The 106,270-nt window shown below is 39.5% G+C and overlaps 5 protein-coding genes across 7 annotated transcripts; 3 read left to right on the forward strand and 2 right to left on the reverse strand.

The window, feature by feature from the left end:
* Nucleotides 1–8,836: 8,836 nt before the first annotated feature.
* Nucleotides 8,837–54,671, forward strand: rasa3 (RAS p21 protein activator 3). Of its 2 annotated transcripts, none has more exons than XM_058629393.1 (24): nt 8,837–9,062; nt 25,778–25,895; nt 26,070–26,173; nt 27,180–27,274; nt 32,662–32,738; nt 34,968–35,048; nt 35,135–35,207; nt 36,335–36,408; nt 36,499–36,603; nt 36,811–36,967; nt 37,055–37,203; nt 38,659–38,773; nt 38,956–39,030; nt 39,124–39,247; nt 41,388–41,494; nt 41,869–41,946; nt 42,084–42,161; nt 42,552–42,625; nt 43,469–43,575; nt 44,153–44,235; nt 45,440–45,648; nt 45,736–45,839; nt 46,104–46,287; nt 52,183–54,671. In XM_058629393.1, exons 1-24 carry the CDS (start codon nt 9,008–9,010, stop codon nt 52,256–52,258), a joined length of 2,502 nt encoding a protein of 833 aa, XP_058485376.1. In that variant the 5' UTR covers nt 8,837–9,007; the 3' UTR covers nt 52,259–54,671. The 2 variants fall into 2 exon arrangements, with proteins under 2 accessions (XP_058485376.1, XP_058485377.1); XM_058629394.1 differs by having other exon boundaries at nt 8,838–9,062; nt 45,739–45,839.
* A 3,568-nt stretch (nt 54,672–58,239) lies between these two features.
* On the forward strand, nt 58,240–62,096 carry LOC131459502 (hatching enzyme 1.2-like). Its single transcript, XM_058629404.1, has 8 exons — nt 58,240–58,314; nt 58,741–58,812; nt 58,911–59,066; nt 59,809–59,929; nt 60,625–60,803; nt 61,302–61,383; nt 61,647–61,771; nt 61,997–62,096. Coding segments are annotated over exons 1-8 (798 nt in total). The 5' UTR covers nt 58,240–58,253; the 3' UTR covers nt 61,999–62,096.
* A 574-nt stretch (nt 62,097–62,670) lies between these two features.
* Nucleotides 62,671–68,220, reverse strand: fadd (Fas (tnfrsf6)-associated via death domain). The gene is made up of 2 exons (XM_058629407.1): nt 67,596–68,220; nt 62,671–63,187 (listed from the first exon to the last, which is right to left on the reverse strand). Exons 1-2 carry the CDS (start codon nt 67,885–67,887, stop codon nt 62,910–62,912), a joined length of 570 nt encoding a protein of 189 aa, XP_058485390.1. The 5' UTR covers nt 67,888–68,220; the 3' UTR covers nt 62,671–62,909.
* An 8,188-nt stretch (nt 68,221–76,408) lies between these two features.
* LOC131459497 (uncharacterized) lies at nt 76,409–81,654 on the reverse strand. Of its 2 annotated transcripts, none has more exons than XM_058629400.1 (6): nt 80,472–81,654; nt 78,554–78,612; nt 78,220–78,303; nt 77,924–78,080; nt 77,165–77,272; nt 76,409–76,565 (listed from the first exon to the last, which is right to left on the reverse strand). In XM_058629400.1, exons 1-6 carry the CDS (start codon nt 81,369–81,371, stop codon nt 76,497–76,499), a joined length of 1,377 nt encoding a protein of 458 aa, XP_058485383.1. In that variant the 5' UTR covers nt 81,372–81,654; the 3' UTR covers nt 76,409–76,496. The 2 variants fall into 2 exon arrangements, with proteins under 2 accessions (XP_058485383.1, XP_058485381.1); XM_058629398.1 differs by having other exon boundaries at nt 78,554–78,621; nt 80,472–81,653.
* Nucleotides 81,655–87,298: 5,644 nt separating this feature from the next.
* On the forward strand, nt 87,299–102,248 carry pros1 (protein S). Its single transcript, XM_058629395.1, has 14 exons — nt 87,299–87,529; nt 88,970–89,127; nt 90,017–90,041; nt 90,134–90,217; nt 91,180–91,302; nt 91,448–91,573; nt 94,879–95,007; nt 95,143–95,383; nt 98,486–98,672; nt 99,349–99,513; nt 99,626–99,794; nt 100,082–100,218; nt 100,310–100,538; nt 101,987–102,248. Exons 1-14 carry the CDS (start codon nt 87,451–87,453, stop codon nt 102,175–102,177), a joined length of 2,043 nt encoding a protein of 680 aa, XP_058485378.1. The 5' UTR covers nt 87,299–87,450; the 3' UTR covers nt 102,178–102,248.
* The last annotated feature ends 4,022 nt before the right edge of the window (nt 102,249–106,270 follow it).

Consider the following 106,270-nt stretch of genomic DNA (forward strand, 5'->3'; position numbering starts at 1 on the left):
GTGCAGCACATTTTCTATCACACATCTTTCTCAATAATTCTTTCACAGCTGCATTCACAAATGGAATTAAGACACTCAAGAGCCTTCTCCAATGACCTCATCATCAACATCATTACAAGTCTTATTCGGCTTCCTCTTGATGCAGAACACTTCCACCAACAACTACCATATGGACAAACTGCACCTTGCTCATTTGCCTTTTAAATGCATGCAATTGTGCTTACAAAATGCACTGCAGTCTGTCATAGGCCTCAAGAGTGTGTCCTTGTGCAAGACAGTGGAACCATATTGATCATAAAGGATCTTGGTTCACAATTTATGTGGGGAGTTTGCATGTTCTCCATGTGGGAATGGGTTCCGTCTGGGTTTACGTGCTTCCTCCCACAGTCCAAAAACATGCAGATTGGGTATTGGATTAATTGGACATCGTACATTTACCATAAGTGTGACTGTGAGAGTGAATGGTCTTTTGTCCCATGTCAGCTGGGATTGGCTCCAGCTTCCCCAATTTTTGTTTAACAACTGTGCATGCTTGTATGAAAAACTGATGAGTTGAAACTTGACAGTTTATATAGGTTTTTTTTTATTTACATTAATTACAAGTCCTGATTTTAAACAACATTTTTCAAAGATGCTCAGATGTGCTGTCCATTTCCCTGAGTTGGTAATGACCATGTTATCTTTTAATTTTACCAATACATAAATACAAGCCAGCTCAGCATGGTATAATGGGAACAATAACACAACAAACGTTAATATAGTGTGAACAGAAAGCCAAGGACAACCACTCTCCAGATGCTCCAGGGTAGTGGTTCCTAAAATGTAACTTATGCTAATTTTACGAGTTAAGTTTGAACATTGGTACCACTCATACCACTCATCACGGTAATTTGAACATTTTTATTTAAATGGTGTTTAAATTAATCATACTTTGACATGTTATAATGCCATCTCTTGTTCTTAACAGCAAAAGAACATGGAGGCATACATGGGAGCCACAATCAATTCCTGGAGTATGTATAACTTTTTCTTTTTTTCTGTTCCTTTTCATCATTTTCTGCCATTACAGGTTTGCCTTCATTTGTACCATTATCTGTATATTTATTGTGTTTAAGTAAATATTGAGAAGAAATGTTTGTATGTCACTTTATCGATTGTCAGTTTCTTTTTATTTCAATGTCTTTGTAAATGTTTAAGGCGGAATCACAGACAACAAGCTGATTTTCATAAAAAGAGCTGTTTTTCTACCTATCCATGCTATCTATCAAAATCTACATCTTTGCAGTTCTGCACATGTGCAGGTCCACGGTCCCATCTCTCATTTCCATGCCGATACATCTCTGCAGCTTTGTGGTGTAGTCGTTATGGTCTGTATTTAGTGCATACTGAGTCTTTAATGGCATTCTAAAGGCGTACATTTGTAGCATTAGAAAGTTGTGCATGATGTGTGTGTGTCTTTCATGTCCATTAGTCTTTTCAAAGATTCAAAATTCAAAGATTCAAAGTGTGTTTATTGTCATATGCACAGTAAAGAAAAATAATAAATATAAAAAAAAGATATGTACAGTATATATATATATATATATATATACATATATGTATATTCTATGGTGAAGGCCACATTCTGAGTTATGAACTAATTCAACATTAAAAAAAAAATAAAGTAGTTTTTTAGCACTTCAAAGACACTTCAGCAGCGTGAACTAAAAGTTATTTATTTATTTGTTTTTATTTAAGGAAAAGGACAATGTATATTCATAAACATTAAAATGTAAATGTCCCAGGTTGTAGCCTGAGGCTAATTTCTGCCTGCAGTACGTTGGCAGGTTGATGTTTTATTATATGGTATTGTCATATTATACCACTACTCACTCTATTATCACTGTAAGTTTAAGGGGAGTATATTTCGATGGTCCATTCTCACGTCTATAATCAGTATTTCAGGGGTAGAATATTCTGATAGACCAATAACACTCAAATAATGCTCCCACTTGTGTATGTAGTCATGTTATACAACTACCCCCTCTATAACTGGAGGTGGAAAACCATAAGGTAGCATTTTATTTACAGGTTAGCAAATTACGACTGACAGAACACCATCTTCCGTTCTTCTAAATTCCGTTCTTCACAGTGCTACTGTACATGATAATACACTGTGATAATACATCGTCCCTGCACTCTATCACTGACGACTGGACGTAGAGATCGTGCAGAAGGCTGCTCTTTTTTAATTCAACAAATTTTAGTTTTTTCCCCATGCCATGTCCGTGTAATTCCAATAAATCCAGCATTCTATTTTCACAGTTTCATGATAGTATAATAACTTCTTCCCCTTAATTCTTCAGGCTCAATTGTTGTACTGTGTTTTATTTTGATATGCAACACTAATTATACTGAATTAATAAATAACAAATAAATCATGACAAATAAAGGTGTCCTTTTTAGAACTAAAAATGCTATAATTTCGACGAGCTGGAATTATTAAGGCTGGTTAATTCATATTTCAGATACAGAAAATAATTCCTAAGACCATGGTAATGAATAGTCTTTAGGGGCTAGATGGCGCTATAAGACCTTTAGTTGTGTGGTCACACTGCTCTTTGACTAAACTGAAGTGGCTTCTTTTGAAGCTTTTTTCACATTAGACATTAGGTTAAAGTTGAAGGTTTTTGTATGTTGTGGAGACTAGATGATGGTGAAAATATAATGACATCACAGGGAGCAAATCTGATCATCATGGAGGTTCTGCTTATGTAGTTAGGATATATTGTATTTATACTCAGAAACAGGGCCATTTCTAGCTTTGTGGGTCCCCTTTGCAAGATGCTGTTTGGGGGCCCCTAGTTTGCCAATGAAGATGATCCATGAAAATGCCACAATCTATTCACTTCACGAGCAAAACAGGCTACAGTCACGATAACCTCTCATATTAAATGAAACATCTTAAGTTGGGCCACTCAAGCAAGTTAAACCGATAAAGAATTCGGACATATAAGTCTTTTGTCTCCAGGTGGGTGAGGGCTGAGTGGAGGGCAGTGAAGATGGCATCATCGGTCGAGCGGTTGGACCAATATGCAAACTGGAAAGTGTCCAAGGCGGGGGGGGAGGGCAAACTTGATGTGCTGCATGACTAGCTGCTCGAAGCACTTCATGAGGATGGGAGTGAGTGCGACCGGGCGGTAGTCATTGTAGCAGGAGGGAGACGACTTCTTTTGGACCGGGATGATGGTGATAGCTTTGAGGCACGTGGGGAACAGCCTGGCTCAGTGAGTTGTTGAAGATATCCATGAAGACATCTGTGAGTGCTTATGGCCAACGCTATAGAAACCCCAAACGAAGAGAAGAATCCATATAATCCAATACAACTAATAAAATAAAAGTAACTAAAAGTGTTAGATATAAAATGTATATCAGATATAAACAGATATTTAAATGTTTATTTAATGAACTAAATTATTAATTAATTAATTAATTAAGTAAGTAATTAATTAATTAATTAATTGATTGATTAATTTTATTTTATTATTTATTTTTGACTCAGGGTTTAAGTATCCCGGTGTGGGCATAACTGCGGCTCAGGACTTCAATCTGTGGAGGGTAGCATTTAACCTCTCTTTAGAAGAAGAAGAAGAATGGGAATTGCGTGGGCTAGACAGTCTCATTTCTTATAGCGTCTGACAAGGCTGTAAGCGTCTGCACAACGCTTACAGCCTTGACTATTGAGACACAGCTCCGGAGTAAATGGAGCAGTGGGCGGGAACGGCGCTGGGCTTTTGCATGGTGATTGGAGGAACTTTCTGAAAGGCAGAACCAGTTTTTGATTGACAGCGTTCCAGAAACATATACATGACAGTGGAGCCTTTTCCGCCTCAGTCCTGAGTAGATTTTGCAAGTCTGTGGAAGTGCTGGTCATTGTGTGTTATTTGCTTGGCGATATAGTTCATTGTGCTTATATCATATCTCTGTAAATAAAAACACTATAATAGCATTTCAGTTTTTCTTGCTTTTGTTTGCAGAATTTATGGAAGAATCTATGTATAAATAACTGGGCCTGAAATTAGCTTCCTCTGTTTCAAAGACCAGCATCTGCCACTGTTTCCTATAGACACTGTGTGCTTGTACTGGGGGGGGAAAACAAACCACAGTAAGTATACAGTTATTTAAGTGAACCAACGCCCTGAAACCCTCCTCTGGTGGTTTGCATGCCCTTCATTAAAAAAAATGTCTTAGCATTCTTGTGCTTACACTCTGCACCTGCATTTTCTTCCTCTTTCTGTCTGTGACTTGCAACATCACATATACAGTATTTGATGTAATGTTTGTTTTTAGGAAGGGTCTCTGTTTTTGTAACACCCACACACCCTCACTTTAACCAAATGCACTCTTAACCTAACCTACCTCAAACTGACCCAGGATCGACTTTCCATATTAGGACATGACCTTTGTCCCTAAGCTCCCCTTACACTAATGGGGTTTTGCTGTGAAATGTATCTGCAGTCTATGACTAATACACACACAACCCCACCCCACCCACTCCACCACTCCCACCCATGCAGGCTTGTGGTTTAGGATTTACCGCAGGGCGTAGTCACTTCAGTTAGATCTTTAATTCACAGTGACATTGTGCATACAGCTACAAAAACAAAACAAATTCCTGTTTGCCATTTTTTGCTCGCAGATATACTATTTTTTTTAGCAGCAATCAAACAAAGAATTAGCCAATAGGGAAAATCTGAAAGGCTAACATGTGCAGGTGCAAAAAAAGAGGAGATCTGCCATTAAGTACTGTGTGTGCTCTGAACTCAAAAATCCAGTTGTATTGCAAAAAGCGTGTGGACATCAAACAAGTTAACTAATGTAACAAAACTGCATCCTCAAATGCACAAACGCACGGTTGAAAAAATGTCTGCTTTCTCCTTCTTGATTACACCTGTGACACCAACATATACTCTGTGCCTACTGTGATTAACCAACTGTGCCCTCTAGTGCACAAACACAGCCTCTAACAACTTTTGTATATTATAATACAGTATTGGCAACAATTTGACTTTGTTGGTTGTTTTGGTTGTACAGCTGTACATACTGTTGTAGCTGTTGTAGTGAAGTGAAATGAAAGTTAAACCCCAAAGATCTCCAATCTTTGTATGATCTGCACAAACATGCAGTTGACAGGAAATGGCCAATGTAAAGGACCCACATTTCTGCAATTTCACATGTGCCATCACCAATTGTATGTGTTGTGACCTTATTTATACATCACAGTTAATACCATAATACATGTCCACAAGCACATGTTCATTTAGTCACATTAAAGTGCATTAAAATGTAAGCATAAAAACAATTTAAAACTGCAGTGCATAACACCTGTTGATTTTTATTGCTGATTTTTTTCTGCCTCTGCATTCTGACTGAGGGAGTATTTGTGTGTCGCAGCAAAGGGTCCACAAAGTGTTTTTCTGGAGCTTTTTTGTGTTTTCAGTCATATTCCAACCAGTTTGCAGCCTCCTCACTAGTACAATGTTGCTGTTGCCTCCATCTGTCTTTACATAGAGCAAATTACTTCCTGTGTGCAGCACAAGAATGTTGCCAGATGACACAAGATTTAAACAAAAACACAAAGAGTTCTGTGGATCTGACGTGCTTAATCAGCATTGTGTGAAACAGTTTGACAATGGTTAGAATGTAACAGACATTTGTTTGTGTTTAAAAGCTAAGCATTACAGCTTTATTATTTTCCTATGACAGATAACTGCATTCATTTATACCAAGGAGCATAAGGGCCATTTTGAAGAAACGGCACAGCCGTCAGGACCAACATGGGGTTAAGTGTCTTGCCCAAGGACACATTGGCACGTAGTCTAGTGGAGCTGGAAATCAAACCCACAACCTTTGAGTTGAAAGACGACTCTACCACTGAGCTACCGTTCACTGAGTTGTGAACTGATTTTGATGTCTCTTCTCTTTATAAATGTAATTCAAAAGAGAGGTCAGGGACCTACCATTGCAATATTCAGACCCTTTCACATGAACCTTGACTTCCCAATTAAACTCTCTATCTTAACACAAACAGAAAAGATCTATAAGAAGTATATGCCTTCAGTTATTGGTCAGAAATGAAACAAAGATTGTGTTTTTTCATCTATGTGTACATTTTTTGAAGTTGCCCTAAACAAATGCTCTGGTTTGTTGAATAATAGGAAAATGTCTCACAGGTGTTCGTGCTGATATGATTCCAGTTAAAAGCAAATAATGTATTCATGTTGTGGAAAATGATTGAGGATCTATGGTGCACTGCAACGGCCCAAAACCCATGCATGAGGAGAAACAAGCTGCAGATTCACAAACGCTGCAGATTCAAAAACACAAACGAAACAAAAACAAATGCAACATGAGAAACACGCTGCAAAAGAAAAATTATCAGCAGAAAGCCAAAACACATGCATCAACAGAAACACGCTGCAAAAACAAAACGATGCAAAACCGAAAACACACACAAATCCCAAAACACAAGCAAGAGAGGAAAACACACACAAATCCTAAAACACAAGCAAGAGAGGAAAACACACACAAATCCTAAAACACAAGCAAGAGAGGAAAACACACACAAATCGTAAAACACAAGCAAGAGAGAAAACTCACACAAATCCCAAAACACAAGCAAGAGAGGAAAACACACACACATCCCAAACACAAGCAAGAGAGGAAAACACACACAAATCGCAAAACACAGGCAAGAGAGAAAACACACACACATCCAAAAACACAAGCAAGAGAGGAAAACACACACCAATCCCAAAACACAAGCAAGAGAGAAAACACACACACATCCCAAAACACAAGCAAGAGAGGAAAACACACACAAATCCCAAAACACAAGCAAGAGAGGAAAACACACACAAATCCCAAAACACAAGCAAGAGAGGAAAACACACACCAATACCAAAACACAAGCAAGAGAGAAAACACACACAAATCCCAAAACACAAGCAAGAGAGGAAAACACACACAAATCCCAAAACACAAGCAAGAGAGAAAACACACACACATCCCAAAACACAAGCAAGAGAGGAAAACACACACCAATCCCAAAACACAAGCAAGAGAGGAAAACACACACCAATCCCAAAACACAAGCAAGAGAGGAAAACACACACAATCCCAAAACACAAGCAAGAGAGGAAAACACACACCAATCCCAAAACACAAGCAAGAGAGGAAAACACACACAATCCCAAAACACAAGCAAGAGAGGAAAACACACACCAATTCCAAAACACAAGCAAGAGAGAAACACACACACACACATCCCAAAACACAAGCAAGAGAGGAAAACACACACAAATCCCAAAACACAAGCAAGAGAGGAAAACACACACAAATCCCAAAACACAAGCAAGAGAGGAAAACACACACCAATCCCAAAACACAAGCAAGAGAGAAAACACACACAAATCCCAAAACACAAGCAAGAGAGGAAAACACACACAAATCCCAAAACACAAGCAAGAGAGAAAACACACACACATCCCAAAACACAAGCAAGAGAGGAAAACACACACAAATCCCAAAACACAAGCAAGAGAGGAAAACACACACCAATCCCAAAACACAAGCAAGAGAGAAAACACACACAAATCCCAAAACACAAGCAAGAGAGGAAAACAGACACAAATCCCAAAACACAAGCAAGAGAGGAAAACACACACCAATCCCAAAACACAAGCAAGAGAGAAAACACACACAAATCCCAAAACACAAGCAAGAGAGGAAAACACACACCAATCCCAAAACACAAGCAAGAGAGGAAAACACACACCAATCCCAAAACACAAGCAAGAGAGGAAAACACACACAATCCCAAAACACAAGCAAGAGAGGAAACACACACCAATTCCAAAACACAAGCAAGAGAGAAAACACACACACACATCCCAAAACACAAGCAAGAGAGGAAAACACACACAAATCCCAAAACACAAGCAAGAGAGAAAACACACACACATCCCAAAACACAAGCAAGAGAGGAAAACACACACCAATCCCAAAACACAAGCAAGAGAGGAAAACACACACAAATCCCAAAACACAAGCAAGAGAGGAAAACACACACCAATCCCAAAACACAAGCAAGAGAGGAAAACACACACCAATCCCAAAACACAAGCAAGAGAAGAGAAAATACCAGCATATTCAATAAGGGTCTGGGTCTGTGGGAGCGCTCGTTGTCTTAATTCCTACTTTATTAAGAGGTTATCCTCCTGTAACCCCGCAGTTTTTATGATCAGTGTTTCAATTCAGCAGTAGTTCGCTCTGGGCGTAGAAAAGTATGCTTTTATTACATTTCAAGTTGATAATAATTTCATATTAAAAGAGGTAATCTGGACTTTTAATTTGATTTTTTTCAAACATTGTATAGTACAACTGGTTTACGGTACACTATCAGATACCAATGTATACAGTACTTATGACAGAAGTACAGATGCTTATATCAGATTAATAGGTCTCTGTGTTTTGGAATCTGCAGCGTTTGTAAATATGCAGCTCCTGCATGTGTTTTGGGTCATTGCAGTGTGTTTGCCAAAATAATTAAGACTATTAAAAACCAAGCTATTTTTTTAAATAAAATGTAAACATTGGCAATTAAATAATTAGGTTGTAGCTTGTTGTCTATATGACTATGATTCAAAATGTCTCTCTTGTGTCTGAACAATGCTTTGCACTCTCTCTCTCTCCCTCTCTCCCTCCCTCCCCCCACGAGTCACCCTTCGTACCCCCATGCGTGGGCGGTGTTGCGTGAAGCCACACCTCCTCCTCCGTCGCTGCTGCTGCTGCTGCTGATGCGCCATAGCCAGTCTCTCTCTTGTACTTACCCAGCCAGCAGCGGCGATCGCTGTCCAGAGTGCATAGATGTGCAGGATCCCTGGATTACTCGTGTGCTTGAGAGGCCAGAAACCATCACCGTGGCGTGGACTGTCTTCTGAAAAAGGGAAAGAGCCACGGTGAGAACATGGCGGTGGAAGAGGAAGGTCTGCGGGTTTTCCAGAGCGTTAGAATAAAAATAGGTAAGAAGAAAAAATCCCTACCCCCCTGTCTGAGTGTCAGAATGGATGTCTCCATATTAATGGGCCAAGGCTGGAGGTTTCTTACTCTTTTTTTGTCCGTTTTTGTTCCTCACATCACGAGTACGAAACTGAACATGTAAAGCAGAGAAATTGAGAATTGAGGATGTTTGGCAGCTGGCATTAGGACCCTGATTATGTTTGTTTAGACGATGTTTGGAGAGTTGAATTAGTATGAATTGATATACAGACATAAACAGCTCCACATCTGCAAATATGTACATTGTCACATCACATTAAGTAAACCTTTATTACACCATAGCAGCCACAGTTTGTCATATTATTGTTCCCTCTTCTCTCCCCCTGCCTCCCCGAAAAAGCTTTTGCTTGACTGTTTAGCTGCTATTGATTGTTAGTCTGCATTTCTCTATTTAGATATGTATGTTTCCAGACAGGTGACGTGTGTAATCACATTCAGCAAGTTTTCTTTTACAGCAAGCACAGTTTCAGTCACTTAAATGTTATACAAATGTAAGAAATAGAGGATATCAGACAAATGCAAATTTTGCAGTACATGGAAAAATAAAATAGAACTTGGGCTGCAAGTACCACTGTACGGGCCCTTGAACCACCATGCATGTCAGGGCATCGGGCAACTTATGTACCTTAAGCTGTAGCTCTGAATGTCATAGTATTCTGGATGTTGTTTGATGGAAGATGATGTTGCCACTCACTGGTCACCCAATGGCCTTTGTGCCACCCAAAGGCCAAAGAGAGTGGCCACCAATCATTTGTTTTATTAGAGTATAGCAAATTTAGACCACGCCTAGACCGCTTCATGTAAATTTAACAATGTTTGTCACTGAAGTTGTACTTCTGGTTGCCAGAGGGTGACGGTTAGTAATTTACATGTAGATGTTGGTGTTGAGGATGGTCCTCTTATCATGCTTGTGAAATTTTACAAAAACTGAATGAAGTTTGTCACACAGGGCATATACAGCATCCCATTGCCAAAAGGTGGCGCTATGACCATGACTGAATGGCTGTTTTTTTAAAGCCCAGGTAAATTCAGATGGCAACGGCAGGCGTATTTATACATATAGTTTTTTGCTTTTTAATCATATTGGTGTTCCATCCACACGGATACAATGTGGGAGACCTAAAACGGGTTTTTGAAAACGGGTCACAGAGTGGAAAAATACGCTACTATGTGAAAACGAATGGTGTTAGAGTCCCACCTCTCTCATGCGCTGGCATTCACTGTCTCCGTCTTCGTCGTTGTTGAGTGACAAAAAAATAGTGTTGAAGATTAACAGTGTAACTGAAACGTAAAATAAGGGGAGGAGAAAACCAAACCTCTTTTCACAGACATTATTTTACGTGAATGAACAATACAGATCAATGATTGTTCCGCACATGGTCAGCTGCACTGCACATCCACAGCTCACAGATCTGTGACTTTATGTTGTTTGTGTGTCTCAGAGTATCTCTCTCTCTCTCTCGCTCTCCCTTTATAATCCCTTTATAATCCCTTTATAAACTTCAACTGGTTCAGAACTCAGCCGCTCGCATTCAAACAGCTTCAGAATCCTTCTTTTAATATTCAAAGCCCTCCATATCTTACTGACCTGCTCTACTCTTACACGCCTTCCCGCTTTCTCCGTTTCCTCCTCAGCCTCCCTCCTCTCCATCTCACCTGCCCGTCTGTCCACAATGGGACTCAGGTCATTCAGCTGTTCATTCAGGCGTTCTGCTCTCCAACTCTGGAATACACTCCCACAACACATCCAAACACTATCATCACTTTGAGACAAGTTTTTCTGGTCAGCCTCCACTGGTTAGTGAATTAAGCAGGAAGTATGAGCAAAAAAAAACAACAATTGCACAATTTGTGTTCCCAGTAGGCGGTGCTCTCTTAAAACCCAAAGAAAAATAATTTCTTAATACTCCCAGTCAAACCAGACCATTTTTGCAGATCCTGAAGTGCAGACCAAATTTCTTGGACTAGCGCAGTACCCATACCTGTTCATCATCGCGTGTCTTATCCAAACAAGGTGAAAGGTGGCACTTCACATTGTGGTGCCCTTAATAAGTCACCTGCTAAGTGTGAATGTTATAAGGCCAGGAACGGAGAGATGTTCCTTGCTAAGTTAATATGCTGTTGCTCTTTTAACTAACATTTTTAGTTTATGTACTTTGAAGTATTTTAGTGTTTTACTTCATATTTGATGGTCTGTATTTCATTTGTTAATATTCAGTCTAGTGATTTTGACCAGACACACCATGTATAACATTAAAGTCAGGGTTCAGTTCTAGTTCATTGATTTGTTGCACAAAATGTTTAGCAACAAAAAGTATTTTTGGTGCGTTCCCACTAGCCTCGTTATCTCGGGTCACTGTGGGACATTTGTTACTGTCTGCTTTGGTTCTCACTGACATCTGGCAACCTGGCTTTGCGGTCTGGTTTGACTGGACTCCAAACATGCAACAGAAGAGATGGGCAGATGGAAAACTTGGCAACAGATACACAAACTCATTGTGAGGCTGCAGGGTGATAGCAGCCAGCATTAAAATGAAACAGCAATTAAACTGATATAGAGCTGAAATGATTAATCGATTATTAAATCGATTTCTAAATTAATCGACAACTATTTTGATCATCGATAATCGGTTTGAAGCTTTTTTCATGATTAAAACAAGATTTCTGATTGTTTAAGCTTCTTAAATGTGAATATTTTCTTCATTTCTTTGCTCTGCGTAACAAAGAGATCATTAAAAGTGAATCATTTTGGTTTGAGGACAAAACAAGACATTTGAGAACATCATCATTTCCAGGTTTGACGAACACCGATCAGCATTTTTTTAAGGTTTTTTGATATAATCGTTAGTTGCAGCTCTAAATTCATATAGAAAGTTACTCTTAATTTTAAAGTAATACAAAGTAGGATTTGCTCTTGTGGTGCCGCCTACAGTTGATAACTGGTATTGACAAACCAGCGATCCTGGTGAGCTTTTCCACAATACAGCACAACACGGCTCGACTCCACTTGGTTTGGTATTGGTATGATATAGAACCTCCTCAACGTGGGCAGAGTCATCGTAACACAGCTGCATGAAACTGCTTTGTTCGGTTTTGGCGCTTTTCCACTACACACTCCCACGGCTTGACTCTCCTCGTGTTTTGCTTGTCCGTCAGACCACCAGCCACTGGTAGAGTCATGAGTGTGACATCAGACACAGGAACCAAACTGAACAATGCCAAACTTTAGATCAGTTAAAAAGACTTAAACATCCTGAAGACATGCAATAATGCGGTGTCATGTAGGCAGCAATGAACGATTCTGTGAACAAATCTTTTTAATTATCTGAGTCTAATGATTCACACAGCAGTTGTTAATATTTAACAACTGCTTTACAATTCACTAGTCACTAGTTGTGTGTGTCGCATATAAAACAACATCACAGCAGTGTCATGCAGCCGTGCTATGATGATTCCACCCACGTTGAGGAGGTACTACGATACCAAACTGTGTAGAGTTGAGCCGTGCTGGAACTGTATAGTGGAAAAGTGCCATTTGATTTCTGTGTTGGACGACGCGCTAATGACTCTTCCACCAGGGGCCGGCAGGTTGTCGACGTCACATTTAATATCGGCTCAGCTTGCTTGAAACCTCGCCTGAGCAGGTACTAAAAAAGTACCAGGTATGAAAGACGTGTGACTGAAAAATGCACTGCACAGATGAATGTGTGAGTGAATGGCAGTCAAGATATTTACAGATCATTTAGTTCTTATTTTTCAAATGAATGTTCAATCATCTATTGAGTTTCTGTGAAAGAAAAAAGAATGACTGGAGAACTGCTTTCCATTTTAAACTTATTTCATCAAAAACAACCACACCCATCCTTCTCATAGTCTATATGAGCAGTTTCAGTCTGGTTTCTGGGGGCCTCCATAGCACTGAAACAGAAAATCACCAATGACCTCCTCCTTGCAGCTGATACACATTCTGCTTGATCTGAATATGGCCTTTGACACCATCTCACACACCGTGCCGGCCGCACTCAGTTCATTCAGTTAAAATCCTTCACATCTGATCCAGTCCCCCATCACTACAGAGCCCTGGCCCCCTTCTCCCCCTTGGCCAGATCTTCCATAAACACCACTTCCACTGCTACACAGATGACACCCAGCTCTACCTGTCCACCAAAGCCATCTCCACTCTCCCACCTTGCTCCCTCACCAACTGTCTCCAACTGACATTGTAGGTGCTTTAAGGCAGCGATCTGGTGGGCGAGGCTCATATGTATCCAGTGGAGATGGCCAATTAGAGCTGAGTGCTCAGTGCTGCCAGATTTGAATCGAAAAGCCTGCTGGGAAGTGGCGTCTGAAAAGGATTCTTTTGTTTGGAATTAGCACCTTTTTCTTGTGGTCACATTTGGAATGACTGACAAAGGCACGAAATCTGACTAATAGAGACATATCATGTTATTAACAACACGCAAACTCCACACAGAAAGGCAGGATTCACACTGGTGACCTTCTTGCTGTGAGGCATCAGTGTTAGCCACTACCTGTAACTATGAAGTTGAGCTACACAAGGAGGAGGCATGGATTTCTCTTTGATATTTTCATAGTGACTTGACATTAGAATAAAACAAATTATTGTGTTAGATGAAAACCACCCTTATATAATACATGTTAACATACTATTCGGACTGAAATTGTACTAAATTGAATTTCTCAAATTTGGACTAACAGATGATGCGAATGAGAGTGAAATTACCACTGTGTGTATTAGAGCTGCAATTAACGATTATTTTCATAATCGATTAATCTGTCGATTATTTTCTCGATTAATCGATTAATCGTTTGGTCCATAAAATATAAGAAAACCATAAAAAATGTTGATCGGTGTTTCGTCAAACCTGGAAATGATGATGTTCTCAAATGTCTTGTTTTGTCCACAAACCAAAATGATTGACTTTTAATGATTAATTTGTTATCCAGAGCAAAGAAATTAAGAAAATATTCATGTTTAAGAAGCTTAAACAATCAGAAATCTTGTTTTAATCTTGAAAAAAGCTTCCAACCGATTAATCGATTATCAAAATAGTTGTCGATTAATTTAGTAATCGATTAATAATCGATTCATCGATTAATCGTTTCAGCTCTAGTGTGTATACAGTAGTAATTTCACGGGTTGACCAGAGTTGGACTCAACCTGGCCTCCAGCCACCAGCTTAACTGGAAACCACCTAATTCTAACAAATAAGGAGGCCTGATTCCCATGGTGCTCTGTTCCTAGTAATGTCTACACAAAAGGCTGGAAACAAAGCTGAAAGTCCCATATTTGTAGCAGGGGGAGAGAGAGAGAGAGAGTTTATTATTATTACACTGTGCCAGGTGATGAATCCTCATCGTTGCCTGGAGGAACAGGGATGATTTTGGGAGCTGAATTGAGCTACAGGGTTTGTATCATCTGGGTGAACACAGGAAACAGGAAACAACCCCCAATTCACTTCCCGATCGGCTGGAATAGACTACAAAAGAAGTGTGTTTTTTCCTGCATGGCAACAAGCTAATACAAAGCAGATGTAGTGAGGGACAGGGTGAGGGAAATAAGTGGCGTTTCGCATACAGGAGCAGGCTGTGCTTCTTCTGTCAGCGCTCAGAGACACGGCCCCTCTCAGGCCACATCCTCACGGAAACGGAGCGAAACGTAAACAATCTTCTTCTTCTGTGTGTTAAGAAAGTTTCCTGTGAACACAGCGTCGTTTCAGGAATCGTCTCTGCCCTCACGAAACCCCCCCAAAATGACTCAAAACGCTGTAGTACATATGCCAGGACTGTAGTCCACCAACAACAGAGAGGAAGACGTTATACACATTACAGATATAATAACAGAGAATGAACCGAGCCAGGGGAAAGAAAGGGAAATAAAGAAAGAAAATAAAAGTGATCATAAATCAAACAGCATTGACAACATTAACATGTTTGTACCCTGATTCATTCTATGAATATGAATGGGAAGCCACAACCGAGGAGATTTATCCAAATTCTTAATTAAGACTGCTTAAATGCCAGAGGTATCTGCATTTGCACAGATTTTCTGCATTTGCAGCTTAAGCGTTTAAATAATACAGTTTCAGGTCTCCCAAAATGCAGTTTCCATGTGGATGAAACGAATCAATACGATAGAAAAAGTTTGCTTATTCACCTACAACTGTCTCCGTGTGGACAGCCCCTCAGTAGCCCAGTCAATAACCAGTAAGGACATGGCACTTATTATCAGCAACATATACACTTCTCCTGTCAAACTGCACTCGGATGAGTACTTAGAAATATAAACAGCACCTCTTTCACTCTAAAATGACTGTGTTTAACATGGGGGTGATGATACAACGTATTATTATACATTTGAATGATAATATATTGCACAATTTTATCTATCTGTCTATTTGAAGAATAAGTTTCATAGTAAAAAATAAAAATGCATAAGCGATAAACAGTTTTATGTGTCTAGTGAAAAGAGTGAAATGAGACAGAGAGAGAGAGGTTAAAATGTCTAAAAACCTTCTCTTTACTTGTGGTCGGAGGCTTAAATACAAAACCACATTCCCCAAACTATTAATAATATTTTAATTTCAAAACAGCGCTTAAAGGAACTGTATTCTGCTGATCTAATCACTGCCTTGACAGATCCATTCAAATGCAGAGAAATATGATATTCCAGCAGCTTCAAAGATACTTAGAAGATAGAAGATAAAAGGTGAATCTTTCAGGGGTAAAAGGGAGTTTATTTTATATATTACACAACCTACCAGATGTGTCTGTTGAACAATGAAATTCAAGAGTCATACTCAGTTGGTCAGTGTCATAAAGATGCAGCTGAAGCTGTCATAAAGACAGCAGTAAGGGGACAGGTACTTTCTATGTTGTGTCATAATAAGCAGCCCTGCATGAAAGACACAGTAAATAACGGGTGAATGCTATTCTGCTCATTGTTTTGGATACAGAATAACACAGTTCCTTTGTGCCATAAATCAATGTCATCTATCTGTCTTGCAATGAATGAAGCAACTGAAGCAAACATCGTGTTTTATTACTATTCATTTGTTTTTATTGGTTTTCAGTGAAATCTAGATAATTCCGAGGGGTTCCTATACTTTGGCTTGCAACTGTACCTCCTCTCTGGCAAAACACCTCCCATTACATTAGAATTTTTGTATTAGCTGGCTCTTCCCGGACTTTTGTCCCTTTCCCGGTGCTTTGTCCTCTAGGCACACCCCCAATATGGGGGGGGGGGGGTCAGAGTGGATACACACTTCTATTTCTGGTGGATCAATTCCGTATAAATTCAGCGGAATTGAGTGGAACAGGAAGTAGGAAAATAAAACATCTGGTTTACTTTTCCAGAATAAAAGATGCCGTGTTGACACCACATTCACTTTACTACATCACAGAAAGAGTCCTCCTCAGCGTGATTCGGTTTAATCGGTGGGTAGAAATACTGCTCTGTTTGTTTTGTTTTACAAACATTTACAGTGTATTTTCGTGCGAGAAGAACCCCAAAAAAACCTGGTGTCGCGACTCTGCATGGAAGCGGGCGGACGTGAGACGCCAGCAGTGGAACTTGGCGGTGTAATAATGTGGGCTGTGATCTCCAGGAAAACAAATTACTAGGAATGAGGGGGAAGTATCATCACAGACCCAGCATGCACTGTCAGCAGTGGTAAATATAGGGCTGGAGAGTTTACCTGGACTGCCACTCACTGAGGATGTCCTTCACTCGCCCCTATGGGAGAATTCCACTTGGTTTCTCCCCAGGATGACCTCTACCTTCTGACAAAACATCCACAAAGCTTTACATAAGCGATGGACGTCCAGCTAACTGCAGGTGTCAGAGGTTTTCCTGTTGTGGAAAATCATTAGAAATTGGTTCCGATTTTGAAGTATGACATACTTCCACACAACGTCTTTTTATCGTTTACAATTAGTGCATAAAAAAACTGAATGGCAAGTCAGAAAAAACCCAAAAGAAATCAAAATTAAGATAACACTTGTGAGATATAAAATAAAAAGTATTCATTAGTAAAACTGAGATTACATACCTTTCCTGTGATGATATGTGGTATTCAGGGTCACTGCCATTGTCAAGCTCGATTAGCAAATCTAATAATATCTAATATATATAGTCAAATCTTTGTTCTGCTTGCCATTTTTGCAAATTTATAAAGAACATTTGTGGTTGTATTCCTGAAAGCAAGTTGTTGTCTTGCTCTCATTTTGAAGTTGGATCAGGGAATCTTGGTTGTAAAGTGAAAAAAAAAAGTTTTGTTGGGTCTCTGATGTCCAGCAGACACGTTTCTTCTTTGTTTACATGATCACGCTGATTCCCCAGTGCTGCTGATCAATGTGTTTACACTGTCACAGTGTTTTCTACACCTGCACCGGTTTCAATTGGCGTTTTAACTGTATTTGGTGAAGATAAAAATGTTTTTTTAGCTGAGTTTGTGACCTTTCTGTGGATATGCAGCATGTCTGTGTTTATCAGACAGGTTTGTTGCTGCGTGCTACGATGCCCCTGGTACTGGGGGCATCAGGGCTACATGAGGTTGTTAAATCTATTGTAGGTATTACATTCATTCAATTTCATTTCTAATTAATTCCATAGATCCACTCCATATATATCTTTGTTTTGTATTTATTGTATTTTTGTATTAAGTTCTACAAGTGCCTGTGATACTATGAATATTTTTTTTTTGTCGGTGCATAATAATCAGCTTTATTCATAATTCTAATGGCTGTCTTCTGGAGTACATAAATTGGATTTGTGATGGTTCTGTAAGCTCTACACCAAACCCAATATCAGTATAGGGATGTCCGATAATATCGGCCCGCTATCAGGCTATTATCGCGATATCGGTTCTTCTGCCGATAATGAAAACCCAATAAAATAATACCTGCATTTTGCATGTGCGAGTAAATGCTTGGTATATAGTGGAGTTGCAGTAAGCAATAATGAGAAGAGGAAATTCAATAGAACAGGAAGTGCCTTTTATTTTGACAGTCGCAGCGTTGCGCAAGACACCAGTGAAAACCCAGAGGGTCATTAACTGCATGAACACAAAAACACAAAAGTAGCAGTAATCTAGTTAAACATGTATGTAGAGCTGCAACTAATGATTATTTTCATAATCAATTAATCGGTCGATTATTTTCTCGATTAATCGATTAATCGTTTGGTCCATAAAATATCAGAAAAGCTTAAAAAATGTTGATTGGTGTTCGTCAAACCTGGAAATGATGATGTTCTCAAATGTCTTGTTTTGTCCACAAACTACTTGACTTTTAATAATTTCTTTGTTATCCAGAGCAAAGAAACTGAGAAAATATTCCCATTTAAGAAGCTTACACAATCAGAAATCTTCAAACCGATTAATCGATTATCATAATAGTTGTCGATTAATTTAGTAATCGATTAATAATCGATTCATCGATTAATCGTTTCAGCTCTACATGTATGAAAACAGTACAACAATGTTTACTGCACCATGCCTGCACAAACATACCACATTTAGTTAAATTAGAACACATTTATGCGAAACAAAGTCAAGACGTGCATGGAAGCTCCGCCCACCTACTCTCCCAACCAGGGATGTATTATAAGAACTGGATAGAGCACCGCCCCTTTGGCTCCGGTCATTCCTACGGAGCGTCTCGCAGAGCACATACGCTGGAAAAGTTTCTGACTTCTGGTTGCATTTCTTATGATCATAAAAAATGTAAAGAAAAAAAACCCCATTGCCCTAATTTATTCACATTTCTCATAAAGTTTTCATATCGTACGGTTCACTGACACTAGCGCCACATGACCGTGATTTGGTGTGCGCGTACACAGCTGTGACGTCACTCTGGGAAATAAGGTTTTTCTGGGGTTTTTATGGCCTTTAGGAACATTTTACAATATGGCAATATGTTTTAATTCCACGACAGGAGATATGTGATGTGACCAAAAATGAGTTTTGTGGAAAAAAGCCTGTATATATCTGTATCAATTGATATTGGATATCGGAAATTAAGTGTTGGACAATATTGGCATATCGAATATCAGTAAAAATGCCAATATCGGATATCCCTATCAAATACTGTATACTGTATATGTGTATTGTTTTCTGTTTACTAGGGATGCACCAAAATGAAAATTGTTGGTCAAAACCGAAACACCAAAATAAATTATTATGCCAATTCTGTACCATTGTTTTTTGTTTTTATCAAATTTTTTGTATCTAATTTGCATTGCAATTATAGAGTATAGATTAATATTCATGCTTCAAAGAATAAATCAATTAAAGATCTATGAAAATATTTAGGAGGATCTCATCGAACTAACAAGCTCTCCATATCCATTGGTGTTCCAAACTGATCTTGGGCAGAATCTAAGTGGGAATAGACTGGCTGCAGTTTTTGCATGTGTCATCACAACAGTGCATCTCTACTGTGTCCTTCATTCATTTTTCTTTATTATTTGCGTTGTTTTTTTTCTCCTGTCAAGTACCATAACAACCCCACTTCAAAAAGCCTGAACTATCACATGGATTTCTGTTGCAAATGGATCAACTCATGGTTATTTAATCCGGTTTCACAACATGGGGTTGTGGTGAACACGCTCTCCCTCTTCCTGTGCCTGCAAAAGATACAATGTCTTCTCACCACTCTGTGTACCAAGCCTGTTACTGAACGTATTTAGATAACCATGAGTTACAGGTGACTTTATTTTCAGAGAGTTGCGTGGATTTATAAATTGATTGTGATCATTTTTGACCCATATTTGTAACATACGAGCAGATTGAACTGACGGGTGTGTATTTTAGTTTTCAAGGTTTCCATTGAGACTAACAGATGTGTGTGAACATTAGCTCTGGGCTTGGCTTTGTAGAGCGTGAGTTTGATCAGTAACTGAACTGCAGTTAATTGCAGAGAGTGTGTTGTTGTAGACTGTAATGGTAAACTCGCCTTTCTTTGTAACACATTGTTCCTCCAACATTGCGCCAACTTTTGCTGGAAACCTCAGCAGCTAAACTGGTTTCTGTGTGGGTGAAGGACAAGCAACACTTTATTGAAAAGTAACTCATTAACATAGCAGCTGCAGATAAAAGCAGATAAATCAAAAGTGTTGGCACTGAATTAAAATGATTTTTTATTCAATTCATGATATTATGTTGTTTTGTGATTGATTCACTAACTGAACTGAAGAACATAATTACAATATTATTATCATCATCTAAAGATATAATATGTATTAGACATAGAATCGTTGTATCGTGATATGGTACTGGTATCGTGGACCATGTATCGCGTATCGTGGGTACCATGTACCCTCAAGGCTTGGATAATGCTTTCCATGTTCCACACGTACACTTCCACAGGCACATGCATAGCTGCGGTTCCATTCACACTAAACCACGGGTCAAAGCATTTCATGAATGTGTACTCAATATCACGTTACATTCTAGCAGCTGCGATATCTCACCAGGAGTTTGGCCCCATTTGTATGTCTTTGTATTCATTGTGTTTCAGTGGGTTGTACATTTGTGGGTCACTAAACCTTCACCCTGTATTTTTAAACTAAAACGCTGGCAGGTTTTCTTCAACAAACCCTGAGTTTCTCTGTGTCTCCTCCTCTCTGCTGAGCCTGAAGCAGCTGTCTGACACTCCGTCTCATTTCCTCGTTCATACAGTCGATCTCAGAACACGTATCAGAGCGCATTCACCTACCAAATTAATGAAACATCAAAATCCCAATCATTTCAGTGACTGCGTTTATATTTACACGTGGAAATATAGTCATGAAATAGCGTTGAGCAATATGTTTTAATGTAAAATAGAGTCAAAAAAAGTGAGTCAGTTTGAACATGGACACTTCAGTTGGACTTTATATTTATAGTTCCATAAGTAAACTATGTTTTATCAGTTTGATCCATATTCTCATCTTCAGTTTGTGTCTCGTCAGTTTACAGCTGAATAAATATCAAATCAAATGTAACATAATGCTACATTATGTGCTCAACTGGATTAAAATGGAGGCTGTGCTCTTTGTTTACCCGTTGCCATGGTGAATCATAGTATCAGAGCTCCATTGATGATGGCTTTTTTCATTCCCAATACACACACGCTTAACTCAGAGTTGATTGAACTAATGCTGAAAACTCAGAGTTTGACAGCTCAGAGTTAGTCAATCTAGAGTTAAGGTTTTAAGTCAGAGTTTGTTGAACCTGGTTTCTGAAACGGGCCCCAGGAGTCTCAGGGAGCTCAAGCTGAGGAAGAAATTGCGAAATAAAAAAAAACCAATAAAGCCCTAGACTAGAGGTTTGATTCACTTTGATTCATTAAATAAATAATGATTTTGTTAAACAAAAAAACAAAAAAAACAAAAACAAAAACAAAAACAAAAGATATGCTGAGTCACCTAGGATGTAATAGCCAGCAGTGACCCCACCAATGTTCCTGGAGGGAGCTGGGAAGTGGTTTCCCCGGCTGGCTAACTCCCACAGTGTAGACATTCTCAAAACCCTGGCATGATGCGAGCTCCCTGGCAGTCCAGAAAACACATTCTAAAAAAGCCCCTTTCCATCAACAACACCTTGAAGGATGAGGAGAGTGCCAGCCTTTACGGTTGGAAAAAGTCACAGTGATATTCCTGAGGTGCTATGATAGGTATGTGGGATCATCAATAGCACACACACACAATGTAGGAGCCCCCACTTGTTCTCAGTGTAGGGAGCCATTTCCCGGTAACTCCTCCACATCAGGAAAACGGATTTGTTCTGGCACCAACACCGTCTCTGCTGCAGCACAACTCCTGCACACACCGGCACACAGTTGTGTCGCAGACCCCAAAAAGTCGTCCGATACTGCGATATTTAAAGCTGGTAGTAAGCTTCCACCGTGCAATAGCCACTCTCTTCTTCAGGGGCACACACCCGGCGTGTCTTGTCGCTCCATAACTTGTACGCAGTTACGTTTCTACAGACATCCTGAGGTTCTACACCCACTGGGAAGCTGGGAACGATCACTTCCCACCATTTCGGAGGCTTGGTTGAACGCCCAGACCGACCGAGAGCCATCTGAAACACACAGACAGCATGCAGATTTATGATACTTCAAATACTAGAATACTGAAAAATAGAGATAGATTGCAGTCATTACAACACTGTGCTCTGGTCTTATTATGTACGAGTACGCTGAGGAGGTACGATGGAGTAATGGGAAATGACCTGGCTGATACCAAACCGCGCCGAGTTGAGCCGTGCCAAGCCGAGTATTGCTGGAACTGTATACTGTATAGTGGAAAAGAGCCATAAACCTAACCTTGATATGTATCCTCACCCTTTTTTGGGTTATTTAATTAGTTATTTGCTACATTAATGAGTCTATGTGACTTGAGCATCGAGACACTACTCAGATTAGATTAGTTGTAATCTGTTTAGTGATTGATATTTGAAAAAAGAAAATATTTTACTGCAATCAAAATCTTTATGTATCTTTTATGTGTGTTTGTGTAATATTTTACACAAAAACACAATAACCACAGACTGTCTAGTTGGAAATGTCAAAAATTGAGCATTGACTGATCTTTACAAGTTTCACTCTTCTCATAGTGTTCAAACACACTGACACACATTCTCTGGGGTAACTTGGCTGCTTTTAAGCTACATCTTGGATCCAGTTAACATTCCTTTCCCCTCATCTCATTTCCTGTTGTAGCTTTTTTCCAAAGTTCCAAAACTCTATCTGGCTGATGTTGCTCCCTCTCTCTCTCTCTCTCTCTCTCTCTCTCTCTCTCTCTCTCTCTCTCTCCCTCTCGCTCTCCCTCTCACATTTTAACAACCGTGTAGTAAAGTCTCTTATTTAGATGGTACTTCAACTAGGGATGTGCATTTCAAGCAGAAGTACTATTTGATATTTATAGGGAATAGGGCTGGGTATCAATCAAACATTTTCGATACCAGTACCAATACCTTCATTTCGATACTGGTTCCTGATCGATACTTTTTTCGATACCAGTTTTATAATATAATTTCTAAAAAACAAAATTACATTACACATTATGGAAAAAATCCATCCTTAGTTTTTATTTTTCAGTTTGGGCATTTTTACACAGTTCTTTTACATAAAAAAAATTTACTACAAATTATTTTTAGTGCAAAAAGAACAATTGCAAACAAGTGACAAGTCATTTTCACTTAGGATCTCACAGAAAGTTACAGAGGTAAAATCAATGTCTTATCATTTCCCTATTTGACATTAGAACACAAAACATAACAATATCATGGTTGTATTATTATTACTCAAAAACATAATCTAGGCTGAGATAACCTAGGCTTTACAGTCACACTGTCAGTGTGAATCTGACAGTGTTGTGCGTTCGGGTGCTTCTTTAAATTTGCCGTGTTGCCGACCTTAGTGGGATATCTATTTGACAAATTGCGTTGTGTACTATATTAGTATCACTTTTGTTGAAATGGAGCCACACTTTCGACCTCGGTGGCATTTTTTGCCCCTTAGTGACAACACACTTACGTGTAGTTTAGAGCTGAAACGATTAATCGATTACTAAATGAATCGACAACTACTATTTTGATAATGGATGAATCATTTTAAAACTTTTTTCATGATTAAAAGATTTCCGATTGTTTAAGCTTCTTAAATGTGAGTATTTTCTTCATTTCTTTGCTCTGGATAACAAAAATATCATTAAAAGTGAATAATTTTGGTTTGTGGACAAAACAAGACGTTTTTTTAAGGTTTTCTGGTATTTTATGGACCAAACGATTAATCGATTATTCGAGAAAATAATCGACAGATGGATCGATTATGAAAATAATCGTTAGTTGCAGAACATGTGTGGGTCACAAAATGTGGAGGTGCTCGTGTTGATCCACAAAAGGTCCACATGCAGCACCGCTGTTATTGGCTGATGACAACATTTATGTCTGTCGCCCTTGATTGAGTACAGTGATTGCATTTCTCCTCTGTAACGCCTTATTGCAAAAGCATGGAGCTGCTGTAATCAGTCAGGTGGTGTAACCTCATCTGTGGTCATGTCAAAACAGATCACACAAGTGTGAGCTATAACCATTCCTCCATGTGTGGTCGACTGGAATCAGCAAACAAAGGAACACAGTATCCATTTACTGTGTTCATCACTGTTGTCTCCTCTGCATGAATGAGATGAGGAGTCAAGCTTTTTTTTTATTTGATGATCTGCTAATGTTCACTCTCATTCTCTGTGTGGTTCTTGTCATCATTATTTTTCTGCTCGCCACCCCCTTATTTCCTTCAGTGTTCATGTTGCATGCACACCACAAATGTGGGTTTCTTTGCACTGCATTGTTTTGCTCAGATAGTTACATTACATTACATGTCATTTGGCAGATAGTGGGGCAATGTGTTTTCCAAGGGCAGCTACATAGATGCTTGATGAGATTAGACTGTTGTTGTTTGATTTGAATGTTGAATCTTGACCCTTTGGAGAAGGGTCAAGTATGGTAAAACAATTAGGTAGAGGAAAATCAGGTTAAAGCTAATTTTTTAGATAAGATAAGCAGCACATAGAATAAAGCAGATGGAGGATTATACACTGTTAAATATGATGAATAGCTGGAAATAGGATAATAGGTTTTTCTTTTCTTTAGCAACAAACCATGACACTAACAAAATATTTATTACACTACACTGGCTTCAAGCTGCACTGCCTACTTTAGAAAAAAAATAAAACTCTATATTTGAGGGTTTGGGGCCCTGAGTACATGCCCCAAACTGTTTTTGAGGGGTTGCAGTTTTTAACTGTAATTCCACCCACAAATAACACAATGACAATCTATTACTGTTCAGGTCATCATAGCCAGATTTGTGTCACTTTGTGACTTGAGAAGAAGTTCACATCCATAACAATGGAACGTTGTTGTTTTTTTCAATGCCCCAAACTTTAAAATGAATATTATTAAAACGATTGTGATTAATGCCACAAAGTAAGAACATGTACAAAAAAGCTTCCTGTTTTTTAAGGGAAAGTATAAATAAATACAAATAAAACAAAAGTGCTGGCACAACAATATAAAATAGAATGAAATATATACAATTATAGTGAGGAGTAATTCTGTGATAAAACCATGAAAAAGAAAAAAATGTTGTGAGGGATTGAGGAGGTGTGTCGTGATGCCTGAATGGTATTTACAACAACTGTAGGTGTGCTTATGAGTGGAATATCTGAAATGTTGCTCTGTATTACTATTACTAAAGTTGCATTTTCTATTTAACAGCATTGTGCCTGGATAACACACTGTTATTTAAAGATGAGCCAATCGAATACCCAGTATTGGTCTGATCCTGGTCAAAATCACTGAAATGGATATTGGAAAAAGAAAATTAGAATCCATTAGAACTGATAATATGCCACTGTTCACAGGTGTAAAGCTGTAAAGATCATGTGAGTGAGAGCTGCAAATGTCTGCCACGCTGTTAAAGCATATTTTTGAAATATGTGATTATAGCAAGGTGGTAAATGAAAAACTGTATCAGACTGATATTAGTATTGGAACATACCCAAGTATCTTTATTGGACATAAAAAGTGGTATCTAGTCATCTGCACTGTTAAGTTTATAACGGGCTTTTCAATAATGCTGACTCTTCCTTCTGTTCTTTCTCCTCCAGGAGAAGCAAAAAACATCCCTCCTTACCCAGGCCCAAACAGGATGAGGGACTGTTTCTGCACTGTCAACCTGGACCAAGAGGAGGTGTTCAGGACCAAGATAATTGAGAAGTCCCTTTGGTATGCTGTGTGTTCCTCCACCCTCCATCTGACAGCTGTTAGAAATGCAGAATGAAATGAATAAATCAATATTAAAACACACACACACACACACACACACCATGGGGCAGCTAGTGCTACAGTCACTCAGGACAGTCAACAAACCTCTGACCTTGTGTCTCTTCTGCTCTTTAGTCCATTCTATGGGGAGGATTTCTACTGTGAGATTCCACGCAGCTTCAGACATCTGTCTTTCTACATCTTTGACAGGGACGTGTTCAGGAGGGACTCCAGTATCGGTGAGTAAATAGCTGCTCGAGGCACGGAAGAGTCATGTGAAGCTTTTGCACATTTATCTCCCACTTGCCGTACATCCACATAGATTCGTGGAGAATTGACAGTGACGTTGAAAGTAGTTTTTCAATTTGAACATTTTTGTTCATCATACACATAATGCAGACACATAATGATTTCTGTACTCTCTTTAGGAGATATTATTGGCACTTTTCACTGTTTTTTTTTTTTTTTTAATTAAGAAATGAATGCAGCGTGAAAGTAACTGTTATTGTTATTCGTTGTTTAACCCTCTTATGACCATCTTGATAATCAGGCTGCCTGAATCTCTATTGAATTAATGGCTGTAGTATTGTCAAAATTATCAAAGATAACTTTCACTTTTGATATCTGGCAGTTACTCAACCATTTAGGAATTACGGTACTGAGACGCTAACGTCACAAACGTGTGACTGGCTGGTGAATCTTGTCTGTGATTGGACGGTTGTTCCACAGACGTAAAGACAAGTATATGGGCTCTATTTCTCTGCTTTCTGGTATCCATCCATCCATCTTTCTTTATCCTCCGCATGAGGGTCGCGGGGGCTGCTGTGCCAATTTCGGCTGACATTGGGGCGAAAGGCGGGGTACACCCTGAAGAGATCGCCAGTCCATAGTTTTTTAATATTCTAGATATCACAAACAGTCTAGGAGTAACAACTGGATCGTGATGCATTAGTCAAACTGCCATCTGCTGTGTGTAAGTAGTAAGTAAGTAAGTACATTTAATTTATAAAGCACATTTACACACAGCATAAGCTGACCAAAGTGCTATACAGTGAAAGACTGGGTGTGATTGGGTGAAGGTAGGGTGTAACTTAGTTAGTTTCGGAGTAGACAAAACTGGGTCATTGACACTGCAACTTTGCAAGTGTGTGTGCATATGTGTACATGTGAGAGTGTGTGGTCGTCTTGTGAAGAAACGTGTGCTTTCATCTCATGTGTCTTTGATATGTGTGTTAATGTGTGTAGGCAAGGTTGCAGTGAAGAAAGAGGACCTGCAGAAATATCATGGGAAAGACACCTGGTTCCCGCTGCAACCGGTCAGTGCTGACTCAGAGGTGCAGGTCAGTACAGAAGGAACACACACACACACACACACACACATCTCCACACAGGAGAAATGGATTGTATTAAGACATAGAATGACCACGGTGTGTAATCAGTACACTCGACTCACGATTCGATTCACGATTGTTTGTTCACAATACGATTTTCTCACGAGTCTTTTTAAACAAAATGAGCTACAAATTAGACAAATTATGATCTTAAATAAGAAACACTCCTTTTATCAAAGGGAGGTATATGGTCTCATCTACTATTCACTTGTTGTGAACCTCCATTTATCAAAAGTGGTAAGAGTTATTTACCATTATCAAAAGTGCAACTTCAATAGTTCTACATCTTTAAATGCAGAAAGAATAGTTGTATTTTTATCAAATTTAAAACAAAATGTCTTCAAATAACTAAGCCTTGCTTGGAATTTGCAAGTTTCTCTTGAGAAAAATCACGAAAAATTATGAAAAAAGTATGCCTTTGCTAGATGAAAAGCAGCCTCTCTCTATTCTCCTGCCACAGTTTGTGAGAGGAATACACATTTCAGTTTGGTACCTGATCATTTCCAGTGATGGGAGTAACTGCGTTAGAAATAAATGGTGTTACTAACGGCGTTAGTAATCTAAACGTCGTTACTGTTACTGCCAAAAAAATGTGGCGCGTTACTTGAATTATTAGCTCATTGAAGCTGTTTTCATCAGACCAACTAAATCTCTAAACCAGTTATTTTACTGTTTTTCCTCATGAGGGGCCACGGAACAACCACATAGGTAATGATGATTGGCTGAGGTAGAGTAAAATTTAATTGTAAGCCAGTCAGAGGTAGAGTTGGGCGGATGTTGTTGACACACAAACGAAAGCAAGCATAGTCGCACACACATCGACACAAGTGAGTGAACAGGAAAGGCAATATAATATTATATATTATTTTTATGTTGCCTTGCGAACGCTATTTAATAAAGCCGACCCCTTCTCTCTGAGCCTACATGCTAGTTCAGCTGCTCAGCCACGCCCCTTACATGTACGTACTACGTAATGTTCTCCCACCCACGCTACGCATCACAACAGACGTTTGAACGAAAACGTGACGGACACGGTGCCGGTGGAGAGTGAGCAGCTGGTGGCTAAGAAAAAGAATAAATAAAATGTGTGCTTTTACTCTGATACATTTTTCTTAACCATCTTTGTTACTCGTTACTACAAAATAAAAGTTGAGCTGGGACGTAATGCCTGTTGGTTGTTGCTAGTTTTTAGCGGCACCAGCTGTTAGCCACTCAGCTGTTAGCCGCAGATTTCGGCTCCAAGTGGACTTAAAACACACCAGCGGCCCCTTGTTTACCGTGTCCGACACTGAGTCTCTGGTCTCTGGGTTTCTGGTCTCCTGTCTCCGGGTTTATGTTGAACACCCGTTGAGCTAGCGAGCTAACCTGTTTTGTTCGAACAAAAAAAAAATATTGTGCTATCAGTTTTGGTCCATATGGCCCAGCCCTATGTCAGAGCCTCAGGTGCATTTGCTTTGACGTCTCAGTAAACTTCCTGGCTGAAGTGCTGGCGTGACAGGATGTGGTATCATGGCTCAAAGGTGTTGATCAACAGCCAAAAGCCTTAATATTCCACAACTGAAAAGGGCCTTAAATCTTTTGTGAGGAGTGAGAGGAGATGCAAAGTCACTTTTCAGGGTGGTTTGCACCTTTGGCAATATTGCTCCGGTGATGGGGAACTGTGCTCATTGTGGTGGCGGTTGATAAGCTGCAACATGTCGGTTGTGTTGCTCGTATGTCTCTTGCAATATTGCTGTTATGGTCTTGTCTATATGTTTCTGTATAAGGTCCAGTTAGTAGGGTGGCCGTGTCTCTGCCATTTATAATCATATCTCGTTAACTGATGCCTATGCCACTATCATCCATGACTGTTGACGTTTTTATTTTAGACATAAATATACAAACAAAAATGAGTGATGGCCTATTAGTGCCACTGTCGTGCATAAACATACTTTACATAGAGCTGAAAGAATAATTCACAGTTTTTATTTTTAAACAAACATGTAGTAGGGACAGCGAATTCTCAAGCCATCTATGGATGACTCATGTTATGTGTATTTAAAGACATTTAAAACTGCTGAAGACCTCTGTTATATATGACTTACAGTGGAGAGGAAATTGAAGACAATGCTGCGCTCTCTCACTCACTTTGTTAGTGGATATTAAACATACATATTATACATTTTTGTGTGTGTGCTTAATTAGTGAAATAGCATGAATAAACAATGACATGAGACTGTGACACAAAACACAAAACACAGGGCAATCACAGTCGGGTTGTGTGTGGTTGTGTATGTGTGTCACTGAGTAGCAACAATATAAACTGTGACGATATAATAATAACAACAATAATAAATAAATATAATGACAGTGAGTACACACAAGTACTGTATATGTAATAATAATGATTGTTTTGTATTGTGTAAAATTAAAAATACACGTGACATAAACTGTTTTTTTTTTAGTTTTTACATATTACATGTTAACAAGAAATAAAAAGATCATTAAATGAAAAAGAATATCTCATCAGGTACAGGTATATAAAACAAAATGAATGAATTCATGTGTTAATATTGTTTTCTAAATAATAGTACCTCCACATTTTGTGAGCTTGGTGTGCATGCTCCTTGTCGTTCTTTCGAGACCAGGGGTGGCACATTCTTGTTTTGGTCAAAAGAGTCAATGAACAAGACGTTAACAATGGAAACTTGCTTAAGGCTACGGAGGAAGTTTGCCTGTACAAATTAAGACTCAAAGAATACAAGGACATACAAATTTGGGAAGAAATCGCAGCTACTAGAATGGAATGTCAGATTGAGTGCCATGGACCTTCATGTTAGTATGAAGGGAACTGTGGCCATGTGCATGCATGTGGAAAAGTTCCATGGGGCACCCCATCCTTCAAAAGAAGGGAAAATATTTAAGAATCAATTTACTGATTCATTCTCATGAAATTAGCTATTTATCACTTTGTATTATCATTGGTAAATAACTTAATAATTGATAAATCACATTGCCACATTAATAGTTAGCTTCAGTTGAATAATATGGAGTTCTGTGAGCAAGAGGTTGACAATATTCACTCTTGTGCAACAGTAATCAGAAGACATCAAAGATTGTATTGTGAGGCGATATTATGTGTGATGTCGCTAGACTGCCGGCCACTGATCGGTCACAGGAAGAGACGTCCGACACAAGGATCAAGCCTAACAATGCCGAACTGTAGATCAGTTAAAAAGACTTAACAATCCTACAAACGTGGGTTAGTCTCCAACAATTACCAGGGAAATGTCTCAATATTTAACAGAGGAGTCTGGTGTATTAGGAACAGCACTGCTGATTGTGACCGTGAGCGGCATCATGTGTCAGACAGAGTCTGTGCTCCGCTCATGGAGGAAGTACTGAACAAATCTTATTAATTAACTGATTCTAATGATTCAGTTACACTGAAAACAACTGCTTTACAAGTCACTAGTTACAAAGTCACAGCAGTTTCATGCAGCCGTGCAGTGATGACTTTGCCCACGTTGAATAGGTACTATTTTGTAGAGGCGAGGCGAGCTGGGACCATAGGTGGAAAAGTGTGAAAGATGGAGGATCTTGGGAGTCTAAGTTTTATGGCCCTCTTTCTCTTTAATCAAAGGGCCATGTTGTTATCTCTTGGTCTTACTTCCTCTATATTCGAAAATATATCTGAGTTTTTTTTCTGTCAACCCTTTTACAATACTAGATAATCAAACAGTATTCTGCTGTTTTCTTCCGCTGCATACAGCTATGTATGCACAGATATGTACGTGTGAATTTGTGTCTGCATGTTCATTTTTAAGCAGCGCAGAAGCCAAACAAACACAGCATGTGTATATCTGAAACAAAGTCAAAAGTCACCCCCCCACTCTCTTAAACCACAAAGCTGTTAAACAAACAGCAATGCTAAAATGCTACTGATGATTTCTATTTCTATTTTTTACAGTTTGTGCTTAATGAAGCATTTTAAATATAGGATTTTTCTCTCTCAGAGCCAGTGATTTTGACCATTATCAGGCTATTAACGGCTCATCTCTACCTACAGGTGCATCAAATCATGTGTTCTTTGCTCCTTCATCCGTTCTGAATGAATTTTATCCCTTTCTTTTGCGGGCATAAATGGTCCAGGAAGTCCATACTCACCCACTCTGATAATACAGCCCTGTAAACAAGGGTCTGTCCTCTTCCCCCGCATTCATGCCATTCTGTGTTGTCTCAGTCACACATAAGTTCATCCTCAGTGCAGCTCACATTCCCGGTAAGCAGAATTAAATCGCTGATTCTTTGTCCCAGTTTTCGAACATTCATCGCACCCCAATTACACAATTTTCAGCTCCATTAATCAAGGGATCCACAAAGTCGAAGACTCTTGATAGATTCATGAGAAACAACCATTTTTTTGGCCTACTTAACATGTGAACTACATCTCAGCAACTCCATCATCTAGTCTCACTGGTCATCCCAAGCATATCAGTCGTACATCCATAATAATCTTAGTCATTTCTGCTCAGCTCAGTTCAGTCTGTGCGTTTGCATGCATGTCAAAGACAATAATTTGGTTTTCGTAATGTCATGTAAGTCACAAGTTAGTCCGACTAAAATAGTCCAATTACTCCTGCACGTATATGCTTAGTCGGACTGGAGTCGGACTTGCAAAGGAACGCACACACCCAACGTTTACTACCACACACACACACACAGAGAAAGAGAGAGACAGTAAATAGTGAACAGTAACATCTGCAGACAGATGGGTGTGTGTCGCCCTGAAGCAGGGTTCTGAAACAGAGGCACATTCATCTGAGGAGCTGGGGAGAGGAAGGATGTGTGAAAGAATGACAGAAAAGAAAGAATAGTGAGGGAGAAGGATCAAATGAAGTAGGAAGATAGAGTGTCTCTCTTCTCTCTTTTCAATAGGATGCATTGTTTGACCTGTGTGCACATGTATAAGTGTGTGCGTGTTTGTTCCCCCTGCTTGAATAGGCCAGAAAGAGCAATGGCTCTGACTTTGCATACTGATGCTGCTCATAAATGGAGCTTTTCTAAACAGCTGCACCACAACACTGTCATTATGTCATTAATCCAGTCACTGCCGAGAGAAATAACTTCATCACGACGTTGGCACTCACAGCTATTACATACATTTTGTCTTTTGGTGGAGAGGCAACTCTTTCATGCTTGTGTGTTTTTCAGAATCATTGTTTGATCTGTGTGTTTAGTGTTCGATTGTTATATTCTCCTTGCAAAAATTATGTGATGTATGAATAATGTTGTTGTTGTGTGTGTGTTTGTGTGTGTGTGTGTGTGTGTGTACATATGTACGTGTGTGTGCGAAGGGAAAAGTGCACCTGGAGCTGCGTCTGAGTGAAGTCATCACAGACAGTGGAGCCATCAGCCATAAACTAGCCACACGGTGAGGGCTACACACTCACACACACACACACACACACACATACACACACACACACACAGCACTTGATTTATTGTCTATCCTCCTCATGAGGCTCACAGGGTGATGCAGCCTTGACACGGGGTGAAAGGTGGGATACAGGTCGCCAGTCCATTGCAGGGCCAATATATAGAAACAAACCATTCACCCTCACATTCACACCGACGATGTGTCCACAAGTGTGAATGTGCATGTTTTTGGACATGAGGAGAACATACAAGTTACTACTTAACCTTTTCTTTTTTAAATGCTGCTGTAGTTCTCATTACTTTGTATTGCAAAACAAGCGCCTCTGTTAATCTTCCACTATTATTAGTGCAATGCAAACCCAGCATCTATGATAATTGTTTGTGTTTATCATAGATGCCTAGAGTGCTTTTTGCATTGCAAAACAAGCATCTATTGCTATTGTTGTGCCTGCTTAGCAGTACAAACCAATGGAGAACTCCAGTAGTACTGGAGCTGTTCTAGACAGCTGCACAACTGTATAGTGGGAAAAGAATAAACTTAACATATGATATTTCATTCACTAATGACATTAATAATCATCACAATCCCATCTGCTATTATTATGTGTTGGGTCATTTGGAGTGGGTATGACTACACTGTAGTTTTCTTTTTGTGTGACGTGTAAAGTTGTTTTTGACAGAATATGTGGGAGCAAGGAAGAAGCACATTTATCTCATAAAAAATAAAAATAAAATAAAAATAAAATGGAGCTGCTGCTCAGCACCACTGTCTGGAATGTCAGAGCGCTGGATAGTAGGAAAAGCTCAGTTATATAAAAAGGCTCACTCGACAGGAAGTGCTCTGGCATGAGTGACGCTGAACCCAGACCACTCCTTAGTCCTTATTCAGAACATGTGTGTGTGTGTGTGTGTGTATGTGCGTGGGTCGGCGGCACATGGAATGACTAGTGGTGCATCACTGTGACACATAGGAAGTGATTCGTTCTTCTGAGTGTCCTGTCCTGTTTGAGGCCATGAATGAATGAATGGAGACAGAAAGAGACTATGGATGACCATGGTTATTATAGTATTACTAAATAGTTAATACCTTAACTATTTGAGAAGTATGTTTGGACAGAATGTTGGATCAAGTAGGACACCAAAGTAATTTGATGTCATTTGGTTCTTTGAATAAATGATTTGTCTGTGATGCTGTGTTTATGGAAAACCTTTCCTTTTCTTTTTTTCTTAAAGATAAAAGTTGTTCAGGGAACCTTTTGTTTCCAAGATGAATAAGGACATAAGCACATTGAAATAGAATGTAAATAAAGGCACAAATAAATCAATTACTAGAAATGAAATTAAAAGTCAAACTAAAAAATAAAGAACACATATGTGGCCTGTGTTTATACAGAGATCTGTATGCAGAGGTTTTTCTATCATGCATCATTCACACCCATCATGAGCTGCCAGGAGCATATTGGGGTTAACTGTTCTGCCCAGGGACATATCAACATAGACTAGAGCAACCTGAGATGGAACCCCCAACCTTCTAGTGGGAAGTTGATGACCTGTTCTTTCTACTTAGACCCTGCTGTCCTGAATATTTCCCACCATGTTTAGAGAGAAATAGATACTGTATCTCTGTTAAAGTGGAACAGCTCCCCCTACAGTTTTGGAGTAAATATTTTTATGACGCCACCGTAAACATCCATGCATCCATCCACTGCTGTCATGAAAGCTCACTGCTGATGCTCTGCCATGATGAACGGTTACAATCATCACAATGACCCCAAAGCTGTTCAATGGGGTAAACATAAACACACTGCATAGTTCTGCTTTAAGCTGCTAGAAGCTCAAATTACTTATCCACTGTTACTTGAGGTAAAGTGGATGATCCAGTAATCAGAAAGTCTGTAGTTTGATTCGTCTATTTTAAATGTTCATGTTAAGTGTCTTTGACTAGGGCACTAAATATAGAAACTTTGAGTAGAAGCTAAGTTCAGAAAAGAGTCAACGAAATGTGGTCTATTAATGCTGGAAATAATGCTAGGACATGTTCTTGTTCTTGTTCTTCTTCTTGTTCTTGTTCTTCTCAAATTGCATATTTTTTGCAATTACTTGCATGCAATTAAATGATTCTGTCTTAAAACTAGCCCCACTTAGTATATTCATTATCTATATTGATATTTACTTGCATATGCATGTGCAGTCATTAATGTCTGCTTTATGTGCGTCCTAACAGAGTGTTGGAGTGCCAAGGTCTTCCAATCATCAATGGCCAGTGTGATCCCTACGCTGCCGTTTCCTTACTGGGACCTTCAAGGTCCTGATTTCACCAGTCACATTCCGGATGTGAAACTTCAGATCAAAATGTGATTTCCTCCTCCATTTGTGTTGTTGTCTCCACAGGTCAGATGCCAAGAAGACCAAAGTGAAGAGGAAAAACAACAATCCACAGTTTGAGGAGGTTTTCTATTTTGAGGTAAATTTGATATTATTTTTTATTCAATTTCTTTAACATGAAGTCATTTGCAATAGTCATCTTGCTTTACTTGAGTAATGTCGTATTATTCAAATCACTTCCTGTGTGCAGTGTGGAAATGAGATAAAAACTCATCCATAGTTATATTTAGAAACACAGGGCGGGAGTCGTGTAGAGCTGATAAGCATTGAAGATGGTGTGAATGTAGTAGTAGTTTCAAGTATTTTTTAGACATTCTTTTTTATTCTATATTTTATATAGAATACACTAGTAAAACGGATATGTTCCTGTTCCCAATCAATAGAGAGATAAGTGCACTGCAAACATTTATCAGCCATCAAATGCATGTAAAGAACCAGCATCGGCCGGTCGACCTCACATGGTTAACCCAGCTCACCCTCACTTAGTAACTCAGTGACTGCACTGCGCCTCCAGAACTCTGCAGGACAAGAGTATGATTGATTCAGACTAAAGCAGCAGACAATCTGACCCATTGATTTCTGCCTGACAGGATCTTCCCATTTATTCTCAATGTGCTGCTTTCTGCCCTAAAGCCTGGTCACACACCAACCACATGCAATCATGCTGCTGTCATGTGTTTGTACTTTTTGTGTATTGACTCTGTGGGAAATGGAGCAGCCTTGCATTCTCAAAGTGTCGTCTCGTTGATTTAGTCATTCATGGTTCATGGACTCTGAATATGATGCGGTTTGAAGCTTTACAACCTCATTCATAAATCATCACCAGAGACACCACTCATTTGCTTTTAATCCTGAATCCATATCTGGATCACCACCATAATGCCATATTTTCCTGCTTGGGCCATAAGCTACACTCAATCACTCGTTGTCTACTGCTTTATCCTCCACAGGAGGAGGGGAGATCGGATCCAATCCCAGCTGATATTGTAATGATTTTAAAGGATAAACTGACGGAACCAAAAATGAGTGGAAATCCTGATTGTTTTTGGAAAAAAGGAGAAACTAATTTGTTACTTTTTATTCTACAGATGTAGATGTGATTAGTTTCAGCTAAAGTTCTGCCATCACAGATTTTACAGGATGCATTTGAAACTGATTTTTCTATACATGGCTTTTGATATATCTTTACTATGTCTCCATTTCTAGGTGACACGTCCTTTAAGTTACACAAAGCGGCAGTTTGATGTTGAAGAAGAGGATGTTGACAAACTGGCGCTGAGGTCAGCCAGCAACATCAGGATCACTGCTGAACTTTGTGTTGTTGAGTGTGTCTGCTGTGTTTTCACTGTGTTCTTGTGCGTTGGGTTCAGAGTGGATCTGTGGAACGCCAGCAACCTGAAGTTTGGGGATGAGTTCCTTGGAGGAGTGCGGGTTCCTCTGCGAGTCCTGGGTCAGGTTGGAGTTCATGATGCATGGTGAGAGAAGTACCGCTGACGCATCAAGTCATTTACTTTCCAGTGTGAAGTAATTGGGTACATGTTTTTACTGAAATAGTGTAGAAAAAGGATTGTCCTGCAAAGAAGGTGAAGATGAAGATCATGTAGAGACTACAGTGTTTTACCCAGAAGTCTACTGATCGAGGTTTTGCACTTGATTTGTGATACATGCTTGTTCTTGTTCAGGTACTTTCTCCAGCCGAGGGAAAATGGAGGGCGGTCAGTGAAGGTGGATGAGCTCGGCTCTCTACGTCTAAACATCATTTACACTGAAGACCATGTCTTCCCGACGGAATATTACACCCCTCTCAGAGATCTGCTGCTGTTCTCTGCTAACGTAGAGGTACAGTCTGTGTATGTTTATGTGCCATAGCTCTGCTCACACATGCTGTCCTCGGTACTGTCTTTACTCCTCGTCTTCTCCGTACAGCCTGTGTCGGCGTCCACCGCTCACATTCTGGGGGAGGTGTGTCGAGAGAAGCAGGAGGCCGCTATCCCCCTTGTGCGTCTCTTCCTTCATTACGGCAAGATTGTGCCTTTCATCAGCACCATCGCTCAAGCTGAAGTCAACCGCACACAGTGAGTGTCTCACTGTTGCATATTTTCCCTTTAAACGGCAGCAGAAATCAACTACACAGGCAGTAACTGCTGATTCAGCTGTGCAGCTTTAACATTGTTGAAATATTTATATATTATTTCATATATTTTATCACAGATTAATCGTGGGAGTAATACACAACTTTATATGGACATCATGGGGGCGTGTGTTCATAAGCCACATATTAAGGCTTTAAAAAAACGTGGGTTTTTTTCGTCTTTGTATGTGTTGTTGAGTCAAAGTTAAGATTAATTTTAGATTGCGTTTTTAGTAGTGATATAAAGTAGCAATAACTGTGCACAAGTCACAAAATAGACCGTATTTCTTTCATTTTTGCTCATAAAAACGAGCCAAGTGAACCTTGAACTGTGACATATTTCCAAATGTCACTAATTCAATCTGATTTTAAACATTTTGACTACTTTTTGCCCAGGTGTGTTTATATAGATGTGTTTATTTTCATCAGATTGCCTAGATTGTGCTGAAAAAAAAAAATATTTATGTTGCACATTCCTCTGTATATACTGTATGTTTTTTTTATTATTATTTTCAGTGTGATAATTTTTTTTATTCACCCAATTTACATTTCAAAAAGTTGTTCTTTTAAAATATAACAATATAAAATATGAATATTTATTTCTGGTTTATGTTTATAGCGACATATACAACAACATAGATAGTACTGCTAACCGTTGTCCAATGCATGCACCGTAGTGTTGTCTAGCAGATGTTAATTTGCAACATCTTTATAAGAACAGAGACAGAGATGATGGTCATAATATAAAAGTAAACTAAGTAAAGTAAATGCACTTTTAAAAACATCACATTTGACATTACATCCAAGGACTAGACATGCTTGCAGGTGTGTCACTTAATCAACCAAGATTTGATAGCTCTCTAAACATGTGTGAAGTTTGCAGCTGATTTCAGTTAGTAAGTTCCAAGATTTTGCTTCTTTTACAAAAAAAAAGCTCTCTGAGCAAATAGATGTTTAGGAAAACCCATCAGACATAGAAAACAAGCACTAAAAACACTTATTGATTCTGAAACCATAGACAACCATATAAACAATTTATATATCAGTAATAAATATTTAATTTTGTAACTTTGACATGAAGTTAAGTTATCGTTCTCTATCTGTGAAATAAATATTATGTGTGAAAATAATGTTTTCTATAGTGTTGTATGTTGTGATTTAAGGCTGCAGAAGATTTTCAGAATTTAAATGGACTTGCAGCATTCAGAAGATATTTCTATTATTTCAAGTGACTGTATTGAGTCGCTTAGTATTGTAATTGGACAATGACAATGTATATAATTTACATTGAGTAGTAAATTACTGTTTATTTTTGTAAGTCTGGTCGCTGTCTCATTTTGAGACTCAAATTGCAGTTTTAGTTTGATGCTGAAAAAAACATTCTTCCTTTGTCTTCCAGGGATCCAAACATCATTTTCCGTGGAAACTCACTCACTTCTAAGTGCATTGATGAGACAATGAAGCTAGCGGGAATGCACTATCTCCAAGACACCCTCAAACCCATCATTGATGAGGTATAATAATACACTCATACATACAGACTTATCAGTAGTATATTCACTTTCTGCCAATAAACCCCCCTCATTATTAGACACTGCACCTTAAACTCGACCCACGTGTCACCTTAAAAGATATTTTGGGAAATCAGTTGTTGATTAATAACAATTGTGTGTGTTTTTGCTGTAAATCTTCATAGATCTGCACAGAACACAAATCCTGTGAAATTGACCCCATCAAACTAAAAGAGTCAGAGAACCTGGACACAAACAGGGTAAGAAAGATGAGTAACTGTTTGTGTGGTTGCTGTTTGTGTCGTCTTCTAACACCTTTGCCCCGCCTCTCCTCCCCCACCTCACCACCTCAGGAAAACCTTCGTCAGTATGTTGACCGAATTTTCGACGTCATCACCGCCTCTGGCGTTCGCTGTCCCACCGTCATGTGTGATATCTTCTTCTCCTTGAGAGAGTCTGCTGCCACCCGTTTCCAAGGTAACGCTCGTCCTGAACAAATCTCACGACTAAGACGGAGGAAAAAAAGAAAGGAACTTGCTTATAAGGAACAGGGAGCAGACAAAAAGAACACGTGTTCAAAATATCCAAGAATACTTCTTCTACAAATACACTGGCTGGCCAAAAAAAAGTCACCACCTAATATTAAACACTCTGATATTTTGTTGAACCGCCTTTAGCTTTGATTAAGGCACTCACACTTTTTCACCAAGATCTTGTATTGATGATGGGAGAGTCGGGCCACTGAGCAAAGCCTTCTGCAGCACATCCCAAAGATTCTCAATGGGCTTAAGGTCTGGACTCTGTGGAGGCCAATCCATGTGTGAAAATGATGTCTCATGCTCCCTGAACCACTCTTTTTCTTTTTTATTTTTTACCATTTTCTGAGAGTGTATAGTTCACTCTGTGGCATGTACTATACTGCCTCATGCTGGCCACCATAGAGCACTGCAGTAACAGTAGGAGTGAGATGCAAAATCATGATAATGATTTGTTATTTACATTTCATTTATGTCATTTATGTCAGATTAATACGGTGGCCCTGAAGTGCAAATCACCACCACAAATAGGAAACACAACAACATCTATCTATACATTTCAGGAACGTCTGACTGTGACTCACATATCTATCGAAACGATGATCCGACTGATTTCAAACCTGACAGGTGTCTTGTTACGGGCACGAGTAAATGCAGTGCCAAGTTTGACATGGTTTGGATGATGATAATGCAAAAAAATATTGGTAAAAGAAGCACACATTAGCTTTCACCGCTCTGCAGCCACTCCCTCTCTCACACAGCACTGTGAGGGAGACGAGGCGCAGTGAAGCTGAGGCAGCACTCAAACACACCAAACTAATTACTAAAAACACTAGTACTGCATTAGTTAACTTAAAACACAACAGCATTAACTGAAAACACAACGACATTAAGTGAAAACACAACAGCATTAACTGACAACACAACAACATTAACTGAAAACACAATGACAAAAGCAGAAAACACAACAGCATTAACTGAAAACACAACAACATTAACTGAAAACACAACAACAAAAGCAGAAAACACAACAGCATTAACTGACAACACAACAACATTAACTGAAAACACAATGACAAAAGCAGAAAACACAACAGCATTAACTGAAAACTGAACAGCATTAACTGAAAACACGACAAAAGCAGAAAACACAACGACAAAAGCAGAAAACACAACAGCATTAAAGGTGACATAGACCGGAAGCTCCAATTAACGCTGCGTTTGTGTGTGTATCTGCGTCATTACCTCGTTTATGAAACCCTAAAGTTTCAGAACAAACAGTTCAGCCACTGCTGAGAAAATAGTGTTGTATTGTTTTCCTGGGCTCTGCGAAGCGGATCGACACTTCCTTAATTTGATGTCGTCATCAGAAATCCTCACCACCGTAGCGCCTCCCGGTGCGGGCACTAGTCCGGGCACATCCGGTTGCGTACATTCAACCGCAGAAGAAGAAGAAGAACTAGTCTCGTTGTAGCTGCTGAGATGCAGAGCATCCACCGTGCCAGAGGGGGAGCTGTGTATCTGAGAGCTGGCCTATCTATTACGTCACTTCCAGGTACCTGGCCAATCACAGGACAGTAGGAAAGCTCTCGTTGGCTGGCCAATCACAACAACTGTTTGGTCTGAAACAGCGCGGCTGACGAGAGCGTCAGTGAGGAGATATTTTGATCGGCTCGTTTGCAGCGATTAGGAGGATTTTAATCATGAAAACAAGTTAATATATGTAAGTAGACCTCCATAACTAACATATATGTGTGATACAAGCATTCTATGTCGCCTTTAACTGAAAACACGACATGAACCTAAACACAATAACATTAACCTAAAATCAACGACTTTAACTGAGAACACAACAGCATTAACACCTGAACACCGTCTACTGTAAATGCTTTTAAATAACACATTTAAGTATACATCTATACAGCTTTGAGTACCCATTTCTCCCTTAGAAATAGCATTTTTTTCTAAATGTTCTACATCCTTCAGATGGACAATCCAGAATGACTACACAACTGTTGGTGAAAAACTTATATAAGCTAACATTTCAGTACGTATCCCTGTTTTTTTTCTCTGCTCTCAAGTTGACCAAGATGTGCGATACACAGCAGTGAGCAGCTTCATCTTCCTGCGATTCTTTGCTCCAGCCATTCTCTCCCCAAACCTTTTCCATCTACGGCCACACCATTCGGTGAGTCACACATTTAAAAACTTCAACAAACAGCAGCCAACATGTCATGCGTGTGATGTATGTGTTGAAATCTTTCACTTATATTTAGGTACTGCGTTTGATGATTTAACATTTAGAGAAAATACAGATATACTGTTATTTTTGCTGTCTCTATAAACAATTCTGTTGGAAATAAAAATATTCCCAGATTTAAATTATTTTTCTTCTCTTTATCTCAGTGAATGGAGCATTTTGTCAAGAAAAAATGTCTTTATTTTCATATATAGCACGCTGTTTTCTAATATCAATGAACAGTTTTTGTTGAGTAAAGTGGGATAGTTAATCTCTCTCGATATATCTGTGAAATTAATACCTAAATGTAATTTATTTCTTAGGATCCCGCCACCTCCCGAACGCTGACCCTCATCTCAAAGACGATCCAGACTTTGGGAAGTCTTGCAAAATCTAAATCTGTGAGTTTCTCTGGGCAGACAGCATTTTTCTGTTTTTCAGTCCTGAGATTTAACTACGTTTCATCTGTATTCCATTATTATCACAACTTGCTAATACTTAAAAAAAATTTCTTTCCATAACTTTGATTCCTTTCAAGGCCAATTTCAAAGAGTCATTCATGGCTGCGTTTTATGACTTCTTCAATGAGCAGAAATATGCGGATGCTGTGAAAAATGTGAGTATTAGGTTTCTTTCCTGCCTGTGTTCAATAGATATTTTTGAACACATGATTAGATATTGTTACGAATACTAGATACTGTTTACGAATTAATCACACAATCGCGACTCATTACAGAAAATAAATACTTATTTATATAAAATCATGGAATGAATGTAGAATCAACATAAAAAGACTGCTTTCTTTAAACTTTAAACACAGTTGCTCTCCTGTGAAGTACACATTTGGCATCTTGATGTTACATGGTAGTAAATCTTTACAGAGAATCAGAAAAATACAACAGAAAAAAACAATTGACACAGATCAAAAGTGAAAAATGATTTTGAAAAGAACCCAATGAGGGTTAGAGGAACTTTGATTAATGACACTGTTCACTTCCCTCTGCAGTTTCTGGACCTGATCTCCACCTCTGGCAAATGGGATCAGAAGAGTATCGAAACACCAATCATGCTCAAAGAAGGGTATGGAACCAGTTTACTGTTCACTAATACCAGTGGAACCAAAGAGTCCAAATCCAGATATACCCAAAAAACAATTATTGGGATTTTAATTTGAGATATTGAAAATATAAAACTATGGCTATTACTTTTTTTTATACAGCTAAGATTCTTGAGTGAATGCAGATAAGAGCGCTGGTCCACTTTAAACGGACACAGCAACACTTTCAGTGGCATAAACAGTGACATAAAGACAGGTTTGATAGATTTTTTTGATAAAATGTGACTGTTTATAATATATTATAATATAATAATAAATGATACACTGTTGTCTGTGCTTATGCGCCAAGCAGCAGCTTGTAGTGTCCGTAGTCCTGCTGGAGGACAATGCTCATGTGGGCAGTGACAGCATAGCCTGGAGGGGTGTGATTGGGAGGAACAGCCTGACCGATCTGAACCCGAGTGGTTTCAGTCATTGGGCTTGTTGCAGTTTGTCCATAACAAACACCATGTTGGAACATCAGATGGTAGGCCCAAATGTGTAGTGACGGTCTGCTGGGAATGCCTGGTGGAAGAACCTGTCAAGATGGTCTTCACCTTCACATTTCCACCTTCCAGCTTTGAATGAGTATGAATGGGCCATGTTCCACTCTGCTATTGTCGAGGCAGCTATTGCGAGCTGCTGCCACAAAGTTGCTGGGTATCGTGGCAGTAACCCCCAGACACCAGAATGAAGAAGAAGCCTACAAGGCATGGCTGGTCTGTGGGTCTCTGAAAGCGTAGACAGGTTGAAGCTCAGCACCTCCAAAGGATGGAACGGGAGATCGAAGATGTCTTTCATATTTCTTTCACACATTGTTTTTCCAGGTTTATGATAAAGAGAGCACAGGGAAGAAACCGGTTTGGAATGAAGAACTTCAAGAAGAGATGGTTTCGCCTCACCAACCATGAGTTTACGTACCACAAAACCAAAGGTAAGCTTCAATTGTCTAAGATCTTCTCACAGTTATAGCTTGTGTGTCTGTGTGTGTGTGTGTCTGTCTGTGTGTGTGTATGTGTGTGTGAGAGAGACAGCAGGAGGCAGAATCTGCTGACTGTACATTTATTCGTAGCCTGAAAACTTTGTACACCCAACACATGTGGTTGAGATAAAGTTATTGAGCAATCAGTCAAGTACGCTTTATTTATTTTGTACCTTTCCATTCATATAAAATGCAACGCAAAGACCGAATGCCAGAATCGATCAGACATGTTAAAGGAGCTGAGGAAACACTGTCTCACCAGTCTGCAAATAAGGAAACAGCAGAGTTAAGTTTTAGACAGATAAACATATAATAATGAAAAGAAATTAAATTAATAAATAAACAAGATCTCTCTGTCTCTATGTTTTTGTTTCTGGATTATGAGCCTCTATGTTGTACTTATTTATTTTCCTTTTTGATGTGTTGTGTGTTGGATTGGAATACTGCCACCACTGTTAAGTGTTTGTAAATCTTCTGAATGGATAAAAATAAAAATACCCGTGTCTGACATGTGTCCTTTTCCTTCTAGGTGAGGGAGCTCTGTGCAGCATCCCCATAGAAAACATCCTGGCTGTAGAGCGGCTGGAGGAGGAGTCTTTCAAAATGAAAAATGTGAGGACCCCCTTATACTCCCATGGAAGTCTTTGGAGTAGAGGTTTACCCAGTTAACCAGTATCAGTATTCAGTAGTAGCCGATGGTTGTGCTGCCTGTTGTGAGTAGATTCATGCATAGAGGCTCCACAGGCATAGTTGCTAATGGCTAGTAGCACGCCTTGTACAAATTATGGGCCAATGGCTATGTTTGCTAAAATATGCTGAACATATGTGCATGTGATTCAAGGTTAATGTGTTTGTCACTCAAGCCATATCCATGAAAACTCACACAGAAGACACAATAGCATTAATAGGATGAGTTTAGACACAAACACAAAACAAGATGACACATACACTGTTAAAATTTCACTACATAAAGACAAGGCATATACCTGTACTCAAGTTAATATACTGCCGTTTTAAAATAAATAACAATCAATAAAGAGATGAGTAAAACCTGTAGCTTGACTACAGGCTCTGCAGAGTGTGATTTCTTCTTATGATTCATTACTGGAACAACTGTTCAAAAGACTGCAGGAGTGCTAACAACAGGCCTTGTTGAGCTTTAAAGGAGCAGCTCTTGTCATTTCAGCTCTTCTGCAAACACACATACAGTAAACTAACCAAATGCTTGCTGCTGCTGTCCCCCTGTGGTAATACATGCTACTCATTAGGTTATTGCAGAAGTGTGGAAATACACTTACCTTTTATCATTCACTGATAAAACTTTGTTAATAATAAATACTTTATTAATCCACTTAGGGAAATTATTCTCTGCATTTGACCAATCGTGGAATTACGAGCAGTGGGCTGCCACACTGAGCAGCGCCTGGGGAGCAATGGGGGTTGGGTACCTTGCTCAGGGATACCCCAGCCCTTTTGACCTGGTGGGTACTTGAACCGGCAACCCTCCGGTAACAGGCCAAGTTCCCTTTCCACTTGGCTATGGGCTGCCCCCCATTGCTCACTTTTGTGTCTTTTTAATATCGTCATAAATATTGTTATTGCAAATTTTCGTGGAATATCATGACATTGGCTAACTTTTATGACTTCTTTTTTCGAGGCTATTGGCCAATTTATTGACTATCTTATTTTCTTTCCTATTTTTACCATCATTCGACATCTGCTTTTGAAAGTTAAATTATTAGAATTAGAAAATCAGAATCTCTCCTGCTTGTATTTAGATGTTTCCCTCACTCACTGTTCTTCCCCCCCCCTCCAGATGTTCCAGGTTATTCAGCCAGAGAGGGCGCTCTACATTCAGGCCAACAACTGTGTGGAGGCTCGTGACTGGATTGACATTTTGACAAAGGTCAGCCAGTGCAACCGCAAACGCCTGAGCACCTACCATCCGTCAGCATACCTCAACGGCCACTGGCTCTGCTGCAAGCTGTCTGCAGACACAGCTCCTGGGTGTACGCCCTGCACTGGGTACATGACTCAGTCACAATAATCCAGCATCAGGTGCGTTCCCTCTGTTTCCACTCACTTATTTTTCTGTTTGCCTGTTTTTTTCAGCAGCCTTCCAGCAAATATTCAGCTAGATGTGGACGGAGACAGAGAAACGGAGAAGATTTATTCCCTGTTCAACACATACATGACCAAACTGATCAAGATGCAAGGTGTGTATGTGTATTGTAACAAGGAATAGGTGGAGTCTCGGACTGATGCTTCACAGCTCCTTTATTTACTGATGACATTTGACTGAAAGACTGTGAAAACTATAAAATGTATACATTAACCAACACACAGTAAATGTCACAGAATGCTTTGTAAAAATACACCAGTGTGGTAAACATCATGTCAACCCTGCAACAGCACAATAACAGCAGCGTCCCTGTCTCTGACTCTGTCTCTGTCTCTGTCTCTGACTGACTGTGCTGCAGAGGCGTGTGGCAGTAAATCCGTGTATGATGGTCCTGAAGAGGAGGAGTACTCCAGCTTTGTCATCGACGATCCTCAGGAAACCTACAAAACCCTGAAGCTGATCGTTTCAGCTGTGCAGACGTTGGAGCAGCAGCACACCAAGTACAAACGAGAAAAGTTTAGGAACACCAAGATTGGCAGCCAGTATGTGGTTTGCATTTCATTTATACTTTCATGTCAGATTGAGTGTTTTCATATTGTATTGTTTATCAGTAGGTGGTACTCTCATCTCTTGTATGCATAAATGATGCTGGAGGTTCAGTGTTGTAGTAGCATTTGATAAGATAAGTTAGAATAAGGTGATAAAAACAATAATAATAAGATATGATATATTAGATTATCATAACATAAGTGAGAAATAATCACTTAAATAACAAAAACATTCTGTGACTCTATAATCAAACAAACACCATTGTCACAACCGAACAAGGACTTGAACCCAATAGCACGACTCAGAGACAACTTCCAAAAATATTCCAATTTATTGGACAAAGTAACAAATAAAAATCACTCTCAAAAGGAGGAAAAGTATCAACAGAAAATCACTCTATCGAGGAATCACTAGATAAGCAAAAGGCAAAAGTAACAAATTATAATCACTCACTGGGAGGAGACAAAAGGTCTGGGCAAGGTGCCAAATCAAAATCACTCTTCACGAGGAAAAAACTCTGATGGCTCAAAAAGGGACAAAACAAAGTAGCAACTAAGAAAAGCAAAAACCTTACAAACAATTGACGTGGCATGGATTGGCGTGGGTTCTCTGGCATGACAGACAAGACGAACTGACACAGGGTAAAGGGAAGCACAGGCTATATGTGAACTCAAAGTAATGGGGAACAGGTGGAAACAATCAGGGCGGGGAAGATAATCAGACTGGGGGAAAACTACAGGGGAAGGGCAAGTTAGCTAAAACAAGAGGAAAGAGAGATGTCAAAATAAAGCAGGAAGTCACAAGACAAAAAATAGAAGGCAAAACTAAACATAACTTAACACAACTTTCTAGATATGACAGTACCCCCCCCTCTAGGGACGGCTCCTGACGGCCCAGATAACTGAGGGTGGCGTCTGTAAAAGTCTGTGATGAGGTCAGGATCCACAATAAAGCTGGCAGGAACCCATGATCGTTCCTCTGGACCGTAGCCCTCCCAATCCACCAGGAACTGCCTGCCCCGGCCCCTGTTGCGCACAGCCAGCAGAGCCTTGACTGAGTAGACAGGACCGCCGTCGACCATCTGGGGAGGTGGAGGGGGTACGGCCGCGGGCACCATGAGGCTTTCCTTAACCGGTTTCACCCGGCTGACGTGGAAGGTGGGGTGGACTCTCATGGACCGGGGCAAACGCAGACGGACAGCTGAAGGGCCGATGACCTTGGACACTGGGAAAGGCCCCACGAACCGTGGAGCCAACTTCCTGGAGGCGACTTGGAGAGGCAAATCCCGCGTAGAGAGCCAGACCTTCTGGCCAGGCTTGTATACCGGAGCAGGTCGGCGCCTCCGATCAGCAGCCCTCTTCATGCGGTCCACACTGCGTAGGAGGGCCTTACGGGCAGCTGCCCAGATGCGGTGGCATCGTCGGACCATGGCATGGGCCGACGGGACGATGATCTCCTTTTCCGTCTCCGAGAAGACAGGGGGCTGGTAGCCGAAGACGCACTGGAATGGAGACATGCCAGTGGCCGAGGTGAGAAGAGAGTTGTGGGCATATTCCACCCACACCAGCTTCTGGCTCCAGGAAGCCGGATTCTGCGACACCAGGCATCGAAGACATGTCTCTAACTCCTGGTTGAGACGTTCCGTCTGGCCGTTGGCTTCTGGGTGATAACCAGAGGTGAGGCTGACGGTGGCTCCAATGAGCTTGCAGAACTCTTTCCAGAACCTGGATATGAACTGGGGCCCCCGGTCTGAAACAATGTCTTTGGGAAAACCATGAATACGAAAAACGTGAGTCATCATAATCTCTGCCGTTCTTTTGGCAGATGGAAGCTTGGGTAATGCTATGAAATGAGTCATTTTAGAAAACCTGTCTACCACTGTGAGCACAGTGGTGTTCCCTTCAGAGACCGGGAGCCCCGTGACGAAGTCCAGTGAGATCTCAGCCCACGGACGAGTGGGAACAGGGAGTGGCTGCAGCAACCCCATCTGCGCTCTGGAGGAGGTCTTGTTGCGGGCACAGATGGAACACGCCTCCACATACTCCCGAACCTCCCTCTCCATGGAGGGCCACCAAAACCTCTGGGAAATGACGTACATGGTCCTCTTAACTCCTGGATGGCAGGTGAGCAGGCAGGTGTGAGCCCAATGGATCACCTGTGGACGCATATCAACAGGGACAAACAAGCGATTCTCCGGACAACCACTAGGTGTCGGATTCTCACCATTAGCCTGCTTCACCTTAGATTCTATCTGCCAACTCACCGCTCCTACCACACGGTTCAGTGGTAGGATGGGCTCCGGTTCCTTGGCAGTAGGCTCGGGGTCAAACAGACGGGACAAGGCATCGGGCTTGGTGTTCTGGGACCCCGGCCTATAAGACAAAACAAAGTTAAATCTGTTAAAAAAAAAAGTCCACCTGGCTTGGCGAGAATTCAGTCTTTTTGCTTTGCGGATATATTCCAGATTCTTATGATCTGTCCATACAATAAATGGGTGCTGTGCACCCTCTAACCAATGTCTCCACTCTTCCAAAGCTTTTTTCACTGCTAATAACTCACGGTTCCCAACATCGTAGTTTCTCTCTGCCGGCGAGAGTTTATGAGACAGGAAGGCGCAGGGATGAAGCTTGTTGTCCTTCTCAGAGTGCTGGGAGAGTACTGCTCCCACTCCATTATTGGAGGCATCCACCTCCACCACGAACTGCCGGCTGGGATCAGGAACAGTGAGAATGGGGGCAGTGGTGAACCGCACTTTGAGCTGTCTGAAGGCCTCCTCAGCTTGAGGGGACCACAAAAAGGGAGACTGAGGAGAAGTGAGTGCATGTAGAGGTGCAGCTGTGGCACTGAAGTTTCGGATAAACCTCCTATAAAAGTTAGCAAATCCTAAAAATTGCTGAACCTTCTTGCGGTTATCAGGTGTTGGCCACTGAGCCACAGCGCTAACTTTAGCCGGATCCATTTGCACCTTTCCAGGGGCTATGATGAAGCCAAGGAAAGATACAGTGTCGGCATGGAATTCACTCTTTTCTGTCTTGACATATAATTGGTTCTCCAGCAATCGCTGGAGAACCTGCCGTACATGATGCACATGAGAGTCTAAATCTGGGGAGAAGATCAATATGTCATCTAAATACACAAACACAAAGTGGTTCAGGAAGTCTCTCAGTACATCATTGATCATTGCTTGGAAGACAGCAGGAGCATTGGTCAACCCAAACGGCATGACTAGGTACTCGTAATGACCACTAGGAGTGTTAAAGCCTGTTTTCCATTCATCCCCCTCTCTGATCCTAACCAGATGATAGGCGTTTCTGAGGTCTAATTTAGTGAAAACCTTAGCCTGCTGAAGCTGATCAAAAGCTGATGACATTAGTGGCAGAGGGTACCGATTCTTAACAGTTATGTCATTAAGTGGTGCATAGTCTATACATGGTCGAAGTGTCCCATCTTTCTTTTCCACAAAAAAGAACCCTGCCCCCGCTGGAGATGAAGAGGGGCGGATAAGACCAGCCTTTAATGAGGACTCAATATATTCAGTCATAGCCTTCTTTTCGGGGCCAGAGATGGAGTACAGTCTACCCTTAGGAATAGGGGACCCTGGGATCAAATCAATTGGGCAATCATAAGGCCTGTGGGGAGGAAGGGAAGTTGCCTTCTTTTTACTAAATACCTCGCTCAACTCGTGGTAACATCTTGGGACTGAAGTCAGGTCAGGAGTTTCAGAGTCTGTGACATGAACAGAGGCAATGTTATCACTAGTTTTCACATTATGACAGGACTTTAAACACTTGGTTTTACATTCTTCTGCCCAGTTCAAGACCCTCCCAGTACTCCAGTCAATGTGTGGGTTATGTTTCTTCAGCCAGGGAAAACCCAAAATGAGAGGATACTGGGCAGATTTATATAAATGAAATCGCATAAGTTCATAGTGGTTATCAATGATAACTGTGAGCAGTTCAGTCTTGTGTGTCACTCGAAAAATCAGACTACCATCGAGAGCGCTGGCCTCTATAGGCTGAGATAATTGTTCTGTCTTTAGCTTGAGTCTCATGGCAAAATCCCAGTCCATGAGACTTTCATCAGCCCCCGAGTCAATGAGAGTCTCCAAACTAAGTGTGGTGTTGTGATGCCTCACCTTAGTCTGGGTTAAAGCTCGAGGAGGGAATTCCGTGGAGGAGAAACGTCTCCCCAGTACCCCCCTGTCGACTGATGAGCCTGTGCCTTTTGCCGGACACGCTGCTAGCAGATGCCCTTGCTGTCCGCAATAGAAGCACCTGCCTTCCTGCAGGCGACGACGGCGCTCCGCTGTGGACAGTTTGGTTCGCCCCAACTGCATGGGCTCCTCCACCTCCTCGGAGGGCCACTGCCTCGGGGTAACGGGTGATGGAGCACGTGAGGAGCTCCGCCAACTGGGTGTAGTGACAGCAGCGCGACCCTGATGACGACCAGCTGTAGAGGCCATTCGGCTTCGTTGTCGCTCCTGTAAGCGGTTGTCTGTTCTTATGGCCAGAGTTATTACTGAGTCTAGATCAGAAGGCAAATCTAGGGGCACTAACAAGTCTTGAATTTGATCTGAAAGTCCCTTGAGAAAAACATCATACAGGGCCGTGGCATTCCATCCGCTATCCGTGGCTAGGGTGCGAAAGCGGATAGCATAGTCCCAAACAGAGTCTCTATTTTGTTTGATGTTGCTCAACTCACGTGCTTTCTCTCGGTCGGATGAGAGGGGATCGAAAGCCTTCCTCAGAGCCTGTTTGAACTCCTTGAGGGATCCACAGATCAGTGAATTCCGAGACCATTCAGCCGTAGCCCATGCCCTCGCCCTCCCGGTGAGGTGGGAGATCATGAATGCCACCTTGGATCGTTCCGTAGGAAAGGCTGAGGGCGAGTGTTCATAATGCATATCACAGTCCACAATAAACGGCCGACATCCTCCTGACTCACCGGAAAACTTTTCTGGGGGGGAAAGGCGAAGAGCCGTGGCATGGGGAGCTGAGATCGATGACGCTCTAGCATCCGCCGGAGTTGGCGTGGTCATGGTGTCTGAGGAAGACGTGAGATGAGCAAGGACTTGATGTACTTGGTTTGCCAGGAGGTTAACTTGGGTTGTTATAGAGGCTTTGAACTCCTCCTGACTTTTAGCCACTCCCTTCACACCACTGTGCAGAGAGGCCATGTGCTCCTCCTGCTGAGTCAGGCGGGTGTTCTGGGAGCGAACAGCCGCTGTCAGTTGTTCTGAGTCGGCTGGGTTCATGCTGGTCAGTTCGTAATGTCACAACCGAACAAGGACTTGAACCCAATAGCACGACTCAGAGACAACTTCCAAAAATATTCCAATTTATTGGACAAAGTAACAAATAAAAATCACTCTCAAAAGGAGGAAAAGTATCAACAGAAAATCACTCTATCGAGGAATCACTAGATAAGCAAAAGGCAAAAGTAACAAATTATAATCACTCACTGGGAGGAGACAAAAGGTCTGGGCAAGGTGCCAAATCAAAATCACTCTTCACGAGGAAAAAACTCTGATGGCTCAAAAAGGGACAAAACAAAGTAGCAACTAAGAAAAGCAAAAACCTTACAAACAATTGACGTGGCATGGATTGGCGTGGGTTCTCTGGCATGACAGACAAGACGAACTGACACAGGGTAAAGGGAAGCACAGGCTATATGTGAACTCAAAGTAATGGGGAACAGGTGGAAACAATCAGGGCGGGGAAGATAATCAGACTGGGGGAAAACTACAGGGGAAGGGCAAGTTAGCTAAAACAAGAGGAAAGAGAGATGTCAAAATAAAGCAGGAAGTCACAAGACAAAAAATAGAAGGCAAAACTAAACATAACTTAACACAACTTTCTAGATATGACAACCATCTGTTTCTTCCACAGGGAGCACCCAATAGGCGACAAGAGTTTTCAGTGCTACATCCGCCAACAGTCCGAGAGCTCCACCTACTCTATCTAGCCTTTGACTTGCTTTGGACTGGGCGGGACATGTAGATTTTTGCAGTGTCTCAATGCTACAACAAAAGACCTCCTACCAGCAAGAACGGATCAAGATGAACAATTGTGAAAGGACGGAGGGAATACGACTGAAGAAAATCGTCACACCACACATCTGTTTTGTGAACGAACATTTTCACTGTACATTTTTGACAGTGACCAACACGCACTTTAATTGTCTTCAAATCTGTGGAAGAACAATGCTCATTTAATCAGTTTGATTTGTTTTTTTCTCATTGTAAAGGTTGTTCAAACGTTCTGTTTTATTTCACGTCTCACAGATCAAACTGTAGAAGGAAAGGACTTTCATTTTGACCCCATTTCTATTTTTTTGTATTGTTTTATTATTCATGTTATTACTTTTAAATCATTTTGTCCACAACCTCCTCAGGAAGGCTGTGAAGGTCAACAGAACACAAGAAGGGAGTACCAGGACCAAACACAGCCCAAACATGGCTTGATTGTGTATCAATCCTTGTCATCAGTGTGTAAAATCATGCCCTGTGTGACCAGGAGTGGGTTTACGAGGGATAGCTTGTGTTTTTGTTCTGCGCACACTGAGTCAGATAAACCCGTGGGTGCTTTATTTGTCTCACTCTACACTGAAGCATGGCTGAGTGTTTGTCGAGTTTCAAATTCTGCGAAAGTACACTGAATAGCTCATGAAGCAGAACTATTTCTATGAGCTAAGAAGTTAGATTACATCCAAATGTTAAAATGTAAACATTGGTGCATAAGCACATAAAATGTAATCTATAAACACAATTTGAACCAAATGTGCTTACAATACCGGTAGCTCTGTATATTACTATTATATTTAGCTGCTCTGCAGTAAATTCTGTCTTTATCTACAACTTTCAGTTTTTTTAAAAGCATTTTTTAGAAATATTTAAACTAAATTCCTGTTCAGGATAAAGAAAAAAATGTTATTTACAAATACGAGCAGAATTGCTTGGGCATATTTTTCTTCAAACCAAGTTGAACAACATTAGGCTGTATTTATCTTTTATCTGAGATAAAGCGGTAGAAGTTGGATGAATGGATGGATGGATGGATGAATCTTTTCCTGATATACATTTAAAGGGCTAATTTCTGGGGTAATGAAAAACAATTCATACAATCAGGAGATTGTACCATTTTTGAAGTGAAAGATTTTACAAAATTTCAAAATGAAGTATGATTATTTGTTCTTATCTCTGCCAAAAGAAAATAATATCACCTAAATGTGACACACTGGACCTTTAAGGAAGGGATCACTTGTAGTATAATAATATATGAATGAACAAATGTATTCCTATTTTAAGTGGTTGTGATACTTGTACCTGACGTCCAGTAAATTGACTCAAATAAGAGCAGCATATGCAGAGATGATGAAGGCCCGTGTTTGTGGAAAAATCCCAAAAATGATTTCAGCTGTCACAGAAACTGTTTTATTTCTACGGAAGAGTGTTAGGGCCACAAGAAGAAAAAAATGAAAGAAAATAGCATTCAGAATTTATTTTTTACATGTGGCCTGAATACTCTTTCATATATTTCCGATCATTAACACTGATGTTTTGTTGTTTAAGATTCACTTCTTGTGATTAATCAAACATTTAAGTCAGTCTTGTCTCACGTTATGATTGTGAAATGGATATTGTGTTACTGAGTGTGTGTCGCCCAGTTGGCTGCCTAATAATGTAGTGATGTTTCGTGAGCTAGTTCTATCTTAGTATGTGTAGTTTCAAACTTCTTTGTATGTGTTCCGCGAGAAACTGCCTGCTGTGAATCTGAATTGGTCAGCAGTTCAAGGTACATCGTTCATTGTTGTGGATCATTGTCATTGACATCCAGGTTTATCAGCACCTGACGAAAGAAAGAAAGAAAGACGAAAAGCAATGGTGTCATTGTTACTGCCTCTGAATTGTCAACTTTCCTAAAGTTCATACATACATTCTGCTATGAAATGACAATAAATATCACGCTTAGGGATGAGAGACAGAACTGTGTATGTATGTATACACTGCCTAGGTAAAAAGTGTATATACTTACACACTTGTGTAGTTGTCTTCATCAGAAGTTGGTGACATTTATTGTCATTTCATAGCAGAATGTTCCCCTCAAACATGAGCTGAGCTGGTGGGGTCATGGCTGTTACAGTAATAGAAACTCCTTTCTCCGCCTCAAAGCTTTCACATAAATGACTTATGCAATAACCGTGTTTTAGCATGCAATAATATGAACGATCCCAAGTTAACGACACACATCTGCAGTCAAAAAGCCTTTTCAGATAAACACATATTATAAAGGGAGAAAATTGTATTTTGTACAAATATCTTTAAAGTATTAAACTAAACCAGTTCTTTGTGTACATAAACAGCTGAACGAATGATGAACATGTGATGTGTGTGTTTTTTTTTTCCTGATTAACAAAATGAAACCAATAGTAATTCAAAACATTGTCTCTGTGTCCTTTGTCAACAAAGATAAAACACTTAAATGAACATGAGGGTTCGAAATCCTAACTAACTCTGCCCACAACACTGCCTCTTACTGTGAGCTGATACAGAGGCTAGTGGGTGAAATACGCCAAATGGGAGTAGAGGTGCAGGCGTAGGCCTAGGACACTTCTTTGTGACAGAAGTGTCCTAGTTTAGGACACTAAGTCCTTAGCGGTAAATTATATTGAATTATATGAAGCGTGTTTGAATCCCGTTATCATCTGCAAGATGTGTGGGTAAATGTATACAAATTAGACGCCAATGGTTTCATGAAACGGGAATAAAAATGTTGCTCTGAACTGCTAACTTTAGCAAGCTGCTAAATAAATAACCAGAAAATGAGTCATTGTCTTGTGCCTGTTAATTAGCTGATCCCAAAACTGAAGTTTTTAAAATAAGATTCTTAAATTAGATACAGGACTGAATGGAGAGGACTTTGTTGAAGATGGTGCATTTCATTGCATTGAGAAGCAAGCAGGTTTACAATGGAAGCCTGTGGGCCAGTCCAGGACATTGCTTGGCAAAGAAGCACAGGTGCGTCCTGTTTGGACTTAAACAGCACCAATGTCAAACCTGTTATTGTGCATCGAATATTTACGATCATGAGAATGTATAGAATAGGTTGATGTCATTTGTTTTTTAGTAACGTGGTCCCGGGATCCTCACGTGGCTTCTTCACTGGAGATAGAATACCAAAAATGGTCAAATGTGAGACCTGCTGGGAGACTGTGCACACTTCCCATCAGTGCAGGGACAGGTTCAGGGACAGGTTCAGGGACAGAGAGACATGTCCTCTTTTGTTGACTTTGTTGATAAGCTGATTTTAAACTTCAGCAAACGTTTTGACAGCTTCAGCTTTGGAAAACATCTCACCTTGTTCACTCAGAACCCATTTCTCATCACAGACGTGAGGGAGTTTCCAAAGGAAGTCACACATGACTTCAAGTGGGCAAATTCTCTCTCCAGATGCAAGTGATTGATCTCCAAACAGATGTGGTCCTGAAAGACGAGTTTGGAAGAACTGACTGTGCCACTATCTGTCTCAAAATGATCTCTGCGATAGCTTTCCCAGGTCTGAGGAAAGGAGCCATGTACATACATATATATGCCTGGGTTTAAATGTGAAATTATCTAAATTGTTGCGCCAATGTTTTTATAAAATATTATTTTGAATAAGCTTCCCAACTTTTCTGAAAATTAAGTTTGTAAATTAGTCTGAACATAAACTTAAGATTTGAAATGATTTCAAAATTCTATTGTTTTTGAATTTATTACATTTATTATATCATTTATTTGGGGAACACTAAACAAAAATTTAAAAAAAATTGTGTTCTGTGATTTATTTTTAATAAAAAAAAATTATTACTATTTTTCAAAAGACAGAGAAACAAAAAGGAAAGAATAAAGGAAGAAAATCCGAAAGCACATCCAAAATGATGGTATCATTCCATGGTCATAGTTAGATAATAAAGCAAATGACAAAAACCAAATAAATGAATAAAATTAAGAATATGCAAACTCCTACACGGTGAGGCGTTAAGTTTGTAAGTCTTACCCCTTAAGGCAGGGGTGTCAAACTGAAATCCATCGCGGGCCAATTTTAATAAATTTGGAGTGGTCACAGGTTTTAATTTGGCTTGTTTTTGTCTTTCCATTAGAAATCTGTAGTTTAGCTTTTCCATAGGAAAAAAGACTATAGTTTTGTATTAAAATGATTTCTGAAATAAATAGATTTTATAGATATAAGTTAAAATTTTTGTTCTGCTTTGATGCTTGCTCAAACATTACCTCGAGTTGAACAATTTTGGGCTCGATATAATTTTTTAAAATATGATATCTGATTAAAATATTGTCTAAAAATAAATGACTAAAAAATTCAAAATTTGTATGTGGTGTAAAGGTAGATTGTACTCTTTGATTACCGCACAAACATATTTCGCCTTTTCCATTTTTCATGAAACACTTTTTTTTATCTGCATCAATCTTTTACCTCCTGAACATTTAAGGATCATTTGTGGATATTTCTCAATCTGCTTAATCTCACTTGTAGTAGTAATTAAACACTAATGTGAACACTGCGATCTATTGGCGGGATGCCGTCATTTTGTGGATAATAACATAATTGCCATGCATTGTGAAAATGTAGTTTATAGTCAATGCACTTTTTGAAGCAACATAGATTTATTATAATGCAACTTTTTTCAAGATCAATTAAGCACTCGCAGCCACACAAAATGACGTGGTTGGCCACACTCAACTCTATATTCAACTCAAAATGAGTTCACAGAAGCACTGGGAAAGAATCACTTCAAAAAAAACTGCATCAGCCTGACGTTGTTTACCACAAATACACTGTAACAATGGGGCAGCGAGCAGCTTGAAAGCTTGAGTATTTCAGCAGGGCCTTGATGAGGTGATTGGCCAGGTGTGGACCAGGAGTCTGGGACCTGCTCCTAGTGAGAGAGTGACACCACAGGAAGGGAGGGGAAATGCAGGTTGTTCAGAACTTCAAATTTTGGTATATTTTTCTTAATAAAATCTATTATTTGAAGATAGATGAAAAAACTTGAGGCAGAGATATTATAAATGGTTCGTAGTTGTGTAAATGAGGCAAAATGACCTTCAATATACAAATCTCTCACGTTACTAATGCAGAGAAAAGTCCATGTTCTGGTATAAAAGCATGATTTTCACAGATTGGAGTATCAGTGTGTATATTTGGGGCCTTGATGTGCATTTTTATCTACTTATAGTGCCATTAATTACAAAGGTGTTACTGTAATATGACTTCTTGACTATGGTGGGGCTGTTGAGCAGTGCTAACAAGGAGGTCTTTTTACAAAGCGATCGTTCTGTCGTATAGACAGATGAGCCGTCCAGTAATAATAATTTTGAAATTCGGTAGCGCAAAGCCTCCAGCATTTTTAGGTTTACATAGATGTTTTTTGGAAATCCTAACGGCTCTGTAGCTCCAAATAAAAGGTATAATAATGGAATCCAATTGCTTACAATGAAACTCCTTGAATGTTTTTCTTGTATGGGCTATAGACTACTTGGGGTTCAGTTGAATTAAATGCACTGTAAGGCAGAACCAAGAAGAACTAGCACTTGACCCACTGGGAAATGTTTGAGAAAAGCGGCGCGTTCACATTTCGCACACCTGTGACCGATGAGACAGATGGAGTCATTCACATACAGCAAGGACAGATAAATTTCCACTTCCAGCGATAAAGGTGTTTGCACACTATGTATAGATCCGTGCTAATGGTATAAAGCTGACATTGGCTCGGAACAGGACACATTCTCTGCTAAGAATCTCAGGTAAGCCTCGAATCCTCCTTTCCACACTTATCATTGACACACAGTAAAATCTGACTCTGTATGGTAAGTGCTTTGGTTCATGGATAAATATATCATAAAATACAATTTTAAAATACTAACCTCTTTCTATATGCTTATCTCAGCTCTTCTGCAGCCATGTTCTTCTCTTGGTCTCTTGTGGTCCTGCTTCTGGTGTCCTCTACCTGGGCTGAGGTAGGTAGTTTCCTGAAACCACCTCATGTTACCAGCATGTAACTAAGCCTACATGTAAGGTCCATATATTTGGAAAACCACCTCTCAAAGAGAGTGTGAGATCAGTGCGCCGTGGGAGTTCTTCCAGCAATGGAGACCTATAAGCATATCTAAGGGATCTTAGTTCTTTTAATGTCTGGGATCATTGGCATATGGAGTGGAAGTTAGTCTTTGAATGACATGTTTCAGTCTACATGTGTAATGTAGACGTGATGTCCAAACCTGGTGTAACACACCTTTTCATGACATGTAACATTTTCTCTTGTTTTCCATGTCACCCTGGGCATGTACAGGAAGGTAAGCCAGTGCCTCTGACGATTAGAGCTCTTATTATAAGCAAATCTTATGACGTGTACAGGACATAAAGTGTCTCACATGTTGTGTTGTGCAGTTAATGTTGAAGAGGAAACATCCCGGGAGCTCTCTGTCGGTGAACTGCTGGAGAGAGCCAACAGAGAACGCAGTGAGTGCTATTCTCTTCAGTCTGCAAATGTCCACAGAGAAACAAATGATTATGTTGTGTAAATCAAACGTATGTCAACTGCGTTGTGGTTTTTGCAGCCCCTGACTTTGATGAGCCGATGGTGATTGGCGGAGACATCGCTGTCAATTCTGAGGCTGAGAGAAATGCTGACCCCTGCACCGCCAACAGCTGCCTTTGGAGAAAGTGGACTGATGGGAAAGTCTACATTCCTTACTACATTGCCAACCACTACTGTAAGCATCCCTTTTATTGTCGTATTAAAATCCATCTGACCTTTTCTAGTTCATGTTCCTCTTATGTATAAAAGAAAATGGTAATTAACTCACCCAACAGCTTGAAAAACTCATTAAAACATTATATGTCATAAATGTGCAGCCCAATGGTCTGTTATGGGTTTTAGTAACTCAAGTAACTTGTGGTAAAAAATGATTTCTCACTATAATTAATTAATTAATTTCTCCATTATTACTATTATTATTAGGAATGAATAACATGGCCACACCCACAAAGAGAAAACAAAGACTAGGAAACTAGGGATGATACTCAGTATCAGTATCGGTCCGATATTGGTCAAAATCACTGGATTGGATTTTGGATGGCCACATCCTACATGTTTTACTATGCACACAGACTGTAAAAAAGTAAACAACAATCATGTTGTGGGTGTTTTATTTCTTCTTTGTGAGAGAAGAATATTAGTTACACAGCTGGAGACATACAGTATGTTTTTGAAATAGTTAGTTTAAAAGCTCTATAATGACCGGTAACGTACATACTAGTTTATTATAAGGGTATAACAGATCACAAGAGTTCACAAGACTTATTTTGGTTCAAATGTGTAATTTCATAGCCATTTAAGTTATACAAAATCACATTTTTTATTTGAAGCTTTTTTTTTGTCAGTGTCAGCTTCCTAATTGTCATTTAATTCCTTAAATGTCATTATCCTAAACATTGTCGTGTTTGTCTTGCCAGCCTCCCGAGAGAGAGACATCATCATCCGTGGACTGGATTCCTTTTCTGCAGTTTCCTGCATCCGCTTCAGACCTTACCAGAGCGGTGACAATGAGTGGCTGAGCATTGAGTCCAAGAGCGGGTAAAGCTTAAATGTCGACTACACAACGAGGTTTAAAAGCCCCAAAAAGAGAAAAATTCATTTTCTGGGGTTTAGTTTCGTGCCCCTCATGTATCTAGTCGCAGGGGTGTCAAACTCATTTTTGTTCAGGGGCCACATACAGCACAATTTGATCTCAAGTGGGCCGGACCTGTAAAAATAGTAAAATAATAGCATAATAACCTATGAACAACAAGAACTCCTTTTTTTTTCACCTTTGTTTTACATTTAATGAAGAATATTTTTACCAAACATTAAGTTTCTTGAGAAATATAAGTGCAATTTCAACAATATCGTGCCTAAATGTACTATTTACACATCACACTGGCTCTATAAAGGCACAAACATTTAGTCACAGGTGTCTGGAAGAGATTTAGATTGTAATCGTAGTGTGAAATTTTAACAAATTCATCCTGTGGGCCGGATTGGACCCTCTGGCGGGCCGGTTCTGGCCCCCGGGCCGTATGTTTGACACCCCTGATCTAGTGCCTCTTTTCTCTTTCTGTAGAATCGTTTCAACTCATTGATGAGTCATGATGCACTCATTTCACATCCAATAAGAAAGCTTTCGGGAATAATCACAGCGAAAGTTTATTTTGAAAATTGAAGATGTCCTGAAAAGACCGACCCTTTTCCAGTTCTCGACGCTGACACCGTTTTTGATCGTGTTTCCACAGCTGCTACTCATATGTGGGTCGTACGGGCGGCGCTCAGGTTGTGTCTCTGAGTCGTCAGGGCTGCCTGTACCACAGCACTGTCCAGCATGAGCTGCTCCACGCCCTTGGGTTCAACCATGAGCAGACTCGCTCCGACAGGGACAACCACATCCTGGTGTACTGGGAGAACATCATTGATGGTTACACAGTTTGACTTTCTATTACATTATGAGTATTGTTTCATTTATAGTCAGAAATGGTTTTATTGTTTGAGTTCAATTTTATTGGTTAGATAATAACTGGACTGGGTATACTCCGCCTTTCACCCCATGTCAGCCCCACAACCCCCATGTTGAGGATGAAGTGGTAGACAATGAATAGATGAATGGATAATAACTTCAACTTTGAGCAAAATCCCTCTAAAAAAAAAAGAACACTCAATAAAAATGTGAAGAGACTCATAAGAAATGGTTAAAGAGGAAGTAGAACTGAGGAAAGCACTACCACCACATCTGACTTTTATAGGCTGAAGCATCTCAATTTTTACAGTATTTACAACCTTGTTGTTTACAGCATTGAAGACTTGAAGACGATGAAATGTTGCCAACATAGAAGTTGCAAAAAAACAAGATTCTGTGATGTATCCAGTGTCACCTTCACCTACTGACTTCATGTTTGATTTTATGTCATTTCTACAGACATGGAATACAACTTTTACAAGATTGACACTCTTAACCAGGGAACTCCTTATGACTACAACTCTGTCATGCAATACGAGAGGTATGGATAACTTCTGCAAATAATTCATTTTCATTTTTTTCCCCTTGTATTTCCTAGTAGCCAGAGGCGTATACTCAATGTAGACTATGGTTATGACTAATCACATTATAAGGACAAAGTTGACTTCAGATATGGTTTCATTATTACATACATACATACATACATACATATATATATATATATATATTACAAAAATGGATTGTTCCTCACTAAGTGAACAAAGCTCAGCTCAACCTTTCATTGTGGTATCCATCATTCTCCAGGAATGCCTTCTCCAAGAACGGCCGCCCGACTATGGTGCCCACTCCCAACAACAACGTAGCCTTTGGTCAGGCCACCCAGATGAGCCGAAATGACATCGACAGGCTGAACAGACTGTACAAGTGCTGTAAGTATACTCTGACTATAGTGAATCTGAGACTAAATGTAATTCCTCCTATTTATACTGAATCTGTATTGCACTTCATATGGGGTTCTTCTGGAGTTAGTCTTCTCAACATGAAAGTCATCCTCTAATGTTAACTAAACTGGAACATGTACCTACTAAACACCTCCCTCCCCCACTTGTGTCATACCCTCAAAAAGGCTCTTCTAATGACATTTATTTCTGCAGGAAACATGAGTGACCTATGACCTGCTACCAGGGTGACATCAGAGCAGACATGCAGATGAGGATTTGCAGCTGTTCTCTAACAATAAACTTGAAAACTTCAGCGACTGTTGTCTGTGTCATGAAAGTGCACTGACGTTATGATTTTGTTTCCATATCACAATACTGACTGACAACACTCATGTCTATGGGTTAAAGATGGAACTATAGCTTAGCATATCATAGCATAGCACAAAAACTTGAAATGACAAATGCTCTGTATTTATATGCACTTTTCTAGTCTTGATGACCACTCAAAGCCTATTTCCACTAGTTTTGTCATTCACCCATTCACTCACACTTTTATCAGTATGTTTTTGGACCGTGAGAAGAGGCTGGAGTGCCCAGAAAAAACCTACATATGCACACGTAGAAAACATGGCGATAAACTGGAGTTCAAACCCGTTATTAGCTAACCATGTCATTACTGTGCCACCTTTACAATAACAGGAAACTCAAAAAAATACCAGATCATTTAATTAAATAAGTCTATAGCAGGAAAAAATATCTCTGTAAGAGACATTGATGCAGATATTGATGGATCATTGGGTTACATTATAATAACAAATATATAAACTTCTCAATTTTCAATATAATAGAAATGATTTGATAACACACTGATTAAGTAACCAAGCGCATTTCTTTGTTTCTGTCTTTAAATAAAAACCTGAAACATGCCCAGTATACGCTGACACTGACAGATAACTAAAAAAAGGCTTCAATTCCTTTCTTTAAAAACCTTTTTTTTGCTTTCACTTGTGCATATTTAACACATTCCAAAAGTACATTTATTCCCAAAAATCATAATTTAATATAGAATTTGAGAGCAAATTTTAATTTTCGTCAATTTCAGAGTTGACAGATCTGTTGATGTGCATCAATTTTCGAGCAGTGATAGTTTGTCCTCCACTTTATCAGCAGTCAGGTTGTACTGACAGGCTCTCAAAGCATTCAGTAGCTCCTCTGTTTGGGCCTCAGCTCCTCGACTCTTCCTCCACTCCTTCAGCAGCTCCACCACTGTCTCCTCCAGTTCTGTGGGATGCCTTTTATGGATGGACTCCAGCTTGACATCACTCAAACCAAGTTTGCGACCCAGTTTACGCCAACCCCTTCCAAGGTTTTCTGCAATCACCTCCGTGGCAATGTCCAGTTTGACTAAAAAAGGAGGAGACAATGAGGTTTTAGAAAAAAAAAAATAATAATTTCTCCTCATAAGAAATAAAAGATCTTTAAAGTCCATTTCAACGGCAAATAAAATAAAACAAAGATTCAAATAATCCCCGGGCAAGACAGGATAATAGAGAATGAAGTAATGTTTAAAAGTCATAAAAACAAATACTGAACAATACATGGTATCATGTGATTGTAGACACCGTGTTGCCATTGTTGTTTCATCAGGAATTTATAGTCACAACTATGACAGCTAATACATAGAAAGATGTTATTGTGATCAAAATATTAACACGTGCATTATACAAATCAAAAAAGAAATGTATCTAAAGAGTACTTTTACTGGGATAAATGGAGATTATTCCTAATGCTACTTTTGTTTGGCCAAAAACTATAAACTATAAAACAATAAAACAATAAAGATAGATTTATTTCTGTATGCATGAGTACTGCAGCAAATTATTATTTTCTTAATTAAGCAATAGGTCATTAGGTCCTTCAAATGTAAAAAAGGTGGAACACAAGTACAAAAACATTGTTTCCTGGACCTCAAAATGAGGACGTCTTCACAAGTTCTGTTTACTGACTGTAAATTTCTATTTACAGTCATCGAGGAGTGAAGAAACCAGAACTTGTTCACATTTAAGTTTTTATTAAAATCTCACTGAAGTCAAATAGTCAATCATTAATTATTCATTACCACTGAGTAACTAACTATCAAATAGTCGTTGCAATATTCAACAGCAATATTACATTTTTCCTAATACTGCTATGTTGCTAATAATCTTTTTCAAAATCCCCTCTATTGTCCATAATGCAGTTGCAATACAGTGATCGCCAAGTTCCTGGAAGTGTGTTACAAGACAGATCATATACAGATCTCATCATAAAGATTTTGTGATTATGGAATTGTTTTGTAATACAGTTAATTTTTTCCTTGCAGATTGTCAACTTAAAATGATTTTGTCATTGTAAGGATTATTGTCATCATAGGTATTGTCGTCATACTTATTTTGCTGAAATTATTTTGCCATTGAAAACTATTTTTGCTGTTGAACATATCGTTTTTCGTCAACTTAAATAAAGCAAAATTCTGTGATCAATAACATTTCAACAAGTGATGAATCAAAGTGATGCAGACAGCAAGCTACAACCTCATCAAAAAGAGCTGGAGAAAACACATTGATCTCTATGTCATCAGTGAGACAGGCAGGGACCGTCCACAAAGTGCAACAGCCAAAAAAGATATTTAAAGAATATTCAACAACATGATAAAGCATAATGCCATTAAACTCACCTCACACCACATGCTTCCTTTGGATTATACTACACAACTCATTTGGAAAAAAGGATACTTTTAATCAATTTCTGGGAATATTTATAAGAAATAAATGTCAACGACACGCTTGCCTTTGCAGCAAGAAGACCTGGGTTTGCGACTCGGTCGGAACAAGGGCTTTTCTGCATGGAGTTTGCATGTTCTGCACGAGTGTGTGTGGCTCTTATGGTAATATTTATTACAAAAAATGTCCATGACTTCAACATAATGGTGTCCTGAAAATTATACTACACCAATCCTCTTGAAAAAATATGCTTTTGTATATTCTTTTGCGAATATGTATATCAATAAATGAAGTGTCATTAAACTTTCTGCACATCTTTTTTTATTTTATTTATTTATTTAAAATAGGGACCAGGCATATTACTAGACATTTTCATGTAAATATACAAGATTCTAGCGAGTGGCTAATTTCCATCTTCAGTCCCTTAGCAGGTTGATGATAACACAAAAGCTCTGCCTGTGTGTGTGTGTACCTGACACAGAACAGCATGGTGTCAGGTGTCTAACTGGTGTCCTGAGGGCTGTACAACACCAATCAGCTTGGAAAAAATAGGTGGTGTTAATTTTAGTATTTATTAGAAATAATTGTCAATAACTTATTCATAATACACCGTAGTGGCACTAGGCTCTCTGCACACCTATATAATTAGGTGGTGTAATATATGGACAGGCATGCAATAATTTGTTATGAACCATAATAAATACAATATATTACCAGAAAAATCCAAAGCATCTTTGTTCAGTCTAAGTAGTAGTAGTAGTCTACATGCCACCACGAAGGTTTGCAGATAGTCTGGTGGCACTGCACTGTAGTATAGTGAAGAAATTGATGATTAGTTTTAACACATTTAATAAATTAAAACAAATTATTTCAAAGTACCTTTTTCAAACTGGGGTGTAGTGTGACCATGCAGCCCATCAGTGAGATGTGCAGAAAGTTTAGTGACACTAATCTGTATTATGGTGAAGTTATTGAAATGTATTACTAATAAATATTCACATACATTTTATACAAGCATATTTAAAAAAAAACAAAAAAAAAACCCAGAGCTGTAGTATAACTTGGAGGAGACTGATGTGTACAGAAAGTTTGATGATTCTACTACACTGTAATATAGTGAAGTTACTGACATGTGTGTCGAGTAAATATTCCCCGAAATAAATGTATTTATAAATAAAGTATCATTTTTCAAAATGAGTGGTGTAGTATAATCCAAAGGAAACTTATGAGGTGTGAGGGGAGTTTAATGACAGTACACTGGATCATGGTGAAAAAATAAAATAAAACAATGTTTCGGCTGTTGCACTTTGTAGACGGCCCCTGCGCTACTGTCCCTCTGACGACTGCAGGTCAATTTATTTATTTATTGATATATTTTCTCCAGCTCTTTTTGATAGAAACTAATTGCGTCGTAGCTTGTTGCCTACATCATCTCGCTTGTGTTTCAACAATGTTTTGTTTGTATCCATCGCGGAATTTTAAATCTGTGAATATCTTTCTAATTTCGCTAACTTTGTCAAAGTTGTAGACAGTGAGGATTAGTTAGACGAAGACACGGTATTTGAAACAACTGTAAACACACTTGTGGAACGAGGTGATAGAATGTTTGACTAGTAAAGACAAATGTCCGTAATATCACGAGCCGTTTCCTACTGCGGTCAAGTGAGCCGTCATTCGGTTTTAAGTGCGCCTTTGTAGTCGAACTTACGGTCGACTGAGAACGTCAGCGCTGGTTTGATACCGAGCGAGATCGGTTTTCAAAATAAGACGTTACTAATACAAGTGCAATCAATCGTGCTGATTTTAAGACATTGGGTCACATTGTCCAGAAGCTTTTGAACGAAATATTTTCCCTAATTTATTTAGATTTTTACTGTACAATAAAATCACTTTGGCCCATAAATCCAGTGAAGCAACTGTTGCCCCTGGTGGAAAAAAAGGACAACTTTGATGCTTAATTTCTCATAATGATACAGTAAAATAGCTTGAAAATGAGTCAGGTAGTAATCAGCATGCCCCTGAAGTCAACTGTACCAACCACTGTCAGAACTTATGGGCCAAAGTGATTTTATTGTACAGTAAAAATTGAGTTTTCGGCCTTATTCTGAGAATAAAAAGACAATTTTGCGGATTAATTTCTCAAAACTTATACAGTAGAAATGTTTGATAATGACTGAGGGAGTAGTCAGCATTCCCCTGAAGTCAACTGTACCAACAATTGTCAGAACTTATGGGCCAAAGTGATGTTATTGTACAGTAAACATTGAGTTTTCTGCCTTTTTCTGAGTAAAAAAAGGACAACTTTGATGCTTAATTTCTCAGAACTTATACAGTAAAACATTTTGATAATGAGTGAGGGAGTAGTCAGTATGCTCCTGAGGTCAACTGTACCAACCACTGTCAGAACTTATGGGCCAAAGTGATTTTATTGTACTGTAAAAATTGAGTTTTCTGCCTTTTTCTGAGAAAAAAAGAGACACTATGAGGATTAATTTCTCAAAGTTTATACAGTAAAATTGTTTGATAATGAGTGAGGGAGTACTCAGCATGCTCCTGAGATCAATTGTGTCAACCATTGTCAGAACTTATGGGCCAAAGTGATTTTATTGTACAGTAAAAATTTTGTTTTCTGCCTTTTTCTGAGAAAAAAAGAGACATTATGAGGATTAATTTCTCAAAGTTTATACAGTAAAATTGTTTGATAATGAGTGAGGGAGTAGTCAGCATGCTCCTGAGATCAATTGTGTCAACCATTGTCAGAACTTATGGCCAATGTGTTGTTAATGTACAGTAAAAATCGAAATAAATTAGGGAAAATATGTAGTTCAATAGCTTCTGGACAATGTGACCCAATGTCTTCAGCATGATTGATTGCACTTGTATTAGTAACGTCTTATTTTGAAAACCGGAAGTGATCTCGCTCGGTATCAAACTAGCGCTGTCATTCTCAGCCGACTCCCAGCATTCACCGTAAGTTCGACTGCACGGGCGCACTTAAAAACGAATGACGGCTCACTTGAGCGTAGTCTGTTCCTGGATACATTCATTACCTTTCTCCGGTTCATTGTCCGTGTGTCCACATCCACTTTGAAACTTGTCCAACTTTTCTGACAGATCGTGTCGTTTAATTTCATTGAGAAGCTCCGACAGAAACTCGGTCTTGTCGTCTCTCAGTTCTCCTCTCTCCGCCAGAATCTGAAACAGTTTGAGTGCGCCGGTGATCTTCTCCAAGTCTTTCTTCCCGATCTTGTCTTTACACAGGAACTTCATCTTCTCCAGCTGGTCCGAGGGCAGCTCGTTGGAAATCTCAAGCAAAAACGAGTTAAACTGAAAGGAGCCCATTAATTCGGAACGACTCGTAACTTTCTAAACGAGAAGGAAACACGTTTACTTTCACTTCCGTTTGCTCGTGTGAACTTTGCAGTATCCAGTTGTAGCCATGGTTGTAGCGCCGGAGATAACGTCGTTTCAGGCGGCTTTCCTGAACAGCGCCACCAGTTGAACACAGAAGACAACGCTTCAACTTGCGGTTCCAGCTGTTTAGACCAGATGACACCAGCACGGAATTCGGGTCACTGAAAATGTTACTGTGGCTCATTAAGTACGCTGATGTGGCTGATTGGGAAAAGACTACGCTTGTGTTTATATATCGTTTTGTTTACAAGTTATTGAACCGGAAAGTCCGAATCTGTCAATATCTTTCCAACTTTACCGGACTCCAATGAATAGCGCTGAATGTGAAATTGTATTTTTTGACGTTAAAGTTAAGTTTATGTTATCTATTCTTCAGTAGGACAATGTTTCCCATCGTTTTGAAATGACACACTTGCTAAAATCACCAAACTCTGTTTATTTTATCATTATAATTAATTTTATAACAGCGATATGTCCGTCAGGGATATTATGGAGCCTTTATTATTCTACTACTTGTCGATTATCTCAAAATGCATTGAATGGCTCATTCACAGTGGCCCGTCCATAGAGGGCGCTAAAACGCCACCCCACCAGTCTCGCATGAAGAAGAAGTTATGACTCATCTAAAATAATTTATAAAAATGTAAATAAACGAGCTACAGCCATGTGTAATCTGCATTCAATTGTAGTTTTAAAAACGTTCCCTCGCTCCTTTACAGGGAGTGCCGTTCAAATGACGTCTTTCCGGTTCATAGGACGCACAAGTCAGTGAGAATGTACACAGACTGAAACTGATGAAGATGAACCATCCATCCATCTATCCATTTTGTACAGGAAGAGGTATTGTTATTACTTTACTGTGTGTATTTAATTACTGTATAATTTTATGTGTAATTTACTCAGAGCCGGACAGTAACGGAGTACATTTACTTGAGTACAGTACTTAAGTACAATTATGAGGGATCTGTACTTTACTCGAGTATCATTTTTGGGGAGTACTCATGACTTTACTCAAGTACATTTGAGAGGCAAATATTGTACTCTTTACTCCGCTACATTTCTATCCATAAGCGTGAGTACCCGTTACTTCTTCTAAAAAAAAAAAAAAAAAATCTCGGAAACCCTCAATTTGTGGAAACTGAGCATTTGCTTTGGAATATTCAGATTGACATGGATTAAAGCTTTTCTGGCACAGCCAGCTTCCATAAACAGATATTGCAGTATTGGAAGATGACGTTTTACACCTCATGGCTCCACCTTGTGGAATAATAGAACCATTACTATTAATAGACTTTATTTAAACAAGAATGGTACGATAAAACAATTCTATATGTTACCTATCTAATGGATGGAAATGGTCATTTAATACAATTTAATTCATTTGTAGAAAAATATATTTTTAAAATTCCCCCATAAAGAATGTAATCAAATTCCCTTAAAATTAATGATTAAAAAATATCATGGAATATTCAACAGTGTCAGTCAAGCTTCCTGCTTTGGAAATTGGTGAAGTGGAAATTGTTAAGAAATGTAACAACAAAGTAATTGGAAATGTTTTAAAATATTTATTTTCCCTGATTTTAATAATTGAACAAAGACTAAAATAAGATAAGATAAGACTTTATTAATCCCAATGGAAATGTTTGTTCCAGGTTGCTCCAAAATTGCAAAAATTGCAATAATAACAAAGTACAAAAATAACAACAATAAAAGATTGCATGAAAGAACATCAAAAGTGAAATATAAAATAAAATGTCAAAATAAGTGTTGAAAGTGTGGTGCAAATGGAATGACATGATGTAATCTAGATATATTGCACATGATAGTGAACATAATAAAGCCAATAATATTGAAATATTTGCACATGGTAATGAACTGTAAATATGTTGTTGATCATGATCTCAGTCAAAAATAAACAAGTTAGTTTTCCTTCCTGCAGGGACAACACATCTGGCTGGTAAAATAGGAGAAATAAAATATGCAAAGGTTCTAAGTGATGTAACAGTGAAGAACCAACTGATAAAGCATTAACGTAAAAAAGAGATAGGGAACAAGAAGGTGGTCAGCACCAGAAGGGTGGGAACACAAAATGGAGGGTGTAAAGGAGTAATAACGGGAGTGCCTATGAATCCCGCTCATTGTTAAAGCAGCAGTGAGCCACTTAGGGTTAATGTGACTGACGTGGGAAGAAGTGAGGGAGAACCTCACAATTCAGTCATGCCAGGATGTAACGTGTGGGTTGATATTGATCATGGTAATTCTTTTACAATGGAATGCAAGGAGTTTACTGGCGAATGGCCTGGAATTTAAGCAATTCATCAAGGAAATGGCTATAAAACCAGTGTTCAAGAAACATAGTTAAAACCAAGTTTAGACTTTGTGGTACATGGGTATACAGTGGTAAGGAGAGACAGAAATTGTGGTGGGGGAGGTGGGTGTGCTACATTCATTAAACAAGGTATTCCATATAGGGTGCTGGGCTGTAAAAAATAGAAACAGAGCATTTAAACAGTTTATACAGCAGCTAAACCAGTATAAGAGAGCACAGACAGTAGTGAAAAGAACAATACGCCAGGCCAAGAGGGCAAGCTGGAGAGAGTTTTGTGGCAAAATGTGAACGACACCTGTGGGAGAGGTATGGAGAATGATGCGGGGGTAATAGAAAGGTATGGGAGTCATGACTTGTGGGGAGGAGACTGCAGTTTCTAACAGGGATAAGGCGGAAATGATGGCAAAGTCATTAGCAAGAATACATCATAGTATGGAAAATCTATAAGAAGAGGGGAGGAGGGAGAAAACAATGAGTCAGTATCCAGGTGTGCTAGACAGGAGAGAAGAAACAGGGGAAGCAATTGATGAACCATTAACTATGGCAGAAATGATGAGGGCTATAAATACATCAAAACCAACCTCTCCTGGGAAAAATAAGATATGCTAAATAATGCTAAAACAACTAGGAGAGAGCATTGTTAAAGTTGCTGCAATTATATAATGGAAAGAGGGAAGGTTACCAAATGCCTGGAAACAAGCAGTAGTGGTCCTCAAAGGAAAACCCAGTAAGGATCCTTCACCACCCACTAGCTATAGGCCAACAGCTTTAAGATCAAATCTGTGCAAAATAATGGAAAGGATGATAAGAGAAACATTAACATATGATCTTGAAAAGCGAGAGATGCTGGCAAATTATCAAAGTGGTTTTAGAAAGGGAAGAAATACAATGATGCAGTGATAAGACTAGAGACTGAGATAAGACAGTCACGGGCAAATAAAGAATCCGTAGTTGCAGTGCTTTTTGATATTGTTAAAGCATATGACATGATGTGGAAGGAAGGATTGCTAATAAAGTTGTGCAAGATGGGTATAAGAGGAAGGGTGTATAATTGGATTAAGGACTTTCTGCTGGGAACGAAAATACAGTACAGTAATATGCAGTGGACAACGGGACTCCTCAAGGGAGTGTGATTAGCCCGTTACTCTTTACGGTAATGATCAATGATGTGTTTTTAAAAGTACCAGAGGAGACAGGCAGGTCACTCTTTGCGGATGATGGGGCCTTGTGGAAAAGAGGAAGGAATGTGGCAAATGTTTTTGGCAAAGCACAAGGGGCTATTGATAAGCTGGTGGAGTGGGGTTATGATTGGGGGTGCTGGTTCTCTGTGGAAAAAACCCAGACAGTTTATTTTAGTAGGAAACCAATAGAGGAAGGAATGAAACTGAAAATGTAAGGGAATGAATTGGAAAGAGTTGGAACATTTACATTTTTGGGTGTAGTGTTTGATTCACGGTTAACATGGGCGGAAAAATGAGAAATGTGTTGAGATGTCTGACAGGAAGGGAGAAGAGTGTATGTGGCCTTAATTAGATCAGTGTTTGATTATGGCAGTATTGCCTATGGATGAGCTGCTATGTCTAGGCTTAAGAAGCTGGATGTGATCCAGGCTCAAGCCCTGAGAGTCTGTAGTGGGGCGGTTAAGACAACGCGTTACAGGTAGAGATGGGAGAGATGCCTCTGGGGTTGAGAAGGAAACAGCTGGTGGTAAAATACTGGGCGAATTTGAAGGGACACAGTGATTCTCACCCGACGAAAGAGGTACTTCAGGAGTGCTGGGAGTCTTAGCAGTGAGAATAAGGCCTACAATAGGTTATCCAGTGTTTATCCGGCATTTATTAGAGCTTAAAAGAAAAGGAAAAGGTCAAATAGATTTGGTAAGTGCGTTTAAGTATCATATAATGGGAGAGTATAGTGATTTTATACTGATATATACAGATGGAGCTAAGGAACCTGAAACAGGAGTGACAGGGTTTGGGGTGGCTGTGCCAGTGAAGAGAATTGGGGTAAGTAGGAGAACGTCAAATATGTTAGTGGTCTACATGGTGGAGATGCTGGCAGTGTTGGTAGCATTAAGATGGGTGGAAGAGGCCAGACACAACAAGGCACTGAGTTGGTCACATTCTTCATCAGTTCTGTTGAGCGTGAATAGCCGGCAGGACATGTTACATGAAATTCTTCAGTCAGTTACTAGAATAATGAAAAGAGGAGGTCAGGTTAGATTTATGTGGGTACCAGTGTGTGTAGGGGTGAGGGGGAAAGCGAGGGCAGAGGAATTAGCAAAGTGGGCATTTAGGAAAGGAAGAGTACAAATAGAAGTGAGTGTTAGTAAGGCTGAGGTTAAGAGTGTCATCTGGGGGAAATCAATCAAATATGGCAAGAGAGGTGGGACTGAGAGGGTAGAGGGAGGTATTTATATCAAATACAAAACAACATCAGGGTCAATAGGGCAGGTATGGGACACAGGAGAGGAGGTTGTGATAATGAGGTTATGGCTAGGGCACTGTGCACTGAATAAGTCACTTAAATTGATAGGGAAGCATCAGACAGGACAGTTAAAGAGGTGTCAGGAAAGAGGAGGAATCTGTGGATTCATGTACTTTTGAGGTGTAGGGCATATGAGGCCTATACTGTAGAGACGTGATGAAAAATAGTAATTTAATTTAAAGGGAGTAATCGAAATGAGTAAGAAAGCACGAGTCAGGATAGTAGTGAAGTTCTTGGGTACATGGGGCATTTTTATAGGATATAAAGTAGGATAGATGTGGGGAAAATATATGTGTGTGCGAAATGTATGTTGTGAAGGTGGCCTTTTTTCTGGTTCACACTCCAGAGCACAAGGGGGCGGTATTGCACCTATAGCTGGGTGCCAACCGCCGTTAAACAAAAAAAAGAAGAAGCAGTCTAACAGTCGCGGCGCTGATGACGCCAGCAGCTTGCGACACGACTGCAGAGGGGGGGGATGTAAACAACAATGATAATGGCCTGGGAAACTCTCTGGGCAGGTAATATGGACGGAGACTTACTGCTAACAGTTCGATGTCCGGGCTGCACACACGCTCTTTCACCATGATGTGTCCAGGGTTGCACTGTTGTTCACGTAGATAGCGACTCCACCTCCCTTCTTCTTGCCGCTCTCGCTGTAACTCCTGTCCCCAACTAAAAGCCGGCTAAGCCCGGCTCGCCTCCGCCATGACGGGTCTCCTACACGGAAAAAGTATCCCAAGAAACGCGAAAAAGAATGGGCGAACTACGGTCAAAATAACGTAATTACCTACTTAAATTAAAGAACAAGTGGAACAAATAAAAGAAAAGTAGTTAAGACGCCGAAGAGCAACTCTGGAAGGCTGAAACAGGTAACGATACAATGATGTTCACAAATGAACATTATAGTTATCTTAAACAGCGAGTTTCACACAAAGTAAAAGGAATTCAGTTTAAAAATATTGAACAATGTAAATCCAGCAGCTGAAACCTTAAAAAAAAAATAGATTTCAAACACCTTTTTTTTTTTAATCTTGCTCTGTCACAATGCAGTTTTGGAAAGATATACTATATTGTTGGCTGAATCTTAGGACCAATACTTCTTCCTTTAAGAAGACTCGGATTTTGATTTATATGAATGGTTTGCCTAAAAAGGTGTCAAACATTATAAATATAGTTATCACTAAATTACTAAAAATACAAAACAAATTGAAAAACAGTAAACCTTATATAGTCTGTTTCAAAAATGAAAGTCCCTAAAGGTATTATCTGAAATCAATCAGTCCACAGCTGATTTATATGAAATGATGTTCAAGTCTTTTGGCGTTTAAATTGAAATCCTTATGGATTAACACTTGTGTTTTGTTCTTGTCATCTTTTTTTGTCGTTCTGCTGTTCCTTTTCCTCAATTGGGGGATGTATACATATATATGTGTGTATATACATATATATATATATACATACATACATATATACATATACATACATACACACATTATATATATGTATGTATATATATGTATAAACATACATACATACACATATTCTATATATACACATATATATTTTGAGTCTCCCCATCTTTTTTTCCAAGCTAAGAAGTAAAATATGTTCACAAAATTCCAGCCACTTTGATCTTGATCTGACAAAAGCTCCTTTTGCTTTTTCAATATAATACATGTTTAGCTCCTGTTAGCGTTAGAGTGTAAATGAATTTTGTCATCATCAGCTAGAAGAGATTTATTTATAATATTATTTAACTCAATATTAGCACTCTTTAATATAGTTCCCATTTGGAGATATGCTATAACTCATTCCTGGCTTTGAAAGTATTTACAATTTCTTGGATACCTGTGCAGTAAGAGGAATTCTGTAGAAGAGAATTAAGTTTCCAATATCCTGGAATTCTTGGTTTACTGGATTTAACTTGGGAGAGGATTAAGTAAATTCCAGCATGATCTGTCAGAGGGGCAGGAGAGATGCTGCTTGAATACAAGGAAGCTGCCAGAGAGTCAGAGACAAGCCAAAGATCAATGCAAGATTTCAGAGACAGGTATATGAATTTTGAAATGCCTCTAGTAAAGAGAGAAGTCATTCATTGTTAAATTCGGGTAAAGTACTTATAATAATTGTAAATGTAATAATAGTAATAATAAATGTAATTATCTAAAATTAGTCTTAAAATGTCAGATTATCTTTGAGATTATGAACGAGTTTGCAATTTGTGTATTTTGATTTTGTGGTTCATGTTTTGTTAGCTCAATTCATATAGTGTTTAAATGTTACTTCTTAAAGTGTGGTTTATATTGTTGATAATTTGGCACAAATCCAATTCATAGGGTACACTCTGGCTAGGCCGCCAGTCCATCACAGGGCCAACAACAGTCACACCTATGGCCAAGAGTGTCCAACCATGTTCCTGGAGAAAACCCACATCCACAGGAGAAAACCCAATGCAGGAAGCAAACCCAGGTCTTTTTGTTGAGGCAACAGTGCTCGCTAGTACCCTGCTGTGTGACCCCATGTTTTTATACTATATTTAGAACCTGTCAGCTTAGAAAAATAAATGCTATATAGACTAGTCAGTGGTGAAACTAAGACTTAATTTGTCATTATAATAATCAACAAATGTTCATATGAATTCAAAACCAGTCCTTGTGTGTTTACAAATTTTATTTTGTACTATTGTACTAACTATTTGTTTTTCAGTGTGGTTTGAAAAAAGTGAATCAAACCATGTTACGTCAATGTCAGTATACATAACAAAAATTCTCTTATCAAAAAAGGGTTTTGTAAGATTTTGAGAGATAAGTAATATGACAAAATCATCACTTCAAAAGTTTCAGTCATTTTGGACAATGGGTCGACAGTGACTACAGTTATATTATGACGTGAAATACAAATGAAACATGAAACACAGAAAACACAACTGTTGATTTAGTCTGTCTGCAATTTTCTGCCATGTCATCTCCCTAACTTGATATTGTATAATGTGATATATTGCCCTTTTCTCTAATGTTTGTATTATTCATACAACTTCAGTAGAAGCATTTGCTACACTGATGAAAAATAGCACTCACTACTACTACTTTTACGTTCATCCATCCATTAGGGCTTCTTAAATATCCAGGATGCATGCACATAGTCTGAATTAGTCTTGATTAGATAAAGATGAGCGGTGTTAGTGGAACAACTTGGGGATTGGGAGATTGTGCTACTTTTAGCCTGACTTCGATGGAATACCCCCCTGGTGTGTATCTAGTGTACTGTATAGCCAATTACCTGCAGATACCTCTCAATTGCACCCATTTCAGTTTGTTTTTCCACTTTGCCATATTTGTATTTGTTCATTGCAAACTTTTATTTGTGCCACTAAATATTCTGATTACGTCTCTGTGCCATCTCTCTGCAGTCACCTCCTTAGTCTGTGGACCACGGGTCAATAATCCATTAGTGTCTCTGCTCATATACACGTGACAACATTGTTAAAAACCAAAAATGTACTGTACATAAAAGTAGTAGTAGTAGCCATATCCCAAGCACTTCTTGGTTCCAGCTTCGCAAAAATGACGATTTATTGTATTTTCATTTACTCTTACAGCGAATGAAGTTTGGACAAAATGGAAGATATCACAATGGATTTTTACAAACTACACCAGTAGTTTATTTTCTTCTTTCACAAAATAAATGTATACATTTTTCAGGAAAAAAACAATCCAGTTTTTCAAACTGTTTGATCATATTCTTCCTCAGATGTGATTGGATACTTCCTCCTGATCCGTTTCATTTTGCCCTGAAGAGAAAAACAGAAACATTATGCTGTGTTTCCACTACATGGACAGCAGTTGTTTTCAGTGTACTGAATCATTAGAATCAGTCAATCTAAAATATTTGGTCAGTACTTCGGCCACTGTACTGAAATACAGGCGGGGGGGGGGGGGGGCAAACACAGAGGCAGGGTTTGTGATGTGGCTCGCTGGTCGTTCTCACTGACTTCACTGTTAAATTATGAGATTTTTAACATTTCCTTGGTAATTGTTGTTGATTAACCCATGTTTTTAGGATTGTTAAGTTTTTGTTTAACTGATCTACAGTTTGATATTGTTCGGCTTGATTCTTGTGTCGGACGTCTTGCTCGTCCCTCTTCCTGTGACGGCACTCTGATCAGTAGCCGGCAGTCTGATGACGTCACGCATAGTATCAGCTCAGCTCGCCTGGAACCTCGCCAGAGCAGGTACTAATGGAAACCCACACAAAATAACCGTGCCGTGGCGAGGCGTGCATAGACTTTACATCTAGTGTCGGCTGAAAAGTTATTACCAGTGGCAGTGTTGCATCAAATGCTGCAGTGATGTAAATGTGTGAGTTGAATGCGAGCATAGAGTAACATACGTAATTTTCTCTGGCTGACCACCACGGGTATTTCTCGGCGTGGAGCTTCCTCAGCTTATCAGCTTCCTCGTAGTATTTAGACTGTTCTCTTCTTGACAATGCCCGCCACTGTGGACACAAAGCAAGTCAGTGTACATCACACAAAAAAGTGACTAGTGCTCAAACAAACAGAGCCAAAAAGCCTATTTACACTCACTGTAACTATTCTGGAAATTGTTCTGTGGTCACGTGACAATATTGGGAAAAAATAAAATTCTCAAGACAAGAATGACGGATACTGTGATTTATCATCAAAGAAACATTTTTGACAAGTGTTGTCTCTGTTGGCCCAGAGAATAACTTGTATATTTTGCCAAACAGTGATGAAGTTTTTGTCTTTGGCTGGGCACTTTATTGAGATGTGTTATTTTGGATATTGTCATATCATGATAAGGCATCTGCAATGACTTTTCTGCACTGATAATCATAATTATTAGTCAATTAGTGAAGTACACTTTTATAAATGAAATATTACATATATTGATTTAAAAAAAAATATATATATGTAAAATATATTTAACAGTCACCCATTTCATTTTAAGTTTTCATAAACTGTAGGTAGATATTTTGAGTGCATTTAAAGTGTATTGTCACTCTCCTTTGAGAACTGCAAACATCTCAAAAGAAAACTTTTCATGTGCACAGAGAAACAACCTGTGTGCAGCTTTATATTTCATATATCAAAATATAACCTAAAAAACACTCAGAAATGACACTCACCTTCTGGCCAAGGATTGTGTTTACCCTTGCATTATCGTTACAGGGCTGTTCAGCCAGAACATATGGCCTCTGCTCCTGCATATACAAAATGAAAGCGTTGGGAGGCTTCTTCACGTAGGGCTGTTGGTCATTGTTTTGACAGTTACGTTTTTTTTTTCTATGTGAAAACAGAAAAACAAAATCAGTCAGTCAATGAAGTCGATTAAGAAATGATTTGTGCAAGAAATGAAATACAATGCGAGAGCAATTTGATACTGTATGGTGATGAGTCCATCAGTTAGTGACGACAGACTTACTGTGATGAGAAGTTCTGTGGAGGAGCAAATTCTACAGGAGGCTTTGATGTACCCGCTAACATCCCATACACCACCTCTCCATTCCTGCAATGATGAAGAGAAGAACTGTGATAAAGAGCCTGCTGGAAATTATAGAAAGAATTATAGAAAAAAAGAGGTGTGTTGAGGGACTGAACTGCAGACAAAACTTTTTTTCTTGTGGAGGGCAGCATTGCACCTCTCAGTGTACAGGTTGCCAAAGTTATTAGAAGAAATCGGACAAGGGGTATGTTTGATTGAAGATACAAATATTGACTCATAATTGTGTGCTTACAAATCTGTGTGTGTTACTTACGCTATTCTAAGAGGAGTCAGGTTCTGCTTCAGGCTTTGAGGTGTCAAACTTGACAGATCCTGGACACACTAACACAAACAAAGCAACTGGTTGTTAGACAAAATGCATCATCTGGGTCAAACGGTCCATCAGGTGTCAAGCGTTTCCTTTGTCTCTTGCTTACACATGGTCAGAATCGCTGTGTCCCAATAGTCAAGGCTGTACAATTTCTATTAAATTTGTATTTTACTACATTTATTATTTTATCATGTTCTAGTCTGTCCTATCTTTCGTTGCTGATAAGTAAGTAAGTAGTAAGTAAAAATAGGTTTTGTTTTGTCCTCTGTTTATTTTACGTTTCACAATTCAACACTTTTTTTTCCACCAGCAATCTTGTACGTTCACAGATGAGCCCCTTTATTTTAGGGTATGACATGTTAGATCATTGCCTTGGTGAATCAACCTAATTCTTTCCAAATAGAACTATTCAAGTCATCTGGTGGGAATTCTTGTATTTTTTAATATCACAATATGCATCGCAAAAAAACCCCGCAATGTCAGTTTTTTCCAATATCGTGCAGTGTGTGAGCTATGATATGCACGTGTGGAAAAGCACAGGACATCTCCGAATGCATCAATAGGAAGTAACTTTGAAAACATTTGGAGCGCACTTACTCAAGCGTAGTGGAACCCACACTATGAAATGCTACATTGCATCTTACTACAAAGGCTGAGACCTTGAAAGGTCTAAGCAGTGCAGATTTAGAGGCCGTAACAACAGATTGCTGGACCTTCAGAGCAACACAGAGCTACAACTCTCTATGATTCTCTTCTTCTTAGTTTCCAATTAGGGCTGCACAAAAGGAAGAAAATAACGATAAAAAAAAAAATTTGCTGTCGCTAAACAAACCAGACTCCTCTGTTAAATGAGATTTTAGACATTTCCTTGCTAAATTTTGGAGATTAACCCACGTTTTCAGGATTGTTAAGTCTTTTTAACTGATCTACAGTTCAGCATTGTTTGGTTTGATTCTTGTGCCTCTTCCCGTGATGGAACTCTGACCAGTCAGTGCACGACAGTCTGACGTCTGGTTGTGACGTCATGAGTCGAGCTAGTGGAAACACGCCATATGTCACTTAAGCCACAAGTGTGTATCAAAGATGTGTAATAGAAAAAGTGCTGTAAGGGTGAATGGAAAAAACTGTAGTGCACAGCAGCTTTGAGTTGTCATCAAGACTAGGAAAGTGCTAAATGGTTATATAAATACAAACTATTTACCATTCATTTAAAAAAAGGTTTCTACACAGCGCACGTTGAATGCACAAGCTCAACACAGCCTTAAGTTTAGTATTTCTGTAGCAGCAGTGGGTGTCAGGAGTCATTTTGGGTGGCTTTACATGGATGAAGACATTTCCTAAAAAAATGCTGTGTTCACAGAAAACGTTTTCAAAACGGCACAAAGATTAATGTTTCGTTCCATTTCATTGTGGATAATCTTTAGTCTTCCACCTAGAGATAAATTCACCCTAATTTGGCAATGGTGCTTATTAGTTCCTGCTTTGAAGATCAAAGGAGCATCTATTAAATCTATAATGTTCCACACTTATGAGAAACTCCCCACTAATCATACATCAATACTTGCAGTTTGACTGGGAAATGTGTGACTTTACAAAGCATTTCGAGTAACCATCTATTTTCTAGAATCCATTTAAAGCACAATTAAGAAAACCACCTATATGAGATATAGAGGAGCAAAGATCAAAGAGGCTTGTCATGGCAATGCATTTGAAGATCAAAGGCAGACAGGGGGCCTACAACTACAGTGTGAGCCGAACACATTAGAGCTACTACATCCATACAACGTTTTTATTTTAAAAAAATGGCTTTGGAAAAAAAGAACAAGGATTTCTTGTATTGTACAACACAGTGGAGGTTTACCTGCGCTCCTGAGAGTTTCAGATTCGGTGGAATATCTGTTCCATTTACATTCATGGGTGCTGCCCACTCATCCTCTGATGTGCTGGGTTCATCTTTTATTGTAATCACGTAGACCGAATCCTTTTCATCCTCGTTGTCACTCAGCTCTTCTACAAGCTGCACTTCTTCTTTGACGAAGCAGCGTTTAGTAGAGTCTCTCTCCCCCCAGCTGTATCTAGAGTCTCCTCCGAACGATGAGCACTGCTTTGGTGTTTGCTGATAGCAATACCTCCCATACTCCTTGTTGTCGTGTGTCCCATACTGCTCATTTATCTTAGGTTTCTCCCTCCTGGTGTCCCCTTTCGCTGTGTTCTTATTTAAAAATGTCCTAATTTGTAACTTTGCGTTTTCCAACGCCTGGCAAATTTTGATAGCCTTGTCCAGAGTAAGGTCTGGTTCTTTCAATAAATGCATCCTCAAATTATTGTCAAGCACTCCATTCACAAGTTGGTCCCTTATCATTGATTCACACTGTGTCCCGAAGTTACACGACAGGCTTTTCAGTCTCAAATCGGAGACATACTGTTCAATGGATTCAGACTCATCCTGCATACGGTTCCTGAAGACGAACCTCTCAAAAGTCTCGTTCTTCTTCGGTGTGCAGTACTGCTCAAACTTTGCTATAACCGCGTCATACTTGTCCCTTTCTTCTTCTGTGAAATCAAATGTGTTGTATACATCCAAGGCGCCGCGGCCTGCTATTGTTAGCAGCAATGCTATCTTCCGCCGTTCATCGCCTTCCAGCCCGATAGCTAGCATATACAGTTCAAACCGTTGTTTGAAAGCCTTCCAGTTTTCCTCAATATTCCCCGTTAATTTCAACTCTTCGGGTTGACGCACACAGTCCATTTTGTTGTTCATTTAATAGTACAGAGTATAGGTTGTTTACACACCGACTGCTCCTGCCAGAATGCCTCTATATCCGGGGAGCGCAACGTAACTTCCCTCTTTTCTCTTCTTTCTTTTCTCAAGCTTCAAAGCTCTTCTTTATGCTGTTGCGCTTGAAGTGATCAAATATGAAAGATTCATCTGGGACAGATCAAGCTTCAAAGGACTTCTTAACGTTGATCAACCTCAAAGGCTGAAAGATCAAAGAATGACTGCAGTCAACACCAACCTCCACTTCAAAAAACACAGTCAAGCCACCCCCACACAGGGCCGGTCCTAGGCAGGCATATACTTGGGTGTGTGTGTGTGTGTGTGTGTGTGTGTGGGGGGGGGGGGGGGGGGGGGGGGGGGGGGGTCTGAAATGCCAGGCTTCTATGCAGCACTGCTTCACAAATATACCAAAACTGGAGAAGACATTGAGCTTGTGCAATAAGGCATGTGTGCTGTGAACTTAAAAAAAAAGGTATATAGTACCAGACCAAACAATCTCCAAACACAAGAAGATGACAACAATGTCAACAAAGCAACAGCCAACAATGAATGCAAGCACAACAGAGAAGTGGGATGATGACATCATCATTTCCCTAAAGTAGCATATTGGTTGTCCTACTCTGGCCCTATCTACGTGGAAACGTAAACAATCTTTTTCTATGTTGTTTTGAAAACATTTAGCGCTGTAACGCTGTTACACCAAAAATGTGTACAACCACAGAAACAGAGATAGAATGAACCAAGACAGGGTAAATTAAGGGAAATAAAATAATCAAATATAAAACAATAACAAAATAATAAAGTTATCATAAATCAAACAGACCAAACAATGACAAAGTCCTGATACTTATGACAATGATGTGATGCTGATGTGCCTAAAGATAAGTATCTCCTTGTTTGTGAAACCTATTCTAAAGTACAATTCCACGAAATGCTCCATGGCCCTCATTTTAACAACTCTCGTCTTCTTAAACAACAGGTTAGAATATTACGACTTTTCTTTCGTAAATTTACGACTTTATTCTCGAAGTCTGTGAATTTTTTTCTCTCTCAATGTGGCCCTAATACTTGTCGTAGTAAGTGGGGTTAGGTCAGTGTAGTAATTAGTGCATATTATGAAGTAATATAAAACTTGCTGTCAGTTCCACTTGAAACTATTCAAACTGACATCTTATTTGGAACTATTGGTGTAGCAGGAGTATTTTTAATTAACCATTCAATTAACTGTCAGTCTTTATGTAATTCTTTCCATTATCTTTCCTCGCTGAGATGTCAATGCTATTGATCCATGGTTATTTGGATTTGATGGATCTTTCCCTTTTTGGTAGGAATAATCACAGCCTCTTTCCAATTTATGGTAGTTTCCCTATACTTCCCAAACGTTATTGTAGAAACTTAGCAACTTCTTTGAAAGTTTCTTTCAATTTCTTCCTCTTCTTAACCACCTTAATGTGTTAACATTATAGAACAAATGTAATCTTTATCATTAGTAAAGTAAAAGTAGCATCCATTCTATACTGTATCCTCACCCATCTTCAATACTGGATACTTCACTTTTCTTCCCCTTATACTCCTTATCATACTACACACATCTCCTTTAGGGGCTGATCTACACATTTGTCTTTTTGCTTTACATACAGTACACTTCCCAACCTCTGCTCAAGCTTGCTTATATATAATTAAATTCTGAAAATGAAAAAGTTCTTGTCAATATCATAAGAGCTTTATACTTTCTTTGTCTCATCTGTTCACCAGGGAACATCTTTTTATCATTCTTCCTTTAGTTTTGGATATTGAATGGTTTGCAGCCTCTAGTAATGTTACCCTGATCTTTTTATCTATCTTCTCAATGCCTTCATTTATTATAACTTTGTCCGCGTATTTAAATATTTTCCATTTAGCACTATGAAATACCCACTTCCCAATTATTTTTCCCTGATTCTTGTTCCTTTGCAATGATACATTACACAATATTGGAAAATGATCTGTTCCTACTGATGACTCTTCTAATACATCCCACTCACAAATGCCTGCTTAACTTCCAGTTATCAAGGTTACCTTCAATTTGCATTAGTTATTAAATCCCCTTCACATCCCCTTATCTAATAAATGTTGCAGATCCTCTCCCTACTCCGTCTCCCCTATCACATCTTACACCTTAACTATTTTAAAAAAAACAAGATTAGGTCTTAACCATATTTTCTGCACACAAATGATATCTGACTTACTTGGTAAATCATCTATGTACTAATACTAATAATAATGTTGGCCTGTAATTTAAACTGAGCAAAAGTCATCTTCCAGTCAATGTTGACAGTGCCCTCTGTTGGAATCAAGCTGAATAACAACATCTCTGTCCCTTGCTTAAAATGATGAGGTTCTGCTCAAGTTTAATGTCTCAAAAGGGACTGATCCTGGAGACAAACACACACAGAACTGTCCACCAGGAGTCAGTGTTTCCTCTCCCTTACACTGCTAACACACTGGTGGTCAATGTGCCTTGGATCTGGATCCACAGCATTACATATAGGCATAGTGTTGTGCTGCAACAATTTATTTATTTTTAGTTACGCCGGGCGCAGGAGCAGTGGGCAGCATTTATCTGTGCACATGGAGCAATAGGGATTGGATGCCTTGCTCATGGGCACCCAAGCCCCTGACTGTCTCTGGATTTTACCTGGTGACCCTCTGGTTACAAGCCCAATTTCTTTCCTCTTGGCTGTAGACTTAGCATCATGTTTGTGCAAGTTTAAGTCAACCCCCACAAATCATGCATTAGAGTTTGCAGTTTAACTGGGAAACGGGATACTTCTCTAAGCATTTTGAGTAAGGATGAACCATTACGATACTCAGTGTTGGCTTCAAATGGCTAGCACAAATGTGTTGTTAACAAATGTGTGGTTTGGGTTTGTGATATCTGTATCTGACATGAAAAAGTGATTTCATGTAACCACGGCTAAGAAAACCACATATTGCCAGTGGTAATAAATGATGAGCAAAGATCAGTGGCAGATGACATTCCCTCCCACAGTTGCCATGACAACCCATGCACGTATCAAAAGCAGGCAAGAGCCCATTCTCTGTACATCAAATGTGAGTGACATGGGGATGGGGGTGGGGATTGGCATAAGGGAATAAGGGTCACAGGCTTGATGCAGTTATTGAAATCAAAGGATTTGCAACTAAATATTAAGTCTATCTGTTCCAACACTTCTGCTCACATGAAAAATGTTGCATTCCGTTACAAATAATACTATCTCCAAAATTGTGTATCAGTTCCAGATGTAAATACCTGGCAGTAAAACCTGAAATGTTCATCGTTTGTCTCATGTTCATCTTTTGATGTCAAACTCAAATGTTTTCAGTCAATAGCAAAAATTAAGGAATTGGCCTCACTTTTTTAAATACTATAGGAGGGCACTGTAGCTCCTACTGTCACAGCAGCAATCATACATGTGATCAATGCTACAGTTAATCACCGTATCCTATTGTCCATACTCTCAAACATGGGCATCTCAGGAAAAGCACACTCCTGGTTCTAATCCTACCTCACTGGGCAGTCATTCAATGTGTCCTGGCTAGGTCACACATCTGTACCACTCAGCCTTGCACAGGGGTGCCCCAAGGCTCAGTGCTGGGGCCTCTCCTCTTTGCCATGTACACCACCTCGCTAGGCCAGATCATCCGCTCACATGGCTTCTCATATCACTGCTATGCTGATGATACCCAGCTGTATCTGTCATTCCCACCTGCCGGCCACACGGTCGCAGCACAAATCTCAGATTGTCTCTCTGACATATCTGCATGGATGAAAGCCCATCACCTCCAGCTAAACCTTTCCAAAACTGAACTGCTGGTCTTCCCAGACAAGTCAATGATACATCATAACATCTGCATTAATATCAGCTCCCTATATCTGGCTCCTTCCAAGATAGCAAGAAACGGGTGTCTTGATTGATGACCAGTTGACCTTTACAGATTATGTTGCCTCTGTCGCCCGGTCATGTCACTTTGCACTAGTCAATATAAGAAAAATCAGGCCATACCTAACCCAACCGGCTACCCAGCCCCTAGTATGGGCTTTAGTCATCTCCCGCCTCGACTACTGCAACGCCCTGCTAACACCCCCTCGGTTCATTGAGCTTATAGTTCTCAACGGGCCTGAAAATTACAACCCGACCCGACCCGTGGCTTTTAAAACCCGGACCCGATGTAACCCGACACATTAACATGAATTATCTGCCCGAACCCGGTCCGCAACCCAACGATTTTTTCTCATACACGTTTTAGTCCATTCATTCAAGCGCGGTGTTTTCTTTGTGGCGGGTGCCGGTGCTGCTGCCGACGACGAAGCACTCGTCTCCTGGCTCGCTTCACCTGGGCCCTCGGGTACCGGTTGCTGCGCAGCTGACAGGCGGGACTTGACATATTGTTGCACATGAGCATTGCACATAACCTGTAGAATTTCCATCAGAATCCAGCACCACTCCTTTCCAGACCTCTGATTTTCCCACTCCTGTAGTAGCGACGGTGAATTCACCTGCGGCAAGCAGGACCAAGCAGCACCAACTCCATCGCCTTCTCCAGGCTAAAGGCGTGCCCGCGGCGGTGTCAGGTCTGCCCCTCTTTACGGTGAACAGCAGCGATGATTAATTTTTTATTTTTTATTTTTCACTGAGCGGAAAAGATAAAGCCCGAGGTCCGACCCGAGTCATTTGCTTATATTTTCGACACAAACCCGCGTGTTTAAATTTAATAAAGAAATGTATTTTTTGGTCTGTTTTTCTGAGTAATTTATTTTTTGGTCTGTCTTTCTGAGTAATTTATTTTTTGGTCTGTTTTTTGGAGTAATTTCTCCAATTAGTTTAGATCGCATTTGAAACAACAAACGCAAAAAATGTTCGATTTATAACAACATGGACGACTTGTTTAGTTTAATCAAGTTTTACTTTGATCTGGGTTTAATCTGGGAGATAGTCCTGTCCTTAAGTCACATAGATGGTATTACCATTAGTTTGTCCACTACGCAGGCACCTGGGAACTTTGCGGTTGTTCAGAAGGAATGCTCATTCAAATCTGTTAGACATAGCAATGTTTCTCCATGATCAGTTGGAAAGATATGGCATGCTCCACAGATACAAGATGATGCATTTGAAATGCATTCAGGCTGGCTACATGGACGAGAAAGAAAGTCACTTGCAGGTTGGAGGTTCTCGCGAGACTTCTCGATAATTCAGGAAAAAATTACTCAGAAAAACAGAAAAAAATTTCAAAAAACAAACCAAAAAATTAATTACTCAGAAAAAACAGAGTTTATTTTTTCTTCAAATAATGCCATGCGCTTCCTTACTTTTGAAACATCTGCATTTCCATTCTATTTTTAAAAACATTTGGAAACTTTTGTCGTTCCTGTTCAGTTTTAAAAATGTTTTTGAAACTTTTTCTTTACCGTTGTTTTTTTTTTTTTTCTTTCATTAAGATTTGAAACTTTTGTTGTTTTCATTCTGTTTTTAAAGACTTGTTGAAACTTCTATTCTTTCCATTATATTTTTTATAACTTTTTGGAACTTCATTTGTTTCCAATTCTTTTTTTAAAAAAACTTTTGAAACTTCTCTTCTTTCCATAATATTTTTGAAAACTTTTTGGAAATTTCTGCATCATGCCCATTCTGTTTCTAAATAAGTTTTGAAACCTCTCTTCTATCAATCTAATTTTTTTTTTTTACTTTTTGAAACATCTGTTGTTTCCACTCTGTTTTTAAAACTTTTTTGTTGAGTTTGAGTTTTAAAGACTTTTTTTTTTTAACATATACGTTTCCATTCTTTTTTTGAAGACTTTTTGAAACGTCAGTTGTTTACATTCTGTTTTTTGCACTCCCTCACACCCCCCCTCCCCCCCTCTGGACCCCTGGCGGACTCCACCACTCAATCACTCTCTCACTCACTCACTCTCCCTCTGCACGCCAGCACTTTCGGGAAGAATAAAGTTGTTTTTTGTCGTCACAAGGACCTGAGCTCAGCCAGAGCCAAACCGTGGCCTTGCTGTAAGAACGGTTCGATTATGTGGAGGAAGAAACGGCCACTTTGGGAATCCTTGGCCTGTCTCATATATCTCGTGACGTTCGTCGATGCTTATCGATGTAAGTGTTTGGATTTTGCGGTTTACATTCTTGAAGCCACTGAGTTTGTTTCAGCTTTAGCTGTGTCCTAGTTGTTTTTCTCCCCTCGTTCAGCTTTCAGTCAGATTAGTGTAAAAGTTTGAAGGAGAGCAGAGTGAAGAAAAAAATGCTTGGACCAACATGAGCTGAGTATTACAACAACCACGACTCATTTCTGGGAAATAACGGTTTCGCAATGACCCCCTTTTTTTTTTAGGTCAATCCAGTGAAGAGTAATTAAACTTTGTTCATGTAGCTATTTGTCATCAGGACCATGCTGTGTTGTTAAAGTGAAGCTGTATCCTATCAGTCACAAATGACGTCAGTGTATAGTATTTTATATTTATTTTATTTTATTTTAAACTTTCACAAACAGCAAAGAGCCGTGTAAACAGTACAACAAAAACATTTTAGGACATTGCAGAGACTGCATTCTATGTTGGTCTATGTTTGGTTGTTCCACGATTATGACATTGTTTTTTGTTTGTTTGTTTAAAATGTTTTAATTCAATTAAAAAACTGATCTGTTTTGTCAATCGATTTAAAACAACAACAACTAATTAATCGCACATTTTTCTGTAATTAATCGCGAAAATAAACCTGAAGCTTATAACAGATATTTATTTATTTAAAATCATGGAATGAATGTAGAATTAACACAAAAAGTATATTTAAATTCAAAGACTTTAAACACAGTTTCTCTAATGTGAAGTACACATTTGGTAAACATGTTAATAAAAGAGAAACAGAGAAATACAAAAGAAAAAAGCACTACACGAATCAAAAGAAAAAAACAACGGACACAGATCCAAGTGGTGGGTGATCGATTAAAGATCAGACATGATGTTCTGATCAGGGGTGTGAAAGAGAGAGGGAGGGGGAGAGATACACACAGGGAGAGAGACACAGAGAGAGAGACAGACAGACAGAGGCACATGCAGGGAGAGAGACAGAGAAATACAACACACACAGAAAACACTAGTTGACACTGAAAGAGAGCACACAAACGCACATAAGTCAGGGAGGGCAAGAGAGAAAACAAACTCACATAGAGAAAAAGAGGGAGACACACACTTTAGTTTTATCCAACAAGCCGTCGGGTAACTTGTTGGACAAAACAAGACTGACCTGTAACCAGGATGGCACAGTTTGCCTGCACACGTGACCACGTCGCCACCGGAAGTAAACAAACAACGTTACCTGCGGTTTTTTTTTTTTTAATGCGTTAAATGATTTATCGCCAAAATTGCTGACAGCACTAATAAATATGTTTTGTTTTCTCCTATCTTTATTTTAGGATTAAACACTTACTTTTCATTGACAGTAGTTGGTAACTCCAAACACAAGACAAGAATGATAAGATCCACACACCAGTAATAAGTGTCATATTGAATTGTGTATGTGTTTCTGTGCGTCCCTCAGTCCTGAGCCACAGCTCAGCCTCCCAGTTCCTAAGCAGGCACAGGAGGGCCAACTCCATGTTTGAGGAGAGCAAGGAGGGCAACATGGAGCGGGAGTGCATCGAGGAGCTGTGCAACAGGGAGGAGGCCAGGGAGATCTTTGAGAATGATCCAGAAACAGTAAGTGATCTCACCAGACACTCATGATCTCACTAAGCTGACAGTAGAGCCCCAAAAACTGTTGAGTACATCTTTGTCCACTGTTAAAAGAGACTTTCAGGAAACCACCTGAAGAGACCCAATGTCACTTACTGACTAACTGACGACTATAGTCCTTATCAATGAATCTATCCATTGTTTTCACAGCTATCATCAAATTGTTGTTTAATCTATAAAATGTCAGGTTGTGATGAAAGTTGTAAAAAATGTTGATTCATGTTTCCTAAAAGTCCTTAAATGTTAAATGTCCTTCTTATGTCAAAAAGAATAATGTTGTGGACCTTAAACCAGAAGTTCCATAGTGCCAATGTTAACCTTGGACACATTATTTGAAGGTTGAAATCCTACATTGTGTCACCTAAATAATGTAAGAAGATCAATGTATGAACCATGAAACACATTTATTTTGCTGTAGGGAGTCAAATTAAAAACACTGAGTGTGTTTGGTTCATTCTCGGCCCCCAGATAGTGAATAGAATAAAAAAAGCAAAAAGGCCCAGCGAATGCCACCAAAACAGCAGCATCCTCCAATAACTTACTAATAAATATAATAACAAATGCTGGTTAAATGTCCCTATAAGCTGACTTCTTTAGATCTTCTATTTTTCCAAAATACAACAATATCTAATGTGCTTCTCACAGACAATTTAAGGATATCAGTTTAATTTTTTTTTCACTTAAATTATCATTAGAGCTACAGATCTAATGCTATATCTTCAAAACATTCAATGTTCTACCAGTAAAAATACATATTTTCTTTATTATATTATCTATTAGGATGGTATTAGTAACTGGAAGTCTCTGTAAAATGTATGCGTAAAAATGTGTAAATTGTTTGTGTTCTTTCCAGGAATACTTCTATCCCAAGTATGTTGGTAAGTGTGTAGCATGTATGATTTACGGTTTAACATGCTGTGATTTTGTTGGTTTTCTTTCTCTTACTGATGCAACTCTGTCTCTGCTGTAGTGTGTCTGGGTTCACATCGTGTCGGTATCAACAACCACCAATCAGATTCTGCCATTCCATCAGACCTTCGCACCTGTGTGAACGGTGACTTTACACAGGATTCTTATCTCTACATGGACATCAATATTACTGCATGATGTGATTACCTTAACTTAAATAAGCTCATACTTAGAATAAGCAACCAGATATAGATTAAGCTCAAGATATGCACACTAGTAATTGCATTATATTATCCCATTAGATGTTATAATAATTAAATTATGTTTACAATACTGTATCTTGTGACGCTGACATGAACATGGCACATTTTTCAGTGTTAGAGTAATACTTGAGTCAATTTTACACCACTTCCACTAAGGACCAGCTACAGTTGAACAGTGTTAAATCTAATTGTTTTGGTGAAAGTGAAGTAAATTTGACTCTTTTAGTGTTTTTTCAATTTAAATTAAAGACTGTTCAAGTTTTTGGTTCTCTGCTGAACTGCTCCTAAATTGATTCTTAGGTGTAAACACTGTAGAATTTACTATGTTCAACAGCTGCGAGCTACACATTTTAAGGGAAACATAGGAAACATCTATATGCAACATAGACAAAATTAGATAGGTACTGACTAGAAAAAAAACAATATGCTGTATACACTTAATACAGAGAGGAGAGAAGTATCTATCCATTTTGTGTAAAACAACAGGGGTGATGTAGTCTATGGAGTATTTTGTATTGTCTCTCTCTAAGTCTGTTACATGTAGATACAGATCTAACTAGCTTTAGAAAATGTGTATTTCATAGATGTGACTCAATCTGTATGTATTTGTATTTGCATGTACATGTAAACACGAATGGAGCTGTGTATTAGCAATTAATGCAAACATCAAAATTGAGAACAGAGATTAAGTTCAATTGGATTCTTGATGTCTGGGTAAACACAATCAATAATGATCACAATCAAACATGGCAATTTTCTCCTGGTAAATCACTGTTATTATCAGATGTCAACAGGACCCTGTTAATGTGTGTGTTAATATGTGTGTGTGTGTGTTGCATGGCAGAGATTAGTAACCAGTGCACACCGTTTCCATGCTACAAGGAGGGATCAGAGCGCTGTGTGGATGGTCAGGCCTCCTTCACATGTGTGTGTAGACCTGGCTGGAAGGGGCTGCGCTGCGAGGACGGTGAATCTTAACACATAATTTGGCATTATATACTGTCTGTTTTATTTGAACAAAGACGTCCTGTATGAATATTTTGTACTTAAATTGAGACTTTTATTATCAAACTGCTGACAACCTGTCATCATGTGTTGTGTTTACCTGGCAGACATCGATGAGTGTTTGGATCCGGAATTTCTAGCAGGATGTGATCAAAAATGTAACAATGTTCCTGGGAGTTTCCACTGCATGTGCGAAGTGGGCTACTACAGCAATAACAAAATCAACTGTGTGGGTAAGTCTTCATTCTTTTCACTTTGTGCAGACCAGCCGTAACAATGCAAAGATTAATTAATTTCAGTCACAGCAGGCTGTATTTTAACCGTCAGCTCCTGCCCTTCTGTGCTCTTGCATAGCCACACTCCCACTCTCTGAACGTGTGACAGACTGGACAGTATACTCACTGGCGATGCCTGCCCAAATAAAATGTTGTGCTTGTCTGTGTTTTTGTGTTGTGTATAAAACAACTTCACGACAGTTTCCTGCAGCCGTGGTATGACAACACTGCCCACGTTGAGGAGGTACTATAGTAATGGCAAATTAACCAAACTGCGTAGAGTCGAGCCGTGCCATGCCGAGCTGTGCTACAACTATATTGGGATCAGGAACATTGTTTGCACACAGGGTTTTCTTGGGTGTTTAAACAGTACATTATATGTGCCTGCATAGGTGAGTTCACAATGCACGTAAACTCTGCTTGTTACACACGCGTGCACTCTCATATTCCTCATCAGGTAAATACAGGTTGAATGTCCTTATCTTGTACAGTGCAATGATGTTGATGGGACACAGACCCAGTAGAAGGTGGAGGTAGAGGGTCCACCGCCCAAGGACCATCTACTCATTAGCGCAGCTGCCTCTTTCTGTGTGTAAAAGTGCACAGACACACAGGTGCCTCATTATTTATTCTTTTCTTTTTTTATTGGATTTTACATAATAGAAAAAATAGTTCTCCATACAATAGTCACTACAGATATAAATCAAACACACACCCCACAACAAAGTCGCCTTGGCACGGCACGGTTTAGGTTGCATCTCCACTACAAAAAAGTACCTACTCAACGTGGGCGGAGTCATCACTGCACGGCTGCGTGAAACTGTGGTGACTTCGTTTTACACGCGACACACACACACACGCACAAACAAGTGACTAGTGACCTGTAAAGCAGTTGTTCTCAGTGTAACTGAATCAAATCACTAGAATCAGTTAATTGAAAATATTTGTTCAGTACTTCCTCCATGACCAGAGCACAGACTCCATCTGACACAGTCACTGGACTGAAACACAGTGGCAGGGTCTGTGATGCAGCGGTGCTGTCCCTAAAAACACCTGGTAGACTCCTGGTAGTTGTTGGAGATTAGTTTTAACTAATCTCGGCACTGTTCGGCTTGATTTCTGTGTCGGACGTCTCTTCCTGTGACGGCACTCATCGCCAAAGTACCTACTCAGTCCGCTTGGAACTGCCAGAAGCTAACCCTGCTCTGGGAAACCTGGTACCTGCTACCAGGTTCTATGCTAGTGGAAACGCTACTTTAACTGTGCTGAGGTGAGGCGAGGCAAGCCAGTGGAAATACGCCAAAAGTGAAGGTGCTATCCAGCAAAGATGGGGGAAACAGGATTTCCGCAAGTGGAGCCCCAATAGAAAGTGGTTACAGGCCAAAGTGACGTCTAAATTGAATCCATATTTTAACACTCAAGGACCCCTATCACATTATTCATATAACCAGAAATAATTAATTAATTAACCCAATAGTTCAAATTCCTGATGTTTGTCGCACAATAATAGTAGAGATTAGTGTTTACACCCAGAGCTTTGGGCCTCTGTAAAAACTATGACTCCTAATGCCTTCTTTTTGTTCCAAATAAAATCTAGAACAACACTACTTTACGGAAAATTGAAAGAGGAAGGAAGATTGGAATGCATTGGAATAAATATAAAAAGCGTGGGGAAAATTTTCATTTTAATTGCATTGATTCTGGCAGATATAGAAAGATTTAGTAGGGACCATCGCTAAAATCCTGTTTAATTTTGGGGAGAAGAGAGAGAACATTTTCCATATACAGATTAATCATTGTTTTGGCAACATATACTCCAAGATACACAAAACCAGAATTTGTGATCTTAAATGGTAAATTTGGAAGTAAATGTTAATTTACCTCTCCATTAACAGTAAGCATTTCACTTTTGCTAAGATTTAGTTTATATCCAGAAAATCTACTAAATGCGCCCAGGACTGAGAGGGCAGCAGGGACAGAACGTGACAGATTAAATAAAAGCCACAGGAGATCATCTGCCTACAGCGCCACCTTCAGCTCTACACCTTAGTTATACCACAAATGACCAGATGACAGGATGAGACAGCAGGGCAATTGACAGAGGCTCCATCACAATTGCAAATAAGAGCGGACTAAAAGGGCGATGTAAACCAAAATATTCAGAATTTGTGCCATTTGTCCTGACCATATCTTAGGGAGAAGCATATAGTAACCTAACCCATGAAACAAATTCTCCCCCAAAACCAAATTATACTCAAAATTAAAAATAGATAATCCCACCCCACCTTGTCAAACGCCTGAGCTGTCAGAGCTTCTGGGAGAGCAATTGGATAAGGGTTTCTATTACGAATAAACCCAGTTTGTTCCAAAAATATAATTGAAGGTAGGACAAATTCTAAGTGCCTGGCTAGAAAAATTGGATAACTACTGTATTTCAAGTCAACACTCAACAGACTAATGGGACGATATGATCCATATGATAATGAGTCTTCTTCTTCTTTCTTTAAAAGCAGAGAGATACAAGTCTGGTTTAGGGTGTGGGGAACTAACTCTGTGAACATCTCTAATAGGTAGGGGGCCAGAATATTTTATAAATATAAATATCAAAATAAATATATAAATATATATATAAATAAATATAAATATTTATATTATAATATGGGCCTGAACTTTTACCACTTTGTAACGATTTAACTGAGGTGCCTCTTTCTGAAGCTAAATGATGAGATTACATGGCTCATATCGTCCTCCTCTTCATGAGTAAACTATTAAATTCTTAAGTGTAAAACACAATTATTTGTATCATACCTGTACATCATGTGAGTTTGTGCACTTGTACTTTATTGCGTTTACGCAAGTGATCCCGGAGAGGCTTCTCTTTTCTTTGTGAAGGGCTGGGGTGTGAAGTGAGAACCTGGCGCTAAATCACTCACAGACGACCTAATTCTGGGTCCGGGTTTCATGTGTAACAGAGCAGGTCACTTGCTGCGATCAGTTGAAAATCAGCAATATGGGAATGCACTGCAAGTCATGCTGCAGAATGACACTGGCGACCAATCTGATGCTTTCCTGATGGTATTGCTTAAAACCATGTAAACATCTGATGTAGCTAAAATATTCCATGCAACTGTATCTGATGAAGGCAGTAGATTATAAATGCTGAATTTGAGGCATTCTCCTCTTTTTATTATTATATTACCTCTGAAGCCAATGATAATTATACAATGTCTCACGTGACTGTTTGACCCATTGTATCTTTGCAGATAAGGATGAATGTCTAATGTTCCCCAGTATCTGTCGAGAACCGGCTAAATGTGTCAACACTCCTGGCATGTATGAATGTCGTTGCCCCCACGGATTTAAATATAACTTCACCTCCAAAACCTGCAATGGTGAGAATTAAGTTCATTTTTCCTGTTTGGCCCTCTAGAGTCTGATAGGTCACATGACTATCAAGATTTTCCGTGTTTGAAAATCCATCTGTTTTACAAATGCACATACATAAATCGATTTTCCTGTTGTTGCAGATGTCAACGAATGCGAGTTGAGTGTGTGTGATGGCACGTGTATAAACACAGTGGGCAGCTATGCGTGCTACTGTGATGGTCGTCAGGGTCTTCATTTGGTGGAAAGTAAACGATACTGTGAAAGAATCCCTGTGTGTGTGGACCTGTATGACCACAAACACTCAGAGATGCTTTACCTGGGGGAGGAGTTTTCAGGACTTCCTGTCATCTATCTGCTTTTCCGACTACCAGAGAACACAAAGTAAATACAGTACCCACACGTACACATGTAAACACCCTAACACAAACACACACACTATGAATGCCAATAAGTTCTTATGTAACTCCTCTATCTGATCTATTCTGACTTAAGAAATCATGAAGAAAGCAGGAGCACTTTTATATTACATATTGCACTTCACACACGTTGCGCCCACCTCCCTGTACCTGATGTACTGCACTTTACATTGGTGTTACCTCCCCTAACAAAATAAACAGCCCCAGCTCTTTGTAGCTGGCCGGTGCATGGGGGAAAGTCTTCCCGTGATTCAATAGATGCCTATACCCTCCTGGTTCCTGTTTGCCTGTGTGTTTTACCAGCAGAGGATCTGTTCACTGAGCCTGTGTATTGTTTATTGGCTCATGATTCACTGAACAAACCCATGAACTCATCATCAATTATGTGCTTTTGGTACTGCAATTGCTTCATATACTACCCTTTACAATCTGGTCAAACATGGACCCAGCACAGCTAACATCACCCCAGAATCAGTTTGAGAGGATTGAAAGTGTGATCATACACACGAGCAGTGAGTGGAGGAGATTGTGGCTCACGCCAGTCAAGCTGCGTGTGCTACTACAGAAGCTGCTGCGCACACCAGACAAGCTTTGGAGACCCAAGCCCAAGCCATTGCAGCTCTCTCTACCCAGATACAACAGCTGATCTGTCCTCCATAAATTCCAACCCCCACACCTGAACCTCCTGTTTCAGCTCTGCCACAGCCTGGTATGATCTCTGAGCCTGGGGTGGGGCTTGATGGACTGGCGGACTATATGATGATCTGGTTCCCTACCTTCTACCTGCAACACTCAATGGACTTATTGAGCACAATAAGTCCATTGAGCTGGACCTCCGCATCTGGTCCTGGAGAAGAGAAAGGAGACACAATGCCATTGATTGTCCTGCCACAGCTCATCACCCAAGCTTCCTGCCTGATTCTGACTCTTCACCTGCTATGCCTGTTCCTGTAGAGCCGGAGCCCATGCAGTTGGGCTGCACCAAGCTTACTCCAGAGGAGCGAGAGCGCTGTCGGAGGGGAACCTCTGTATGTAGTGTGGCCAAGCTGTACATTTCGTCTCCCACTGCCCATTAAAAGATCAGGCTTACCAGTGAATGAGGAAGTCCTGGTGAGTCACATGACAGCAAAATCTTTTTTCCTCAAGCTTGTGCCCCCTGTTCCAAGTCAAGCTCCTCCTCCCTGGTGGTTCACACACCCTGGCCGCTTTCATAAGTCATGAGTACTCCCCAAAAATGATACTCGAGTAAAGTATAGATCCCTCATAATTGTACTTAAGTACTGTACTCAAGTAAATGTACTCCGTTACTGTCCGGCTGTGATCATCTGACATTCCTCTGATTCTGGGTTAGGCTCGTCTCCTACTGGGGCAGGATTCTTCTTTGTGGGGAAGAAGGACAAGACCCTGCGTCCCTGCATTTATTACCAGGGGCTGAATGACACCACCATAAAAAAACGGTATCCTCTTTGTAAGAGAAAAACTTATTATTCTGCCTTCTCTAAAATTAGCAGCTTACATTCCCAAGTAAAAACTTAAACAACTCAGGACTGTGTCAGCCACAACTCTCTTATCACAAAGGCCTCAGTGTAGCACTGACACCGGTAAATTGTCTACAGAATGTGCCTCTTTATATTTTTGCTGTGCCTAACCTGACTGGGGCAGAGGACTGATAACTCAACTATGCAGTCCTCCCCAAGGTCAGCTACATGTATCAGCAGAGGAAGGTGCCAGGCATCTTGTCCTGACTTCTCTCCCCTCTCCCCCGTTTCTCCAAAACCCTTTAAATATTCTTACTGGGACTCACAGGCAGACTGAAGGAGGATGTCCAACTGTTAACATCTACTTGTTCATGTTCGGCATTGTCTGAGTTCTCCCTAGATCTGAGCTTCCAATAATGCTTTTCAACTAACTCTGACTCCAGAAACTACATCCTTTGTTGGCTCACCTAATAATCAAATCTCCGCAACACTCTTGACCTCCGTAATGCATACCACCTTGTCAGCGTTAGAGAGGGGGATGAGTGGAATTCTACTTTCAACACTACTACCGGACATTATGAATATTTGTTATGCCATTCAGCCTCATCAGTGTCCCAGCAGTCTTTTAGGCCTTGGTCAATGACATCAGCCATGTGCAGACTGTTCTGCAACGCCTTTTGGAGAACTCCCTTTTTGTGAAGGCCGAAAAGTGCAAGTTCCACACCCAGTCAAGCTCCAGAGTACCAGATGGGCCAGAAGGTTTGGCTCTCCACCCACAAGTCCAGCAAACTACGTCCCAGGTTATTAGGACCGTTCGCCATCGAGAAGGTCATCAGCCCTGCGGGGGGTGCACCCGACCTTCCATGCATCCGGGGTCAAGCCAGTCCCTGAGAGTCCACTGGTACCTGCTGCTCCGCCACTGCCTCCTCTTCGCCTCATTGATGGAGGAGTCAGTTACGCTGTGCACCGCATCATCCACTCCTGCGAACGTGGAAGATGTTTCCAGTACCTCATCGATTGGGAAGGCTACCGCCCAGAGGAGGGATCCTAGATCCCTGCTCAACACATTTTGGCCCGGCAGATCATTCAAGACTTTCACAAGCAGCATTGGACCAGCCCCCCCACAGCAACATTCTTGGCTCTTGTTGTAGGACACTTGCTGTTGGTCCTTCCACTGCACCAGATCTGGGAGAGGACTCCCTGTCTGAAGAGGAGGCAGTTTCCTTCGAGGAGGAGGATCCATCAGTTTCTTTGCCTCCCTCACAGCCCTCACAGTCCTCACAGTACATGGAGGTCTAGGATTCTCAAGAACAAACCCATGCACTCATCATCAATTTTGTGCTTTTGGTACTGCAATTGGGTTCATACACCACCCATTACACAAAATGACATGATATCATCAACTTAATACCATTAAAGCCTCTTGATAGAAATAAATCCCTGACAACCAAAGGCATTAAAAGCTGGATAATTTAATGGATTTTGGTGTGGTGAACATGATTATTAGGAAATGAACAACACAAGTACATTTAAACATAATTATCGTCAAACTACTGTGAAAACTTATATCTGTCTCTGGTCATTTTTAGGTTCGCAGCAGAGTTTGACTTCCGCACATTTGACCCAGAGGGAGTTATCCTGTATGCTGAGTCCTCGCCAGACTCTTGGTTTATGTTGGGACTAAGGCTCGGTTACATTGAGGTACAAATCAAAAACCAGCATACATCCAAGGTCATCCATGGAGGAAAAACTATAAACGATGGACAGTGGCATGTGGTAAGAATACACTGTTGTCAGTAATGTAGTCATGTACTCGTTTTGATGTTAAGTAGAGTCATGTTGTGGTAACTGTGTGGTCTACTGCTCAACTGTGTTAAAGCTGCTGTTAGTGAAATATTTTAGTCAAAATATGTGTATATAATTAGTAATAATTATTTTGTCAGTGACTTGGGTCTTTCAGGCTACATCCACACCACTATAAATTCTGCTTTGGATACACCTGCAGTCCACACTGCTCCCTCATTTTTCGAGCTCCGAAAATGTCTGTCTCCCTTTCAGATTGAAAACTCTGGGGCTATGCTTTCGTCTGGATGGGTAGCAATGTACACCTTCGGAAAACATTCACTTCTTTGTTTGTTCTTATTGGTCAAATTTTCAGTTTCACCTCATCATTTGTTTCCTAACAAATTCTTTTCACCACTATCATTTCTTATTGGTACTTAAAAGTAATTGAATCAGTTGCTATTGGGTTTGTTGATTTCTTAAAGATGTTTCACCTCTCATCCAAGAGGCCTCTTGAGTCAAAAGTTTGTGGTGAAACAGCGTATCTTAATGACAAGTTGTTTAGGTGCCGTTCACATGAAAATTGCTGGTAAACTGCTTAAGTTTTTTTTATTGTGTTGGCATTTTATCCACATTTTGTGAAAGCTTTGATTGTATGATAAACATGCAGATATCGGTGGATGAACTCGAGAGAAGCATCAGTGTGAAAATCAGCAAAGAAGCTGTGATGAGCATCAACACCCCTGAGAGTCTCTTTACTTCAGTAAATGGAAAACTGGTGACCAAGGTCTACATTGCTGGACTGCCCAACCGCACTAACAACCTCATCTTACCTGTAAGCTAAATAACTTCACCCATGTTGGTTTTTCTTGTCTGTCACCACAGGAGGAAAAAACTGTACTTCATATCAGAAGTTTCCTTACTGTATGTTTCCATATGTGTGTCAGATCAACCCTCGACTTGATGGCTGCATCAGAGGTTGGAACTTGATGAATCAGGGAGCATCTGGAGTGAATGAGATCATCCAAGAGAAGAAGAGTAAACATTGTTTTGTCAATGTGGAACGAGGATCTTTCTTCACTGGGGGAGGACTGGCACACTTTAACATTGACTACAGTAAGTTCAGTTGCAATTTATTGATCACAAGACTGATATTATACTATTTAAAAGTTTTACAAATTCAAGACTTTTTACAAACATTTTTGAATGTCCATTTATTAGTGCTTCTAAGTCAATGCGTTTTTGTTACTGCTCATTTTCCCTCTTTGCAGACATGTCTAGTGTAAATGAATGTTAATACTGTAGATATGAACACAAGTTTGCCAGTACCGTGTGTTTCCAGCCTGTTAAAATAAAAAACAGGCTACAAATAAAATGTGTATTGTGTGTGTGTGCTTAATAAGGAGATTCTGAGAGCTGGACTGTGGATGTCAGGATGACTATACGTCCATCCAGCAGCACTGGTGTCCTCTTTGCCCTGGTCTACAACAATACAGTTCCCTTGTCAGTTGCTGTGGTAACAAAGGGAGAAGGAGATGCTGTAAGTTCTTTAAAGCTTTTATTCTCTCATGTACCTGCATGACTTTACTCATACACATGAAAAAAACTTTTATTGATGCCCCTTCGTCCAGGATCTGCAAGTGTTCCTGAATGACATCTCCGTGGCAAGACTGGACTCGCTGATGCTGTGTTACCCCGAGCGGTTGACACTGCAGCTGAATGTGACTTCCACAGGAATCCAAATCTTGGCCAACTCCTCTACTGTTACTTACATTGCAACCGATGTCCTGCAGGAGGCGCTGGCACACCTCAACACCACCATGCAGAACCCCGTCAGTACATGTATTGGTGGGATACCAGGTTAGTCAGATGTTGTTAGTTTGTCACTGAAGTGAATATGTGATTCTGCATAATAATGCAGGTTCTCTGCTGCACCTATTTTTACATAATATTCAAATTATATTACATTTTTTAATTAATATTTCAATACCTTTTAACTTAATATGTGGTTGTTCTGTCCACTGGGCCATGCATTGGACACTGGCGACCTGCAGGTGCCTCTTGATGGCGTTAATATAATTAGCCACGTTGTCCGTGGTGATGGAGAGCACTGACTCACGACTCACGTTTTACTCTCCCGAGTGTGTCACCGATGCATCTGGCAACGTTTTTGGCTGTGTAGCTTGTCTGAGCTTTGGTCATTCCCTTTCCTCGTCTATAAAGTGTGCAGTGACCGTCACATATACCTCCGTGGCAACTCTGTCGCTGATGGTCATGCAGCTAGAAACCGTGTACTTTGGCTCAAGCTCTTGGATGAAGTCTTTGAAACCGGACCCCTGCGAGATGTTAGTCGGTCTCATGTCTTTGCAAATAAAATTGGTGCGTAATAGCATTTTGATGGGCCAATCTAAACCCTGCGATGTGGAGGGAGCCAGGTACACCCTGGACAGGTCACATTGAAGACTTTACTTATTAGACAAAAAATAAACTGTGTTGCCCAGTGTTAATATAGCGATGGTGGCTACATATAAATCAACATGGGTGCTGATTAGAGTCAGCTGTATGGAGGACCAAATTTGCCATAATTAAAAATAAATAACTGCATCCTTGCGCAAGGCACCACACACACCACATTGCTCCTGACAGCTGTGCTGTCAGCGTGTGAATGTGTAGATGCGCTATATGACTGTGTGAGTGAATGCGTGTGAATGGCTAAATGGAAAAACTGTTGTGTAAAGCAGCTTTAAGTAGTCATCAAGACAAGAAAAGCACTATATAAATACAGACTATTGACCGTAAATAAGCTAAAAATGAATAAATATGCCCACGAAATGATTTATTTATTTACCTAGTTATTCATATACCCTTCAACTCATTTATTTCCCTTTCAGGTATCAGTTATCTCTAGGCAATGTGAGCATGATGCTAGGTTTTTTCTGTGTAATAGGTCTACTTTTAAAGTTTTGCAGTGGGTTGAATATGCTTAGCTTAAAAATAGTGTAATGAGGGTATCAAGAAAAATCAGAAATAACAGAAAAGAATAGTTTCAGAAAAATAAATGTCATTAATTTACGTTTTAATACCCACATTTTTTCTTTGTTATTGTATTTATTTTTTGATTTATTTCTAATTCTGGCAGTTATGGTTATAGATACTGCTGAGGGGGCAGTCTCCTGTCCTGAATAAAGATTGCGAAAACCACCTCTGAATATGGTTTCTGTGATCAAGATGAGAGGACATGATCAGATGCCCCAGGTCAAACGTTAATACCAGTTCTGAATGGATATTTTTTGTCATTCTTTTTTCAGACGATGTTCCATTACCTGCCACGCCTGTGACAGCGTTTTACCACGGCTGCATGGAAATCACTGTCAATGACTGGCAGCTGGACTTTGATGGGGCTGTTAGCAAACATAACAGTATTAAGTCTCATTCCTGTCCTCCTGTCTCTGCTCCCGAGAGTTTCCATCACACCAGCACAGGAAGTGACTATCATTAACAGAAGCAATCCTACATGAGCCACTTTTTGGGATATTTTTGAAAAATAAATAAATAATAATATTATTATTATTAGTATTACTATTATTATTATTATTATTATTATTATCATTGTTGTTGTTATAATTATTATAATTATTATTATTATTATCAATAATAATAATAATAATAATACTAATAATAAGAATAAATAATAATAAATAATTTACGTTTGCCATAAACTGAAAACATTTGGGTTTGACATCAAAAGAAGTATATGAGACAAAAGATGAACATTTCAGCTTTTACCTCCACTGTGTTTCACAGATGAGCTTGTATGTTTGGGATCATGAGCAGATCATTTCTTCACCAAACTTTAGCCTTTCCATTACTTTGGTAAAAGTTAATCTTTGTCTCATCAGTCCATAAAACTTTGCTGCAGAATTTTTGAGGCTCTTCTCTGTACTTTTGGGCAAATTCCAACCTGGTCTTCCTATTCTTCTTGCTAATGAGTGGTTTGCATCTTCTGGTGTAGCCTCTGTACATTTGTTCATGAAGTCTTCTGCGAACAGTAGATTGTGATACCGTCACTCCTGCCCTCTGGAGGTTGCTGCTGATGTCACCAACAGTGGTTTTAGGGTCTTTCTTTACAGCTCTCACAATGTTTCTGTCATCAACTGCTGATGTTTTCCTGTGTCTGCCTGTTCGTCATCTGTTGCTCAGTACACCAGTGGTTTCTTTCTTCTTCAGGACATTCCAAATGGTTGTACTGGCTATGGCCAATGCTTTTGCAATGGCTCTGATTGATTTTCTATCTTCTCTCAAATTCACAATTGCTTGTTTTTCACCCATAGACAGCTCTCTGGTGTTCATGTTGGTTCCACTACTAAATGCAGTCTGCACATGCAAAACCTATGCTACCTAATCTGAAACTGAGCATAGATATTTAGTGCTATTTATTGTTTGAATCAACAATGTAATAGGACACACCTGTCAGTCACATGTTCCAATACTTTTGCTCACATGAAAAATGGGTTCAAACTAAAGGTGATATCCTCTATGTTGTGTATCAGATCCAGATGTAAATACCTGGAAGTAAAAGCTGAAATGTTCATCTTTTGTCTCATGTTCATCTTTTGATGTCAAACCCAAATGTTTTCAGTCTATGGCAAAAATAAAGGAATTGGCCTCACTGTTCCAACACTTTTGGAGGGCACTGTATATACACTGCCTGGCCAAAAAAAAAGTTGCCACCTAAAAAAAAAGGGTCACATCGTTGGACCGCCTTTAGCTTTGATCACGGCACTCATTCACTGTGGCATTGTTTCCATAAGCTACTGCAATGTCACAAGATTTATTTCCGTCCAGTGTTGCATGAATTTTTCACCAAGATCTTGTATTGATGATGGGAGAGTCGGGCCACTGAGCAAAGCCTTCTCCAGCACATCTCAAAGATTCTCAATGGGGTTAAGGTCTGGACTCTGTGGTGGCCAATCCATGTGTGAAAATGATGTCTCATGCTCCCTGAACCACTCTTTCACAATTTGAGCCTGATGAATCCTGGCATTGTCATCTTGGAATATGCCCATGTCATCAGGGAAGAAAAAAATGCATGACAGTTGACAGGCAGTGTATTTTCTTTCATATACGAATATATATATATATATATATATATATATATATATATATATATATATACGCATATATATATCATTTCTTTCATATATACATATATATATATATATATATATATATATATATATATATATATATGTACACATATATACAGAGAGAGAATGAAGTGGTAGGAAGAGATAGAGGTGGAGTAATTTTTGTTGACTTTCTCAAAGGGGTTATTTTAAGCATCTTCCTATTTTCATCAGTACAGTAGTATTGCTTCTTGTCTGGGGGCATTTTGTTCAGCTCTTTTATGTGTGTGTTGTGACTTGCTACTCAGAAACTGGATGACTGGATAATGTAGTGTAGTTGTGTGTTGCAATGAATTTAATTGTGTCCAAGAGGCTTTTGACAAAGCACTGAGTTCTCGTGTGTTAAGCATGAGATATTAATGTTTGTGTAGAATCATAAACAAATGGTCATAGTTAACCAAGCTCTGACATCATCTGCATCTTTTTCTTTGAATTATGGTAGTATCTCTAATTTGTTTAATTCTGGTCAGGAGGAGGCCGATGTCTTGAGACAACTGGCTGAAAATAAGGTTGTTGCTGATGATGATGAAACCCTCTGGGCTTTTCTTTTTCTTTTATGAAGTCACCATTTCTCAGAATTTTATTTTTCCCAGAATCCACCATGGTCATCACCAGATGGCTGTTCTCAACACTATTTAAACCATTTTTCTTCTATTTCTGTCCTAATTTACAGGATTTATCTGTTCCTGTGCTCAAAATTTCCTTTGTATGTAAAAGAGTCCATCGTTAATGAAACAATGTAGATGTTCATTTGTGCTTGTTTTGTGTTTGTTTAAAAAAACTTTATTGAGACATTCCTGTTTTGATACTGTTGAGTTCCCGTGTAGTTTTTTCTGTAAGCAGGTGTTTTTCAATTAGGAATATATATCCCACCGTTGTGTGTGGAAATAGCTCAGTGGTAGAGTGAGTCGTCTTTCAACTTGAAGGTTAAGGGTTTTGATTCCCGGCTCCCCTAGTCTACATGGTGGTGTGTTCTTGGGCAACCCCACACTGGCCCTGATGGCTGTGCCGGCAGCGTGTGAATGGGTATGAAAGATGAGTGAATGGGTGGCACATAGATGCACTGTGAGTGAATGGGTGAATGGCAAAACTGTACCGTAAAGGAGCTTTGGGTGGTCAAGACATGAAAAGCGCTATAAATATGACCTTCTATTGGACATTTGTACATGATTTCTTATATAGTAATGGTAATGTTCATTATTCTAATATTATGAATCCAATTCAGTTCAATTCAAAACACTTTATTTGTAGCCTACTCATTGAGCTGTCATTTAAAAACAGTTAAGAAAAACTAAAAATAAACAAGCAATTTCTGCAGCCCTGATCAGTGAAGCCAGAAGAGCCACTCAAACTCTTGAAAGACAGCATGTGAAGGAGAGTTCTTATACTGTAGCCCAATGATCTTTCAATAAGCTGAGGCATAGCTCTGTAAGCAGTCTCTGTTCTGAAGACAGTTATGTTGCATCACTGCCATCTTCTGGAGTTAAAAAAAAAACCTCCCACACTGCTCAGTCTGTCATATTATTTGTATTATTATTAGTCCTATTACCCTAAGAAAGCACTTTCTACCTTGCTCATTTCTACCACACAGGCTGAACATCTCTTCCTGGCAGTCCCTGTCCATATTAGTCCCTCTACCATGTCTTTTTTCTTGGATGCATTTTCTCTACAGTCAGTATGTGCTGTGTGTGTGTCTTTGAATAATAGGGTATAATAAATAGTTTTTAAAAAAGTAAATTAAGAGCTCTGAATTGTGCTGAAGTCAACATTGCACCTCTTGGTGTCGGAAATTTGAAAAATAACCTTGGACTCTGTGGAAGAACTTTGAAATGCAGAAAAAAAATCTCTCGGTGTACAGCAACATATGAAACTTAGTCAACACAAATTCAGTAAACAATATTACATATGTAATTGGTTAAAAGTAAATAACATCAGAAAACAAACGTATTACAGACTTCATTGTTGAATGATTTTGAGCGTCAGGTTTGGACAGGGTGGACAAAGAGGTAAATCTGTGACAAAATCAAACTATGGTACAGCATTTATATTCCCCAACTTGCTGGTGGTAGTTTCAGCAGCCAGTTCCCCCCTGTTACCACCATGTCTTTAGATGTTCAGATGTAAATATGATTGGTCACACTATTCCACAAACCCCTGACGATCTGGCATATGGTGAAACCAACAGCGAAAAGAGAACTGGGTCATATTTCACTAGATGGCAGTGTGGACGTGCCAGTTACTTGTCAGTGTAAAGGATGAAAAGCAGGACCTCTGTTTGGTCCTTGACAGAGATGATGTAACATTATTTATATGCTGCATCCTTTATCTGAAAACAAGTTCTGTAAGGCAATATTATCAAACCTGACTGAGGGAGTGTGTATACAGCATCAAAGTCAAACTGCTGAA

Source organism: Solea solea, chromosome 5 (assembly GCF_958295425.1).
Source record: "Solea solea chromosome 5, fSolSol10.1, whole genome shotgun sequence".
Taxonomy (NCBI): Eukaryota; Metazoa; Chordata; class Actinopteri; order Pleuronectiformes; family Soleidae; genus Solea; species Solea solea.

Bases quoted from the DNA above. Each gene is read 5' to 3' on its own strand.
- LOC131459497 (XM_058629398.1), bottom strand. From the start codon at position 81,371: ATGAACAACAAAATGGACTGTGTGCGTCAACCCGAAGAGTTGAAATTA. The intron at 78,622-80,471 runs GTAAACCTCCAC...TGTTTGTGTTAG, and splicing joins TGAAACTCTCAGGAGCGCAG to TGTGTCCAGGATCTGTCAAG. The intron at 78,081-78,219 runs GTAAGTCTGTCG...GTTTTCACATAG, and splicing joins CCACAGAACTTCTCATCACA to AAAAAAAAAACGTAACTGTC.
- pros1 (XM_058629395.1), top strand. From the start codon at position 87,451: ATGTGGAGGAAGAAACGGCCACTTTGGGAATCCTTGGCCTGTCTCATA. The intron at 95,008-95,142 runs GTGAGAATTAAG...CTGTTGTTGCAG, and splicing joins CACCTCCAAAACCTGCAATG to ATGTCAACGAATGCGAGTTG. The intron at 99,795-100,081 runs GTAAGTTCAGTT...GTGCTTAATAAG, and splicing joins ACACTTTAACATTGACTACA to GAGATTCTGAGAGCTGGACT.
- rasa3 (XM_058629393.1), top strand. From the start codon at position 9,008: ATGGCGGTGGAAGAGGAAGGTCTGCGGGTTTTCCAGAGCGTTAGAATA. The intron at 35,208-36,334 runs GTAAATTTGATA...CTCCATTTCTAG, and splicing joins AGGAGGTTTTCTATTTTGAG to GTGACACGTCCTTTAAGTTA. The intron at 38,774-38,955 runs GTATAATAATAC...AAATCTTCATAG, and splicing joins TCAAACCCATCATTGATGAG to ATCTGCACAGAACACAAATC.
- LOC131459502 (XM_058629404.1), top strand. From the start codon at position 58,254: ATGTTCTTCTCTTGGTCTCTTGTGGTCCTGCTTCTGGTGTCCTCTACC. The intron at 58,315-58,740 runs GTAGTTTCCTGA...TGTGTTGTGCAG, and splicing joins CTCTACCTGGGCTGAGGTAG to TTAATGTTGAAGAGGAAACA. The intron at 59,067-59,808 runs GTAAGCATCCCT...TTGTCTTGCCAG, and splicing joins CTACATTGCCAACCACTACT to CCTCCCGAGAGAGAGACATC.
- fadd (XM_058629407.1), bottom strand. From the start codon at position 67,887: ATGGGCTCCTTTCAGTTTAACTCGTTTTTGCTTGAGATTTCCAACGAG. The intron at 63,188-67,595 runs GTAATGAATGTA...CTCCTTTTTTAG, and splicing joins GGACAATGAACCGGAGAAAG to TCAAACTGGACATTGCCACG.